A 117,584-nucleotide genomic window follows, 5' to 3' on the forward strand; every position below is an offset into this window, starting at 1 on the left:
GGAGATCAAGTCATGGCTTGCATTTGCTGCTCAAAAAGTAGTTGAAGTAAATGCCCTGGCTAAGGTATTGTCTGGACACAAGGATGAGGTGCTTTTTTCTCCCTACATATTATATTTGTTCTTCAATATTTTTCCAGACAGAAAATTATACTTAATAGGTTTTTTAATTTAGTTGCAAGCTTGTTAGTTAAATTATTTGCATAATAACTTGCTACTTTTTTATATCTTTCTGATTCTTGAGGAATTGGGATTTGATTTATTAGTTTTGAGCTTTTTTCCCTCTCTCTTTTGTAATCTATAAATTTTTATAGGGATATTCCTTTCATTATTTTTACGTAATTTTATTATTTAGCTCTAACTAGGAAGACACTGTATGAACAGGACTACATATAAATGTAATTATGAATGTTGCCGCTGTCTTGTTGTGTCAAGTGATGATCAGTCGAGCTTGGATTTTTCTTTATGATTTTTTTTTATGTAACTTTTTGTGCTGGCCTACTATATAATTCTACAATACAAGTGAATAAATTCAGTGTCTGGTTTTTTATTTGTCTCCAGGCTTTCTTTGCTGCCAATGCAGCAGCTCAAGCTTCAAGAAAATCTTCAACTAGGGTAACAAATGAGCATGTTCAAAAATCAGTAAGTCTATGTTAAATGTGAATAGATGTCCACTTCAACATCTCATGTTCTATAGTTTTGATGTGATCATCTTTTCCTTACTCTGGACTGCAATTCTTTGCTTTTAAAGGCTGCTGCTTTGAAGGGCTCTGACAACCGTCGAGCAACAAATGTGAGTGTCAGGCTGGATGCCCAGCAGAAAAAGTTGAGCCTTCCTGTTCTTCCAACTACCACAATTGGATCCTTCCCTCAGACCATGGATCTCAGAAGAGTCCGTCGTGAATACAAGGCTAAAAAGTGAGCTCCTGGCTAGCTGAGTATTGCTATAATTGTCCTAAAAAATTTCTAAATGATTTTGTTTGAACTAACTGAACTGTTATTGGTGTATACATTAGAATCTCCGAAGAAAATTATGTCAGTGCGATCAAGGAGGAGATTAACAAAGTTGTCAAGCTCCAAGAAGAGCTCGACATTGATGTATAGTTTTCACATTTATATCTTTTTATGAAGATCTTATTAAACTGCTCCTTTGTCAATCAGAGGAATGATATGTTTGAGTACTTTGGAGAGCAATTATCTGGCTTTGCCTTCACTGTCAATGGGTGGGTTCAGTCTTATGGATCTCGCTGTGTCAAGCCACCTATCATCTATGGTGATGTCAGTCGCCCCAAGGCCATGACAGTCTTCTGGTCCTCATTAGCTCAGAGTTTGACTAAGCGCCCAATGAAAGGAATGCTCACTGGTCCTGTAACGATTTTGAATTGGTCTTTCGTTAGAAATGATCAACCAAGGTAAGATACAAGTATAAATTAATTTTCTGGATATTTATCTTTTCTTTTTACTTTTTCCCTTATTAATGTCTTTTTGCTTTCAGGTCTGAGACCTGCTATCAAATTGCTTTGGCGATTAAGGATGAAGTTGAGGATCTTGAAAAGGCTGGAATTACTGTTATCTAGATTGATGAGGCTGCTTTAAGAGAAGGTTTGCCTCTTAGGAAGTCCGAGCAGGCTTTCTATCTTGATTGGGCCGTTCACTCCTTCAGAATCACCAACTGTGGTGTCCAAGATACTACTCAGGTTCAGTCATACTGATCTATTTTACATGAAGTTCTGTGATTTGTATCCTAAGATAAAAGTTACTTCTAGGTTTACCTACTTTTGAAAATATAGGGAGATTTTGAGAAAATTCAATCAATGTTTCAAATGTGAAGAGTCGCGTCTGGTTGTCTAAATTATTTTGTTGAACAGATTCACACCCACATGTGCTACTCAAATTTCAATGGCATCATCCACTCGATAATCAACATGGATGCTGATGTGATTACCATCGAGAACTCAAGATCTCATGAGAAGCTTCTGTCTGTGTTTCGAGAGGGAGTGAAGTATGGCGCTGGCATTGGCCCTGGTGTGTATGACATCCACTCACCAAGGATCCCATCTGCAGAAGAAATCGCTGACCGGATCAATAAGATGCTTGCTGTCTTGGAGACTAACATTCTGTGGGTCAACCCTGATTGCGGACTCAAGACTCGCAAATATACTGAAGTGAAGCCTGCCCTTAGCAACATGGTTGCTGCTGCCAAGCTTCTCCGCTCCCAGCTGGCCAGTGCTAAGTGAGCTCGTTTTCTGCCATTGTCTGGTAATGATAAGTATCTGTTTTTCTACTCATGCTCGAATAATCCATCAACCATTTTAAATTTGGTTGATGTTTTTCTCTTGCAGTAAATCTAGAAGTTTTTGAAATGCCCAATGGAGAGTCTTGATGTTGCATTTTATCATATATCCTCTTGTATCTGTTTTTTCCTTACATGTTTCTACATGGAAGAATTGATTGGAAAGAAGTGAAGAATAAAAAGAATATTAATACTCAATTCAAAGTTTTCAAACTATGAATTCATCATCCAACATATTGAAAAATGAAAACTAAATTAATTAAACACTAGTACAAAAAACTAACAAGTTCTCCCAACAACAAAGAAGAACCTCATTTTGTAAGAATCTTAAAATTGATCAACACAAGACCGTGGACGAGTCGAATTGTTGGTATTTATATTGAATCTTTGAAACAATTTCATTACGAACAATTTGGCTCTTCATACTACTTGTTGTGATTAGAACAAAACAATCACACTAAACCAAAATACTTATTTAGCCTATTTTAATCAAAGATTATCAAAGTCTCTCAAAACTAAAAAATTGTTATTCAATAAGCACACAAGTGACATATGGACAAGTGACGAGAAACTATAAGAATAATAGTGTTTTTTTAGCTGGTTGCTATTGATCCAACTCCAAGTTTTCCTATAAATCTATCTTATGATCTATTATATTGTAATTTGTCTAGACTAGATTATCAATTTCAGTATATATATATATTCTAAATTATTTAATTTTGATTTTTATATACAGAAAAATCTATAAGCTATATAAAAGTTGACAATACTAAATTACAAAAATGTCTTTAATTTTTTTTTAATTACCATAAAATCTTTTTATCATTTAATCATAAAAGCACTCACATTCATTTCTTCAAATAATTAGTCAAGTGATTTCAAAAAGAAAAAATACTAATAATAATTATTCAAATATAATTTTTGTATATTAAATAAAAATGATTTTGTGAACATATATTAGATTGGCCAATTTATTGTAGAATTATTATAAAATAGGATATCTTTATATATTAAAAGTGTCTATCTAACGGCATTTCTTGGTTTAACGATATTTCTTGGTTTAACAGAATATACAAAGAATATTCTGTTAAATTTAACGATGTTAATAGGTTTATCTCCCGTTAATAAATAAACTCAATAATTAAACCCAAAAAATTAAATAATCTTTTTTTAAATTAAAAAAAAATCATCTTAGCCACATATCTCTCTAACAAACCGTATATCCCATTTTCTCGCTTTGGTTTACGATCAACCAAATGCAGCTATGGCTTTGCACTCCGGTATAGGTTTTTCCAAGATCCTCGTCATAGCCGGAACAGGTATTATTAATTTCATATCATATTTCACACTTGCTTCCCCATTCAAAAAGACCTATCTTCCAATCTTGCTAATTTCTTCTCTCTAGGGTACACTACCACTGTTTTGTTCAATAACCATAAATTATCGGACTTGCTCGGAGAGAAGCTTTTCTCAGAAGCTAGAGAGAGAAACAAAATCAGCAGAGTAAAGAGAGAGAGAGCTTCGATCGACAATGGTGTATTGGGTTTGTATTTCCTTTCTCATTTGCATTCTCTTTGTTTCATCGTTGAATGGATACATCTCTTATGACGGAGTTTCTCAGGAAGTCCGGCGGTGCCGCCGTTATCGACGGCGGACTCGCCACAGAGCTCGAACGCCATGGCGCGGACCTCAACGATCCTCTATGGAGCGCCAAATGCCTTCTCACTTCCCCTCACCTTATTCGTGGGGTACTCTTTCTACCTTTTTATTTTCCTTTACTTTGCTTGACTCTGTGTTTGGGTGTCTGATTTTTCTTTCTTTCTTTCTTCATGTATGAAGAATGGAGGTACTTATTAACAGAGTTATATTTATTCATGAATTTGGACCCGAAAATTAAGAAATAATGAATTTTGATAACTGGGTTATTGTTGAATTTTTTCCTATTAGGAAATCATCTATTGGGATTTTGAATGTACCAAAAGTGATTTTAATCGTTTCACATGACATTTATTAGGGAGATTCTTTGTCTTACGGCTTGTTAGTAAATGAACTTATGAACAATGGCTAAAGATTCTCGGTGAACTTATTAATTCGGTTTAAAATTATATATGGACCCTTGTGGTGGTTTTTTCTTGTCTTGGCTTTTCGCAAATTTCTTTAAAACTTGCCATTAGCAGCCTTGAATTTTTTTTCTTTTTAATTGAAGTTTCATTAGAAGAAAACCAGCAGTCAATCATTACATTGTGATTCTTACCCAGCTTCATTTTCTCTGCTCCATTCTATTTCTAATGTTAGTTTCACGTTTAGATTTCAATTTTCTTATTAGTATATATGTTTCAGATCTAGCTCTTCAATTCTCTACCATATTTAACGAGGTATTCGTTCTTATCCGATGATGTAATACAAATACGGGTTCATGGATTTCTTTGAAGATCTTATGGGGAAAAAAGTTGCTACAATATTTGGAAAGTGGGATGAAAGCATGTATTATGTTAATGGTGACAGGGGCAACAATATGTATTATGTCTTTCTATTTTATATATCCTACGGATTCCAGGCTTAGACCAGACCAACGACATTTGGAGAATGGAGAATATGAGAAGGCAAATGCTGAGAAACAACGTTTAGAGAAAAAGCAAAGAATGGTATGTATGGGGCATTTTTGCAAAATGGCATTGTAAATAGCCTTTCTCACATACTTGACATTTTCTCTATAAGGAAAATGTCTATATTCACGTTTTTTTTTTTTCATTCTTCTTATCTCTAATGGTATGATCTGGTGTATGGGAAATGCAGTCAAGGAAATTACAAGAAAGTGGATGGAAACCAAAATAGTTCGAAAGAGGAAGTGAAGATGGACCTTTCTGCTACATGGGTCGGTAGTCCTTACTATGTCGTCCCAGAAGTGTTACGGAAGCATTATGGTCCGTAATGTGATGTTTGGGCTATTTGGGGTAATCATTTATATTTTACATAGTGGAGTGCCCCCATTTTGGGATGGTAAGGATCTTATGTTTCATATCTTGTTGTTTTACAAATTCATTAATCATCCATAGTTGTGGACTTATATCGATTGTACCTGCTTTTTAATGGATCAATCAGAATTGGAGCAAGGAATATTTGAGCAGGTTTTAAGGGGAGAACTCGATTTTATCTCTGAACCATGGCCTAGCATATCTGAAAGTGCAAAGGATCTTATTCGAAGAATGCTTGTAAGGAACCCTAAGAAGCGGCTTACGGCCCATGAAGTTCTTAGTAAGTTAATGGTCTTGATTGATTATTATGTCAGGTGACTTAATTTGTTTAGCATCCATAGTCATACATCAATTGTTGACAATCATAATCATAGTTGTAGTCGTGATCATAATCGAAGTAATAGACGTGGTCGTGACCATAATCAAAGTCGTGGTCGTGGTCGCGATCGCGGTCGAAGCAATGTTTGGCATCGTAATGGTCAAAATAAAAATTCATATACTCCAATGAAAAGCACAACTACTGAGAACAAGGGAAAAGGTCCTCAAAATAATAATCATAGAAATTCTGAAAATTTATGTTCCAGATGTGGAATAAAAGGACATTGGGCACGTGCCTGTCGTACGGCAAAACACCTTGTTGATCTTTATCAAGCATCCGTGAAAGGAAAGGAGAAAATAGAAGCAAATTTTGCCTATCAAGATGATGGTTTTCTCAAAGAGCCTTTGGATATTACACACTTAGATGTTGCAAATTTTTTTAATGAAGATCTCATTAATAACAACATGAATATCGATAATGGAGATGGGAATGTCCACAATTAGTCACTTTTCTTTGTTATGTTTTTTTTATTATTATCATTTATTTACTTTAAGGTGTTTATTTTATTTGGCATGTAATGAACTTTTATTATTTAAGCATTTATATTTTGAACTTATTATGTTTTTTTTTGTTAATGAAGTAATGGACATTTGTCATTCTATACATGATTCTACAAATAATGGTGATGATATGTGTTTGGTGGATAGCGCAACCACTCATACAATACTTAGAAGTGATAAATATTTTTCAAATTTATCAAGAATGAAGGCAAATGTTAATACAATATCAGGCACTGCAAATTTAATTGAAGGCTCCGGAAGAGCCATTATATTGATGCCTAGATGAACAAAAATTATTATAGATGATACCTTATTATCCACCAAATCAAAAAGGAATCTGTTGAGTTTCAAAGATATACGTCGTAATGGATATCATATTAAGACAATAGATGAAAATAATTTTGAATATCTTTGCATTACATCTATTGTTTCAAGAAAAAAATGCATATTAGAAAACTTACCTGGTTTGTCTTCAGGTTTGTACGTTACACGTATAAGTACAATAGAAACTCATGTTATTGTGAACGAGAAGTTAACAAACCAGAAAAATTTATTTGTTATTTGGCATGACCGGTTAGGCCATCCCGGTTCAATTATGATGCGTAGAATAATAGAGAACTCACATGGTCATCCATTGAAGAACCAAAAGATTCTTTTATCCAGTGAGTTCTCATGTGCTGCTTGTTCTCAAGGAAAGTTAATCATTAAGCCCTCACCGGTAAAGGTTGGAATTGAATCCCCTAGATTTCTTGAATGAATTCAGGGCGACATATGTGGGCCTATTTGCCCACCATGTGGACCATTCAGATATTTTATGGTATTGATAGATGCATCAACTAGATGGTCACATGTTTGCTTATTATCTACTCGTAATGTAGCATTTGCAAGATTGCTTGCTCAAATAATTCGATTACGAGCACAATTCCCAGACTATGCAATCAAGACAATCCGTCTTGATAATCCTAGTGAATTTACATCACAGGCTCTTAATGATTATTGTATGTCAATAAGGATAAATGTTGAACATCCTGTTGCTCATGTACATACACAAAATGATCTAGCAGAATCATTTATTAAGCACCTCCAATTAATCGCAAGACCATTACTTATGAGAACAAAACTCCCAATTATAGCTTGGGGACATGCTATTTTACATGCTGCGGCACTTGTACGCATTAGGCCAACATCATATCACAAATTCTCCCCACTACAATTGGCTTTCGGTCAGGAGCCAAATATTTCCCATCTAAGAATCTTTGGTTGTACAGTATATGTTCTGATTGCTCCACCACAACGAACAAAGATGGGTCCTCAAAGGAGGCTGGGAATATATGTTGGGTATGAATCTCCATCTATCATTAAATATCTCGAACCCACAACTGGAGATGTATTTACAACACGTTTTGATGATTGTCATTTTGATGAGACAAGTTTCCCAACTTTAGGGGGAGGGGAAAAGAAACAGCTGGAAAAAGAAATTATATGGAATGCACAATCATTATCTCAATTTGATCCTCGTACAAATTAATGTGAACTTGAAATTCAAAGAATAATTCATTTACAAAATATTACAAATCAATTACCAAATGCATTCACTGACCCAAAGAAAATTACAAAATCACATATTCCAGCTTAAAATGCTCCAATTCGAATTGAAGTCCCAGAAGGAGAATTAATTAATGATTCTAAAGCACATTTGAAACGTGGTAGACCAGTCGGTTCCAAAGATAAAAATCCTTGAAAAAGAAAGGGAGCAAATAATCAAGATGGCCCTAATGAAGAGGCTGAAAATTTCGAGGAAGATGTTGACATAAACAAATCTCTTGAAGAGATTCAGGTACCTGAAAATATTAGCAATAATGAGATCTCAATAAATTATGTCAATACAGGAAAAGAATGGAACCGACTCGAAGTAATTGTCGACAATATTTTTGCTTATAATGTAGCGCTAGAAATTATAAATGAAAACGAGGATCTTGAACCTAAATCTATCAAAGAATGTCAAAATAGAAAAGATTGGCCAAAATGGAAAGAAGCAATTCAAGCAAAATTGAATTCACTTGCTAAACGCAAAGTATTTGGACCTATAGTCCAAACACCTGAAGGTGTGAAACCCGTTGGATACAAATGGGTATGTTTACGTAAAAGAAATGAGAAAAATGAAGTTGTGAGATACAAAGCAAGACTGGTAGCTCAAGGTTTTTCTCAAAGGCCAGGTATTGATTATGAGGAGACATATTCTCCTGTGGTGGATGCAATAACATTAAGATATTTGGTTAGCCTGGCTGTGAGTGAAAAACTCGATATGCGATTAATGGATGCAGTCACAGCTTATTTATATGGATCATTAGATAGTGATATTTACATGAAGATCCCTGAAGGATTTAAGATGCCTGATGCATATAATTCAAGCAATCGAGAAATGTGCTCAATTAAATTACAAAGATCATTGTATGGATTAAAACAATCAGGACGCATGTGGTACAATTGACTTAGTGAATATTTATTAAAAGAAGGATATAAAAATAATCCTCTTTGCCCATGTGTTTTTATAAAAAGTTCAAGTCCTGAGTTTGCTATTATTGCTGTATATGTTGATGATTTGAATATTATTGGAACTCTTGAAAAACTTTCAGAAGCTGTGGAATATCTAAAGAAAGAGTTCGAAATGAAAGATTTAGGAAAAATAAAATTTTGTCTTGGTCTACAAATTGAGCATTTAAAATGTGGAATTTTCATTCATCTGTCAACATATACTGAAAAGATTTTGAGACGGTTTTATATGGATAAATCACACCCATTGAGTAGCCCAATGATAGTTAGGTCACTTGATGTAGAAAAAGATCCTTTTCGACCTAGAGAAGAACATGAAGAGCTCCTTGGTCCAGAAGTACCATATCTTAGTGCAATAGGAGCATTGATGTATCTTGCTAATTGTACAAGACCTGATATAGCTTACTGTCAATTTATTAGCAAGATTTAGTTCTGCTCCAACATATAGACATTGGAAAGGGATTAAGCACATACTTCGCTATCTCCAGGGTACTATTGATAAAGGATTATTCTATTCTAATAATTGTGGGTCACAACTTATTAATTATGTGGATGTCTAAATTTTTTATTTATTACCATTAACGTAATCAACAATCCATTTTTCTTAGTTTCCCTTTTTCTTAGTTTCTTAATATTTGACTCTTGTATGTATATAAATAGGAGATCACCTATTGGAATAAAACACTCAGAAAATTCTCATCTCTTCTCTATTTTTTTTCTCTAAATTATAATATTACATAATACTAATATTTCATAATAATATATATTTTTTATAGATTAAATACTATTTTAGTGTGATTAAATCTTAAAAAAAAATTGTGTGTATTTGTCTTACATTGCTCATATGTGAGTGATTTGTGAGATTTATATTATACCAAGTAGTAACTAAGCTATAACCTTACAATAGAATTTTAGTAATTAGATAAATACTATTTTGGTGTCATTAAATCTATAAACAAATGATAAATAAGTTTTTTATATTTTTTTCTTTTTGAATTATGACTTGGATAAAATAATTTTGCTTTTCAACTGTGAGTTACTTACTATACCATTTATTTTTCTTTGACGAATTAAATATTTAATGTTACTTATCAAGTTAGAGATCCTAAAATGGTTTACAATATTTTGATAAATTTTGAATAATTGATTATTACAAATTAAAATTTAGATGTTATACTATGAAAATATTATATACATGAGTGTAATTTACTATTTAAATTTAAATGATTGTATTTCTTAAGATAACCACAAAATTCTTTTATATATTTATATTTAGGGGTTTATATATATGATGCAAAAATAGGTGTGTGATGCATCTTCGTTATGTTTATATATATATAATCTTTTTTTTTTTAAAAAAAAAAAAAAATAACAATGTACATTGCAATTATTTAAAATATCTCGCAAATTTTTAATAAAATTTTAATAATTTTTTTTTTAAAATTTAGTTCAACAATTTGTTTCACTCTTGTATTAAAATTAATACGAGTACAAAAAAAATATTTAAACTATATTTTTCAATACAATAAATTATTTAAAATATACAGAATATATTAAATAACTAAAGTGTAGTACAATAAAACAAAATGAAATTATTTTACGTACTGAAAATACGATAGGAACATAAATTGTGTAACCAATTATTTTGGTGTATTGAGAGCTTCTCTTTATATATTATGTGAGTAGGGATAGTTTTGCCTTACAGATTAATGATTTTTTATAATAATTATTAAATTAAATTATATGAGATCCAGTAATCATATTAATAGTGGTATAATACATTACAATATCGTTAAGTATTATCAATACTTTTAACATTTCTTATATTAATATAGTCATAAATATTTCACGTGCACGTGTGACTTTTCACTAGGAATAATTAAAAAGTACAAAATATAATAACAAATATTATATAATAAGTTCTCAATCAATTTATAGATTCAACATTGGATAGTGAGTTTCTTTACAAATTTTTTAATATTTTTAGATCTATTTTATATAACTAAATATTTCAAAAAATTATGTATAAATTACGTAGTTATAACTCATTGTTTAATTTTTATTATGTGTTAAATAAATTTATTAGAAATAACAATAGTGACAAAGTATACAATGATAATAACGATTTTAAATAATCATGACATAAAAAGAGAAATGTTTACTTAAATAATTTTTAACAAATAAATCAATCATTTTTGGATCAAGAGCATCCCAATTTCTTGGATCAAATGTGTCAAGTAAATTTTTAAATGAGTTTGTTTGCTCAGCATTATTATTATCCTCTAAAATTTTATTTTCGAGTGAATTATTCAAATGGTCATCATCACAATTTTTATAATCAAAATTTTGATTTTCTAGATTATCATTTTCAATAGGCACATCATCTTTATTTTCCACATTATCATTTTCAATAGGCATGTCACTTCTATTTTCTACATTATCATTTTCACTATGATTCTCAATAATAGGCAACATATTTTCAGAAATTTCAGTATCAACAACATTATGATTATGATTTTCAAAAGAAACTTGTGGTTCTTTTATAATGAATTTATCAAGAGCTCCTCTTTGAGATTGCGTTAACTCCTCAATTTTTTTCTTTTTCTTACGCTTTTCATACCCAGACTCATATTTTTTAATTTTATGAGACAAAGTAATAGCAACAACTAATATAATATTTCAAAGAACAATCAAGATAATAATAATTATTAATTTAAAAGTTCAAAAAGGGATGAAAAAACATGATATTTGCTGCTAATTCCGTCTTCAAAGTTTAAAACTTCAAATTGTGAAAATTTGCCGTCACCAATTGGCCAATGCTCATTTAAAATTGATTTTCTGATTTATGTAATGATATTTTTAGAATAAAGTTATTGTACTAATAAATAATAATTAACTAAATAACAATTAATCTCAATTAAAAAAAATTTACAAAAATATGATTGATTGACAGTATTAAACAATGGTGAATTACAACATATACATTATGTAAATATGTAAATAGGTATAATACATATTACATACTTTTTTTTTCTCTATTAGTTTCAGCATTAAATACGTAAATAAGTATATTTAGTTTTTTTAAAAAATAAAAGGTAAAAAGACAAAGAAAAAAAACTAGCTAACTACTAATATTAACTACACTGTTAATCATAAAAAGTGAGATCAAATATAACAAATATACAGATTTGAAATTAAAAATAATAAACAATATAGATACAATGAACAAAGAATAAATATCAAATACATACCTTCTATTAACCGTTGATAAATTTGCCTCAAAAAATTTCAATGAATGATATTATTCTTCAATTCTTTTTTTTTTTATATATATATATATAAAAAAAAACTAAAAATATAGATGATAATAAAATATATCTAATATCTTTCTTCTCAATTCTCATAAATAATTTTGATTTTTGATGTGGATGAAAAAGCTTTAAATGGGATATATATATATATATAGTAGGTGAATACAAAAGTTTTAAAAAAATTAATTAAATGGTATTAATAAATTTGGTACCGTTAGTTTATTAAAAACTAGGAAATTTGGTACTTAATTGACTAATAGTCTAATACTTGGTTTATAAAAAAAAAAATTAAAAAGGTTAAAAATTAATGAGCTTTTGTTGGGAAGGAGAAGAATGAGAGAGATAAGACCAACGTCTCTCAATTAATGATCCCTATTAAATGGGCTTTTGCAATGACCAAGGGAGGGAGCTTATCAAAAAAAAAAATAATAATAACAAAATTGGGCCCTTTTCTTGCGTGGGCCCTGTGCAGTAGGTCTGCCTGCACACCATTAGGGTTGGGCCTGATTGTCAAATATATTGGGTCATATGGTATTTTCTCGTTCTCTTCATCGATCGAGATATCCTCCTTTTCACCCAAGAAAGATTAATTGAATTATCAAAAATTTAGAGCAAGAAATGCAATGAAGTGCATTTAAATATATTTTTTAGGGGTATACAAATTAATATTAGCAATTCAAATAATTTATGGTTGGCTTGTCTAGATATGGGATCTCACGCTGCATCTTTACTCTTATATTGGATGGTGCATATAAACAATGCATTAGGAATTAGATTTAACTATTAAGATTTCTGAAACATCTAGATGGGTTGCAAAATGACCGTATCATCTTCTACAATATTAAAAGTTGAAATTTGAGGGCGGTAATATAATACTAAAAGCTACTATTAGTGGATAACTTTGCTTATATAATTAAATTTATTAACATGCTTCTTGCAGAAAACTATATAAATGAAGAAACTATGATGCTCAAATTTCATTACACCTTTAATAATTTTCTCAACAAGTATTAATTTGTAACTTGTCTGCTCAGATCTCGTCGACGATGGAAGAACATTCCAAAGCTCTGGCACGATCAAGGAGAGGGAGAATGAGAGAGAGATTTGGGGCTTTGGGGTTCTCGAGCATTGGCAAAACTAAGCAATTGTGTGGCTGCCACGAGGGTTGGGGAGGCTGCCGTGAGGGTTGGGGTGGCTGGTGGCGGGGATTGGCATGTGGCTGGAGATGAAGAAGACAAGGAAGAGAAAAAAGAAAAAAAATTATTTTAAAAATTTTAAATAATTTATTTATTTTTATTATAATTTTTTTAAAATTAAAATTGTAATTTAGACCAATAATAATTGGACATGTGTTAATTTTGAATAAGTGAACATATCTTTTAAAGTTGGGACTAACGGACTTATAAAAAGTACGACTTTGAGGATTATTGCCGCTATTTTTTGTGGTTGGGGATTAATCTCAATCAAAGTAAATTTTTAAAGGACTTTTGCTGCAAATATCCCTTATAATTTTTATGTAATTTTATATTTTTTTTATTCATTTAATATTTGTTTATTGTTTTACCCAAAATTAAACTATAATATTAATATTATATAGTGCTTTATGTAATACAAAATTTAGTTGTTTGCAAGAAATTGTGCTTTATTATGAAGAGGAGTGCTACCATCAACCTTCTGTTACAATCTCTAAGTTAATTTCCATGCCCAAAAATACATGTCGGAATATTTTTTTTCCAATTTTTTTTTCACGGGGGTATTTGTTATGCTTACAATATCATCCCTGTAAATTTTTGAAATTTTTTGAATAGTTTACAGTGCCGAAAATACGTTTGAAGTTTTTTGAACGCGCGTGGTAAACTGGAATATCAGGAACTCTTTTTTTGCTACTGTAAACTATTCGGAATTTTCAAAAATTTACAGGGATGATATTGTAAATATAACGAATACCACTATGAAAAAAATTTGAAATAAAATATTTCGGCATGTGATTTCGGACGTGAAGATTGACTAAGAAATTGTAATTAGTATTTCTTTATGATGAATCGTTGGTCGTATGCATGCCTAAGCCAACACCTCTACTCCCTAGGGTTGGCCCCAAAATTAAATTATAATATTAATAGGTTAATTATCAATTTTTCTCCCCGAACTTTGACATGTACTAAGTCATGCCCCCCGAACTTTTTTGGCCGTTAAAAATTTCCCCTGAACTATTAAGATTGTTAGATTTAAGGACTTTTGTCTAATTTTAGTAAAAAAAATTCTAACATAGATGAAAATTTTAGATAAAAGTCCTTAAATCTAACAATCTCAATAGTTCAGGAGGAATTTTTAACGGCCAAAAAAATTCAAGAAGCATAATTTGGTATATGTCAAAATTCGGGGGAAAAATTACTTATTAGCCATATGAATATTATACGGTGCTTTGTGTAATAAAAAGAAAGGCATTTTACATAAGTGTATACATTTTCTTAAATAATTACAAAAAAATGTGCAAAAAAAATTAATTGTCACAATGTACACATTTGAAAACATTTTTACATAAAATCATACAAATTCTTAATTTAATTATATTGGATGGATTTAATGAGAATGATTACCATAATTCAATTTTATCCGTTTTTTAATTATTTGTATGGCTAAATTGTACAACATTTAATGAGTAAGCTTTCAAACCATAATCAATATTAGAATATTACTAATAAATAATAAAATTTGTATTAGGCATGGTATATAATATCATGTATATAATATGTACATTAATAATAAAATTTGTATTAGAATATTACTAATATCACGTATATAATCTGTACATTAATAATTGCATGGTATATTTTTCAAACTCAATACTTATATAATCATGATTTTTTTATTAAAATATGTCATATATGCCCTATATATTATGAGATTAGTACTGCTATTATGTTGTTTAATTTAATATTCATAATATATATATATATTATGATATTTTGTTTGAAAAATCTTTGGAAATATTTTGTATGTATATATGTTTATTTTATTTTCTATTAATTAAACATACTAATTTAATAAACAAAATAATAATATTCACATAGGTTTATTATATTAGTGTCATGTTTCTTTTTTAGAAAATAAATAAATATATAAAAAAAACTGTTTATCTTCTTCTTTCTTTTTTGTTTATTGTGTCCTATTTATTTTTTCTAATTAAATAATATTTGGAGTTTATAAAGTTATGTTTGTTTATTTATTTATTTTTTGATGTAAGAATTGTATTTCAATAGAAAATTCTTCCACTAACTCATTAGAAAATAATAAATATATAGACACAATAAAAAGAAAGTATATTTATTTTAGTATAGTATATATTGGCTATGTTTATTTTTATATTTACAATTATAATAAACATACTAATAATATAAAATACTTTGTATATATATGTTTATTTTGTTTTTATTTATTAAACATACTAATTTAATAAACAAAATAATAATATTCAGATATGTTTATTATATCACTCTGCGTGTCATGTTTATTTTTTAGAATTTTAAGCATTGATTTATATTTATATACATTAATGTTTATAATTTTGATATTGTATTTTATTGAAAAAAAACTTATTAAGTTATATTAATTCATACTAAAATAGATAATAAACATTTATCTTTAATAAAAAAAAATATTTAATTTGTTTATTTTTATAAAACTGTTTATTATTTATTTACTTAATTTGACAAAATTCTTTATTTTGAATTTTAATAAACATGTTTTATTATTAATAATTTTTATTTATTTTTTCTAATTAAATAATATTTAGAGTTTATAAAGTTTTGTTTGCTTATTTATTTATTTTTTGATGTAAGAATTGTATTTCAATAGAAAATTCTTCCACTAACTCATTAGAAAATAATAAATATATAGACACAATAAAAAGAAAATATATTTATTTTAGTATAGTATAAATTGGCTATGTTTATTTTTATATTTACAATTATAATAAACATACTAATAATATAAAATACTTTGTATATATATGTTTATTTTGTTTTTATTTATTAAACATACTAATTTAATAAACAAAATAATAATATTCAGATATGTTTATTATATCACTCTGCGTGTCATGTTTATTTTTTAGAATTTTAAGCATTGATTTATATTTATATACATTAATGTTTATAATTTTGATATTGTATTTTATTGAAAAAAAATTATTAAGTTATATTAATTCATACTAAAATAGATAATAAACATTTATCTTAAATAAAAAAAAATATTTAATTTGTTTGTTTTTATAAAATTGTTTATTATTTATTTACTTAATTTGACAAAATTCTTTATTTTGAATTTTAATAAACATGTTTTATTATTAATAATTTTTAAAACATTAATATAATAAACATAAGGATAAAATATTACAAAATAATATTATAAACATTAATTAATATAATAATCTATTTATGGTAATTAGTTTAATCATTAATGATTTATATTATTTAATGATTAAAATGTATGATTTTATGTAATAAATTTTGAAAATGTATAAATTTTTCAAATAATTTTCTTTTACACATTTTTTGTAATAATTTTATTTTTGTTGTGAAAAAAAGCCTAAAAAGAAATAGTTGTTTACCAACATTAAACTATAATATTAATATTATATGGTAGTTTGTGTAATAAAAAAAATAATTGTTTATATTATTTAGTGATTGTAATAAAAAATAGTTGTTTGCAAGGCGTGGGCCAGATCGCTAGGGTGAGATGGTGCTTTATCATGAACCCTCAGAGGGTCACATGCTTGTCAACTCTACTCCCCAGGTTCGCAGCGTGCGGTGCTTTAGACTTCAGCCACTTGAAGCTCCTAACCATCTTGTAGGAATGGGACCACGTCCCTACAAGGGTGGTCGGAGTGAGCACCATCCATATGACTAGGGAGTACGGCCCACGCTAGATGCAACCCAACTACTTTGCCCCACTTGGTTACAGGCCCACGGGACTGGACCCGGCGATAGGATTGTATAAAGTAATCAATATAAACATATTAAAAAAGTTATGTTTCGTCCATGTGGGAGGGATGGGATTTCTTCTTCCTTAAACCAAATCAAAACTTGTTCTTCTCAGTTAGTGTAAAAATCAATCTCAGATGCTATCCTACTCTCCACTCCTCATCTCACTGCACAACAGACTCAGAGACACAAAAAAACCTCTTTTTCCCTCTCCACCAAGGAACCCACTCACCGGCGGCGGCGCAGTTGCATCGTCCTCTAAGATCATGTATGTATGTCGTTTCAGTATTTTTTTTTCCTTTCTTTCTTTCTTTCTATGTCTATCTCTTCGTGCCTTATGTATGAATTTTTGTTATTGCTCGGTATTAGTTCTCATAGGGCTTGATTATCTTCCTTGACGCTCGCTGGGTTTATCATACAATACAAGTTTGGAATTAATTTGTTTTTTGGCATTTTTGCTCGCAACGTGTTTGATATAATGTCTCTTTCAAGATTATGCATTTTTCATTAGTTTTATCGTGCAAAGTTGACAATTTTGTAATTAGTTCTGTTGGTTTAAATCATTTAAACACCTAGTATAAGATTTTTACAATTTCTCCAATCTTTTATGCCATCAACTTGTCTAAGAATTCGATAACATGAGGGGGGGAAGTTCCTCAATAATATCTTTTGTTTGTTTGTTGGTAGTTCATTATTAAAAGTTATTTTTTATTTGCTCTACAAATTATTTACAGAATTCAGAGATACTTCTACTCTCGCAATTCACAACTGTTGAATATTGATGATATGTGCACTAATTTTTTACACAACATATGGCATGTTTTTCATCCAGCCATAATTATTTGAAGGTAGAATCCACTATGTTAAGAAGGTATGCCATGTCATTGTGAGTAAAATCTTGGTAAATTACTTGTGTGCACATATCATTGCTTTCAATCTCTATATATATGTGTGTATATTTCTGTGTTGAATTTTTTTCCCTTGCCTTGTGAGAATACAAGATGAATTTCTGGAAACCCATGTCACATGTTCATAGAAAACATTGTTGCTTGTAAATATGTGTATTGTAATTTTCATTGTTGTTCCTTATCTTAAAGCTTGAGTTCAATGATCAAGTCAGTTTCTTTTAATTTTTCCAGCTGAAACTGAAAGTACTATCAAGATCAATTATGGATTCTTAATTCTAGAAATGTGGAGACATTAGAGAGAAGTTTAAAAGGAGAAAAGGACTGAGTTTTTTTATTTTCCTTTTAGAAATATTAAACTAAAGAATACTCTATATTGCATTTGATTCTAAGATCTAACCAAGCTTGGTAACGTTTTTCAATTTAATAATTTGTATAAGATGCTTAATTTCTTCTCATAATACTTGCCTTGCAGCTAGGATTAGATACTGTACCTGTTCTTGTTGGTCCAGTGTCTTACTTGTTGCTATCAAAACCAGCAAAAGGTGTTGAGAAGTCCTTCTCTCTTCTTTCCCTCATTGGAAATATTCTTTCAGTCTACAAGTAAGAATATTATATTTTTATCAGACGTTACCTTTTTCAATGTTATCTTGTATTAAATCTTGTCAACCAAAAATGGTCTATGCTATGCAGGGAGGTTGTGGCTGAACTAAAGGCTGCAGGTGCCACTTGGATTCAGTTTGATGAGCCCACCCTTGTGAAGGATCTTGATTCTCACCAATTACAAGCATTTACTCATGCCTACTCAGAACTAGAGTCATCTTTGTCTGGTTTGAATGTTATAATTGAATCATATTTTGCTGATGTTCCTGCCGAGGCATACAAAACACTTACCTCTCTAAAGGGTGTAGCTGGGTATGGCTTTGACCTGGTCTGTGGAACAAAGATCCTTGATTTGATCAAGAGTGGATTTCCTTCTGGAAAATACTTGTTTGCTGGAGTGGTAGATGGGCGCAATATATGGGCCAACGATCTTGCATCTTCCATCAGTACCCTAGAGGCACTTGAGGGTATTGTTGGAAAAGGTATTCTTTCTATAAGTTCTTTGCGTTGGTTTAGAATGTTACTACTGTTCTAGAGGTTTAAGTATTTTCTGCTATCTTTCACATGCTGTAGACAAGGTTGTTGTCTCTACATCCTGCTCTCTTCTACACACTGCGGTTGATCTTGTGAATGAGACTAAGTTAGATGCGGAGATCAAGTCATGGCTTGCATTTGCTGCTCAAAAAGTAGTTGAAGTAAATGCCTTGGCTAAGGCATTGTCTGGACACAAAAATGAGGTGCTTTTTTTTCCCTACATATTATATTTGTTATTCAATATTTTTCCAGGCAGAAAATTATACTTAATAGGCTTTTTAATTTAGTTGCAAGCTTATTAGTTAAATTATTTGCATAATAACTTGCTACTTTTTTATGTCTTTCTGATTCTTGAGGAATTGGGATTTAATTTATTAGTTTTGAGCTTTTTTCACTCTATCTTTTGTAATCTATAAATTTTTATAGGGATATTCCTTTCATTATTTTTACGTAATTTTATTATTTAGCTCTAACTAGGAAGACACTGTATGAACAGGACTACATATAAATGTAATGATGAATGTTGCCGCTGTCTTGTTGTGTCATGTGATGATCAGTCAAGTTTGGATTTTACTTTATGATTTTTTTTATATAATTCTACAATACAAGTGAATATATTCAGTGTCTGATTTTTTATTTGTCTCCAGGCTTTCTTTGCTGCCAATGCAGCAGCTCAAGCTTCAAGAAAATCTTCCCCTAGGGTAACAAATGAGCATGTTCAAAAATCAGTAAGTCTTTGTGAAATGTGAATAGATGTCCACTTCAACATCTCGTGTTCTATAATTTTGATGTGATCATCTTTTCCTTACTCTGGACTGCAATTCTTTGCTTTTAAAGGCTGCTGCTTTGAAGGGCTCTGACCACCGTCGAGCAACAAATGTGAGTGTCAGGCTGGATGCCCAGCAGAAAAAGTTGAGCCTTCCTGTTCTTCCAACTACCACAATTGGATCCTTCCCTCAGACCATGGATCTCAGAAGAGTCCGTCGTGAATACAAGGCTAAAAAGTGAGCTCCGGGCTAGCTGAATATTGCTATAATTGTCCTAAAAAATTTCTAAATGATTTTGTTTGAACTAATTGAACTGTTATTGGTGTATACATTAGAATCTCCGAAGAAAATTATGTCAGTGCGATCAAGGAGGAGATTAACAAAGTTGTCAAGCTCCAAGAAGAGCTTGACATTGATGTATTGGTCCATGGGGAGCCAGAGGTGATAATTAACCAAATAAAACACTCATTTCTGTATAATTTTCACATTTATATCTTTTTATGAAGATCTTATTAAACTGCTGCTTTGTCAATCAGAGGAATGATATGGTTGAGTACTTTGGAGAGCAATTATCTGGCTTTGCCTTCACTGTGAATGGGTGGGTTCAGTCTTATGGATCTCGCTGTGTCAAGCCACCTATCATCTATGGTGATGTTAGTCGCCCTAAGGCCATGACAGTCTTTTGGTCCTCATTAGCTCAGAGTTTGACTAAGCGCCCAATGAAAGGAATGCTCACTGGTCCTGTAACTATTTTGAATTGGTCTTTCGTTAGAAATGATCAACCAAGGTAAGATACAAGTATAAATTAATTTTCTGGATATTTATCTTTTCTTTTTACTTTTTCCCTTATTAATGTCTTTTTGCTTTCAGGTCTGAGACCTGCTATCAAATTGCTTTGGCGATTAAGGATGAAGTTGAGGATCTTGAAAAGGCTGGAATTACTGTTATCCAGATTGATGAGGCTGCTTTAAGAGAAGGTTTGCCTCTTAGGAAGTCCGAGCAGGCTTTCTATCTTGATTGGGCCGTTCACTCCTTCAGAATCACCAACTGTGGTGTCCAAGATACTACTCAGGTTCAGCCATACTGATCTATTTTACATGAAGTTCTGTGATTTGTATCCTAAGATAAAAGTTACTTCTAGTTTTACCTACTTTTGAAAATATAGGGAGATTTTGAGAAAATTCAATCAATGTTTCAAATGTGAAGAGTCGCGTCTGGTTGTCTAAATTATTTTGTTGAACAGATTCACACCCACATGTGCTACTCAAATTTCAATGACATCATCCACTCGATAATCAACATGGATGCTGATGTGATTACCATCGAGAACTCAAGATCTGATGAGAAGCTTCTGTCTGTGTTTCGCGAGGGAGTGAAGTATGGCGCTGGCATTGGCCCTGGTGTGTATGACATCCACTCACCAAGGATCCCATCTGCAGAAGAAATCGCTGACCGGATCAATAAGATGCTTGCTGTCTTGGAGACTAACATTCTGTGGGTCAACCCTGATTGCGGACTCAAGACTCGCAAATATACTGAAGTGAAGCCTGCCCTTAGCAACATGGTTGCTGCTGCCAAGCTTCTCCGCTCCCAGCTGGCCAGTGCTAAGTGAGCTCGTTTTCTGCCATTGTCTGGTAATGATAAGTATCTGTTTTTCTACTCATGCTCGAATAATCCATCAACCATTTTAAATTTGGTTGATGTTTTTCTCTTGCAGTAAATCTAGAAGTTTTTGAAATGCTCAATGGAGAGTCTTGATGTTGCATTTTATCATATATCCTCTTGTGTCTGTTTTTTCCTTACATGTTTCTACATGGAAGAATTGATTGGAAAGAAGTGAAGAATAAAAAGAATATTAATACTCAATTCAAAGTTTTCAAACTATGAATTCATCATCCAACATATTGAAAAATGAAAACTAAATTAATTAAACACTAGTACAAAAAACTAACAAGTTCTCCCAACAACAAAGAAGAACCTCATTTTGTAAGAATCTTAAAATTGATCAACACAAGACCGTGGACGAGTCGAATTGTTGGTATTTATATTGAATCTTTGAAACAATTTCATTACGAACAATTTGGCTCTTCATACTACTTGTTGTGATTAGAACAGAACAATCACACTAAACCAAAATACTTATTTAGCCTATTTTAATCAAAGATTATCAAAGTCTCTCAAAACTAAAAATTGTTATCCAATAAGCACATGAGTGACATATGGACAAGTGACGAGAAACTATAAAGAATAATAGTGTTTTTTTAGCTGGTTGCTATTGATCCAACTCCAAGTTATCCTACAAATCTATCTTATGATCTATTATATTGTAACTTGTCTAGACTAGATTATCTATTTCAATATATACATATATTCTAAATTATTTATTTTTGATTTTTATATACAGAAAAATCTATAAGCTATATAAAAGTTGGCAATACTAAATTACAAAAATGTCTTTAATTTTTTTTTTAATTACCATAAAATCTTTTTATCATTTAATCATAAAAGCACTCACATTCATTTCTTCAAATAATTAATCAAGTGATTTCAAAAAGAAAAAATACTAATAATAATTATTCAAATATAATTTTTGTATATTAAATAAAAATGATTTTGTGAACATATATTAGATTGGCCAATTTATTGTAGAATTATTATAAAGTAGGATATATATATATATATATGTTATAAATAGTATTAATTATCTGGATGTCTAAATCTTTTATTTATTACCATTAATGTAATCAACATTCCCTTTTTCTTAGTTTCTTAATATTTGACTCTTGTATGTGTATAAATAGGAGATCACCTAATGGAATTAAACACTCAGAAAATTAACATCTCTTCTCTATTTTCTTTGTCTAAATTATAATATTACATAATACTAATATTTTATAATACGTTATCAGCACGAGACCAAGGTATGACAATGTTTTTGTTATGTGATCTCGAATTGCTTCAAAGTCATGATACACTAAATATATATATTTATATATATATACTCATCTGACTGAAACACATTCGAGTTAGCCATTTTTTTAATGAATTAATATTTATACAATATATGTTTATGCTTATATATATCTATATAGATGCTTATATATTATATATGTGTGTTGATTTGTTTATCATATTATATTGTTTAATCTTATTATTTTATTCTATATTGTACTGGGCACGTGCCTGTCGTACGGCAAAACACCTTGCTGATCTTTATCAAGCATCTGTGAAAGGAAATGAGAAAATAGAAGCAAATTTTGCCTATCAAGATGATGGTTTTCTCAAAGAGCCTTTGGATATTACACACTTAGATGTTGCAGATTTTTTTAATGAAGATCTCATTAATAACAATATGAATATCGATAATGGAGATGGGAATGTCCACAATTAGTCACTTTTCTTTGTTATGTTTTTTTTATTATTATCATTTATTTACTTTAAGGTGTTTATTTTATTTGGCATGTAATGAACTTTTATTATTTAAGCATTTATACTTTGAACTTATTATGTTTTTTTTTTGTTAATGAAGTAATGGACATTTGTCATTCTATACATGATTCTACAAATAATAGTGATGATATGTGTTTGGTGGATATCACAACCACTCATACAATACTTAGAAGTGATAAATATTTTTCAAATTTATCAAGAATGAAGGCAAATGTTAATACAATATCAGGCACTGCAAATTTAATTGAAGGCTCCGGAAGAGCCATTATATTGATGCCTAGAGGAACAAAAATTATTATAGATGATGCCTTATTATCCACCAAATCAAAAAGGAATCTGTTGAGTTTCAAAGATATATGTCGTAATGGATATCATATTGAGACAATAGATGAAAATAATTTTGAATATCTTTGCATTACATCTATTGTTTCAAGAAAAAAATGCATATTAGAAAAATTACCTGGTTTGTCTTCAGGTTTGTACGTTACACGTATAAGTACAATAGAAACTCATGTTATTGTGAACGAGAAGTTCACAAACCAGAAAAATTTATTTGTTATTTGGCATGACCGGTTAGGCCATCCCGGTTCAATTATGATGCGTAGAATAATAGAGAACTCACACGGTCATCCATTGAAGAACCAAAAGATTCTTTTATCCAGTGAGTTCTCATGTGCTGCTTGTTCTCAAGGAAAGTTAATCATTAAGCCTTCACCGGTAAAGGTTGGAATTGAATCCCCTGAATTTCTTGAACGAATTCAGGGCGACATATGTGGGCCTATTTGTCCACCATGTGGACCATTCAGATATTTTATGGTATTGATAGATCCATCAACTAGATGGTCACATGTTTGCTTATTATCTACTCGTAATGTAGCATTTGCAAGATTGCTTGCTCAAATAATCCGATTACGAGCACAATTCCCAGACTATGCAATCAAGACAATCCGCCTTGATAATTCTGGTGAATTTACATCACAGGCTTTTAATGACTATTGTATGTCAACAGGGATAAATGTTGAACATCCTGTTGCTCATGTACATACACAAAATGGTCTAGCAGAATCATTTATTAAGCACCTCCAATTAATCGCAAGACCATTACTTATGAGAACAAAACTCCCAATTATAGCTTGGGGACATGCTATTTTACATGCTGCGGCACTTGTCCGCATTAGGCCAACATCATATCACAAATTCTCCCCACTACAATTGGCTTTTGGTCAGGAGCCAAATATTTCCCATCTAAGAATCTTTGGTTGTACAGTATATGTTCTGATTGCTCCACCACAACGTACAAAGATGGGTCCTCAAAGGAGGCTGGGAATATATGTTGGGTATGAATCTCCATCTATCATTAAATATCTCGAACCCACAACTGGAGATGTATTTACAACACATTTTGCTGATTGTCATTTTGATGAGACAAGTTTCCCAGCTTTAGGGGGAGGGGAAAAGAAACAGGTGGAAAAAGAAATTATATGGAATGCACAATCATTATCTCAATTTGATCCTCGTACAAATTAATGTGAACTTGAAGTTCAAAGAATAATTCATTTGCAAAATATTACAAATCAATTACCAAATGCATTCACTGACCCAAAGAAAATTACAAAATCACATATTCCAGCTGAAAATGCTTCAATTCGAATTGAAGTCCCAGAAGGAGAATTAATTAATGATTCTAAAGCACGTTTGAAACGTGGTAGACCAGTCGGTTCCAAAGATAAAAATCCTTGAAAAAGAAAGGGAGCAAATAATCAAGATGGCCCTAATGAAGAGACTGAAAATTTCGAGGAAGATGTTGACATAAGCAAATCTCTTGAAGAGATTCAGGTACCTGAAAATATTAGCAATAATGAGATCTCAATAAATTATGTCAATACGGGAAAAGAATGGAACCGACTCGAAGTAATTGTCGACAATATTTTTGCTTACAATGTAGCACTAGAAATTATAAATGAAAACGAGGATCTTGAACCTAAATCTATCAAAGAATGTCAAAATAGAAAAGATTGGCCAAAATGGAAAGAAGCAATTCAAGCAAAATTGAATTCACTTGCTAAACGCAAAGTATTTGGACCTATAGTCCAAACACTTGAAGGTGTGAAACCCGTTGGAAACAAATGGGTATGTTTACGTAAAAGAAATGAGAAAAATGAAGTTGTGAGATACAAAACAAGACTTGTAGCTCAAGATTTTTCTCAAAGGCCAGGTATTGATTATGAGGAGACATATTCTCCTGTGGTGGATGCAATAACATTAAGATATTTGGTTAGCCTGGCTGTGAGTGAAAAACTCGATATGCGATTAATGGATGCAGTCATAGCTTATTTATATGGACCATTAGATAGTGATATTTACATGAAGATCCCTGAAGGATTTAAGATGCCTGATGCATATAATTCAAGCAATCGAGAAATGTGCTCAATTAAATTACAAAGATCATTGTATGGATTAAAACAATCAGGACGCATGTGGTACAATCGACTTAGTGAATATTTATTAAAAGAAGGATATAAAAATGATCCTATTTGCCCATGTGTTTTTATAAAAAGTTCAAGTCCTGAGTTTGCTATCATTGCTGTATATGTTGATGATTTGAATATTATTGGAACTCTTGAAAAATTTTCAGAAGCTGTGGAATATCTAAAGAAAGAGTTCGAAATGAAAGATTTAGGAAAAACAAATTTTGTCTTGGTCTACAAATTGAGCATTTAAAATGTGGAATTTTCATTCATCAGTCAACATATACTGAAAAGATTTTGAGATGGTTTTATATGGATAAATCACACTCATTGAGTAGCCCAATGGTAGTTAGGTCACTTGATGTAGAAAAAGATCATTTTCGACCTAGAGAAGAACATGAAGAGCTCCTTGGTTACCATATCTTAGTGCAATAGGAGAATTGATGTATCTTGCTAATTGTACAAGACCTGATATAGCTTTCTCTGTCAATTTATTAGCAAGATTTAGTTCTGCTCCAACATATAGACATTGGAAAGGGATTAAGCACATACTTCGCTATCTCCAGGGTACTATTGATAAAGGATTATTCTATTCTAATAATTGTGGGTCATAACTTATTGGCTACGCAGATGCAGGATATTTATCTGATCCACATAAAGCCAGATCTCAAACTGGCTATTTGTTCACTTGCGGTGACACTGCTATATCCTGGCGGTCAAAAAAGCAAAATCTGGTTCCTACTTCCTCAAATCATGCTGAGATACTCGCAATTCACGAGGCAAGTCGATAATATGTTTGGTTAAGATCAATGACACAACATATTCGAGGAACATGTGGATTAACATCTAATAAAGAAGTACCAACAATTCTCTATGAAGATAATGCTGCTTGCATCGCTCAACTTAAAGGAGGGTACATTAAAGGAGACAGAACTAAACATATTTCACCAAAATTCTTCTTTACACACAATCTTCAAGAAAATGGTGATATCGATGTTCAACAAATTCGATCAAGCGATAATCTTGCAGACTTATTCACGAAGTCATTACCAACATCAACTTTTGAGAAGATGGTTCACAAGATTGGAATGCGTCGATTAAAGGATCTCCATGAATGCCAAAATGAGGGGGAGTAATTTCATAATGCACTCTTTTTTCCTTGACCGAGTTTTGTCCCACTGGATTTTCTCGGCGAGATTTTTAATGAGGCAGTTATTATGGACATCCAAGGGGGAGTGTTATAAATAGTATTAATTATGTGGATGTCCAAATCTTTTATTTATTACCATTAATGTAATCAACATTTCCTTTTTCTTAGTTTCTTAATATTTGACTATTGTATGTATATAAATAGGAGATCACCTATTGGAATAAAACACTCAGAAAATTCTCATCTCTTCTCTATTTTCTTTCTCTAAATTATAATATTACATAATACTAATATTTCATAATAATATATATATTTTTTATAGATTAAATACTATTTTAGTGTGATTAAATCTTAAAAAAAAATTGTGTGTATTTGTCTTACATTGCTCATATGTGAGTGATTTGTGAGATTTATATTATACCAAGTAGTAACTAAGCTATAACCTTACAATAGAATTTTAGTAATTAAATAAATACTATTTTGGTGTCATTAAATCTATAAAAAAAATGATAAATAAGTTTTTTATATTTTTTTTTTGTGAATTATGACTTGGATAGAGTAATTTTGCTTTTCAACCGTGAGTTACTTACTATATATACTTAGGGTGCGTTTGGAAAGCCACAATGTAATTGGATTTGTGTGTAATTGGAGGTAATTACACAATTTGGTATGTTTGTCTGACCATGTAATTACAATGTAATTGTGTAATTGAAAGTAATTGAGGGGTTCCAATTACGCTCTCCAATTCTCAGGGCCCCCATGAGAATTGAATGTAATTACACTGTGTAATTACTAAAAACTTTCCATATTAAACATTAGCTATTAATAAATATTATTTTCCCATGTAATTACTAACTATTTTGCCAAACAAGATATTAGAAATTCATATGTAATTACCATCTCATATCCAAGCACACCTTGCATTTTAAAATATAGTGTAATTACTAAACTGTGTAATTAATATTTTAAGTTTCATTCACTTATATACCATTTATTTTTCTTCGACGAATTAAATATTTAATGTTACTTATAAGTTAGAGATCCTAAAATGGTTTACAATATTTTGATAAATTTTGAATAATTGATTATTACAAATTAAAGTTTAAATGTTATACTATGAAAATATTATATACATGAGTGTAATTTACTATTTAAATTTAAATGATTGTATTTTTTAAGATAACCAAAAAATTCTTTTATATATTTATATTTAGGGGCTTATATATATGATGCAAAAATAGGTGTGCCGATGCATCTTCGTTATGTTTATATATGTATAATTTTTTTTTTTTTTTAAAAAAAATAATAACAATGTACATTGCAGTTATTTAAAATATCTTGCAAATTTTTAATAAAATTTTAATAATTTATTTTTTTAAAATTTAGTTCAACATTTTGTTTCACTCTTGTATTAAAATTAATACGAGTGCAAAAAAATATTTAAACTATATTTTTCAATACTATAAATTATTTAAAATATTTTTAAAATATACAGAATATATTAAATAACTAAAGCGTAGTACATCATAAAACAAAATGAAATTATTTCACGTACTAAAAATACGATAGGAACATAAATTGTGTAATCAATTATTTTGGTGTATTCTGAGCTTCTCTTTATATATATGTGAGTAGGGATAATTTTATAATAATTATTAAATTAAATTATATGAGATCCAATAATCATATTAATAGTGGTATAATACATTACAATATTGTTAAGTGTCAATATATATCTATTTCTATTCTATATAAAGTATACCTATATAACTGAAATTCTTAGTTTTTGAGAATTTTATGGGTGATTTTTAATTTTTATTTAATAAAATAATAAAATATTATTTATTTATAATAAAATAATAATAAATATCCTAAATTAAATATTTGAATTTGAACTAATATTAACAATCACCTCAATTAAATACCCCCACAAAGGGGGAGGGAGTCGACTGAACATCTCAGCCATTGGCGGGAATTTCGCCTGATTTTAGTCAATTTTGGGCTGAAGCACCTCTTTTCATCTCAGGTGCTGGATATTCAATTTGGAGTTTCTCAATCAGGCTTAAAGATGGTGAGGTGGAAGAATTTGCTCTTTTTGTTTATACTTTTATTTTCAACCTTTTCTACATATTTCGGCACAATTATTGATGAGTGAGTATAACGAATTAGCTACTGATGTACCACTGAATATTTCCTTCAAATGGGTGTTTTTAAAATGAGAAAGAAAAAAAGAATGTTACAAACTACTTTATGCGATCATCTTATTTGTCATGTGTGAATTACAAATTGTAAGAATGATTTTAACGAGGACCATATACCTTTCCCATAATAATTTATGGTATAGTAATACAGTTAACAAATTTATTACTATTCAAGTGTTCTTCTTTATTCTCTGAAACAATCATTTATAGGTTGCTGCTTATTCAGATGGCCATATCAAAGTCTATGAGCTCTTAGATCCCTTGGAACTGAAGAATTGGCAACTTCAGGTCAGTACACTTCAGTTTCAATCTTACTTCTCTTACTCTACTTCAGTTACATTAATTTTATATAAGCTGAAAAATCATACTATTACTGAAAATCTCTGCAAGCTATGTACCGACTTTTCTTTTGAATTTTTATGATTTTCTAACATTTAGTCATTACTGTACTCTATCGGAGATGAAAAGAAAAATATTAACATGTTTGGAATTGTTCATTTTGGTCAGGCCGAATTTCAGAATGTCAGTGATTCAGTTTCTATTTTGAGCAAAGCTTCATGTATGTCTGCATCTATTTCATGGAATCCACCAAAAGGTGAAAGCCAGGAATTAAGTTTTGTTCTGGGTTTCAATTCAGATACACCACAACTTAACTCCTCGAAGGTATGCACTTGCTTATAGATTGTCATGGTCTTTAAAGTTTTATTTAAATAGCTTTAATTTTTTTTTAATCGATTCACAGCTAATCAGAATTCCTGATTTTACTTTTATGGTCAATGAATCACCTCTCTGCTCAATTAAATATTCTAAAACAATCGAGAAAGAAAAGCAGAGCCTTTTAGGCACAAACCCACAAAAAGTTTTCTTCTCCAATATCAAAAACCCACAAAAAGTTTTCTTCTTTTACAATCTCTTACTCTAAAATTTTCATAACCATTTCAATCTAGGCTTTGTGTGCTGTGGATCGAGAACCATGTGTGGTGGAGCTATTATCTCCGACTTCATCTCGACGAATGCGCCGCCGCAGTCCACTCGTCTCACCTCCAACTATCTCTGGCCGGATCTCAAGAAATCCAACTCCGGCAAACGTTTGCAGAGCCTTTTAGGCACAAACCCACAAAAAGTTTTCTTCTTCAATATCAAAAACCTACAAAAAGTTTTCTTCTTTTACAATCTCTTACTCTAAAATTTCCACAGGAAGATGGAGAAAGGTCATGGATCAAATTTGTTATCAGATTGTGGTAAGTTTCTTTTGCCGTTTTCTTTTGCTTCAGAAAAATCTTAATATCTTTCGTTATTCTCCAAAAATTTATGATTTCATTTATTTGTTTTGTTTTTGATTTGCAATTGCAGGCGCCGAAGAAGGAAAAGGCTCCTCCACCGTCATCGAAGCCCGCTAAGTCAGGGGGAGGCAAGCAGAAAAAGAAGGTATTGTTATGGTTTTAGGGTTTGAAGCTTTTCTTAGTTGATTATTCGGCTTAGTGCTTCTGGCTCGCTAGGATCTATCATATATTCTGCTTGAAGTGTATTATGCCAATAAATGCTTAATTTTATAAAATGGTAAATTCATCAAGATTGATGCTTTAGTAGCAGATTGTTAAAGGGAAATTTGAATTTATATCCATGTTTTATACCTAAATTAATTTTTTAAACTAATACTTATATCTATTGAAAAAGTAGGATCACTTTTCCCTATACCCTAAAATACCCCTCTTATTATTTTCAACCTTCTCTTTCTTCCTCTTTTCTCTGTCAAAGAAAGCCTCCCAACCGTATGCACACCGAAAACCCAACCCGTGAGGCTAGATCGCACCACCCAAAACTCGACACCACCCACGGTGAACCACCGCACCCAGCCACCGCACCCACCCCGACCCAGCCCCACCCTCTCGGACCGCCCAAAAATCGCACCCCGAAAGTCTTCCTCTCTCTGAAATCGCAGAAAAAAAAAAAAAAAAAAAATTGCTCCGTCCGATGGTCGGACCATGGGGTCCGACCAATCGGACCCATGGTCCGACAATCGGACACTGGGTCTCTCTTCCTCTCTACGAAAAAAAAAAAAAAAAAAAAATTGCTCCGTCCGATTGACCTTTTGACCGTTTCAACTGCAGCAACAGTCTATTAATTGACCTTTTTCTCAATTATTTTGCTACAATATCAGATTCCTATATATAAATTATATTATTTCTATTATACTGACAATCCATCTATAACCTCCAAAGCAAAACATATATATATATAAAATAAAAATATAAAATCTGACAAACGTACGTATCCGAGCATACAAAAGGCCGCTAAATTAATTAAGCACAGTGGCAGAGTTTTTCCATATACATATAATATAATTAAATTGATTAATTTTCTTTCAGGTCATGATTTTAATGAGAAAGCAAGTTGGGAAATTGGTCCAAATGACGAACTGCATTAATTTGTAGTTATTAATCTCTCGAACGGAGCAATTTTTTTTTTTTTTTTTTTTTGCGTTTTCGTAGGGAGGAAGAGAGACCCAGTCCGATGGTCGGACCATGGGTCCGATGGGTCCGATTGGTTGGACCCCATCGGACCCCATGGTCCGACCATCGGACGGAGCAATTTTTTTTTTTTTTTATGCGATTTCAGAGAGAGGAAGGCTTTCGGGGTGCGATTTTTGGGCGGTCCGAAAGGGTGGGGCTGGGTCGGGGTGGGTGCGGTGGCTGGGTGCGGTGGTTCACCGTGGGTGGTGTCGAGTTTTGGGTGGTGCGATCTAGCCTCACGGGTTGAGTTTTTGGTGTGCATACGGTTGGGAGGCTTTCTTTGACAGAGAAAAGAGGAAGAAAGAGAAGGTTGAAAATAATAAGAGGGGTATTTTAGGGTATAGGGAAAAGTGATGCTACTTTTTCAATAGATATAAGTATTAGTTTAAAAAATTAATTTAGGTACAAAATATGGATATAAATTCAAATTTCCCTTGTTAAACTACTGCATATATTTTTTTTTTTTTGCAAACATCTAAGCGAGTGTTTGATTTAGGGATTTTTTTTTAAGTGATTTATAAATGAATGTTTTGGGGGAATGATCAAGCATAGGTGAAATTATCAGAATAACTTATCATTTTACATTGGGTCACCCTTAATGGTTGCTCACTGTATATTTTAGTATCATGAGCTTCCAGCCTTCCACAAATGTCATATTATTCCTTTAAAAATTGTTTAAATAATGTTTTTTCGAAAACCATAGTGCTCAATTGCTCATAATGTTTCTGTTTTTCAATCGGTATTGTTTTTTTCCTTTTAATATTATTACTGAGGATAATAAACTTTTATCACAGAAGTTACTGGGGTTGTATAATGATTATGCATTACTTAAACTGTTTATGTTCCATTATGCAGAAATGGAGCAAGGGTAAGCAAAAGGAGAAGGTTAACAACATGGTTCTCTTCGACCAGGCAACTTATGACAAGCTTTTGAGTGAAGCTCCCAAGTAGAAGCTTATCACTCCATCGATCTTGTCTGATAGGTTGAGGGTAAGTTATTAAAGAAAATGGTGTTAATTGTGTTTGTCAATGCTAACACACCTGTTAAATTCGTTTATTTACTTGTTTGTGCGGTTTAATCTTTTTGGGTGTGTAATACCTTCAAGGGGATAGCTTTTGAAATCTTTTTGTGGATTAGTATCATCTGTTCATATCTTTACTTGTTTGAAAGCATAGTTGCGAACAGAAATAACACAAGATAATCTTATAATGCGTACATGCAATGGATTTTTTCAATTTTGGTTGCAAACTGTATGTATTTAGTATTTTTGTTCTTCTTATGGTAAGTAAGAGTTGAAGTATATGCTTGGGGAATGAGTTGTTGTGCTTTGTAAACTATTGTGCAAGTTTGTAAGCTATTTTTAGGAGTTAAGTTTTGAGAGAATAAAGTAAATACGTGAGTAGTGTGAATTAAGGAATTTGTGTTGCTTCAAATTTAATATTTTGTATTATTTTGCATTCGCATTAATGGATCACTAGCTCGCAGAGCAATCAAGGATTTGATGGCGAGGGGTTTGATTAGGATGATTTCTGCTCTCTCCAGTCAACAGATCTACACCAGGGCCACCAACACCTGATTTCCAAGATGATAAGCTACTTCAACGCTCTATTTTTTTTTTTCCCCTTCTTTGAGATAAGTTAAATTTGCAGTGTGAACATATAAATATATGAGCATATTTGTATGTAAAATTGATGTTTGACAGAAAGTCAACGACTTATCATTAAAATGTAATTTGTATTGTACTAATGCCTAATGCATCTGGTTTGTAAGTTGTAACTGTATTTTTGCTCTAATTGTCTATTAACATCACTTTTATTTTTCTATGGAGAAGAGAAAAAGGATTAACCAAGTTCAGTTATTTGGTCTCATATTGTACTATACACATCGATTTAAAGCCTAACTAATTAATTAGTATTAGCTGTGCAATTTGTATTTGGTGAACTAATTACAAGTATTCAATGAACATTTAGCAGGGCATATTAAAATGATACGAGCTCCTATTTTATTTTTTATCTTTTTTTTATTTATTATTTTTTTTTTTTTGTTATTCAGCTTTTGTTTTATTTTTTATCTTTTTTTTATTTATTTATTATTTAGTTCGCCATAAAGAATTTAAAAATTAAATATCTATGTATTCCTTTTCCTATTATAATTTGGACATTCTTATTTTAATTTATATCATAGCTAGCTGAGAATAATAATATATGTCATCAACCCAAAACCTATTTATATTTTATCTCTTCTCTGTCTTTTTTCATTCCAATATATATAACAGAATCATATACCCTCTAATTTTTTTTGTTGGCCGTTACACCGCTTCTTTTCTTCTCCAGATTTTTCTCTCTGCTTATTCTCCCAAGTAATGTTAATATTCATCACTTTAATATCATATTTTTTTTTTTTTTTTTTTTTGAATAAAGATAAATATGAAATTTTAATGTTAATATTCATCGCTTCTTCATTTGTTTCTTTTAAGAAGAATATATCTTCATCATGCATCTCTCATATTTCGTTTTCGTTTCTATTGTTTCTATTAAATTTCCAAAACAGTAATAACATTGATTGATTGTAAATTAAAAGAAAATAGAAAAAGAAAGTAGTTGTAACAATTTATTGTGAATAATGAATATTGTCCAAATATTATATTAAAAAATAATGAATATTGTCAAAAATAAAACTCTATACTATATTTAATCATATTGAGTTTTTCTTTTTTGATCTAACCGTTTCATGTAAGTATGGATTTTATGAATTATTATTATTTAAATTTAATGTCTGCAATTACTTTATTACACCATCTTTTCTTACTTGTGTAGATTGGATTCTTACAACATTTTCTGCATTAGCATAATGACACATGGTAAGATGTCATACACAAAATACCTAAAACTTAAAAATATATTTTGTTTAAGAGAAACTAATACATATGAAATTAATGTTTATAATTTTATTTTACAAGATCGTGACAGAGAACCTTCAAAGCGAATTCCATATAAAGATTTACCAATCGAAAAAAATAAAGCAATACGTAAAAAATAAAGAGAGAGATATGCTAGACAAAAATCATTTAAGATCAATAACATTAGTGTAAGTAGTAATCCCAGTCATATTGATCTTCACACATATATTGCCGAGAATACGGCAACGTCAAGTCAACAACAAACAAAAAGACTGCGAAATGACTCCACTCACTCTACCATAAATGAAGATGAATGTTCTTGTGGAGATAATGTTTCTACCAATGTCGATTGTGAAACTAATTTATTTGTAAATTCATCATCTTCGAGCAATGTCAATTTCAATCAGGTTTGCATTTGTCCCATATTTTTTTTTTCAAAACTCAGCTACTTCATTCACGTGATGAAACTCCCTATGATTATTTTGGATATTGTTTTTGATAAATATTAATATATATAATCAGAACCCAAATGAATTTGCTGGGGGATCAACCTACAATAAAAGAGTAACAAGACCTCGTAGCGGTAAGGGACACTTTAAATTTATAATTAAAATCAATATGTTATGTGAGTTGGAATTTGATACCTAATTATTATTTTACAATAAAAAAGGTCTACATCTTCATTCCTCACCTCGATTTCGTCAATTGCTAAAAGAGGTGTCATCTGAAGCATTTTCTCTACCATCCGTCCCTCGATGCAAACATTGCAAAGCGAATCGTTTCATTCATGAAACAACAGGCTTTTGTTGTGCCGATGGAAAAATTTATCTCGCAACAAACGATGTGCCGAATGAACTTTATGAATTGTTTACTTCCAGTAGCGAAGAATCTACACATTTTCGAACATACATTCGAACTTACAACAATAAATTTGCTTTTACATCAATGGGAGTTACTTACGACAAATCAATGTGTCGAAGGAATAAAGGAATATATACTTTCAGAAGCCAAGGGCAAATCTATCACACAATCAATAATTTACTACCATCTGATGGACGTCCCTCTAATCTGCAACTATATTTTTATGACACCGAGAATGAATTGGAGCACCGACTTAATGATTCAAAATGCAGATTGGATCCATCTGTTACAACTCAACTTATGAATATCCTTCGAATCAATCCGTATTCTATATTCTTTCGTTCACTTGGAGATTTGCCAGATTTGGAAACACAAATAATTCAAGTAAGAGAAGATGTTGGGCTAGATCAGCGTGTATTCAATGCTCCTACATCCTCACAAGTTGCAGCAATTTGGGTGGAAGATGATGAAGGGTATCAACAAGGAGGGCGTGACATTTTTGTGTATAATCATGATGGTGGAAAACATAAAGTTCAGTATTACTACGGCTATTACGATCCATTACAATATCCAATTTTATTTCCTCACGGAGATTGTGGTTGGCATCAACACATAAAACGAATTGGAGGACACACAACCAGATCCAATGTTCGTAGCCCAACAATAGATCCTCAACAGTCAACCACTACAGAAGAATTACTTGCCGCTGAAGAACGAGGTTAGATTGTAAAATTTTAAATCTCATCAATGTTTTATTCATTGTGCACACCATATTTAGTAACACTTCCTTCTCACTCAACTCCTGTAGTATCAAACCGACAAAAAAAGGAAGCAGTAGTTTTGTGTCGCGAATATTATTGCTTCAAGTTACAAATAAGAGAAGATGCACGATCAATTTTGCTACTCTCAGGACGACTGCTACAACAATATGCCGTAAATATGTATGTCAAGATTGAGACATCAAGATTAGACTATTACAGAAATGAGCAACAACATATTCGGTCTGAGTTGTATAAAGGTATAGTTGACACAGTAACGCTTGGAGAAAGAGATGCTTCTAATGTTGGCAAAATGATAATATTGCCCTCTTCTTTTATTGGAGGTCCACGAGACATGAGAAAGAGATACATGGAAACTATGACTTTGGTTCAGCGATATGGAAAACCGGACATTTTTTTAACGATGACTTGCAACCCAAACTGGAAAGAAATTACCAATGAACTAAGCCAACATGAAGAAGCTCAAAATAGACCCGATTTAGTTGCTCGAGTATTCCATGCCAAACTGGAAGAATTAAAAGATAAATTATTTAAACGTGAAATATTCGGCAAGGTTGCCGCATACGTCTATGTTATTGAGCACCAAAAAAGGGGCCTACCACACGCCCATTTTTTAATTATCCTACAAAGCGATTGGAGATTACATGCACCCGAATCTTTTGATGAGATAGTATCAGCGGAGATTCCTGATAAAAATACAAACATGCACTTGCATAACGCTGTTGTGAAACACATGATGCATGGACCATGTGGAGATTTGAATCGATCAAATGTTTGCATGAAGGGCAATCCTCCACGTTGCGAAAGAAATTATCCAAAAAATTATGCACCTTTTACGTCTGTTGGAAATGATTGCTTCCCAATATATAGACGCCGAAACAATGGAACGCACGTGAAGGTGAGAGGCACACACTTAGACAATCGTTGGGTCGTCCCATACAACCCGTATTTGCTTGCAACCTTTGACTGTCACATTAATGTTGAAATTTGCTCTACAATAAAGGCTGTCAAGTACCTCTACAAGTACAAATTTCAGAGTTGACGAAAAATCTGCAACTGAATGAGGTAAAAACTACTATAATATTTACTTTATGAAACTTTCGTTTCAATATCTTACTATTATTAACACCATTTGATTTGGATGTAGAAAAAATATTTTTAGATTGAGGCGGCAATAAAAATAACTAACACTCTCTAGAATTTTTATTACATGTCATGTGACGCATGTCATAAAAAAATAGATTTATACAATCGCAATGAAAAAATCATATGTGACAAGCCAACATGCGGCCAAGAAGGATTTCCTACACCACGGTATATTACAAAAAACATATGATGTTATTGAAATTAAGTTAAAATAAAAAAATATACTAACAATCTTATAATGCATTTTATAGTGCTATAGCATATGTTGAACTTGATGACAATACAAAGAGCCTATCTGCTGTCATGTTCGCATATATTGTCGAAAAAATATTTTCGTGTAATGTTGCCCAACTAATGAACTATACTGCAGAGGTGTAGTTTTTAAAAAATTAAATAGTTTTACATGCCTTTCATAAGTTGATTTTTTAATTAAATAAATTATGCACATCATGTCTAATCATCTTAAATGAAAATACATCACTGTTTGCAGGAACACCGCCGCTTTGTCGACACTACCATAATCAATTTATCAAAGAAAAAATGGATAATCCAGATATATGCGGACCCGGCTAGAATGAAAAGTGCAAAATACAAAAATTACACTATTGTCTCTATCAAAGAAAATGAAGATTGAAATCCACCAATGACTATCATTAGTTTTCTTATCTACAATTTTAAGACTAATGCTATCTTCAATTATCAACAATTTAGAGATTGATTTTTTATTTTCTTTTTATCTTACCCCCATTTAAGTAATATTTCTTTAAGTATTGGAACATTAATTTTTAGTTTATTTTTGGATTAACTTAAGAATATATTTAAATCATTAAGCTTTCTTAAACACTAATATATTGCATTCAGTATTCAATAATAATCTCACTTTCAAATAACATAAAAAAAACCTAGCATAAAATTTAATATACGTGCCTCGCACGTAGTTTTTTGCTAGTATATATATATATATATATATATAAAGGAAAGTTCAAACAATTTTAAGTGGCACCTATCTTTCCTTTCTTGAATTGTCTAATTTTTGGTGATTTTCTTAATCTATATATTATATACAATTATATCTTATAATAATAATAATAATAATAAATATTACTATAAGTTAAAAAAAAAACCTAACATATGTATCTGTACATATATATATACTAGTAAAAAGCTACGTGCGAGGCACGTATATTAAATTTTGTGCTAGGTGTTTTCTATGTTATTTAAAAGTGATACAATTAAAAATTAAAGAAAAAATATTATTAGTTATTAGGTGAGATTATTATTATGTGTATCTAAATATTATAGTTTATAATATTGTCAATTAAAATTGAATACCAAATGCAATATATTAGTATTTAAGAAAGCTTGATGATTTAAATAATATGTTCTTAAGTTAATCTAAAAATAAACTAAAAATTGATGTTCCAATACTTAAAGAAACATTACTTAAATGGGTGTAAGATAAAAAGAAAATTAAAAATCAATCTCTAAATTGTTGATAATTGAAGATAGCATTTGTCTAAAAATTGTAGATAAGAAAACTAATGATACTCATTGGTGGATTTCAATCTTCATTTGCTTCGATAGAGACAATAGTGTAATTTTTGTATTTTGCACTTTTCATTCTAGCCGAGTCCGCAAATAACTGGATTGTCTATTTTTTTTCGTTGATAATTAAATTGAATATGGTAGTGTCGACAAAGTGGCGGTGTTGGGCAGCAGTATATTCCATTAGTTGGGCAGCAATACACGAAAATATTTTTTCCACAATATCTGCGAACATGACACCAGGTAGGCTCTTTGTATTGTCATCAAGTTCAACATATGCTATAGCACTGTAAAATGCATAATAAGATTGTTAGTATCTTTTTTAATTTTAACTTAATTTCAATAACATCAAATGTTTTGTAATATACCGTGGTGTAGAAAATCCTTCATGTCTGCATGTTGGCTTGTCACATATGATTTTTTCCTTGCGATTGTAAAACTTGTCACACAAAAATTTTATAAAGTAAATATTGTAGTATAGTTTTTACCTCATTCAGTTGCAGATTTTTCGTCAAATTTGAAATTTGGATGTTAGTCACTATTTTGCGTAATCCAACAGAAGAAAATGTTATGTTACGTGGCGAGCCACATAAATGTTAGTTTTATTTAAGTTTTAGTATTTTTTTAAAATTTTGGTAACTAATTTTATATTATTATTTGAACGATTTGTTTTATAAAAGTAAACTTGATGTAAGTGAACCATAATTATGTATATAAAGTTATGATATGCACTTTGTTATTAATATTAAATAGAATGTTAATCTCAATATATTCATACTCATATAATAATTATTCTTAATGTGATAAATCATAACAACATATCACTTTAATATTTATTCTTTGTTTTAGAAAAATTAAAAGGATCAATATATGTATTTTGTAAAATTTAAAAGAAATATTATTTACGAAAAATGTCAACTCAACAGTTTAAATGGTGAACTGATTGTACATCAAAAAATCTAGTATTTCGTTATCATCGTCGAGTTAGACATATGTCTTTTTACTAATAATATATACAGAATATATTGGTATAAATTAAATTAAGTTCAAACCTCAATAAAAGAGCTACATCAAGTTCCTCTGGTGATTATCCAAACATGCCAAAGTTTTATAGACCTATTATGAATAAAGTAAATTTTAATCACATAACACATAGAAAGTTGAATCATAAACATGGAAATCCACAAATGAAAATTCATATGAAAATAGAAAAAATTAATTAAATAAACTAAGAAAGAAATACTGAAATTTTTAAAGAAAAAAGTCATTTGAAAAGATTTCTTTATCTTAATAGAAATACTGAAATTTAATTAAATAAACTAAAAAAAACTACTGAAAAGATTTAATCATAAACGTGTATAACATTATTTCATTAGAAACTATTAAGATTGCCTTTTATATATTCCTCTGAAATCTAGATATTTTTCAGGCATGGTCTTCCAATTTAATTTTCTTTCCGAATTTGTTTCCTAATTAAAAGAGGAGATGAGCAATGAAATTAAAAAACTTACTATTGGAAGTAGATTTAATCAATATTGATATGATCAATGGAGGAGTAGTATATATATCTTATATATCACAAGCAATGGAGATGGATTTAACAGAATAATACCCACTATTAGAATGGCATGTAAAATAATTATCAGCAATAGTATACATGTACCTAGAAAGTAACACTATTTGATTGTTTATTGATGATATTGTGAGATTATGGCATATGACTTGTAGGTGAATGAGTTTAATTCCAATATTAATACCTTCGAACTCAATTCTACATCCCCCTCATATAAGCAATAATATAGAATTGAACCCCCAATTGAAATTTGAAATTCGAAAGAAACACTTAGATACAAATGAACTCCTCATCAATTGAAACCAATTTCATCAATTTTACATAAAAAAAAGGTTCATCAGTAAAAAAACATTAGTTTGAAACTACCAAAACCTCAAACTTTTTTCTTAAAAAAATATTTTATGGGAAATGTGTTCATTGTCGCCCCTTAAACAACCAACTTTGTTGGAATTTAGTAAATTTAGTAATTAGTTGTTATGATTGTTATATATTAATCGAAATGAAAAAAAAAAATGAGTAACAAAGTAAGGACCTCTTAGCAGTACCATTGCCATATCTTTCAACCAAAATCACTTCTTCGACTCCTCCTCCACATCTACAGCAGAAAAACTACCCAACAATTGATCAATCGACATGATGCTAGATGGTTCATTTAAATTATAACGATTGAAGAAGGACTCAGATTGTATTTTAATTTTCAGTTACTTGGCGCGATCAGGAGAAAGAGGGTTCTGGTTTTCTCCTCCATTTTGAAGAGAAGAGCAGATGGTTTGAAATGGACGAGGTGTCTTACTCCTCCATGTCCGTGTAGTTGTTGTAGAATATTCAAAATCAGAAGTAGGTAACTGCAGAGAATAGCAAGCCATGTCGAAGAAGAAGATGAAGAGTATATAGCTAGGTAGCTGTAGGTCATGATCATGGTCATGACACCATGGCCGTGGGACTAATACCAAGAGACAATTGCTTAGAAAATTATTTACATGAAGCAATCAAACTCGAATAGTAAAACAATAAGAAACAATAAGAACCAACTTGAAAGTCCAAATTTTATTTTTTACCTGGCAGTTTAAGCAACACGACTTAAAATTCAATCCATATAAATATTGTCATTGCTATTGTCCAAAATCTGCAATCGATCAACTGAAAATAAAATAAAGAAATTGAAACAATTCCTTTTTCGATTTTCATCTACATTTCTCAACAACCAACCAAATATATATATGAATAAAAATGAAACAATACCTGAATCGGAGACTCGAACGACATCATTGTAGAATAAACGATCTGACTCAACTTCAAAATTTGAAGCCGCATTCTGTTCTCCGGTTGAGTTGACGATGTACTCCAGATTGGAGTGGTAGCCGAAGAGCGAGTCTACCTGTTAACTGACCAGGCTTGCGACGATTAGGATCGGGTTTTCTTGAAGACGATGCTTGGATCAGAGCAGGTGAGAATGAGGCGAGAGAACAAAGGTGTGGTAGCCTTCAATCGTATAAGACCATCTCATCATAATCAATCGTATAGGATTTGAGATTAATCACCGTTGTTTTCTTTTTAAATGGGGTATGGTTTCCGAATATTTAATATGAGTTCAAATATTAATAGGATTTATTTTATTATTATTTTATTATATATAAATAATATTTTATTATTTTATTAAATAAAAATTAAAAGTCACCCATAAATTTCTTATAAACAAGAATTTCAGTTATATAGGCACACTTTATATAGAATAGATATTGATTATATCTTATAATAATAATAATAATAAATATTACTATAAGTTACAAAAAAAAACGTAACATATGTGTCTTTACATTTTCTATATGAAAATGTGTATACATATTAATAATTGAAGGAAAAAAACAATAAAGAAAATCATAAATGGTGTTAATATATCACCATAATAATTAATTATAATCTATTTTCAGTTACACCTCTTGAGTGTTGGGATGGCATCTCACTCATCACTACTCTATTTTTTTTTCTATATATATGTACATGTATTTGTTTTTTTTTTTTGTGTAGCAATAGTATGTTGTATATTTTTATTGGGAAATTTGATTTTCTATACTTAAGAAACTTAATTTTTTTTTAAACCAATACATTTTACACTACAAAAAATATGACACTTTTTTCAAAACCCCAAAAATACCCCCTCATAACTCAAACCCTTTCTCTCTCCCTGAAACCGAATGAAAACAAAAAAAAAAAGGCCCAGGTCCGATGGGGTCCGACCATCGGACCACTCTCTGAAAACGAATGAAAAAAAAAAAAAAAGAATGGTCCGACCATCGGACCTGGGCCTTTTTTTTTTTTTTTTTTTCTGTTTTCATTCGTTTTCAGAGAGAAGGGGGCTGGGGCTGGGGCTTCGACCGCGGTGGAGAAGGGGGCTGGGGCTTCGACCGTCGTTGGGGTTGGGGTGGCGATTTGTGGGTGCCGTGGGTTGAGCGGGGGTTGGGGTTTTCGTGGGTGCCGTGGGTTGAGCGTGGGTGAGGGTTGTCGGGGTTGGGGTTTTCGTGGGTGAGGGTGGTGGGTGCAGATAAAGTCGGCTGAGAGTTTGAGGGAAGAGAGAGAAAGGGTTTGAGTTATGAGGGGGGGGGGGGATATTTTTGGGATTTTCAAAAAATTGTCATATTTTTTGTAGTGTAAAATGTATTGGTTTAAATTTTTTTTTTTAAATTTTTTAAGTATAGAAAATCAAATTTCCCTTTTTATTATGATCTATCATGGTGTATATACTGATGTAAATATTGTCATATTTTTTGTAGTGTAAAATGTATTGGTTTAAATTTTTTTTTTTTAAATTTTTTAAGTATAGAAAATCAAATTTCTCTTTTTATTATGATCTATCATGGTGTATATACTGATGTAAATATCATTATATGTATTTTCGTTTATGGTCTAAGGGATATATAATGGATCAAAAAGATATTCTTGTGTAAATATGTATTATATATAGATAGATAGATACTCTCTCATCGGAACTCCATAAAAATTGATAATGTTGATGTTCGATGTTGGTTCAATAATGTTGATATTCGATGTTGTTGTTTCTTCTACAAGGTAAGACGACTTTTGGACCAATGGACATATTGTTCCAAGCATCACAAAAGTAAAATTTTTTATCTATTATTTTAATGAGGCTAGAGCATTACTTCATGCTAAGTAGTGTCAAACTATTCGCCAATTTCTTTTTATTGAAAATTTGTCAATTTTTATTTAATATAATAGATCATAGTTGATATAATAATTTTTCCCTTTTGATTGAATGATGTAATATTTTATATTATTTAATATTTATTCATTTTTAGTTATTGTGTCTCATCATTCATGTTGTAAGAAAAGAGTATGCCTTAGCTCAATCACTTGCTCAAGTAACTTTAAACTTTGATTGAGAATGTGTATAAAACTTTCCATTTTATATTCTTCCATCTTAATAGATTTTTATTTAAAATGAAAAATAATAATAAAACAGAAATCAATGACAAAATTAACTGTTTAAAATAATATAATGAAAAATATAATATGGCATATTATATATCAATATTTTGTATGTGTTATAGCTTTTGCCTTTGAATGATAATCATATTTTACTGAAAAAGAAAAGAATAACATACATAAGCTCATTTGCATGTATAGGTTCACATAATTCACTTAAATAGAGATAACTTACTACAAATAAAAAAGAAAAAAAATTATATAGATTCTTAAAGCATCTCCAACGAGCTCACCAAATTTGGTGTCACACTATCACTAAATTTAGTGTCAAAAACTATTTTCACTCCAACCACAACACCAAAAATTACACTAAAAAAAATATTCATTATTATTATATTAATTTTTTAATAAAATAAAAATAATGATGATATTCACATTTAAGTTTACACACAATAAATTAAAAGGTACTTTTACAATGCACCCCTCTAAATAAAAGAGTCACCCGTGCAACAGATAGTTTGAATTTTATTTTCGGCGTGTTAATTTTTTTTTTTAAATTTTACATGATATCTTAAATAATTATAATGTACATGACCATAAAAAAAATAAACTAAAATTCTACAATGCATTAGGGGTCCACCGATGCACCCCTATTTATTTCAGCATATGAGATAATTTTTTAGTCTAATTTGTTTCATGGTTGTCTACGTTGCAATTATTTAGGATATCCTGTAAAATTTTGAAAAATTCAAAAAATTTTAACACGCCGAAAATAGGGTTTAAACAGTCTATTTCATGCACATATAAAATAAAAAGTTTCGCGTGCAATAGACAGTTTGAACCTTGTTTTGGCATGTTAAATTTTTTCGAATTTCCCAAAACTTTGTAAAAAGTCTTAAATAGTTATAATGTAGACGACCATACAAAAATTAAGCTAAAAAATTATCTCAGATACAATAAATAAAAGTGCATCGATTGATTTATTTTAAGGGAGTGTATTGTAAAAATAACATTTTTAATCTTATAAATACAAATAATAATATTAATATCTACAATATAAATTAAATAATAATTTTTTTTTTTTTTAAAAAAAAGAATGCCGTAGCTACAGTACCACGACATATATGTCATGCACTGTAGCCACACGACATATATGTTGTAAACTTTGGTGCTACGTTGGATGGATTTTATACACCAAATCCAAGTTTTAGTGCTACCTTGGAGTTGTTCTTATGCAAAATGCAAAGGTTATACAAAATTTTTAAGATTTTTAGAACCTTATAGTATATTGTAAGATAAAATCAATATATATATTTTTATGTTTTTTTTTTTTTCTTTTATAATTACTCATTTTAATCATAGTTTTGAAGGACTCAAGTCTCATTGCTCCCCATAATGATAATTTTTTTTTTGTTTATTTTAAAACAAGAATAATAATGATTGTTGAATATAAAAATAAATGAGAGTATAATTGAAAAAAAAAACTCCCAATTGTAAAATTAAAGAAATGACCGGTTCAATTTAATTTAATTTGTTTTGACTATTTATACGTAAGATACAAACTATATATATATATATATATATACTAGGGGTAAGTCACATGCAAATGCATGTGTAAATATATGTTACTTATACATTTTTTTCATAAAAAAATTATTAACATCATGTTTTATATGTTGTTATTTATATTTACATATTTCTAATGAAAAATTAATTATTTTATGTATATACTTTAAAAATATATTTATAAAATTAAATATTAAAATTATTTCTTTTAAAATCAAATATATTAAATCTAATAAGAAATTGTATGAGAAAAGAAGTTTTATATTAGTTTAAGCAAACAATGATTTTCAAAAAATAAATAAAAATAAATAAAAAAAACATCAACACTAATAAGATGTTTTTCAAAAAAGTTTTAATTGACTTAAAAGTTCTTATAAAAATAAAATAAAAACAAAAAAATTACTTACCCTGATTTGTTTATCTTAAAAAAAGAAATATTTTTCTAATTATTTCTTTTTTAAATTTTGTCAATAAATAACTAACTAATAACAAACTATTTTAAAAGGTTCAATATAAATAAATATCATAATTGAAAAAAAAAAAACATAGTAAAAAGACCTAAGCTATTTACTTTATTTTTTTTAAAAAAAAGACAGATATGAAATATTAAAAATAATGGGATCCCTTTTTAATGTTTTAGCAAAAATGTATGCATCATTCGCCATAAAGCCATTACAACACCAAAATTCACAAAATATCTTAGTAGAACAAAATGTATTATGATCTGATCCCATGAAGCCATTTACCTCAACCACTTTTAAAATTTTCTTAACACGTGTAAATTTTTACACATTGGTTCAACTCTTATTGAAAGGAGGTTCATAAACCTGAAATAATTAGACTATAATTATAATTACGAAAAGTAATATTAATGAGATTATTTAAATGAAAATTAAAAGTTAAGCAAAGTACAATTCGTTAGAATTTTTGTCAGGTTTGATATCAATTGTAAGAGTTTTTAGATGATGATTAAGCACAAAAATGACGCCGAAAAGTTCATTATCATGCATAGAAACAAAAGTAGTTTAATGTAAATTCTTCTCTTCTGCTATGGAATGTAGGAAAATAAAACATGATTTTCGATCTATTTTTTACCTTTCTGCTTTTCAAAACCTTTAATTGTCTTAACAAAGAGAAGCTCCTGCTAGCATATTTATGGAGGCAGGTGATTCGTGTTTTGCATTATAGAACCGGCTGTGCACCTAATATATACCACACAAAAAACGTTATCAGAAGCAAGATGAAACATTTTTAGAATCAAAATAATCATGCAATGCATTGACAAAATCCCTTGTCCAAGACATTTTTTCTGGATTCATCCAACATTTTCAATCACAGAGAGAATAAAGAAAATATTTTCCCTAGATTCATCCCACATTTTCAATCGCAGAGAGAATAATGAAAAATGGTTTTATTGTTTCGCATTTAATTAGATTCTCCTCTTTCGCATTCAATCGCATTTTTTCATAATTTTTGAAAATTAGTTAGATTAAATTTTGGAAGTATTTTTTTTTTTTATTTTTTTGATAAAATTTTTGAGAGGATTAATACGGTTGAAATTAATTGAATATAATTAATGATTTTTTAATTAAAATATTTTGTTAAATAATGGGATATTCTGTTTAAGTTAACGGAGGAAACAAAATAATATCGTTAAACCAAGAATTGCCGTTAGATAGACACTTTTAATATATAAAGATATATATATATATATATATATATATATATTAGGGGCTTTTTTATTTTTATATTTTAAAAACAGCGCATTTTTATGGAATTTTACATAGAAACTCCTATTGTAACTAACGGAGCAACCTAAATCGCAACAAAAAATCGTATAGCAAGAAACTACCTGAGAAACCATTTTAGAAACCCAAACAGTAAATTTTAAAAAAAAAAAGTTAAAAAAATAGTATATGTGGTAATTTCCCCATATTTTACTATTATTTATAATTACTCATTTTGATAGACGGATCCAAATCTCATTACTCCTTTTAGTGGTAATTTTTTTCTTAAGTTGAAAATGTAAGGCATGGAATGGGAGGTCATATTTAAATTTCAAAATAAGAATAATAATGATGCTTGAATATAAGAATAAAAAGAGACATATAAATAAATGATTGGTTCACTTTAATTTGTTTTAACCATATTATTTATGATTAATAAATGAAAAAAATAATTAAAAACTTAATAAATGTGAAAAATAGAAAAAAATAGAAGGAATGTGAAATAGAAACTTGAAAGGTTGAAAACCGTAAAATTCTTAAAAGATACATTTTTGTAAATAATAGAGTGAACTAGAATAGTCACTACTTATTATAATAATAAATAATAATAATAATAACAACGGTTTTTATAATAACATAATAAAAAAATTAGTCATCATGGTTTTAATTAAACTAAAATGTAAACATAATTAATATAAAAATAAAGAAGTAGAGTTCTATGTGTTCCAACATAATTAATGAAATAAACATAATGTAATGAACTATAAAAATAAAATATGCTTCACGAGCGATTGTTTATGATAATTCTAAATTATATATTGTAAATACTTATATTTTTATTACCTATCATTGAGAAATAAAATGTATTATATTTATAATTAATTTATGATTATAAATATTTTTTTTTTGTTTTTTTAATTAATATTTATATAATTTAAAAAGAGTACAATAAAAATTATAGGGAACTTCGACACCCTAAATCTGATGCATTCCAAAATTTTAAAAGGTCATAGGTTAAAATGTTAAGGCCCAGAGTATTATGGTGGGATGAAGCACATAGGATATTCAAGATAATATTCATGTATATTTTTATAAATTATAAAAAGTGAACAAATTAAAAAATAAAATTTTAGGAGTGTTGGACTGGGTTTATCGTTTTGATCGTAGCTGCAGTTTTGGATCTAGAGATACATAAAAAATTTTTTCATATCAAATCTTTGTAACAAATCAAGCATTGTTTGAACAGCAACAAAAGATTGTTCTTTATAAACTATTTTGAAAATAACACTTTTCCTTCACACTCAAACAAAAATTACTGAGATAGACTAAGCACATTAGACATTAACTTTTTTTTCTTTTTTCTTTAGAAGAACCTAAACGAAATCTTCACCAACTTCAACAATTCCATACTAAAATAAAAAAACAGAGAGCAACTGAATAGTTACAAAAAGAGCCCACAACAATTCCATAAACTAAATTACAATAACACAAGAAAAGAAAAGAAAAAAAGATTTCGAACCCTTCCTATATAACAAATCCATTTCTTCATAGTTGATACCCCTCAAAATGATTTTCCATTTAAAAAATTTAATTGGAAAATTTTAATACGTGTTTAGTGTTCTAATCAGTTATAAATTTTCTAGACACACCAATGCACCCTTAATTTAACATGAGTATAATCTAGTACAACTATTATAATTATTATTTTGTGTCACAGGAACATTTCCAACCAATATGATCCCACAATAATCGAAGCATTGATGTGTCCATTTTTTGGGTGTCTATTCTAGAATTTTCTAAAATTATATAATGGAAAAAAAAAATAGAAACAAAAATAATAACTATTAAGGTCTAAATTTGGATATTTTTATATAAGAGAAAAGAAATCTCTATCTATTTAACAATATTTTTTTTTTCTTCTAAGTATATTTATAAAAGTATCTTTTAATGTCACTTTTTAGATTAATCTATAATTGAATAATTTTATTTTATAAATATTTATTATATTAGTTGAGTTGATAAAATCTATATATTTATATAAAATATGGAAGCCCAAATAAGTTTAAGTAACATTCTATTTTATTTTTAAAAATATTGTGAGAGTTTCACATATATATTGTTCTAAAAAAAACTTCATATGTTTTGAACCGTATCATATTATTATTGTTGTCTTTTTGATTTATTTTTCGTGATAATCATATGACATAAAAAAATAGTTATAGTATGTATTGTTCCTCATATATTTTCAATATAAGAATTATCAAAAATATAAGACAAATTAAAAATAAATAATATTTAATTTATGAAACAGTTAAGTTAAGTGATGATTTAATATCTATTCTATATAAAGTGTGTCTATATAACTGAAATTCTTGGTTTATGAGAAATTTATGGGTCACTTTTAATTTTTATTTAATAAAATAATAATAAAACAAATCCTATTAATATTTGAACTGATATTAAATATTAGAGAATCACAACCCATTTTAAAAGAAAACCCATTTGGTAAACTTAACAGAGATTAATCCTGCCGTTAACTTATATATAAATATAAATTAAACCCTTAAGCCGCTGTCAACCCCGACTTCTGTGATATATTATCAATCACATATTAAATTTACCTTCTTTTTTCTTCCCACTTCAAAATAAAAGTAATGGCCATTATATACAATATAACATAACCAATTGGTCCTTGGAATGCACTGAGGAATTTATTGTTATAGAATTTCGTTTTACTTTGAGAGATAATGGGATGCGTGCAGCTTTTCAGTTGCTCCTGGTATTTGAGGTAAACCCAATTGATCTGTGCCGTCAGACTTTAATCATAACTTAGTAGCTGGTAAACCCAATTTCTCATAAACCAACATAGGTTTCTACTAAGCTGTTATTCTTTTTGTAATTGTGGTTACTAAATTTTCATTTTTTATTGGTGTTGAAAATGGTACTGGCTCCGGAGACGCCATGGCAGCACGATTTATTTATGGATCAAGGGGCTGCTTTCTCGTCGGCGTGCCGGGAGCTTCGCAACGATTGAAACAGGGACAAAGCTTTACATATCAATCTTGGAATATGGTGTTTCAAACGAGGATATTAAGGTTACTTTCCCCATTATTTCTAATTATATTTTTTTCCTTCATATATACATATATGTATTAGTTTTAAATAAACATTTTATATTATTCTTTGTTTATTTTGTGATCATATTATTACGATTATTACGTTTTGCAATCTATATTTTTTTAATTTTTTTTTTATCTTACCCCCATTTAAGTAATAGCTTAAGAATATATTTAAATTATTAAGCTTTCTTAAACACTAATATATTGCATTCAGTATTCAATAATAATCTCACTTTCAAATAACATAGAAAAAACCTAGCATAAAATTTAATATACGTGCCTTGCACGTAGTTTTTTTGCTAGTATATATATATGTATACATGTAAATATAAGGTGAGTTACAAAAATATTATATTATATGAAAAATGAAAATAAATTTAAAAATCCTTCACTCATATTATATATATTTTTAAATATTAAATTAATAAATAAATATAAAATTAATATATTTTTGTACATATATATGTATAATTTTTTAATATTTCATGTGCACGTGTGACTTTTCACTAGTAATAATTAAAAAGTACAAAATATAATAACAAATATTGTATAATAAGTTCTCAATCGATTTATATATTCAACATTGGATAGTTGTTTCTTTACAAATTTTTTAATATTTTTAGATCTATTTTATATAACTGAATATTTCAAAAAATTATGTATAAATTACGTAGTTATAACTCATTGTTTAATTTTTATTATGTGTTAAATAAATTTATTAGAAATAACAATAGTGACGAAGTATACAATGATAATAATGATTTTAAATAATCAGGACCAGTGACGGACCCAGAATTTTTACTTTGTGGGGGCTTATTTATCATAAAAAAAATATTTATAGCTACATTATAATCACACTTACTAAATTTATCTAATTTTGTGGGGGCTTTCAACTATTTTGGCCTATAATTATTAAATTAAAAAATTTACATTTAATTTTTTAAAAGGCAATATTTTTGTTCGTGGGGGCTATAACCCCCACATCAATCTTAATGGGTCCGTCCCTGATCAGGACATAAAAAGAGAAATGTTTACTTATATAATTTTTAACAAATAATAATAATAATAATCTAATAATTTTTCTCTATATCACCTAATTAATCTATAGAATAATTGATTAGGAGTAGTGAAACAATAAAAGTTAAAGTGTGCGGATAAATGAAAAGATGAGAGAAATAGAGAAAAAAACTACTAATGATATAAAATTCCAATATGTAAGGTCTATGATTAATTTTCATAAAGAAAAATGTAATAAAGCATTAATACTGAATTGATCCCTAATTAAACAAAATACCTTTTCGAAGTCCTGGAGACGAAGATGCATCGTGGGTTGACGTATAGTGCGATTTGTCAAATATATTGGGTCATATGGTATTTTCCCGTTCTCTTCCCCGATCGAGATATCCTCCTTTTCGCCCAAGAAAGATTAATTGAATTATCAAAAATTTAGAGCAGGAAATGCAATGAAGTGCACTTAAATATATTTTTTAGGGTGTATACAAATTAATATTAGCAATTCAAATAATTTATGGTTGGCTTGTCTAGGATATGGGATCTATCACGCTGCATCTTTACTCTTATATTGGATGGTGCATGCATACAATGCATTAGGAATTAGATTTAACTATTAAGATTGCTGAAACATCTAGATGGTTCCGTATCATCTTCTACAATATTAAAAGTTGAAATTTGAGTGCGGTAATATAATACTAAAAGCTGCTATTAGTGGATAACTTTGCTTATATAATTAAATTTATTAACATGCTTCTTGCAGAAAACTATATAAATGAAGAAACTATGAGGCTCAAATTTCATTACACCTTTAATAATTTTCTCAACAAGTATTAATTTGTAACTTGTCTGCTCAAATCTCGTCGACGATGGAAGAACATTCCAAAGCTCTGGCACGATCAAGGAGAGGGAGAATGAGAGAGAGATTTGGAGCTTTGGGGTTCTCGAGCATTGGAAAAACGGAGCAATTGTGTGGCTGCCATGAGGGTTGGGGTGGCTGTCGTGAGGGTTGAGGTGACTGATGGCGGGGATTGGCATGTGGTTGGAGATGAAGAAGACAAGGAAGAAAAAAAAGAAAAAAAATATATTTTAAAATTTTTAAATAATTTATTTATTTTTATTATAATTTTTTTAAAATTAAAATTATAATTTAGACCAACAATAATTCGACATGTGTCAATTTTGAATAAGCGAACGTATCTGTTAAAGTTGGGACTAACGGACTTACAAAAAGTACGACTTTGAGGACTATTGCCGTTATTTTTTGTGGTTGGGGATTAATCTCCATCAAAGTAAACTTTTAAAGGACTTTTGCTGCAAATATCTCTTATAATTTTATGTAATTTTATATTTTTATATTCATTTAATATTTGTTTATTGCTGTACCGAAAATCAAACTATAATATTAATATTATATAGTGCTTTATGTAATAAAAAATTTAGTTGTTTGCAAGAAATTGTGCTTTATTATGAAGAAGAGTTCTACCATCAACCTTCTGTTACAACCTCTTAGTTAACTTCCACGACCAAAAACACATGTCTAAATATTTTTTATTCCAATTTTTTTTTTCACGGGAGTATTTGTTATGCTTATAACATCATCCCTGTAAATTTTTAAAAAATTTCGAATAGTTTACAGTGCCGAAAATACGTTTGAAGTTTTTTGAACGCGCGTGGTAAACTGGAATATCATGAACTCTTTTTTCGATACTGTAAACTATTCGAAATTTTCAAAAATTTACAGGGATGATACTGTAAATATAACGAATACCGCTATGAAAAAAAATTGAAATAAAATATTTCGGCATGTGATTTCGGACGTAAAGATTGACTAAGAAGTTGTAATTAGTATTTCTTTATTATGAATCTTCGGTCGTATGCATGCCTAAGCCAACACCTATACTCCCTAGGGTTGACCCCAAAATTAAACTATAATATTAATAGGTTAATTAGTAATTTTTCTCCCCGAACTTTGACATGTACTAAATCATGCCCCCTGAACTTTTTTGGCAGTTAAAAATTTCTCCTGAACTATTAGATTGTTAGATTTAAGGACTTTTGTCTAATTTTAGTAAAAAAATTCTAACATAGATGAAAGTTTTAGATAAAAGTCCTTAAATCTAACAATCTCAATAGTTGAGGGGAAATTTTTAACGGCGAAAAAAGTTTAAAGGGCATAATTTAGTATATGTCAAAATTTAGGAAAAAAAATTACTAATTAGCCATATTAATATTATGCGGTGCTTTGTGTAATAAAAAGAAATAGTTGTTTACCAAAATTAAACTATAATATTAATATTATATGGTGTAATAAAGAAATAGTTGTTTACCACGTGTCAAGTGAAATAGTAATTTATTAATAAAAAAATAGTTGTTTGCAATGTGGACCGCCAAAATTAAACTATATTAATATTATATGGTACTTTGTGTAATAAAAGAAAAATAGTTGTTTATATTATTTAGTGATGTAATAAAAAGTAGTTGTTTGCAACGCGTGGACGCGAGATTAGCGAGGTGAGATGGTGCTTTTAGTAAAAAAATTTCTCCTGAACTATTAGATTGTTAGATTTAAAGACTTTTGTCTAATTTTAGTAAAAAAATTCTAACATAGATGAAAGTTTTAGATAAAAGTCCTTAAATCTAACAATCTCAATAGTTGAAGGAAAATTTTTAACGGCGAAAAAAGTTTAAAGGACATAATTTAGTATATGTCAAAATTTAGGAAAAAAAATTACTAATTAGCCATATTAATATTATGCGGTGCTTTGTGCAATAAAAAGAAATAGTTGTTTACCAAAATTAAACTATAATATTAATATTATATGGTGTAATAAAGAAATAGTTGTTTACCACGTGTCAAGTGAAATAGTAATTTATTAATAAAAAAATAGTTGTTTGTAATGTGGACCGCCAAAATTAAACTATATTAATATTATATGGTACTTTGTGTAATAAAAAAAATAATTGTTTATATTTATATATATTAATGTTTATAATTTTGATATTGTATTTTATTGAAAAAAAACTTATTAAGTTATATTAATTCATACTAAAATAGATAATAAACATTTATCTTTAATAAAAAAAAATATTTAATTTGTTTATTTTTATAAAACTGTTTATTATTTATTTACTTAATTTGACAAAATTCTTTATTTTGAATTTTAATAAACATGTTTTATTATTAATAATTTTTAAAACATTAATATAATAAACATAAGGATAAAATATTACAAAATAATATTATAAACATTAATTAATATAATAATCTATTTATGGTAATTAGTTTAATCATTAATGATTTATATTATTTAATGATTAAAATGTATGATTTTATGTAATAAATTTTGAAAATGTATAAATTTTTTAAATAATTTTCTTTTACACATTTTTTGTAATAATTTTATTTTTGTTGTGAAAAAAAGCCTAAAAAGAAATAGTTGTTTACCAACATTAAACTATAATATTAATATTATATGGTAGTTTGTGTAATAAAAAAAATAATTGTTTATATTATTTAGTGATTGTAATAAAAAATAGTTGTTTGCAACGCGTGGACCCGGCAATAGGATTGTACGTCCCACGCTACATGCAACCCAACTACTTTGCCCCACTTGATTACAGGCCCACGTGACTGGACCCGGCGATAGGATTGTATAAAGTAATCAATATAAACATATTAAAAAAGTTATGTTTCGTCCATGTGGGAGGGATGGGATTTCTTCTTCCTTAAACCAAATCAAAACTTGTTCTTCTCAGTTAGTGTAAAAATCAATCTCAGATGCTATCCTACTCTCCACTCCTCATCTCACTGCACAACAGACTCAGAGACACAAAAAAACCTCTTTTTCCCTCTCCACCAAGGAACCCACTCACCGGCGGCGGCGCAGTTGCATCGTCCTCTAAGATCATGTATGTATGTCGTTTCAGTATTTTTTTTTCCTTTCTTTCTTTCTTTCTATGTCTATCTCTTCGTGCCTTATGTATGAATTTTTGTTATTGCTCGGTATTAGTTCTCATAGGGCTTGATTATCTTCCTTGACGCTCGCTGGGTTTATCATACAATACAAGTTTGGAATTAATTTGTTTTTTGGCATTTTTGCTCGCAACGTGTTTGATATAATGTCTCTTTCAATATTATGCATTTTTCATTAGTTTTATCGTGCAAAGTTGACAATTTTGTAATTAGTTCTGTTGGTTTAAATCATTTAAACACCTAGTATAAGAGTTTTACAATTTCTCCAATCTTTTATGCCATCAACTTGTCTAAGAATTCGATAACATGAGGGGGGGAAGTTCCTCAATAATATCTTTTGTTTGTTTGTTGGTAGTTCATTATTAAAAGTTATTTTTTATTTGCTCTACAAATTATTTACAGAATTCAGAGATACTTCTACTCTCGCAATTCACAACTGTTGAATATTGATGATATGTGCACTAATTTTTTACACAACATATGGCATGTTTTTCATCCAGCCATAATTATTTGAAGGTAGAATCCACTATGTTAAGAAGGTATGCCATGTCATTGTGAGTAAAATCTTGGTAAATTACTTGTGTGCACATATCATTGCTTTCAATCTCTATATATATGTGTGTATATTTCTGTGTTGAATTTTTTTCCCTTGCCTTGTGAGAATACAAGATGAATTTCTGGAAACCCATGTCACATGTTGATAGAAAACATTGTTGCTTGTAAATATGTGTATTGTAATTTTCATTGTTGTTCCTTATCTTAAAGCTTGAGTTCAATGATCAAGTCAGTTTCTTTTAATTTTTCCAGCTGAAACTGAAAGTACTATCAAGATCAATTATGGATTCTTTATTCTAGAAATGTGGAGACATTAGAGAGAAGTTTAAAAGGAGAAAAGGACTGAGTTTTTTTATTTTCCTTTTAGAAATATTAAACTAAAGAATACTCTATATTGCATTTGATTCTAAGATCTAACCAAGCTTGGTAACGTTTTTCAATTTAATAATTTGTATAAGATGCTTAATTTCTTCTCATAATACTTGCCTTGCAGCTAGGATTAGATACTGTACTAGTTCTTGTTGGTCCAGTGTCTTACTTGTTGCTATCAAAAACAGCAAAAGGTGTTGAGAAGTCCTTCTCTCTTCTTTCCCTCATTGGAAATATTCTTTCAGTCTACAAGTAAGAGTATTATATTTTTATCAGACGTTACCTTTTTCAATGTTATCTTGTATTAAATCTTGTCAACCAAAAATGGTCTATGCTATGCAGGGAGGTTGTGGCTGAACTAAAGGCTGCAGGTGCCACTTGGATTCAGTTTGATGAGCCCACCCTTGTGAAGGATCTTGATTCTCACCAATTACTAGCATTTACTCATGCCTACTCAGAACTAGAGTCATCTTTGTCTGGTTTGAATGTTATAATTGAATCATATTTTGCTGATGTTCCTGCCGAGGCATACAAAACACTTACCTCTCTAAAGGGTGTAGCTGGGTATGGCTTTGACCTGGTCCGTGGAACAAAGACCCTTGATTTGATCAAGAGTGGATTTCCTTCTGGAAAATACTTGTTTGCTGAAGTGGTAGATGGGCGCAATATATGGGCCAACGATCTTGCATCTTCCATCAGTACCCTAGAGGCACTTGAGGGTATTGTTGGAAAAGGTATTCTTTCTATAAGTTCTTTGCGTTGGTTTAGAATGTTACTACTGTTCTAGAGGTTTAAGTATTTTCTGCTATCTTTCACATGCTGTAGACAAGGTTGTTGTCTCTACATCCTGCTCTCTTCTACACACTGCGGTTGATCTTGTGAATGAGACTAAGTTAGATGCGGAGATCAAGTCATGGCTTGCATTTGCTGCTCAAAAAGTAGTTGAAGTAAATGCCCTGGCTAAGGTATTGTCTGGACACAAGGATGAGGTGCTTTTTTCTCCCTACATATTATATTTGTTCTTCAATATTTTTCCAGACAGAAAATTATACTTAATAGGTTTTTTAATTTAGTTGCAAGCTTGTTAGTTAAATTATTTGCATAATAACTTGCTACTTTTTTATATCTTTCTGATTCTTGAGGAATTGGGATTTGATTTATTAGTTTTGAGCTTTTTTCCCTCTCTCTTTTGTAATCTATAAATTTTTATAGGGATATTCCTTTCATTATTTTTACGTAATTTTATTATTTAGCTCTAACTAGGAAGACACTGTATGAACAGGACTACATATAAATGTAATTATGAATGTTGCCGCTGTCTTGTTGTGTCAAGTGATGATCAGTCGAGCTTGGATTTTACTTTATGATTTTTTTTTATGTAACTTTTTGTGCTGGCCTACTATATAATTCTACAATACAAGTGAATAAATTCAGTGTCTGGTTTTTTATTTGTCTCCAGGCTTTCTTTGCTGCCAATGCAGCAGCTCAAGCTTCAAGAAAATCTTCAACTAGGGTAACAAATGAGCATGTTCAAAAATCAGTAAGTCTATGTTAAATGTGAATAGATGTCCACTTCAACATCTCATGTTCTATAGTTTTGATGTGATCATCTTTTCCTTACTCTGGACTGCAATTCTTTGCTTTTAAAGGCTGCTGCTTTGAAGGGCTCTGACAACCGTCGAGCAACAAATGTGAGTGTCAGGCTGGATGCCCAGCAGAAAAAGTTGAGCCTTCCTGTTCTTCCAACTACCACAATTGGATCCTTCCCTCAGACCATGGATCTCAGAAGAGTCCGTCGTGAATACAAGGCTAAAAAGTGAGCTCCTGCCTAGCTGAGTATTGCTATAATTGTCCTAAAAAATTTCTAAATGATTTTGTTTGAACTAACTGAACTGTTATTGGTGTATACATTAGAATCTCCGAAGAAAATTATGTCAGTGCGATCAAGGAGGAGATTAACAAAGTTGTCAAGCTCCAAGAAGAGCTCGACATTGATGTATAGTTTTCACATTTATATCTTTTTATGAAGATCTTATTAAACTGCTCCTTTGTCAATCAGAGGAATGATATGTTTGAGTACTTTGGAGAGCAATTATCTGGCTTTGCCTTCACTGTCAATGGGTGGGTTCAGTCTTATGGATCTCGCTGTGTCAAGCCACCTATCATCTATGGTGATGTCAGTCGCCCCAAGGCCATGACAGTCTTCTGGTCCTCATTAGCTCAGAGTTTGACTAAGCGCCCAATGAAAGGAATGCTCACTGGTCCTGTAACGATTTTGAATTGGTCTTTCGTTAGAAATGATCAACCAAGGTAAGATACAAGTATAAATTAATTTTCTGGATATTTATCTTTTCTTTTTACTTTTTCCCTTATTAATGTCTTTTTGCTTTCAGGTCTGAGACCTGCTATCAAATTGCTTTGGCGATTAAGGATGAAGTTGAGGATCTTGAAAAGGCTGGAATTACTGTTATCCAGATTGATGAGGCTGCTTTAAGAGAAGGTTTGCCTCTTAGGAAGTCCGAGCAGGCTTTCTATCTTGATTGGGCCGTTCACTCCTTCAGAATCACCAACTGTGGTGTCCAAGATACTACTCAGGTTCAGTCATACTGATCTATTTTACATGAAGTTCTGTGATTTGTATCCTAAGATAAAAGTTACTTCTAGGTTTACCTACTTTTGAAAATATAGGGAGATTTTGAGAAAATTCAATCAATGTTTCAAATGTGAAGAGTCGCGTCTGGTTGTCTAAATTATTTTGTTGAACAGATTCACACCCACATGTGCTACTCAAATTTCAATGGCATCATCCACTCGATAATCAACGTGGATGCTGATGTGATTACCATCGAGAACTCAAGATCTGATGAGAAGCTTCTGTCTGTGTTTCGCGAGGGAGTGAAGTATGGCGCTGGCATTGGCCCTGGTGTGTATGACATCCACTCACCAAGGATCCCATCTGCAGAAGAAATCGCTGACCGGATCAATAAGATGCTTGCTGTCTTGGAGACTAACATTCTGTGGGTCAACCCTGATTGCGGACTCAAGACTCGCAAATATACTGAAGTGAAGCCTGCCCTTAGCAACATGGTTGCTGCTGCCAAGCTTCTCCGCTCCCAGCTGGCCAGTGCTAAGTGAGCTCGTTTTCTGCCATTGTCTGGTAATGATAAGTATCTGTTTTTCTACTCATGCTCGAATAATCCATCAACCATTTTAAATTTGGTTGATGTTTTTCTCTTGCAGTAAATCTAGAAGTTTTTGAAATGCTCAATGGAGAGTCTTGATGTTGCATTTTATCATATATCCTCTTGTATCTGTTTTTTCCTTACATGTTTCTACATGGAAGAATTGATTGGAAAGAAGTGAAGAATAAAAAGAATATTAATACTCAATTCAAAGTTTTCAAACTATGAATTCATCATCCAACATATTGAAAAATGAAAACTAGATTAATTAAACACTAGTACAAAAAACTAACAAGTTCTCCCAACAACAAAGAAGAACCTCATTTTGTAAGAATCTTAAAATTGATCAACACAAGACCGTGGACGAGTCGAATTGTTGGTATTTATATTGAATCTTTGAAACAATTTCATTACGAACAATTTGGCTCTTCATACTACTTGTTGTGATTAGAACAGAACAATCACACTAAACCAAAATACTTATTTAGCCTATTTTAATCAAAGATTATCAAAGTCTCTCAAAACTAAAAAATTGTTATTCAATAAGCACACGAGTGACATATGGACAAGTGACGAGAAACTATAAGAATAATAGTGTTTTTTTAGCTGGTTGCTATTGATCCAACTCCAAGTTTTCCTATAAATCTATCTTATGATCTATTATATTGTAATTTGTCTAGACTAGATTATCAATTTCAGTATATATATATATATATTCTAAATTATTTAATTTTGATTTTTATATACAGAAAAATCTATAAGCTATATAAAAGTTGGCAATACTAAATTACAAAAATGTCTTTAATTTTTTTTAATTACCATAAAATCTTTTTATCATTTAATCATAAAAGCACTCACATTCATTTCTTCAAATAATTAGTCAAGTGATTTCAAAAAGAAAAAATACTAATAATAATTATTCAAATATAATTTTTGTATATTAAATAAAAATGATTTTGTGAACATATATTAGATTGGCCAATTTATTGTAGAATTATTATAAAATAGGATATCTTTATATATTAAAAGTGTCTATATAACGGCATTTCTTGGTTTAACGATATTTCTTGGTTTAACAGAATATACAAAGAATATTCTGTTAAATTTAACGATGTTAATAGGTTTATCTCCCGTTAATAAATAAACTCAATAATTAAACCCAAAAAATTAAATAATCTTTTTTTAAATTAAAAAAAATCATCTTAGCCACATAACAAAGTATATCCCATTTTCTCGCTTTGGTTTACGATCAACCAAATGCAGCTATGGCTTTGCACTCCGGTATAGGTTTTTCCAAGATCCTCGTCATAGCCGGAACAGGTATTATTAATTTCATATCATATTTCACACTTGCTTCCCCATTCAAAAAGACCTATCTTTCAATCTTGCTAATTTCTTCTCTCTAGGGTACACTACCACTGTTTTGTTCAATAACCATAAATTATCGGACTTGCTCGGAGAGAACCTTTCTCAGAAGCTAGAGAGAGAAACAAAATCAGCAGAGTAAAGAGAGAGAGAGCTTCGATCGACAATGGTGTATTGGGTTTGTATTTCCTTTCTCATTTGCATTCTCTTTGTTTCATCGTTGAATGGATACATCTCTTATGACGGAGTTTCTCGGGGAAGTCGGCGGTGCCGCCGGTATCGACGGCGGACTCGCCACAGAGCTCGAACGCCATGGCGCGGACCTCAACGATCCTCTATGGAGCGCCAAATGCCTTCTCACTTCCCTCACCTTATTCGTGGGGTACTCTTTCTACCTTTTTATTTTCCTTTACTTTGCTTGACTCTGTGTTTGGGTGTCTGATTTTTCTTTCTTTCTTTCTTCATGTATGAAGAATGGAGGTACTTATTAACAGAGTTATGTTTATTCATGAACTTGGACCCGAAAATTAAGAAATAATGAATTTTGATAACTGGGTTATTGTTGAATTTTTTCCCATTAGGAAATCATCTATTGGGATTTTGAATGTACCAAAAGTGATTTTAATCGTTTCACTTGACATTTATTAGGGAGATTCTTTGTCTTCTGGCTTGTTAGTAAATGAACTTATGAACAATGGCTAAAGATTCTGCAGTGAACTTATTAATTCAGTTTAAAATTATATATGGACCACTGTGGTGGTTTTTTCTTTTGTCTTGGCTTTTCGCAGCCTTTAAAACTTGCCATTAGCAGCCTTGAATTTTTTTTCTTTTTAATTGAAGTTTCATTAGAAGAAAACCAGCAGTCAATCATTACATTGTGATTCTTACCCAGCTTCATTTTCTCTGCTCCATTCTATTTCTAATGTTAGTTTCACGTTTAGATTTCAATTTTCTTATTAGTATATATGTTTCAGTCTAGCTCTTCAATTCTCTACCATATTTAACAGATTCGTTCTTATCTGATGATGTAATACAAATATAGGTTCATGGATTTGCTGAAGATCTTATGGGGAAAAAAGTTGCTACAATATTTGGAAAGTGGGATGAAAGCATGTATTATGTTAATGGTGACAGGGGCAACAATATGTATTATGTCTTTCTATTTTATATATCCTACGGATTCCAGGCTTAGACCAGACCAACGACATTTGGAGAATGGAGAATATGAGAAGGCAAATGCTGAGAAACAACGTTTAGAGAAAAAGCAAAGAATGGTATGTATGGGGCATTTTTGCAAAATGGCATTGTAAATAGCCTTTCTCACATACTTGACATTTTCTCTATAAGGAAAATGTCTATATTCACGTTTTTTTTTTTTTCATTCTTCTTATCTCTAATGGTATGATCTGGTGTATGGGAAATGCAGTCAAGGAAATTACAAGAAAGTGGATGGAAACCAAAATAGTTCAAAAGAAGAAGTGAAGATGGACCTTTCTGCTACATGGGTCGGTAGTCCTTACTATGTCGTCCCAGAAGTGTTACGGAAGCATTATGGTCCAGAATGTGATGTTTGGAGCGCTGGGGTAATCATTTATATTTTACATAGTGGAGTGCCCCCATTTTGGGATGGTAAGGATCTTATGTTTCATATCTTGTTGTTTTACAAATTCATTAATCATCCATAGTTGTGGACTTATATCGATTGTACCTGCTTTTTAATGGATCAATCAGAATTGGAGCAAGGAATATTTGAGCAGGTTTTAAGGGGAGAACTCGATTTTATCTCTGAACCATGGCCTAGCATATCTGAAAGTGCAAAGGATCTTGTTCGAAGAATGCTTGTAAGGGACCCTAAGAAGCGGCTTACGGCCCATGAAGTTCTTAGTAAGTTAATGGTCTTGATTGATTATTATGTCAGGTGACTTAATTTGTTTAGCATCCATAGTCATACATTTTATTTTTCTATTGTATAGATGCATCTTTTTAGTCTAAATAAGCAATATCATTTGACACTGGCATGATTTTTTTTTTATCATAAAGTAAAAGAAATATGCAATATGAATTGTTTTATGATCTAGAGTTCTGACCCTCTTTTTTAAAAATTCTAATGGTATAAACTAGAATGTGGTGATTTGAGCATTAGTAGTAGCTTTTCCCATTTAAAATATGACGACTTATAGTTTTTTTTTTCATTCCAAATAATATGTTCTTCTAACTTAAAACTAGGCTTCACATATTTGTTTTAATGCTTCTATTATGTCGTAGGCCACCCTTGGGTTCAAGTTGGTGGTGTTGCTCCTGACAAACCTCTTGATTCCGCTGTTTTATAGCGCTTGAAACAATTCTCTACTATGAACAAGCTGAAGAAAATAGCCATTAGGGTGAGTATTTATCAGTCAACTAAACTATATAATTATAGCAGTTTAAGATGTGTACATAAGGTTAATCATTCATTAAATTACTATTGGTTAGCTTTTTTATTTCCATTTATATTTATTGCAAAGCACAAGCATGTATTGCAATTAAGGTACGATTATTATACTACGATCCATGTCCATAGAGAAAAAATGTACATTTTGATTATGTTTAGGGTATTCTATTCTTTAGTGCATGACTTGCAATTGTTGTCCATAGATGTCGATAATAGTGGACAGATCACTCTTGAGGAACTAAAGAATGGTTTGGAAAAGGTAGATGCAAATCTCAAGGATTCCGAAATAAGTGGACTAATGCAAGCGGTAAGTAATGATTCTGAGTAATGATTCTGATTCAGGGAACTGTAATAAGGCTTGTAAAAATTGTAGAATCAATCTTGTTTGCTATTTATTGAAACCTATTCCGGTTGTTTTGTTAAAAAAAAAATTATTTCCTGAATCGTTCTTTCCGATCGGATAATTTGAAATGAGAATGAGAATGCGAATGAATGCAGTTGACAGAAAGAGGAAAAAAATAAAAAGAAAAAACTGACCTTAAAGTGGGAATATAAACAAGGATTCATCTTCTTTCCTCTAACTACTACAAGTTGATGAAGTTAGATTATAGTCTAATATATCCTTTGTAACAACTTCAAAGATTGTTAGATTATAGTCTAACATAATTATCCATGTAATAACATTCTATATAAGTGTCTGATGTATGAGTGTTATTAGCTAGCTTATCATGTAATGTAATTCTCTTGTTCCCCCACCCCCACTTTTTTTTTTTCTTTATTTTCTTCCCAATATATATTTGGCTCAGAAAGCATAGATTTTAGTTTCACATTTATTTGTGCATTCTCTCTCTTTCTATTGGAATAAAAGAATAAATATGTATTTATATAATTATTATTGTTTTTCTTAATTGAACAAATATAAATTATTATTATTGTAATTCTTGTAATTTTTTAAATAAATAATTAAATTTTAAATAAAATTAATATTTACGTGCTTCGGCACGTAACTTCTACCTAGTATATATATATATATGTTATAAATATTATTAATTATGTGATGTCCAAATCTTTTATTTATTACTATTAATGTAATCAACATTCCTTTTTTTTTAGTTTTCTTTTTTCTTAGTTTCTTAATATTTGACTCTTGTATGTGTATAAATAGGAGATCACCTAATGGAATAAAACACTCAGAAAATTCTCATCTCTTCTCTATTTTCTTTCTCTAAATTATAATATTACATAATACTAATATTTCATAATACGTTATCAGCACGAGACCAAGGTATGACAATGTTTTTGTTATGTGATCTCGAATTGCTTCAAAGTCGTGATACACTACACATATATATATTTAGATATATATACTCATATGACTGAAACACATTCGAGTTAGCTATTTTTTTAATGAATTAATATTTATACAATATATGTTTATGCTTATATATATCTATATAGATGCTTATATATATATTATATATGTGTGTTGATTTGTTTATCATATTATATTGTTTAATCTTATTATCTTATTCTATATTGTACTATATTTTGTTGTATTTTTTTTCCAAAATTTATGTATATGTCTAATAATTTACACTTTATATTGATATAGTTTTCTCCATGGCAAACCTTGCAAAACTTGATTTTGTGGCACTTGATATTTCTGGAAAAAACTATTTGTCATGGATTCTTGATGCTGAAATCCAGTTAGATGCTATGGGTCTTGGAGACACCATCAAAGATCAAAATACTGAAACAAAACAAAATAAGGCCAAGGCTATGATTTTCCTTCGCCATCATCTCCGTGAGGGGTTAAAATCTGAATATCTAACCGTAAAAGATCCTCTTGTGCTTTGACAAAATTTGAAAGAAAGATATGGCCATCAAAAAACTGTCATATTGCCAAAGGCTAAGAATGATTTGTTGCACCTGAGGTTGCAAGATTTTAAATCAGTAAGTGATTATAACTCTGCAATGTTTAATATCACTTCTAAATTAATGTTGTGTGGAGAAAAAGTTACTGACTATGAAATGTTAGAAAAAACATATACTACTTTTCATGCCTCTAATGTGCTCCTGCAGCAGCAATATAGAGAGCAAAATTTTAAAAAATATTCAGAATTGATTTCATGTCGTAGCTGAGCAGAATAATGAACTTTTGATGAAAAATCATGAATCTCGCCCAACTGGATCCACTCCATTCCCTGAAGTGAATGCTACAATTGTTGACAATCATAATCATAGTCGTAGTCGTGATCATAATCGAAGTAATAGACGTGGTCGTGACTATAATCAAAGTCGTGGTCGTGGTCGCGATCGCGGTCGAAGCAATGTTTGGCATCGTAATGGTCAAAATAAAAATTCATATACTCCAATGAAAAGCACAACTACTGAGAACAAGGGAAAAGGTCCCCAAAATAATAATCATAGAAATTCTGAAAATTTATGTTCCAGATGTGGAATAAAAGGACACTGGGCACGTGCCTGTCGTACGGCAAAACACCTTGTTGATCTTTATCAAGCATCCGTGAAAGGAAAGGAGAAAATAGAAGCAAATTTTGCCTATCAAGATGATGGTTTTCTCAAAGAGCCTTTGGATATTACACACTTAGATGTTGCAAATTTTTTTAATGAAGATCTCATTAATAACAACATGAATATCGATAATGGAGATGGGAATGTCCACAATTAGTCACTTTTCTTTGTTATGTTTTTTTTTATTATTATCATTTATTTACTTTAAGGTATGTGACAGTCAGTAGTCCCGTGATCCGTAAGGGGAAATACCGGGTAAGCTGTGCAATCCCACACCGCCTGGGGAAGGTCAAGTGGGATGATTCTGAGACTGTGTAGGTATGGGACTACACAGTTGAAGAGAGCTTAAATGGATTGATTGGTACTACCTATGTCAACAAGGTGCATCTTGTTTTTCGGTAGCCCATCTCGAAAGAACTCCACAGTTAAGCGTGCTTGGCCTGGAGCAATTTCAAGGATGGGTGACCTCCTGGGAAGTTTTCTCAGGAAGCGTGCGAGTGAGGACAAAGCACGCTGGAAACACTCGTGTTGGTCTGTAGGGTCGGTCATCGGCCCCATGATGCACGAGTGACATACTCGTGTATAAGAGCCATTATTTCCGTGGGTGTAAGGACCCAATGGAGGCTTGAAGCGGGGACGTTACAAATGGTATCAGAGCCTTGACCCAGCCGAAAGTGTGGTCGACGAGGACGTCGGACCCCATAAGGGGGGGTGATTGTGACAGTCAGTAGTCCCGTGATCCGTAAGGGGAAATACCGGGTAAGCTGTGCAATCCCACACCGCCTGGGGAAGGTCAAGTGGGATGATTCTGAGACTGTGTAGGTATGGGACTACACAGTTGAAGAGAGCTTAAATGGATTGATTGGTACTACCTATGTCAACAAGGTGCATCTTGTTTTTCGGTAGCCCATCTCGAAAGAACTCCACAGTTAAGCGTGCTTGGCCTGGAGCAATTTCAAGGATGGGTGACCTCCTGGGAAGTTTTCTCAGGAAGCGTGCGAGTGAGGACAAAGCACGCTGGAAACACTCGTGTTGGTCTGTAGGGTCAGTCATCAGCCCATGATGCAGCCAGAGTGACATACTCGTGTATAAGAGCCATTATTTCCGTGGGTGTAAGGACCCAATGGAGGCTTGAAGCGGGGAAGTTACAAGGTATTTATTTTATTTGGCATGTAATGAACTTTTATTATTTAAGCATTTATATTTTGAACTTATTATGTTTTTTTTTTTGTTAATGAAGTAATGGACATTTGTCATTCTATACATGATTCTACAAATAATGGTGATGATATGTGTTTGGTGGATAGCGCAACCACTCATACAATACTTAGAAGTGATAAATATTTTTCAAATTTATCAAGAATGAAGGCAAATGTTAATACAATATCAGGCACTGCAAATTTAATTGAAGGCTCCGGAAGAGCCATTATATTGATGCCTAGATGAACAAAAATTATTATAGATGATACCTTATTATCCACCAAATCAAAAAGGAATCTGTTGAGTTTCAAAGATATACGTCGTAATGGATATCATATTAAGACAATAGATGAAAATAATTTTGAATATCTTTGCATTACATCTATTGTTTCAAGAAAAAAATGCATATTAGAAAAATTACCTGGTTTGTCTTCAGGTTTGTACGTTACACGTATAAGTACAATAGAAACTCATGTTATTGTGAACGAGAAGTTAACAAACCAGAAAAATTTATTTGTTATTTGGCATGACCGGTTAGGCCATCCCGGTTCAATTATGATGCGTAGAATAATAGAGAACTCACATGGTCATCCATTGAAGAACCAAAAGATTCTTTTATCCAGTGAGTTCTCATGTGCTGCTTGTTCTCAAGGAAAGTTAATCATTAAGCCCTCACCGGTAAAGGTTGGAATTGAATCCCTTAGATTTCTTGAATGAATTCAAGGCGACATATGTGGGCCTATTTGCCCACCATGTGGACCATTCAGATATTTTATGGTATTGATAGATGCATCAACTAGATGGTCACATGTTTGCTTATTATCTACTCGTAATGTAGCATTTGCAAGATTGCTTGCTCAAATAATCCGATTACGAGCACAATTCCCAGACTATGCAATCAAGACAATCCGTCTTGATAATCCTGGTGAATTTACATCACAGGCTCTTAATGATTATTGTATGTCAATAGGGATAAATGTTGAACATCCTGTTGCTCATGTACATACACAAAATGATCTAGCAGAATCATTTATTAAGCACCTCCAATTAATCGCAAGACCATTACTTATGAGAACAAAACTCCCAATTATAGCTTGGGGACATGCTATTTTACATGTTGCGGCACTTGTACGCATTAGGCCAACATCATATCACAAATTCTCCCCACTACAATTGGCTTTCGGTCAGGAGCCAAACATTTCCCATCTAAGAATCTTTGGTTGTACAGTATATGTTCTGATTGCTCCACCACAACGAACAAAGATGGGTCCTCAAAGGAGGCTGGGAATATATGTTGGGTATGAATCTCCATCTATCATTAAATATCTCGAACCCACAACTAGAGATGTATTTACAACACGTTTTGATGATTGTCATTTTGATGAGACAAGTTTCCCAGCTTTAGGGGGAGGGGAAAAGAAACAGCTGGAAAAAGAAATTATATGGAATGCACAATCATTATCTCAATTTGATCCTCGTACAAATTAATGTGAACTTGAAGTTTAAAGAATAATTCATTTACAAAATATTACAAATCAATTACCAAATGCATTCACTGACCCAAAGAAAATTACAAAATCACATATTCCAGCTTAAAATGCTCCAATTCGAATTAAAGTCCCAGAAGGAGAATTAATTAATGATTCTAAAGCACGTTTGAAACGTGGTAGACCAGTCGGTTCCAAAGATAAAAATCCTTGAAAAAGAAAGGGAGCAAATAATCAAGATGGCCCTAATGAAGAGGCTGAAAATTTCGAGGAAGATGTTGACATAAACAAATCTCTTGAAGAGATTCGAATTCGAAAATATTAGCAATAATGAGATCTCAATAAATTATGTCAATACAGGAAAAGAATGGAACCGACTCGAAGTAATTGTCGACAATATTTTTGCTTATAATGTAGCGCTAGAAATTATAAATGAAAACGAGGATCTTGAACCTAAATCTATCAAAGAATGTCAAAATAGAAAAGATTGGCCAAAATGGAAAGAAGCAATTCAAGCAAAATTGAATTCACTTGCTAAACGCAAAGTATTTGGACCTATAGTCAAAACACCTGAAGGTGTGAAACCCGTTGGATACAAATGGGTATGTTTACGTAAAAGAAATGAGAAAAATGAAGTTGTGAGATACAAAGCAAGACTGGTAGCTCAAGGTTTTTCTCAAAGGCCAGGTATTGATTATGAGGAGACATATTCTCCTGTGGTGGATGCAATAACATTAAGATATTTGGTTAGCCTGGCTGTGAGTGAAAAACTCGATATGCGATTAATGGATGCAACATGACTTATTTATATGGATCATTAGATAGTGATATTTACATGAAGATCCCTGAAGGATTTAAGATGCCTGATGCATATAATTCAAGCAATCGAGAAATGTGCTCAATTAAATTACAAAGATCATTGTATGGATTAAAACAATCAGGACGCATGTGGTACAATTGACTTAGTGAATATTTATTAAAAGAAGGATATAAAAATAATCCTCTTTGCCCATGTGTTTTTATAAAAAGTTCAAGTCCTGAGTTTGCTATTATTGCTGTATATGTTGATGATTTGAATATTATTGGAACTCTTGAAAAACTTTCAGAAGCTGTGGAATATCTAAAGAAAGAGTTCGAAATGAAAGATTTAGGAAAAATAAAATTTTGTCTTGGTCTACAAATTGAGCATTTAAAATGTGGAATTTTCATTCATCTGTCAACATATACTGAAAAGATTTTGAGACGGTTTTATATGGATAAATCACACCCATTGAGTAGCCCAATGATAGTTAGGTCACTTGATGTAGAAAAAGATCATTTTCGACCTAGAGAAGAACATGAAGAGCTCCTTGGTCCAGAAGTACCATATCTTAGTGCAATAGGAGCATTGATGTATCTTGCTAATTGTACAAGACCTGATATAGCTTACTGTCAATTTATTAGCAAGATTTAGTTCTGCTCCAACATATAGACATTGGAAAGGGATTAAGCACATACTTCGCTATCTCCAGGGTACTATTGATAAAGGATTATTCTATTCTAATAATTGTGGGTCACAACTTATTAATTATGTGGATGTCTAAATTTTTTATTTATTACCATTAACGTAATCAACAATCCCTTTTTCTTAGTTTCTTTTTTTCTTAGTTTCTTAATATTTGACTCTTGTATGTATATAAATAGGAGATCGCCTATTGGAATAAAACACTCAGAAAATTCTCATCTCTTCTCTATTTTCTTTCTCTAAATTATAATATTACATAATACTAATATTTTATAATAATATATATATTTTTTATAGATTAAATACTATTTTAGTGTGATTAAATCTTAAAAAAAAATTGTGTGTATTTGTCTTACATTGCTCATATGTGAGTGATTTGTGAGATTTATATTATACCAAGTAGTAACTAAGCTATAACCTTACAATAGAATTTTAGTAATTAGATAAATACTATTTTGGTGTCATTAAATCTATAAAAAAAAATGATAAATAAGTTTTTCATATTTTTTTCTTTTGTGAATTATGACTTGGATAGAATAATTTTGCTTTTCAACTGTGAGTTACTTACTATACCATATATTTTTCTTTGACAGAATTAAATATTTAATGTTACTTATCAAGTTAGAGATCCTAAAATGGTTTACAATATTTTGATAAATTTTGAATAATTGATTATTACAAATTAAAATTTAGATGTTATACTATGAAAATATTATATACATGAGTGTAATTTACTATTTAAATTTAAATGATTGTATTTCTTAAGATAACCACAAAATTCTTTTATATATTTATATTTAGGGGTTTATATATATGATGCAAAAATAGGTGTGTGATGCATCTTCGTTATGTTTATATATGTATAATCTTTTTTTTTTTTAAAAAAAAAAAAAATAACAATGCACATTGCAATTATTTAAAATATCTCGCAAATTTTTAATAAAATTTTAATAATTTATTTTTTTTTAAATTTAGTTCAACAATTTGTTTCACTCTTGTATTAAAATTAATACGAGTACAAAAAAAATATTTAAACTATATTTTTCAATACAATAAATTATTTAAAATATACAGAATATATTAAATAACTAAAGTGTAGTACAATAAAACAAAATGAAATTATTTTACGTACTGAAAATACGATAGGAACATAAATTGTGTAACCAATTATTTTGGTGTATTGAGAGCTTCTCTTTATATATTATGTGAGTAGGGATAGTTTTGCCTTACAGATTAATGATTTTTGATAATAATTATTAAATTAAATTATATGAGATCCAGTAATCATATTAATAGTGGTATAATACATTACAATATCGTTAAGTATTATCAATACTTTTAACATTTCTTATATTAATATAGTCATAAATATTTTACGTGCACGTGTGACTTTTCACTAGGAATAATTAAAAAGTACAAAATATAATAACAAATATTATATAATAAGTTCTCAATCGATTTATAGATTCAACATTGGATAGTGAGTTTCTTTACAAATTTTTTAATATTTTTAGATCTATTTTATATAACTGAATATTTCAAAAAATTATGTATAAATTACGTAGTTATAACTCATTGTTTAATTTTTATTCTGTGTTAAATAAATTTATTAGAAATAACAATAGTGACAAAGTATACAATGATAATAACGATTTTAAATAATCATGACATAAAAAGAGAAATGTTTACTTAAATAATTTTTAACAAATAATAATAATAATAATCTAATAATTTTTCTCTATATCACCTAATTAATCTATATAATAATTGATCAGGAGTAGTGAAACAATGAAAGTTAAAGTGTGCGGATAAATGAAAAGATAAGAGAAATAGAGAAAAAACTACTAATGATATAGAGTTCCAATATCTAAGGTCTATGATTAATTTTCATAAAAAAAAAATGTAATAAAGCATTAATACTGAATTGATCCCTAATTAAACAAAATACCTTTTCGAAGTCCTCGAGACGAAGATGCATAGTGGGTTGACGTATAGTGCGATTTGTCAACAGGGTCGTCTCAAATATTTTGGAGGCCCTGTTCTAATTTTAAAAAATAGGACCCTAACAAAAAAAAAATAATTTGCAAATAATATTTTTAAATATTATCATATTACGAAAGTATATTTTACAAAATTACACACTTAAAAATTCAAATTTTTTTTACTAAACTTGTTATTAATTCCAATACAACTTCAAGCCAATATCAACATTCTATTTAAAAAGGGACATCCTTCGAACGCTTTTTGAAGCAAATTCATCAACCAACTCTTCATATTTTATTGTCTCCAAAACCTCATTTTCAATCGCTATCGATGCTAATTCATTAAGCCTTTCTTGTAACATGGTAGACCGCAAGTAGGACTTCAACAACTTTAACTTTGAAAAACTTCTTTCTGCAGAAGCAACTGTCACAGGAATAGTCAACAAAATCCTATATGCAATAATTGTATTAGGAAAACAATCTACGCCTTTCAAAAACTTTAATATGTCGATAGCTCTCATTTTCTCTCTAGGCAATATTTACCTTAATAGCTTCAACTCCACACATAATTCATTCCCATCAATATCAGATTGTTCATTATGTTTCAATGCATTTTCAAAATGACAACAACAAGACTTTAAATTTGCGTTGTCTAATGATTGTAACTTGTCAGAAGTAAACAAGAAACTAAAATTATTTTCATACTCTTGATATTGTTCAAATCTCTTAGTAAGAGAAGCAATGGCTTGATCAACAAGGTAAAGAAAATAATTAATTCTAAAAGATTCCTCTCCAGATAACTCAACAGATGGTATTTAAATTTTCATCAAATTGTCTTTTTCTTCAAATTGTGCGCCTTTGAGGAAATACTGGATCGATATTCATTTCAATAGCAATTTCCTTAGCATTAGCCAAGGCGTTATAAAAACATGTTTCTCTATATCCCACGAAAAAAGAAATTAACCCTTTTATTTTGTCCATAGCAATATCAATAAGCATATCCTTTGATTGTAAAAGCTTACTAACCAAATTAATTGCAGATAAGATTTCAAACCAAATAATAATTGCTATTAAAAACTCAAAATCACCAAGTTCATTTATTGCTAAGGATTTTGCTTCACTTCTGATTTTAGAATCAAGTTCATCCTTTTCCGATACTTCAAGTAAAGCTTCTCTAAAATCTGACATTTGAGATCTTATAGCTTTAACACTTTCTACACGACTCTCCCAACGAGTGGATGACAATGATTTTGGAGTCAATCCTTTCACATTATCTTTCAAAATTTGTCATCTCTTAGTAGAATTGGCAAAAATTGTATAAATGCGTTGAATAACTCCAAAAAAAAATCTCTAGCTTTACTACACGATTCAACCATGTCACACAAAATCAAATTAAGACTATGACAACCACAAGGAGTATAAAAGGCTCTTGGATTTATGTCTAAAAATTTCTTTTGTACACCTTGATGTTTTCCTTTCATATTTGACTCATTATCATAACCTTGCCCTCGCACATCAAATATGTCAAGATCAAGTTTTTTCAGCTCATTTTGTAGCACATCATAAAGTCCTTGACCAGTTGTATCATTCACATTTAAAAATCCTAAAAAAGATTCTTCAATGCTAACAGAATGTCGAGAAACATCCACATATCTCAATATCAAGGACATTTGCTCTTGATGGCTAACATCAGGAGTACAATCAAGTATCACAGAAAAATATTTTGCTTGTTTAACTTTTTTAATGATTTCTGCTTTAATTGCTGAAGCAAGCAAAATTATTAACTCGTTTGGGATGTTATGTCCAAGATAATGAATGTGAATATCATCATTTGTAATGCGTTTAACATGTTCTTGGATAATAGGATCAAACTCTGCCAACATTTCAATTAAGCCAAGAAAATTGTCATTACTATTTTGATATAATTTCTCATTAGATCCACGAAAGGCCAAATTATGTTTAGCAAGAAATTTAACTATTAAAATAATTCTTTGTAAAACTTTTTTCCAGTGATCTTTTTCTTTTTCAATTAGTCTTTGAGTCGATTTATCAATGGTTTGATTCTTTTGGACTCTTAGACGGAATTCGTACCAAGTGGTCATATTTTTAACATGTTCTGTGCTTATCTCATGCTCTCTAAGTCTTTCACTAATATGCACCCAATCACTAAAGCCTTCATTTATTAATTGTCCTCTAACAGTTCCTGTTTTAAAAACTTTGCAACATAAACAAAATACTCTATCTAACTCTTTTGAATAAACAAGCCAATCTCTATCATACTTCTCCCCATTTGATAAAACTCTAGTATACAAATTAGCAGTGAATCGTCTAGAAAATTTACCTTTAGGACCAGCCATAATAGAACAATCTCTTTTTGGACACTTCATCACTAATAAATCAATCATTTTTGGATCAAGAGCATCCCAATTTCTTGGATCAAATATGTCAAGTAAATTTTTAAATGAGTTTGTTTGCTAAGCATTATTATTATCCTCTAAAATTTTATTTTCGAGTGAATTATTCAAATGGTCATCATCACAATTTTCATAATCAAAATTTTGATTTTCCATATTATCATTTTCAATAGGCACATCACCTTTATTTTCCACATTATTATTTTCAATAGGCATGTCACTTCTATTTTCTACATCATCATTTTCACTATGATTCTCAATAATAGGCAACATATTTTCAGAAATTTCAGTATCAACAACATTATGATTATAATTTTCAAAAGAAATTTGTGGTTCTTTTATAACGAATTTATCAAGAGCTCCTCTTTGAGATTGCGTTAACTCCTCAATTTTTTTCATTTTCTTACGCTTTTCATATCCAGACTCATATTTTTTAATTTTATGAGACAAAGTAAAAAAAAATAATAGCAACAACTTATATAATATTTCAAAGAACAATCAAGATAATAATAATTATTAATTTAAAAGTTCAAAAAGGGACGAAAAAACCTGATATTTGCTGCTAATTCCATCTTCAAAGTTTAAAACTTCAAATTGTGAAAATTTGCCGTCACCAATTGCCCAATGCTCATTTAAAATTGATTTTCTGATTTATGCAATGATATTTTTAGAATATAGTTATAAATAATAATTAACTAAATAACAATTAATCTCAATTAAAAAAAATTTACAAAAATATGATTGATTGACAGTATTAAACAAGGGTGAATTACAACATATACATTATGTAAATATGTAAATAGGTATAATACATATTATATACTTTTTTTTTTCTCCATTAGTTTCAGCATTAAATACGTAAATAAGTATATTTAGTTTTTTTAAAAAATAAAAGGTAAAAAGGCAAAGAAAAAATACTAGCTAACTACTAATACTAACTACACTATTAATCATAAAAAGTGAGATCAAATATAACAAATATACAGATTTGAAATTGAAAATAATAAACAATATAGATACAATGAACAAAGAATAAATATCAAATACATACCTTCTATTAACCGTTGATAAATTTGCCTCAAAAAATTCCAATGAATGATATTATTCTTCAAATCTTTTATTTTTTTTATATATTTATAAAAAAAAAAACTAAAAATATAGATGATAACAAAATATATCTAATATCTTTCTTCTCAATTTTTATAAACAATTTTGATTTTTGATGTGGATGAAAAATCTTAAAATGGGATATATATATATATCTTTATATATTAAAAGTGCCTATCTTACGGCATTTCTTTGTTTAACAGAATATACCTTAAAAATAAAAGAATATTCCGTTAAATTTAACGATGTTAATAGGTTTGATCTCCCGTTAACAAATAAACCCAATAATTAAACCAAAAAATTAAACAATCTTTTTTTAAATTAAAAAAAATATCTTAGCCACATAACTCTCCAACATCAACGTTAACTCCAAAAAAAAAATAAAAAAAAAATATTAAAATTAAAACGATAGTAAACCTAATTTCCTATAAAATTGTAATTTTTTTTATTATTTTTTATGAAAGAAATAAAAAAATATTAAAATTAAAACGATAGTAAACCTAATTTCCTAAAAAATTGTAATTTTTTTATTATTTTTTATGAAATTATAAGTTTAAAATATTTTTCTCACCCCTCAGTACTCGCGAGACCCATTTAGATCGATTGCCTCGGCACTTGCTTATGAATTTGAAGAAGTCATCGTCTGCCTCGGCAATTGCTTGTGAATTTGGACTTGTACTACTCAATCCATTCTCAAACACCCATTTTCCTTAAAAGAACGAAAGCCGAAAACCAAATCCTTACTATAGTGTTAACACTGTAAACCCCTCCTCCCTTCACTGTCTTCCATTTCAGTACTCATCACCACCAACCAACCAACCCACTACCAGGTATCTATCTATCTTTCTTTCTTTCTTTCTTTTCTTTTTGTTTTCTTCTATGATTTTTCTTTAATTTGATGTTGTTTTCATTATTAGTACTAATAATTGTATTTGCATTATTGAGTGTGGGAATCTTTGTAGTAGTCTCTATCTTGTCTTGTCTTTCTGATCTGTATTTGTTTTCAGTGAGATTTTTCCTCTAATATCTAATTATATATATAATGTCCTCCTCTTGTTTGATATTTTTCCCAAGTGGGTTTCATTTAAGAACCCCTTTTGTGATGGTAAAGTAAAGCTAAGATCTTTATTTGTTTTTTTTTTTCTTTTTCTGCAGTTTTTCTCACTGATTTTTGGTTAATGGCGTTCAATGATAATAACCCATCTTCTATAACAACCAGAAAGAGAAAGTTTGAAGAAAATGACAGTTGCTTTCTCAGCAATTTTTTCAACACGTCAGGTCTTCACATATACATTTAGTATATTTATTAAAACATCGTTTTAGTTTTGTAGAATAATTTTTGAATGCTGAACTGTTCCACCTAGATAGATTTGTCTTTTTTTTTGTTTACATATGAATTTGAATTATTCCTCCAAATTTTCTATAAGTAAATAATAAGTATTATTTTGTTATGACTAATATATACCCAATTATATTTTACTAACCAAATATAATAGCACAAAAATTACTTTAATAAAATAAATCATTCCCAAGATCATACTTTTAGATACAATCTAAATAAATAATTGTAAAGCCCGCTTAGTTAATTTAGAAATTAGCAGTTATTTATGTTAATCATGAAATTATTTATAGCTATTTAAATAATTTATCGCTGTTATTTATGGAATTCAGATATGCATGATTATGTCATCAGTAGCTTTATATTTCGCATTTCCGGTGTCCGGTATTTTGGAACTCGGCGTTTGGCTCAGTAGAAATCACAACTTAGTATGTTAGTATTTTGGGGACGGGTTTTAGACATTGGGAATGTCGGGAATGGCCGGGAATTTAGAATTTCCCAAAAATACCCCTTTAGTATGATTTATGTGATTTTATGATGGAGGGGCAAAATGGTCTTTTTGCCCCAATAATATTTTGTCTTTTAGTGATTATTAATTGGAATAAATGTTTATTTTAATTGTTAATTGTTGGCTGAAATGATTTTGGGTTAAATGGCTTTATTCCTTTTATTTCTTTCATTTTACAACACTTAGAAAAAAATTGGAAATTTTCAAGAAAACACTCTCTTTTCTCTCTCTCTTTTCGGCTGAACCTTTGGGTGCTTGGAGCTGGATTTTTGTGGTGATTCAAGCTAGTTTTGCAAAGCTCTAGTGAATTCTTGTTTGTGGTAGGTGTCTTCTAGCTTTCTCCTCTTTTATTTTAGGAAAAGTTTGGTATATTGTTGATGCATGCATGCTTTTGTGGCTGTTCTTGTTGCTGTGTTTGGTTCTTATTTTCTGAAGTTCAAAGCATGATTATTTGATGTTAATTGAGTTGTTTGAAGCATGAGTAGCTAGGTTGTTCAAAGTTTGAGTTTTCTTTGAAAAATGTGGTTTTTGGAGGAAAATAGTGTGATTATGTTTCTGTGTTGTTGCTGTAATTTCTGTTAGTTTTCAGAGGTGATATTATGCTTGATTATGTAGAATTAAGTGGGTTTGATTGCATGTTTAGGTGTTTTTGCTCAAGTTTGAGTTTAGAACTCAAGCTTGAGCTCCAATGGCAAATTTTGTATCTGTGGTTTCTGGGTAGGTTTGATGCCTTGGATATGTTATTTGGGACATATAGAGCACGTGTCCGGAAAGTTTGGGACCAATTGGGGTTGAATTGGTCGAGTTATGAATTTTTGAAGTTGCCGCTGCGAGGAACCGGAATTCGGTTGAGCATCCGATTCGGATGGGGGTCCTGAATTTCCCGAACCGGAATTCGGTTGGGCAACCGGTCTACCGGTTGGGGGATTTTTCGAACCACTAGTTTTCCTCGTTTTTGGGTTTTTAGGGGTATTGCCATGCTTTTTATCGATAGGGAAACTTTTAGTTCCTAGTTTTAGTCCGGGAAGTGATTTAGCGTGTCACTTATAGCGTTGTGATTTTTATGGTTTAGGAGCCGATGTCCGCCGCTCGGCTTCGATTCCGGTCGGGTTGACCGCACACCCGAAATCGGAATCCGGGTAAGATTAGTATAACGGTATGCATATGTAGATTACATGTTTAGCGTGCATGTAGGAAGCACCTGCTAGATTACATTAGTCATGTATTTAGGCTTCGAACCATCCAACCCCGTCACGTCGGTACGAGCCGGAGTATGACCAAGAATGAGTATGACCGGTTCGACCGATCAGCCGACACTTGGTTGGTGGTTCGGTGCTATTGACCTATCCCGTCGGTACAGGCTGGAGTATGACCACAGGCGGAGTATGACCGGCTCGACCGATCGGAGGATACTTGTCAATAGTACCGTCCCCCGAACGTTCAAAACTCGGTACCATGTTGGACATGGCGCAGTAGCTCGGTACCATGTTGGACATGGCGATGGCGGGACTCGCATCGTGTTGGACACGGCAGTCAGTTTTATGTATGATATTATTATGCTTTTCTTACTGAGTCTGTCGACTCACAGTTTATGTTCATGTGTAGGTAAAGGCAAGGCTATAGCTGATGGACCGTGAGCGAGCTTATGAGATTGTACATGTCGGGGCGGTTAGGCCTGGAGCGTACGATCCTCGGGACAGCACGGTTGAGATTTTTGTAACTGTCGTTAGACGACTTTCATTTTGATGTAAAAGTTAATCAGTTAAAACGTTTGTAAATGATTTTATAAATCGGGATCCCGAGACTTTTATAATATGGTTTATAAGTTTAATTAAAAAGCAAAAATTTTAATTAATCACGTTTTTTTCCATAAACCTCGTTGATTAGCAACGAGCTGCACAGTACGTTTAAAAATCACGTAATACGCCTAAGATAGTTAGGGTGTTACAATAATAAAAAAAAAAGACTTTAAATAAAACTAATATTTACGTGCCTCGGCACGTAACTTTTAACTAGTATATATATAGTAGGTGAATAAAAAAAGTTTTAAAAAAAATAAATTAAATGGTATTAATAAATTTGGTACCGTTAGTTTACTAAAAACTAAGAAATTTGGTACTTAATTGACTAATAGTCTAATACTTGGTTTATAAAAAAAAAAAAATTGAAAAGGTTAAAAATTAATGAGCTTTTGTTGGGAAGGAGAAGAATGAGAGAGATAAGACCAACGTCTCTCAATTAATGATCCCTATTAAATGGGCTTTTGCAATGACCAAGGGAGGGAGCTTATCAAAAAAAAAAAAAAAGAGAAAATTACGTTCTATACCCTTTTTATATTGTACTCTTTTATTTTTACCTTTTTTTTTTTAAAGTCTATCATATTTACCTCTTTTTTTAAACATTATACCAATTTTGCCAATGTCACTTCAAGATACTCTCCATGTGATTCTCTTATGTCAGGGTATTTTAGGTACAATATATATAAAAAGAGGTATGTTTCAATTAAATTTAAAATTAGAGGTAAATTTAATTAATTGATTAATAAAAGTGGTATTTTTCAACTTACCAAAAAAAAAAAATTAACAAAATTGGGCCCTTTTCTTGCGTGGGCCCTGTGCAGTAGGTCTGCCTGCACACCATTAGGGTCGGGCCTGTTTGTCAAATATATTGGGTCATATGGTATTTTCTCATTCTCTTCTTCGATCGAGATATCCTCCTTTTCGCCTAAGAAAGATTGATTGAATTATCAAAAATTTAGAGCAAGAAATGCAATGAAGTGCACTTAAATATATTTTTTAGGGGTATACAAATTAATATTAGCAATTCAAATAATTTATGGTTGGCTTGTCTAGGATATGGGATCTCACGACTCACGCTGCATCTTTACTCTTATATTGGATGGTGCATATATACAATGCATTAGGAATTAGATTTAACTATTAAGATTGCTGAAACATCTAGATGGGTTGCAAAGTGGCCGTATCATCTTCTACAATATTAAAAGTTGAAATTTGAGGGTGGTAATATAATACTAAAAGCTGCTATTAGTGGATAACTTTGCTTATATAATTAAATTTATTAACATGCTTCTTGCAGAAAACTATATAAGTGAAGAAACTATGATGCTCAAATTTCATTACACCTTTAATAATTTTCTCAACAAGTATTAATTTGTAACTTGTCTGTTCAGATCTCGTCGACGATGGAAGAACATTCCAAAGCTCTGGCACGATCAAGGAGAGGGAGAATGAGAGAGAGATTTGGGGCTTTGGGGTTCTCGAGCATTGGCAAAACAGAGCAATTGTGTGGCTGCCATGAGGGTTGGGGTGGCTGCCGTGAGGGTTGGGGTGGCTGGTGGCGGGGATTGGCATGTGGTTGGAGATGAAGAAGACAAGGAAGAAAAAAAAGAAAAAATATTATTTTAAAAAATTTAAATAATTTATTTATTTTTATTATAATTTTTTTTAAATTAAAATTATAATTTAGACCAATAATAATTGGACATGTGTCAATTTTGAATAAGTGAACATATCTGTTAAAGTTGGGACTAACGGACTTACAAAAAGTACGACTTTGAGGACTATTGCCGCTATTTTTTGTGGTTGGGGATTAATCTCCATCAAAGTAAATTTTTAAAGGACTTTTGCTGCAAATATCCCTTATAATTTTTATGTAATTTTATATTTTTTTATTCATTTAATATTTGTTTATTGTTATACCCAAAATTAAACTATAATATTAATATTATATAGTGCTTTATGTAATACAAAATTTAGTTGTTCGCAAGAAATTGTGCTTTATTATGAAGAGGAGTGTTACCATCAACCTTCTGTTACAACCTCTAAGTTAATTTCCACGCCCAAAAATACATGTCGGAATATTTTTTTTCCAATTTTTTTTTTCACGGAGGTATTTGTTATGCTTACAATATCATCCCTGTAAATTTTTGAAAAATTTCGAATAGTTTAAAGTGCCGAAAATACGTTTGAAGTTTTTTGAACGCGAGTGGTATACTGGAATATCAGGAACTCTTTTTTTTGCTACTGTAAACTATTCGGAATTTTCAAAAATTTACAGGGATGATATTGTAAATATAACGAATAACGCTATGAAAAAAATTTGAAATAAAATATTTCGGCATGTGATTTCGGACGTGAAGATTGACTAAGAAGTTGTAATTAGTATTTCTTTATTATGAATCTTTGGCCGTATGCATGCCTAAGCCAACACCTCTACTCCCTAGGGTTGGCCCCAAAATTAAACTATAATATTAATAGGTTAATTATCAATTTTTCTCCACGAACTTTGACATATACTAAGTCATGCCCCCTGAACTTTTTTGGCTGTTAAAAATTTCTCCTGAACTATTAAGATTATTAGATTTAAGGACTTTTGTCTAATTTTAGTAAAAAAAATTCTAACATAGATGAAAGAAGGATATAAAAATAATTGACTTACAAAGATCATTGTATGGATTAAAACAATCAGGACGCATGTGGTACAATTGACTTAGTGAATATTTATTAAAAGAAGGATATAAAAATAATCCTCTTTGCCCATGTGTTTTTATAAAAAGTTCAAGTCCTGAGTTTGCTATTATTGCTGTATATGTTGATGATTTGAATATTATTGGAACTCTTGAAAAACTTCAGAAGCTGTGGAATATCTAAAGAAAGAGTTCGAAATGAAAGATTTAGGAAAAATAAAATTTTGTCTTGGTCTACAAATTGAGCATTTAAAATGTGGAATTTTCATTCATCAGTCAACATATACTGAAAAGATTTTGAGACGGTTTTATATGGATAAATCACACCCATTGAGTAGCCCAATGGTAGTTAGGTAACTTGATGTAGAAAAAGATCCTTTTTGACCTAGAGAAGAACATAAAGAGCTCCTTGGTCCAGAAGTACCATATCTTAGTGCAATAGGAGCATTGATGTATCTTGCTAATTGTACAAGACCTGATATAGCTTACTGTTAATTTATTAGCAAGATTTAGTTTTGCTCCAACATATAGACATTGGAAAGGGATTAAGCACATACTTCGCTATCTCCAGGGTACTATTGATAAAGGATTATTCTATTCTAATAACTGTGGGTCACAACTTATTAATTATGTGGATGTCTAAATTTTTTATTTATTACCATTAACGTAATCAACAATCCCTTTTTCTTAGTTTCCCTTTTTCTTAGTTTCTTAATATTTGACTCTTGTATGTATATAAATAGGAGATCACCTATTGGAATAAAACACTCAGAAAATTCTCATCTCTTCTCTATTTTCTTTCTCTAAATTATAATATTACATAATACTAATATTTCATAATAATATATATATTTTTTATAGATTAAATACTATTTTAGTGTGATTAAATCTTAAAAAAAATTGTGTGTATTTGTCTTACATTGCTCATATATGAGTGATTTGTGAGATTTATATTATACCAAGTAGTAACTAAGCTATAACCTTACAATAGAATTTTAGTAATTAGATAAATACTATTTTGGTGTCATTAAATCTATAAAAAAAAATGATAAATAAGTTTTTTATATTTTTTTCTTTTGTGAATTATGACTTGGATAGAATAATTTTGCTTTTCAACTGTGAGTTACTTACTATACCATTTATTTTTCTTTGACGAATTAAATATTTAATGTTACTTATCAAGTTAGAGATCCTAAAATGGTTTACAATATTTTGATAAATTTTGAATAATTGATTATTACAAATTAAAATTTAAATGTTATACTATGAAAATATTATATACATGAGTGTAATTTACTATTTAAATTTAAATGATTGTATTTCTTAAGATAACCACAAAATTCTTTTATATATTTATATTTAGGGGTTTATATATATGATGCAAAAATAGGTCTGCTGATGCATCTTCGTTATGTTTATATATGTATAATCTTTTTTTAAAAAAAAATAATAATAACAATGTACATTGCAATTATTTAAAATATCTCGCAAATTTTTAATAAAATTTTAATAATTTATTTTTTTTAAAATTTAGTTCAACAATTTGTTTCACTCTTGTATTAAAAGTAATACGAGTACAAAAACAATATTTAAACTATATTTTTCAATACTATAAATTATTTAAAATATACAGAATATATTAAATAACTAAAGTGTAGTACAATAAAACAAAATGAAATTATTTTACGTACTGAAAATACGATAGGAACATAAATTGTGTAACCAATTATTTTGGTGTATTGAGAGCTTCTCTTTATATATTATGTGAGTAGGGATAGTTTTGCCTTACAGATTAATGATTTTTGATAATAATTATTAAATTAAATTATATGAGATCCAGTAATCATATTAATAGTGGTATAATACATTACAATATCGTTAAGTATTATCAATACTTTTAACATTTCTTATATTAATATAGTCATAAATATTTCACGTGCACGTGTGACTTTTCACTAGGAATAATTAAAAAGTACAAAATATAATAACAAATATTATATAATAAGTTCTCAATCGATTTATAGATTCAACATTGGATAGTGAGTTTCTTTACAAATTTTTTAATATTTTTAGATCTATTTTATATTACTAAATATTTCAAAAAATTATGTATAAATTACGTAGTTATAACTCATTGTTTAATTTTTATTATGTGTTAAATAAATTTATTAGAAATAGCAATAGTGACAAAGTATACAATGATAATAACGATTTTAAATAATCATGACATAAAAAGAGAAATGTTTACTTAAATAATTTTTAACAAATAAATCAATCATTTTTGGATCAAGAGCATCCCAATTTCTTGGATCAAATATGTCAAGTAAATTTTTAAATGAGTTTGTTTGCTCAGCATTATTATTATCCTCTAAAATTTTATTTTCGAGTGAATTATTCAAATGGTCGTCATCACAATTTTCATAATCAAAATTTTGATTTTCTAGATTATCATTTTCAATAGGCACATCATCTTTATTTTCCACATTATCATTTTCAATAGGCATGTCACTTCTATTTTCTACATCATCATTTTTACTATGATTCTCAATAATAGGCAACATATTTTCAGAAATTTCAGTATCAACAACATTATGATTATGATTTTCAAAAGAAACTTGTGGTTCTTTTATAATGAATTTATCAAGAGCTCCTCTTTGAGATTGCGTTAACTCCTCAATTTTTTTTCTTTTTCTTACGCTTTTCATACACAGACTCATATTTTTTAATTTTATGAGACAAAGTAATAGCAACAACTAATATAATATTTCAAAGAACAATCAAGATAATAAAATTATTAATTTAAAAGTTCAAAAAGGGATGAAAAAACATGATATTTGCTGCTAATTCCGTCTTCAAAGTTTAAAACTTCAAATTGTGAAAATTTGTCGTCACCAATTGGCCAATGCTCATTTAAAATTGATTTTCTGATTTATGTAATGATATTTTTAGAATAAAGTTATTGTACTAATAAATAATAATTAACTAAATAACAATTAATCTCAATTAAAAAAAATTTACAAAAATATGATTGATTGACAGTATTAAACAAGGGTGAATTACAACATATACATTATGTAAATATGTAAAAAGGTATAATACATATTACATACTTTTTTTTTCTCCATTAGTTTCAGCATTAAATACGTAAATAAGTATATTTAGTTTTTTTAAAAAATAAAAGGTAAAAAGACAAAGAAAAAAAACTAGCTAACTACTAATACTAACTACACTGTTAATCATAAAAAGTGAGATCAAATATAACAAATATACAGATTTAAAATTAAAAATAATAAACAATATAGATACAATGAACAAAGAATAAATATCAAATACATACCTTCTATTAACCGTTGATAAATTTGCCTCAAAAAATTCCAATGAATGATATTATTCTTCAATTCTTTTTTTTTATATATATATAAAAAAAAAACTAAAAATATAGATGATAATAAAATATATCTAATATCTTTCTTCTCAATTCTCATAAACAATTTTGATTTTTGATGTGGATGAAAAAGCTTAAAATGGGATATATATATAGTAGGTGAATAAAAAAGTTTTAAAAATATTAATTAAATGGTATTAATAAATTTGGTACCGTTAGTTTACTAAAAACTAGGAAATTTGGTACTTAATTGACTAATAGTCTAATACTTGGTTTATAAAAAAAAAAAATTGAAAAGGTTAAAAATTAATGAGCTTTTGTTGGGAAGGAGAAGAATGAGAGAGATAAGACCAACGTCTCTCAATTAATGATCCCTATTAAATGGGCTTTTCCAATGACCAAGGGAGGGAGTTTATCAAAAAAAAAAAAAATAATTGGGCCCTTTTCTTGCGTGGGCCCTGTGTAGTAGGTCTGCCTGCACACCATTAGGGTTGGGCCTGATTGTCAAATATATTGGGTCATATGGTATTTTCTCGTTCTCTTCATCGATCGAGATATCCTCCTTTTCACCCAAGAAAGATTAATTGAATTATCAAAAATTTAGAGCAAGAAATGCAATGAAGTGCACTTAAATATATTTTTTAGGGGTATACAAATTAATATTAGCAATTCAAATAATTTATGGTTGGCTTGTCTAGGATATGGGATCTCACGCTGCATCTTTACTCTTATATTGGATGGTGCATATATACAATGCATTAGGAATTAGATTTAACTATTAAGATTGCTGAAACATCTAGATGGGTTGCAAAGTGACCGTATCATCTTCTACAATATTAAAAGTTGAAATTTGAGGGCGGTAATATAATACTAAAAGCTGCTATTAGTGGATAACTTTGCTTATATAATTAAATTTATTAACATGCTTCTTGCAGAAAACTATATAAATGAAGAAACTATGATGCTCAAATTTCATTACACCTTTAATAATTTTCTCAACAAGTATTAATTTGTAACTTGTCTGCTCAGATCTTGTCGACGATGGAAGAACATTCCAAAGCTCTGGCACGATCAAGGAGAGGGAGAATGAGAGAGAGATTTGGGGCTTTGGGGTTCTCGAGCATTGGCAAAACTAAGCAATTGTGTGGCTGCCACGAGGGTTGGGGTGGCTTCCGTGAGGGTTGGGGTGGCTGGTGGCGGGGATTGGCATGTGGCTGGAGATGAAGAAGACAAGGAAGAGAAAAAAGAAAAAAAATTATTTTAAAAATTTTAAATAATTTATTTATTTTTATTATAATTTTTTTAAATTAAAATTATAATTTATACCAATAATAATTGGACATGTGTCAATTTTGAATAAGTGAACATATCTTTTAAAGTTGGGACTAACGGACTTACAAAAAGTACGACTTTGAGGACTATTGCCGCTATTTTTTGTGGTTGGGGATTAATCTCAATCAAAGTAAATTTTTAAAAGACTTTTGCTGCAAATATCCCTTATAATTTTTATGTAATTTTATATTTTTTTTATTCATTTAATATTTGTTTATTGTTTTACCCAAAATTAAACTATAATATTAATATTATATAGTGCTTTATGTAATACAAAATTTAGTTGTTTGCAAGAAATTGTGCTTTATTATGAAGAGGAGTGCTACCATCAACCTTCTGTTACAATCTCTAAGTTAATTTCCATGCCCAAAAATACATGTCGGAATATTTTTTTTTCCAATTTTTTTTCACGGGGGTATTTGTTATGCTTACAATATCATCCCTGTAAATTTTTGAAATTTTTTGAATAGTTTACAGTGCCGAAAATACGTTTGAAGTTTTTTGAACGCGCGTGGTAAACTGGAATATCAGGAACTCTTTTTTTGCTACTGTAAACTATTCAGAATTTTTCAAAAATTTACAGGGATGATATTGTAAATATAACGAATACCACTATGAAAAAAATTTGAAATAAAATATTTCGGCATGTGATTTCGGACGTGAAGATTGACTAAGAAATTGTAATTAGTATTTCTTTATGATGAATCGTTGGTCGTATGCATGCCTAAGCCAACACCTCTACTCCCTAGGGTTGGCCCCAAAATTAAATTATAATATTAATAGGTTAATTATCAATTTTTCTCCCCGAACTTTGACATGTACTAAGTCATGCCCCCCGAACTTTTTTGGCCGTTAAAAATTTCCCCTGAACTATTAAGATTGTTAGATTTAAGGACTTTTGTCTAATTTTAGTAAAAAAATTCTAACATAGATGAAAATTTTAGATAAAAGTCCTTAAATCTAACAATCTCAATAGTTCAGGAGGAATTTTTAACGGCCAAAAAAATTCAAGAAGCATAATTTGGTATATGTCAAAATTCGGGGGAAAAATTACTTATTAGCCATATGAATATTATACGGTGCTTTGTGTAATAAAAAGAAAGGCATTTTACATAAGTGTATACATTTTCTTAAATAATTACAAAAAAATGTGCAAAAAAAATTAATTGTCACAATGTACACATTTAAAAATATTTTTACATAAAATCATACAAATTCTTAATTTAATTATATTGGATGGATTTAATGAGAATGATTACCATAATTAAATTTTATCCGTTTTATAATTATTTGTATGGCTAATTTGTACAACATTTAATGAGTAAGCTTTCAAACCATAATCAATATTAGAATATTACTAATCAATAATAAAATTTGTATTAGGCATGGTATATAATATCATGTATATAATATGTACAGTAATAATAAAATTTGTATTAGAATATTACTAATATCACGTATATAATCTGTACATTAATAATTTCATGGTATATTTTTCAAAATCAATACTTATATAATCATGATTTTTTTATTAAAATATGTCATATATGCCCTATATATTATGAGATTAGTAATGCTATTATGTTGTTTAATTTAATATTCATAATATATATATTATGATATTTTGTTTGAAAAATCTTTGGAAATATTTTGTATGTATATATGTTTATTTTATTTTCTATTAATTAAACATACTAATTTAATAAACAAAATAATAATATTCACATAGCTTTATTATATTAGTGCCATGTTTATTTTTTAGAAAATAAATAAATATATAAAAAAAACTGTTTATCTTCCTTCTTTATTTTTTGTTTATTGTGTCCTATTTATTTTTTCTAATTAAATAATATTTGGAGTTTATAAAGTTATGTTTGTTTATTTATTTATTTTTTGATGTAAGAATTGCATTTCAATAGAAAATTCTTCAACTAACTCATTAGAAAATAATAAATATATAGACGCAATAAAAAGAAAATATATTTATTTTAGTATAGTATAAATTGGCTATGTTTATTTTTATATTTACAATTATAATAAACATACTAATAATATAAAATACTTTGTATATATATGTTTATTTTGTTTTTATTTATTAAACATACTAATTTAATAAACAAAATAATAATATTCAGATATGTTTATTATATCACTCTGCGTGTCATGTTTATTTTTTAGAATTTTAAGCATTGATTTATATTTATATACATTAATGTTTATAATTTTGATATTGTATTTTATTGAAAAAAAAAAACTTATTAAATTATAATAATTCATACTAAAATAGATAATAAACATTTATTCTTTAATAAAAAAAATATTTAATTTGTTTATTTTTATAAAACTGATTATTATTTATTTACTTAATTTCCCAGAATTCTTTATTTTGAATTTTAATAAATATGTTTTATTATTAATAATTTTTATTTATTTTTTCTAATTAAATAATATTTGGAGTTTATAAAGTTATGTTTGTTTATTTATTTATTTTTTGATGTAAGAATTGTATTTCAATAGAAAATTCTTCCACTAACTCATTAGAAAATAATAAATATATAGACACAATAAAAAGAAAATATATTTATTTTAGTATAGTATAAATTGGCTATGTTTATTTTTATATAATTATAATAAACATACTAATAATATAAAATACTTTGTATATATATGTTTATTTTGTTTTTATTTATTAAACATACTAATTTAATAAATAAAATAATAATATTCAGATATGTTTATTATATCACTCTGCGTGTCATGTTTATTTTTTAGAATTTTAAGCATTGATTTATATTTATATACATTAATGTTTATAATTTTGATATTGTATTTTATTGAAAAAAAACTTATTAAATTATAATAATTCATACTAAAATAGATAATAAACATTTATTCTTTAATAAAAAAATATTTAATTTGTTTATTTTTATAAAACTGATTATTATTTATTTACTTAATTTTACAGAATTCTTTATTTTGAATTTTAATAAACTTGTTTTATTATTAATAATTTTTATTTATTTTTTCTAATTAAATAATATTTGGAGTTTATAAAGTTATGTTTGTTTATTTATTTATTTTTTGATATAAGAATTGTATTTCAATAGAAAATTCTTCCACTAACTCATTAGAAAATAATAAATATATAGACACAATAAAAAGAAAATATATTTATTTTAGTATAGTATAAATTGGCTATGTTTATTTTTGTATTTACAATTATAATAAACATACTAATAATATAAAATACTTTGTATATATATGTTTATTTTGTTTTTATTTATTAAACATACTAATTTAATAAACAAAATAATAATATTCAGATATGTTTATTATATCACTCTGCGTGTCATGTTTATTTCTTAGAATTTTAAGCATTGATTTATATTTATATACATTAATGTTTATAATTTTGATATTGTATTTTATTGAAAAAAAACTTATTAAATTATAATAATTCATACTAAAATAGATAATAAACATTTATTCTTTAATAAAAAAATATTTAATTTGTTTATTTTTATAAAACTGATTATTATTTATTTAGTTAATTTTACAGAATTCTTTATTTTGAATTTTAATAAACATGTTTTATTATTAATAATTTTTATTTATTTTTTCTAATTAAATAATATTTGGAGTTTATAAAGTTATGTTTGTTTATTTATTTATTTTTTGATGTAAGAATTGTATTTCAATAGAAAATTCTTCCACTAACTCATTAGAAAATAATAAATATATAGACACAATTTAAAGAAAATATATTTATTTTAGTATAGTATAAATTGGCTATGTTTATTTTTGTATTTACAATTATAATAAACATACTAATAATATAAAATACTTTGTATATATATGTTTATTTTGTTTTTATTTATTAAACATACTAATTTAATAAACAAAATAATAATATTCAGATATGTTTATTATATCACTCTGCGTGTCATGTTTATTTCTTAGAATTTTAAGCATTGATTTATATTTATATACATTAAGGTTTATAATTTTGATATTGTATTTTATTGGAAAAAAATTATTAAGTTATATTAATTCATACTAAAATAGATAATAAACATTTATCTTTAATAAAAAAAATTATTTAATTTGTTTATTTTTATAAAATTGTTTATTATTTATTTACTTAATTTGACAAAATTCTTTATTTTGAATTTTAATAAACATGTTTTATTATTAATAATTTTTAAAACATTAATATAATAAACATAAGGATAAAATATTACAAAATAATATTATAAACATTAATTAATATAATAATCTATTTATGGTAATTAGTTTAATCATTAATGATTTATATTATTTAATGATTAAAATGTATGATTTTATGTAATAAATTTTGAAAATGTATAAATTTTTCAAATAATTTTCTTTTACACATTTTTTGTAATAATTTTATTTTTGTTGTGAAAAAAAGCCTAAAAAGAAATAGTTGTTTACCAACATTAAACTATAATATTAATATTATATGGTAGTTTGTGTAATAAAAAAAATAATTGTTTATATTATTTAGTGATGTAATAAAAAATAGTTGTTTGCAACGCGTGGACCCGGCAATAGGATTGTACGTCCCACGCTAGATGCAACCCAACTACTTTGCCCCACGTGACTGGAAGGACCCGGCGATAGGATTGTATAAAGTAATCAATATAAACATATTAAAAAAGTTATGTTTCGTCCATGTGGGAGGGATGGGATTTCTTCTTCCTTAAACCAAATCAAAACTTGTTCTTCTCAGTTAGTGTAAAAATCAATCTCAGATGCTATCCTACTCTCCACTCCTCATCTCACTGCACAACAGACTCAGAGACACAAAAAAACCTCTTTTTCCCTCTCCACCAAGGAACCCACTCACCGGCGGCGGCGCAGTTGCATCGTCCTCTAAGATCATGTATGTATGTCGTTTCAGTATTTTTTTTTCCTTTCTTTCTTTCTTTCTATGTCTATCTCTTCGTGCCTTATGTATGAATTTTTGTTATTGCTCGGTATTAGTTCTCATAGGGCTTGATTATCTTCCTTGACGCTCGCTGGGTTTATCATACAATACAAGTTTGGAATTAATTTGTTTTTTGGCATTTTTGCTCGCAACGTGTTTGATATAATGTCTCTTTCAATATTATGCATTTTTCATTAGTTTTATCGTGCAAAGTTGACAATTTTGTAATTAGTTTTGTTGGTTTAAATCATTTAAACACCTAGTAAAATCCATGAAAGGTAACCATATTCTACTTGCATTTGTCTTTTTAGAAAGAGATTAATGGACTTAGTAGCATTTTTTTCTATGATGTGATTGAAAGTTTTTTTAACTCGTTGCTTTCGATTTTTTTAGGATTGAAAACTGTATAATATTTTCTGTGTCGTAACATAGCATAAAGATTTTTTTTAAATTGATTTGGATTTGGGGTGCTATAATTGTACAGGACGTGAGTAATATTCGAGAAGTTTCTGATCATCAGGTGAGGAGCTATGCTTCTTTCTAGTTTTCACTTCGTTTCTTCGAATGCCCAATTTTTCATTTTAAGCTTCTGGGCATTAAAGATTTGTTTTTTCTTATGTTGTTTATTTATGCACTATTGACTGTTTTTACTTGCCTTGCAGCTAGGATTAGATACTGTACCAGTTCTTGTTGGTCCAGTGTCTTACTTGTTGCTATCAAAACCAGCAAAAGGTGTTGAGAAGTCCTTCTCTCTTCTTTCCCTCATTGGAAATATTCTTTCAGTCTACAAGTAAGAATATTATATTTTTATCAGACGTTACCTTTTTCAATGTTATCTTGTATTAAATCTTGTCAACCAAAAATGGTCTATGCTATGCAGGGAGGTTGTGGCTGAACTAAAGGCTGCAGGTGCCACTTGGATTCAGTTTGATGAGCCCACCCTTGTGAAGGATCTTGATTCTCACCAATTACAAGCATTTACTCGTGCCTACTCAGAACTAGAGTCATCTTTGTCTGGTTTGAATGTTATAATTGAATCATATTTTGCTGATGTTCCTGCCGAGGCATACAAAACACTTACCTCTCTAAAGGGTGTAGCTGGGTATGGCTTTGACCTGGTCTGTGGAACAAAGACCCTTGATTTGATCAAGAGTGGATTTCCTTCTGGAAAATACTTGTTTGCTGGAGTGGTAGATGGGCGCAATATATGGGCCAACGATCTTGCATCTTCCATCAGTACCCTAGAGGCACTTGAGGGTATTGTTGGAAAAGGTATTCTTTCTATAAGTTCTTTGCGTTGGTTTAGAATGTTACTACTGTTCTAGAGGTTTAAGTATTTTCTGCTATCTTTCACATGCTGTAGACAAGGTTGTTGTCTCTACATCCTGCTCTCTTCTACACACTGCGGTTGATCTTGTGAATGAGACTAAGTTAGATGCGGAGATCAAGTCATGGCTTGCATTTGCTGCTCAAAAAGTAGTTGAAGTAAATGCCCTGGCTAAGGTATTGTCTGGACACAAGGATGAGGTGCTTTTTTCTCCCTACATATTATATTTGTTCTTCAATATTTTTCCAGACAGAAAATTATACTTAATAGGTTTTTTAATTTAGTTGCAAGCTTGTTAGTTAAATTATTTGCATAATAACTTGCTACTTTTTTATATCTTTCTGATTCTTGAGGAATTGGGATTTGATTTATTAGTTTTGAGCTTTTTTCCCTCTCTCTTTTGTAATCTATAAATTTTTATAGGGATATTCCTTTCATTATTTTTACGTAATTTTATTATTTAGCTCTAACTAGGAAGACACTGTATGAACAGGACTACATATAAATGTAATTATGAATGTTGCCGCTGTCTTGTTGTGTCAAGTGATGATCAGTCGAGCTTGGATTTTTCTTTATGATTTTTTTTTATGTAACTTTTTGTGCTGGCCTACTATATAATTCTACAATACAAGTGAATAAATTCAGTGTCTGGTTTTTTATTTGTCTCCAGGCTTTCTTTGCTGCCAATGCAGCAGCTCAAGCTTCAAGAAAATCTTCAACTAGGGTAACAAATGAGCATGTTCAAAAATCAGTAAGTCTATGTTAAATGTGAATAGATGTCCACTTCAACATCTCATGTTCTATAGTTTTGATGTGATCATCTTTTCCTTACTCTGGACTGCAATTCTTTGCTTTTAAAGGCTGCTGCTTTGAAGGGCTCTGACAACCGTCGAGCAACAAATGTGAGTGTCAGGCTGGATGCCCAGCAGAAAAAGTTGAGCCTTCCTGTTCTTCCAACTACCACAATTGGATCCTTCCCTCAGACCATGGATCTCAGAAGAGTCCGTCGTGAATACAAGGCTAAAAAGTGAGCTCCTGGCTAGCTGAGTATTGCTATAATTGTCCTAAAAAATTTCTAAATGATTTTGTTTGAACTAACTGAACTGTTATTGGTGTATACATTAGAATCTCCGAAGAAAATTATGTCAGTGCGATCAAGGAGGAGATTAACAAAGTTGTCAAGCTCCAAGAAGAGCTCGACATTGATGTATAGTTTTCACATTTATATCTTTTTATGAAGATCTTATTAAACTGCTCCTTTGTCAATCAGAGGAATGATATGTTTGAGTACTTTGGAGAGCAATTATCTGGCTTTGCCTTACTGTGAATGGGTGGGTTCAGTCTTATGGATCTCGCTGTGTCAAGCCACCTATCATCTATGGTGATGTCAGTCGCCCCAAGGCCATGACAGTCTTCTGGTCCTCATTAGCTCAGAGTTTGACTAAGCGCCCAATGAAAGGAATGCTCACTGGTCCTGTAACGATTTTGAATTGGTCTTTCGTTAGAAATGATCAACCAAGGTAAGATACAAGTATAAATTAATTTTCTGGATATTTATCTTTTCTTTTACTTTTTCCCTTATTAATGTCTTTTTGCTTTCAGGTCTGAGACCTGCTATCAAATTGCTTTGGCGATTAAGGATGAAGTTGAGGATCTTGAAAAGGCTGGAATTACTGTTATCCAGATTGATGAGGCTGCTTTAAGAGAAGGTTTGCCTCTTAGGAAGTCCGAGCAGGCTTTCTATCTTGATTGGGCCGTTCACTCCTTCAGAATCACCAACTGTGGTGTCCAAGATACTACTCAGGTTCAGTCATACTGATCTATTTTACATGAAGTTCTGTGATTTGTATCCTAAGATAAAAGTTACTTCTAGGTTTACCTACTTTTGAAAATATAGGGAGATTTTGAGAAAATTCAATCAATGTTTCAAATGTGAAGAGTCGCGTCTGGTTGTCTAAATTATTTTGTTGAACAGATTCACACCCACATGTGCTACTCAAATTTCAATGGCATCATCCACTCGATAATCAACATGGATGCTGATGTGATTACCATCGAGAACTCAAGATCTCATGAGAAGCTTCTGTCTGTGTTTCGAGAGGGAGTGAAGTATGGCGCTGGCATTGGCCCTGGTGTGTATGACATCCACTCACCAAGGATCCCATCTGCAGAAGAAATCGCTGACCGGATCAATAAGATGCTTGCTGTCTTGGAGACTAACATTCTGTGGGTCAACCCTGATTGCGGACTCAAGACTCGCAAATATACTGAAGTGAAGCCTGCCCTTAGCAACATGGTTGCTGCTGCCAAGCTTCTCCGCTCCCAGCTGGCCAGTGCTAAGTGAGCTCGTTTTCTGCCATTGTCTGGTAATGATAAGTATCTGTTTTTCTACTCATGCTCGAATAATCCATCAACCATTTTAAATTTGGTTGATGTTTTTCTCTTGCAGTAAATCTAGAAGTTTTTGAAATGCTCAATGGAGAGTCTTGATGTTGCATTTTATCATATATCCTCTTGTATCTGTTTTTTCCTTACATGTTTCTACATGGAAGAATTGATTGGAAAGAAGTGAAGAATAAAAAGAATATTAATACTCAATTCAAAGTTTTCAAACTATGAATTCATCATCCAACATATTGAAAAATGAAAACTAAATTAATTAAACACTAGTACAAAAAACTAACAAGTTCTCCCAACAACAAAGAAGAACCTCATTTTGTAAGAATCTTAAAATTGATCAACACAAGACCGTGGACGAGTCGAATTGTTGGTATTTATATTGAATCTTTGAAACAATTTCATTACGAACAATTTGGCTCTTCATACTATGTTGTGATTAGAACAGAACAATCACACTAAACCAAAATACTTATTTAGCCTATTTTAATCAAAGATTATCAAAGTCTCTCAAAACTAAAAAATTGTTATTCAATAAGCACACGAGTGACATATGGACAAGTGACGAGAAACTATAAGAATAATAGTGTTTTTTTAGCTGGTTGCTATTGATCCAACTCCAAGTTTTCCTATAAATCTATCTTATGATCTATTATATTGTAATTTGTCTAGACTAGATTATCAATTTCAGTATATATATATATATTCTAAATTATTTAATTTTGATTTTTATATACAGAAAAATCTATAAGCTATATAAAAGTTGGCAATACTAAATTACAAAAATGTCTTTAATTTTTTTTTAATTACCATAAAATCTTTTTATCATTTAATCATAAAAGCACTCACATTCATTTCTTCAAATAATTAGTCAAGTGATTTCAAAAAAAAAAAATACTAATAATAATTATTCAAATATAATTTTTGTATATTAAATAAAAATGATTTTGTGAACATATATTAGATTGGCCAATTTATTGTAGAATTATTATAAAATAGGATATCTTTATATATTAAAAGTGTCTATCTAACGGCATTTCTTGGTTTAACAGAATATACAAAGAATATTCTGTTAAATTTAACGATGTTAATAGGTTTATCTCCCGTTAATAAATAAACTCAATAATTAAACCCAAAAAATTAAATAATCTTTTTTTAAATTAAAAAAAATCATCTTAGCCACATATCTCTCTAACAAACCGTATATCCCATTTTCTCGCTTTGGTTTACGATCAACCAAATGCAGCTATGGCTTTGCACTCCGGTATAGGTTTTTCCAAGATCCTCGTCATAGCCGGAACAGGTATTATTAATTTCATATCATATTTCACACTTGCTTCCCCATTCAAAAAGACCTATCTTTCAATCTTGCTAATTTCTTCTCTCTAGGGTACACTACCACTGTTTTGTTCAATAACCATAAATTATCGGACTTGCTCGGAGAGAAGCTTTTCTCAGAAGCTAGAGAGAGAAACAAAATCAGCAGAGTAAAGAGAGAGAGAGCTTCGATCGACAATGGTGTATTGGGTTTGTATTTCCTTTCTCATTTGCATTCTCTTTGTTTCATCGTTGAATAAATACATCTCTTATGACGGAGTTTCTCAGGAAGTCCGGCGGTGCCGCCGTTATCGACGGCGGACTCGCCACAGAGCTCGAACGCCATGGCGCGGACCTCAACGATCCTCTATGGAGCGCCAAATGCCTTCTCACTTCCCCTCACCTTATTCGTGGGGTACTCTTTCTACCTTTTTATTTTCCTTTACTTTGCTTGACTCTGTGTTTGGGTGTCTGATTTTTCTTTCTTTCTTTCTTCATGTATGAAGAATGGAGGTACTTATTAACAGAGTTATGTTTATTCATGAATTTGGACCCGAAAATTAAGAAATAATGAATTTTGATAACTGGGTTATTGTTGAATTTTTTCCTATTAGGAAATCATCTATTGGGATTTTGAATGTACCAAAAGTGATTTTAATCGTTTCACATGACATTTATTAGGGAGATTCTTTGTCTTCTGGCTTGTTAGTAAATGAACTTATGAACAATGGCTAAAGATTCTCGCGATGAACTTATTAATTCAGTTTAAAATTATATATGGACCACTGTGGTGGTTTTTTCTTTTGTCTTGGCTTTTCGCAGCCTTTAAAACTTGCCATTAGCAGCCTTGAATTTTTTTTCTTTTTAATTGAAGTTTCATTAGAAGAAAACCGAAGAATTAATCATTACATTGTGATTCTTACCCAGCTTCATTTTCTCTGCTCCATTCTATTTCTAATGTTAGTTTCACGTTTAGATTTCAATTTTCTTATTAGTATATATGTTTTAGTCTAGCTCTTCAATTCTCTACCATATTTAACAGATTCGTTCTTATCTGATGATGTAATACAAATACAGGTTCATGGATTTGCTGAAGATCTTATGGGGAAAAAAGTTGCTACAATATTTGGAAAGTGGGATGAAAGCATGTATTATGTTAATGGTGACAGGGGCAACAATATGTATTATGTCTTTCTATTTTATATATCCTACGGATTCCAGGCTTAGACCAGACCAACAACATTTGGAGAATGGAGAATATGAGAAGGCAAATGCTGAGAAACAACGTTTAGAGAAAAAGCAAAGAATGGTATGTATGGGGCATTTTTGCAAAATGGCATTGTAAATAGCCTTTCTCACATACTTGACATTTTCTCTATAAGGAAAATGTCTATATTCACGTTTTTTTTTTTCATTCTTCTTATCTCTAATGGTATGATCTGGTGTATGGGAAATGCAGTCAAGGAAATTACAAGAAAGTGGATGGAAACCAAAATAGTTCGAAAGAGGAAGTGAAGATGGACCTTTCTGCTACATGGGTCGGTAGTCCTTACTATGTCGTCCCAAAAGTGTTACGGAAGCATTATGGTCCAGAATGTGATGTTTGGAGCGCTGGGGTAATCATTTATATTTTACATAGTGGAGTGCCCCCATTTTGGGATGGTAAGGATCTTATGTTTCATATCTTGTTGTTTTACAAATTCATTAATCATCCATAGTTGTGGACTTATATCGATTGTACCTGCTTTTTAATGGATCAATCAGAATTGGAGCAAGGAATATTTGAGCAGGTTTTAAGGGGAGAACTCGATTTTATCTCTGAACCATGGCCTAGCATATCTGAAAGTGCAAAGGATCTTGTTCGAAGAATGCTTGTAAGGGACCCTAAGAAGCGGCTTACGGCCCATGAAGTTCTTAGTAAGTTAATGGTCTTGATTGATTATTATGTCAGGTGACTTAATTTGTTTAGCATCCATAGTCATACATTTTATTTTTCTATTGTATAGATGCATCTTTTTAGTCTAAATAAGCAATATCATTTGACACTGGCATGATTTTTTTTTTTATCATAAAGTAAAAGAAATATGCAATATGAATTGTTTTATGATCTAGAGTTCTGACCCTCCTTTTTAAAAATTCTAATGGTATAAACTAGAATGTGGTGATTTGAGCATTAGTAGTAGCTTTTCCCATTTAAAATATGACGACTTATAGTTTTTTTTTTCATTCCAAATAATATGTTCTTCTAACTTAAAACTAGGCTTCACATATTTGTTTTAATGCTTCTATTATGTCGTAGGCCACCCTTGGGTTCAAGTTGGTGGTGTTGCTCCTGACAAACCTCTTGATTCCGCTGTTTTATAGCGCTTGAAACAATTCTCTACTATGAACAAGCTGAAGAAAATAGCCATTAGGGTGAGTATTTATCAGTCAACTAAACTATATAATTATAGCAGTTTAAGATGTGTACATAAGGTTAATCATTCATTAAATTACTATTGGTTAGCTTTTTTATTTCCATTTATATTTATTGCAAAGCACAAGCATGTATTGCAATTAAGGTACGATTATTATACTACGATCCATGTCCATAGAGAAAAAATGTACATTTTGATTATGTTTAGGGCATTCTATTCTTTAGTGCATGACTTGCAATTGTTGTCCATAGATGTCGATAATAGTGGACAGATCACTCTTGAGGAACTAAAGAATGGTTTGGAAAAGGTAGATGCAAATCTCAAGGATTCCGAAATAAGTGGACTAATGCAAGCGGTAAGTAATGATTCTGAGTAATGATTCTGATTCAGGGAACTGTAATAAGGCTTGTAAAAATTGTATAATCAATCTTGTTTGCTATTTATTGAAACCTATTCCGGTTGTTTTGTTAAAAATAAAATTATTTCCTGAATCGTTCTTTCCGATCGGAGAATTTGAAATGAGAATGAGAATGCGAATGAATGCGGTTAATGAGAAGAGGAAAAAAATAAAAAGAAAAACTGACCTTAAAGTGGGAATATAAACAAGGATTCATCTTCTTTCCTCTAACTACTACAAGTTGATGAAGTTAGATTATAGTCTAATATATCCTTTGTAACAACTTCAAAGATTGTTAGATTATAGTCTAACATAATTATCCATGTAATAACATTCTATATAAGTGTCTGATGTATGAGTGTTATTAGCTAGCTTATCATGTAATGTAATTCTCTTGTTCCCCCACCCCCACTTTTTTTTTTCTTTATTTTCTTCCCAATATATATTTGGCTCAGAAAGCATAGATTTTAGTTTCACATCTATTTGTGCATTCTCTCTCTTTCTATTGGAATAAAAGAATAAATATGTATTTATATAATTATTATTGTTTTTCTTAATTGAACAAATATAAATTATTATTATTGTAATTCTTGTAATTTTTTAAATAAATAATTAAATTTTAAATAAAATTAATATTTACGTGCTTCGGTACGTAACTTCTACCTAGTATATATATATGTTATAAATATTATTAATTATGTGATGTCCAAATCTTTTATTTATTACTATTAATGTAATCAACATTCCCTTTTTTTTAGTTTTCTTTTTTCTTAATTTCTTAATATTTGACTCTTGTATGTGTATAAATAGGAGATCACCTAATGGAATAAAACACTCAGAAAATTCTCATCTCTTCTCTATTTTCTTTCTCTAAATTATAATATTACATAATACTAATATTTCATAATACGTTATCAGCACGAGACCAAGGTATGACAATGTTTTTGTTATGTGATCTCGAATTGCTTCAAAGTCATGATACACTACATATATATATTTATATATATACTCATATGACTGAAACACATTCGAGTTAGCCATTTTTTTAATGAATTAATATTTATACAATATATGTTTATGCTTATATATATTTATATAGATGCTTATATATATATTATATATGTGTGTTGATTTGTTTATCATATTATATTGTTTAATCTTATTATCTTATTCTATATTGTACTATATTTTGTTGTATTTTTTTTCCAAAATGTATGTATATGTCTAATAATTTACACTTTATATTGATATAGTTTTCTCCATGGCAAACCTTGCAAAACTTGATTTTGTGGCACTTGATATTTCTGGAAAAAACTATTTGTCATGGATTCTTGATGCTGAAATCCATTTAGATGCTATGGGTCTTGGAGACACCATCAAAGATCAAAATACTGAAACAAAACAAAATAAGGCCAAGGCTATGATTTTCCTTCGCCATCATCTCCATGAGGGGTTAAAATCTGAATATCTAACTGTAAAAGATCCTCTTGTGCTTTGACAAAATTTGAAAGAAAGATATGGCCATCAAAAAACTGTCATATTGCCAAAGGCTATGAATGATTTGTTGCACCTGAGGTTGCAAGATTTTAAATCAGTAAGTGATTATAACTCTGCAATGTTTAATATCACTTCTAAATTAATGTTGTGTGGAGAAAAAGTTACTGACTATGAAATGTTAGAAAAAACATATACTACTTTTCATGCCTCTAATGTGCTCCTGCAGCAGCAATATAGAGAGCAAAATTTTAAAAAATATTCAGAATTGATTTCATATCTTCTAGTAGCTGAGCAGAATAATGAACTTTTGATGAAAAATCATGAATCTCGCCCAACTGGGTCCACTCCATTCCTTGAAGTGAATGCTACAATTGTTGACAATCATAATTATAGTTGTAGTCGTGATCATAATCGAAGTAATAGACGTGGTCGTGACCATAATCAAAGTCGTGGTCGTGGTCGCGATCGCGGTCGAAGCAATGTTTGGCATCGTAATGGTCAAAATAAAAATTCATATACTCCAATGAAAAGCACAACTACTGAGAACAAGGGAAAAGGTCCTCAAAATAATAATCATAGAAATTCTGAAAATTTATGTTCCAGATGTGGAATAAAAGGACACTGGGCACGTGCCTGTCGTACGGCAAAACACCTTGTTGATCTTTATCAAGCATCCGTGAAAGGAAAGGAGAAAATAGAAGCAAATTTTGCCTATCAAGATGATGGTTTTCTCAAAGAGCCTTTGGATATTACACACTTAGATGTTGCAAATTTTTTTAATGAAGATCTCATTAATAACAACATGAATATCGATAATGGAGATGGGAATGTCCACAATTAGTCACTTTTCTTTGTTATGTTTTTTTTTTATTATTATCATTTATTTACTTTAAGGTGTTTATTTTATTTGGCATGTAATGAACTTTTATTATTTAAGCATTTATATTTTGAACTTATTATGTTTTTTTTTTGTTAATGAAGTAATGGACATTTGTCATTCTATACATGATTCTACAAATAATGGTGATGATATGTGTTTGGTGGATAGCGCAACCACTCATACAATACTTAGAAGTGATAAATATTTTTCAAATTTATCAAGAATGAAGGCAAATGTTAATACAATATCGAAAATCGCAAATTTAATTGAAGGCTCCGGAAGAGCCATTATATTGATGCCTAGATGAACAAAAATTATTATAGATGATACCTTATTATCCACCAAATCAAAAAGGAATCTGTTGAGTTTCAAAGATATACGTCGTAATGGATATCATATTAAGACAATAGATGAAAATAATTTTGAATATCTTTGCATTACATCTATTGTTTCAAGAAAAAAATGCATATTAGAAAACTTACCTGGTTTGTCTTCAGGTTTGTACGTTACACGTATAAGTACAATAGAAACTCATGTTATTGTGAACGAGAAGTTAACAAACCAGAAAAATTTATTTGTTATTTGGCATGACCGGTTAGGCCATCCCGGTTCAATTATGATGCGTAGAATAATAGAGAACTCACATGGTCATCCATTGAAGAACCAAAAGATTCTTTTATCCAATGAGTTCTCATGTGCTGCTTGTTCTCAAGGAAAGTTAATCATTAAGCCCTCACCGGTAAAGGTTGGAATTGAATCCCCTAGATTTCTTGAATGAATTCAGGGCGACATATGTGGGCCTATTTGCCCACCATGTGGACCATTCAGATATTTTATGGTATTGATAGATGCATCAACTAGATGGTCACATGTTTGCTTATATCTACTCGTAATGTAGCATTTGCAAGATTGCTTGCTCAAATAATCCGATTACGAGCACAATTCCCAGACTATGCAATCAAGACAATCCGTCTTGATAATCCTGGTGAATTTACATCACAGGCTCTTAATGATTATTGTATGTCAATAGGGATAAATGTTGAACATCCTGTTGCTCATGTACATACACAAAATGATCTAGCAGAATCATTTATTAAGCACCTCCAATTAATCGCAAGACCATTACTTATGAGAACAAAACTCCCAATTATAGCTTGGGGACATGCTATTTTACATGCTGCGGCACTTGTACGCATTAGGCCAACATCATATCACAAGTTCTCCTACTACAATTGGCTTTCGGTCAGGAGCCAAATATTTCCCATCTAAGAATCTTTGGTTGTACAGTATATGTTCTGATTGCTCCACCACAACGAACAAAGATGGGTCCTCAAAGGAGGCTGGGAATATATGTTGGGTATGAATCTCCATCTATCATTAAATATCTCGAACCCACAACTGGAGATGTATTTACAACACGTTTTGATGATTGTCATTTTGATGAGACAAGTTTCCCAGCTTTAGGGGGAGGGGAAAAGAAACAGCTGGAAAAAGAAATTATATGGAATGCACAATCATTATCTCAATTTGATCCTCGTACAAATTAATGTGAACTTGAAGTTCAAAGAATAATTCATTTACAAAATATTACAAATCAATTACCAAATGCATTCACTGACCCAAAGAAAATTACAAAATCACATATTCCAGCTTAAAATGTTCCAATTCGAATTGAAGTCCCAGAAGGAGAATTAATTAATGATTCTAAAGCACGTTTGAAACGTGGTAGACCAGTCGGTTCCAAAGATAAAAATCCTTGAAAAAGAAAGGGAGCAAATAATCAAGATGGCCCTAATGAAGAGGCTGAAAATTTCGAGGAAGATGTTGACATAAACAAATCTCTTGAAGAGATTCGAAAATTCGAAAATATTAGCAATAATGAGATCTCAATAAATTATGTCAATACAGGAAAAGAATGGAACCGACTCGAAGTAATTGTCGACAATATTTTTGCTTATAATGTAGCGCTAGAAATTATAAATGAAAACGAGGATCTTGAACCTAAATCTATCAAAGAATGTCAAAATAGAAAAGATTGGCCAAAATGGAAAGAAGCAATTCAAGCAAAATTGAATTCACTTGCTAAACGCAAAGTATTTGGACCTATAGTCCAAACACCTGAAGGTGTGAAACCCGTTGGATACAAATGGGTATGTTTACGTAAAAGAAATGAGAAAAATGAAGTTGTGAGATACAAAGCAAGACTGGTAGCTCAAGGTTTTTCTCAAAGGCCAGGTATTGATTATGAGGAGACTATTCTCCTGTGGTGGATGCAATAACATTAAGATATTTGGTTAGCCTGGCTGTGAGTGAAAAACTCGATATGCGATTAATGGATGCAGTCACAGCTTATTTATATGGATCATTAGATAGTGATATTTACATGAAGATCCCTGAAGGATTTAAGATGCCTGATGCATATAATTCAAGCAATCGAGAAATGTGCTCAATTAAATTACAAAGATCATTGTATGGATTAAAACAATCAGGACGCATGTGGTACAACTGACTTAGTGAATATTTATTAAAAGAAGGATATAAAAATAATCCTCTTTGCCCATGTGTTTTTATAAAAAGTTCAAGTCCTGAGTTTGCTATTATTGCTGTATATGTTGATGATTTGAATATTATTGGAACTCTTGAAAAACTTTGGTGGAATATCTAAAGAAAGAGTTCGAAATGAAAGATTTAGGAAAAATAAAATTTTGTCTTGGTCTACAAATTGAGCATTTAAAATGTGGAATTTTCATTCATCTGTCAACATATACTGAAAAGATTTTGAGACGGTTTTATATGGATAAATCACACCCATTGAGTAGCCCAATGATAGTTAGGTCACTTGATGTAGAAAAAGATCATTTTCGACCTAGAGAAGAACATGAAGAGCTCCTTGGTCCAGAAGTACCATATCTTAGTGCAATAGGAGCATTGATGTATCTTGCTAATTGTACAAGACCTGATATAGCTTACTGTCAATTTATTAGCAAGATTTAGTTCTGCTCCAACATATAGACATTGGAAAGGGATTAAGCACATACTTCGCTATCTCCAGGGTACTATTGATAAAGGATTATTCTATTCTAATAATTGTGGGTCACAACTTATTAATTATGTGGATGTCTAAATTTTTTATTTATTACCATTAACGTAATCAACAATCCTTTTTTCTTAGTTTCCCTTTTTCTTAGTTTCTTAATATTTGACTCTTGTATGTATATAAATAGGAGATCACTTATTGGAATAAAACACTCAGAAAATTCTCATCTCTTCTCTATTTTCTTTCTCTAAATTATAATATTACATAATACTAATATTTCATAATAATATATATATTTTTTATAGATTAAATACTATTTTAGTGTGATTAAATCTTAAAAAAAAATTGTGTGTATTTGTCTTACATTGCTCATATGTGAGTGATTTGTGAGATTTATATTATACCAAGTAGTAACTAAGCTATAACCTTACAATAGAATTTTAGTAATTAGATAAATACTATTTTGGTGTCATTAAATCTATAAAAAAAATGATAAATAAGTTTTTTATATTTTTTTCTTTTGTGAATTATGACTTGGATAGAATAATTTTGCTTTTCAACTGTGAGTTACTTACTATACCATTTATTTTTCTTTGACGAATTAAATATTTAATGTTACTTATCAAGTTAGAGATCCTAAAATGGTTTACAATATTTTGATAAATTTTGAATAATTGATTATTACAAATTAAAATTTAGATGTTATACTATGAAAATATTATATACATGAGTGTAATTTACTATTTAAATTTAAATGATTGCATTTCTTAAGATAACCACAAAATTCTTTTATATATTTATATTTAGGGGTTTATATATATGATGCAAAAATAGGTGTGTGATGCATCTTTGTTATGTTTATATATGTATAATCTTTTTTTTTTAAAAAAAAAAAAAAATAACAATGTACATTGCAATTATTTAAAATATCTCGCAAATTTTTAATAAAATTTTAATAATTTATTTTTTTTTTAAATTTAGTTCAACAATTTGTTTCACTCTTGTATTAAAATTAATACGAGTACAAAAAAAATATTTAAACTATATTTTTCAATACAATAAATTATTTAAAATATACAGAATATATTAAATAACTAAAGTGTAGTACAATAAAATAAAATGAAATTATTTTACGTACTGAAAATACGATAGGAACATAAATTGTGTAACCAATTATTTTGGTGTATTGAGAGCTTCTCTTTATATATTATGTGAGTAGAGATAGTTTTGCCTTACAGATTAATGATTTTTGATAATAATTATTAAATTAAATTATATGAGATCCAGTAATCATATTAATAGTGGTATAATACATTACAATATCGTTAAGTATTATCAATACTTTTAACATTTCTTATATTAATATAGTCATAAATATTTCACGTGCACGTGTGACTTTTCACTAGGAATAATTAAAAAGTACAAAATATAATAACAAATATTATATAATAAGTTCTCAATCAATTTATAGATTCAACATTGGATAGTGAGTTTCTTTACAAATTTTTTAATATTTCTAGATCTATTTTATATAACTAAATATTTCAAAAAATTATGTATAAATTACGTAGTTATAACTCATTGTTTAATTTTTATTATGTGTTAAATAAATTTATTAGAAATAACAATAGTGACAAAGTATACAATGATAATAACGATTTTAAATAATCATGACATAAAAAGAGAAATGTTTACTTAAATAATTTTTAACAAATAAATCAATCATTTTTGGATCAAGAGCATCCCAATTTCTTGGATCAAATGTGTCAAGTAAATTTTTAAATGAGTTTGTTTGCTCAAAGATTATTATTATCCTCTAAAATTTTATTTTCGAGTGAATTATTCAAATGGTCATCATCACAATTTTTATAATCAAAATTTTGATTTTCTAGATTATCATTTTCAATAGGCACATCATCTTTATTTTCCACATTATCATTTTCAATAGGCATGTCACTTCTTATTTCTACATTATCATTTTCACTATGATTCTCAATAATAGGCAACATATTTTCAGAAATTTCAGTATCAACAACATTATGATTATGATTTTCAAAAGAAACTTGTGGTTCTTTTATAATGAATTTATCAAGAGCTCCTCTTTGAGATTGCGTTAACTCCTCAATTTTTTTCTTTTTCTTACGTTTTTCATACCCAGACTCATATTTTTTAATTTTATGAGACAAAGTAATAGCAACAACTAATATAATATTTCAAAGAACAATCAAGATAATAATAATTATTAATTTAAAAGTTCAAAAAGGGATGAAAAAACATGATATTTGCTGCTAATTCCGTCTTCAAAGTTTAAAACTTCAAATTGTGAAAATTTGCCGTCACCAATTGGCCAATGCTCATTTAAAATTGATTTTCTGATTTATGTAATGATATTTTTAGAATAAAGTTATTGTACTAATAAATAATAATTAACTAAATAACAATTAATCTCAATTAAAAAAAATTTACAAAAATATGATTGATTGACAGTATTAAACAATGGTGAATTACAACATATACATTATGTAAATATGTAAATAGGTATAATACATATTACATACTTTTTTTTCTCTATTAGTTTCAGCATTAAATACGTAAATAAGTATATTTAGTTTTTTTAAAAAATAAAAGGTAAAAAGACAAAGAAAAAAAACTAGCTAACTACTAATATTAACTACACTGTTAATCATAAAAAGTGAGATCAAATATAACAAATATACAGATTTGAAATTAAAAATAATAAACAATATAGATACAATGAACAAAGAATAAATATCAAATACATACCTTCTATTAACCGTTGATAAATTTGCCTCAAAAAATTCCAATGAATGATATTATTCTTCAATTCTTTTTTTTTATATATATATAAAAAAAAAACTAAAAATATAGATGATAATAAAATATATCTAATATCTTTCTTCTCAATTCTCATAAACAATTTTGATTTTTGATGTGGATGAAAAAGCTTAAAATGGGATATATATATATATATATAGTAGGTGAATACAAAAGTTTTAAAAAAATTAATTAAATGGTATTAATAAATTTGGTACCGTTAGTTTATTAAAAACTAGGAAATTTGGTACTTAATTGACTAATAGTCTAATACTTGGTTTATAAAAAAAAATTAAAAAGGTTAAAAATTAATGAGCTTTTGTTGGGAAGGAGAAGAATGAGAGAGATAAGACCAACGTCTCTCAATTAATGATCCCTATTAAATGGGCTTTTGCAATGACCAAGGGAGGGAGCTTATCAAAAAAAAAAATAATAATAACAAAATTGGGCCCTTTTCTTGCGTGGGCCCTGTGCAGTAGGTCTGCCTGCACACCATTAGGGTTGGGCCTGATTGTCAAATATATTGGGTCATATGGTATTTTCTCCTTCTCTTCATCGATCGAGATATCCTCCTTTTCACCCAAGAAAGATTAATTGAATTACCAAAAATTTAGAGCAAGAAATGCAATGAAGTGCATTTAAATATATTTTTTAGGGGTATACAAATTAATATTAGCAATTCAAATAATTTATGGTTGGCTTGTCTAGGATATGGGATCTCACGCTGCATCTTTACTCTTATATTGGATGGTGCATATAAACAATGCATTAGGAATTAGATTTAACTATTAAGATTGCTAAAACATCTAGATGGGTTGCAAAATGACCGTATCATCTTCTACAATATTAAAAGTTGAAATTTGAGGGCGGTAATATAATACTAAAAGCTGCTATTAGTGGATAACTTTGCTTATATAATTAAATTTATTAACATGCTTCTTGCAGAAAACTATATAAATGAAGAAACTATGATGCTCAAATTTCATTACACCTTTAATAATTTTCTCAACAAGTATTAATTTGTAACTTGTCTGCTCAGATCTCGTCGACGATGGAAGAACATTCCAAAGCTCTGGCACGATCAAGGAGAGGGAGAATGAGAGAGAGATTTGGGGCTTTGGGGTTCTCGAGCATTGGCAAAACTAAGCAATTGTGTGGCTGCCACGAGGGTTGGGGAGGCTGCCGTGAGGGTTGGGGTGGCTGGTGGCGGGGATTGGCATGTGGCTGGAGATGAAGAAGACAAGGAAGAGAAAAAAGAAAAAAAATTATTTTAAAAATTTTAAATAATTTATTTATTTTTATTATAATTTTTTTAAAATTAAAATTATAATTTAGACCAATAATAATTGGACATGTGTCAATTTTGAATAAGTGAACATATCTTTTAAAGTTGGGACTAACGGACTTACAAAAAGTACGACTTTGAGGACTATTGCCGCTATTTTTTGTGGTTAGGGATTAATCTCAATCAAAGTAAATTTTTAAAGGACTTTTGCTGCAAATATCCCTTATAATTTTTATGTAATTTTATATTTTTTTTATTCATTTAATATTTGTTTATTGTTTTACCCAAAATTAAACTATAATATTAATATTATATAGTGCTTTATGTAATACAAAATTTAGTTGTTTGCAAGAAATTGTGCTTTATTATGAAGAGGAGTGCTACCATCAACCTTCTGTTACAATCTCTAAGTTAATTTCCATGCCCAAAAATACATGTCGGAATATTTTTTTTCCAATTTTTTTTCACGGGGGTATTTGTTATGCTTACAATATCATCCCTGTAAATTTTTGAAATTTTTTGAATAGTTTACAGTGCCGAAAATACGTTTGAAGTTTTTTGAACGCGCGTGGTAAACTGGAATATCAGGAACTCTTTTTTTGCTACTGTAAACTATTCGGAATTTTCAAAAATTTACAGGGATGATATTGTAAATATAACGAATACCACTATGAAAAAAATTTGAAATAAAATATTTCGGCATGTGATTTCGGACGTGAAGATTGACTAAGAAATTGTAATTAGTATTTCTTTATGATGAATCGTTGGTCGTATGCATGCCTAAGCCAACACCTCTACTCCCTAGGGTTGGCCCCAAAATTAAATTATAATATTAATAGGTTAATTATCAATTTTTCTCCCCGAACTTTGACATGTACTAAGTCATGCCCCCCGAACTTTTTTGGCCGTTAAAAATTTCCCCTGAACTATTAAGATTGTTAGATTTAAGGACTTTTGTCTAATTTTAGTAAAAAAATTCTAACATAGATGAAAATTTTAGATAAAAGTCCTTAAATCTAACAATCTCAATAGTTCAGGAGGAATTTTTAACGGCCAAAAAAATTCAAGAAGCATAATTTGGTATATGTCAAAATTCGGGGGAAAAATTACTTATTAGCCATATGAATATTATACGGTGCTTTGTGTAATAAAAAGAAAGGCATTTTACATAAGTGTATACATTTTCTTAAATAATTACAAAAAAATGTGCAAAAAAAATTAATTGTCACAATGTACACATTTGAAAACATTTTTACATAAAATCATACAAATTCTTAATTTAATTATATTGGATGGATTTAATGAGAATGATTACCATAATTCAATTTTATCCGTTTTTTAATTATTTGTATGGCTAAATTGTACAACATTTAATGAGTAAGCTTTCAAACCATAATCAATATTAGAATATTACTAATAAATAATAAAATTTGTATTAGGCATGGTATATAATATCATGTATATAATATGTACATTAATAATAAAATTTGTATTAGAATATTACTAATATCACGTATATAATCTGTACATTAATAATTGCATGGTATATTTTTCAAACTCAATACTTATATAATCATGATTTTTTTATTAAAATATGTCATATATGCCCTATATATTATGAGATTAGTACTGCTATTATGTTGTTTAATTTAATATTCATAATATATATATTATGATATTTTGTTTGAAAAATCTTTGGAAATATTTTGTATGTATATATGTTTATTTTATTTTCTATTAATTAAACATACTAATTTAATAAACAAAATAATAATATTCACATAGGTTTATTATATTAGTGTCATGTTTCTTTTTTAGAAAATAAATAAATATATAAAAAAAACTGTTTATCTTCTTCTTTCTTTTTTGTTTATTCATTTATTGTATCCTATTTATTTTTTCTAATTAAATAATATTTGGAGTTTATAAAGTTTTGTTTGTTTATTTATTTATTTTTTGATGTAAGAATTGTATTTCAATAGAAAATTCTTCCACTAACTCATTAGAAAATAATAAATATATAGACACAATAAAAAGAAAATATATTTATTTTAGTATAGTATAAATTGGCTATGTTTATTTTTATATTTACAATTATAATAAACATACTAATAATATAAAATACTTTGTATATATATGTTTATTTTGTTTTTATTTATTAAACATACTAATTTAATAAACAAAATAATAATATTCAGATATGTTTATTATATCACTCTGCGTGTCATGTTTATTTTTTAGAATTTTAAGCATTGATTTATATTTATATACATTAATGTTTATAATTTTGATATTGTATTTTATTGAAAAAAAACTTATTAAGTTATATTAATTCATACTAAAATAAATAATAAACATTTATCTTTAATAAAAAAAAATATTTAATTTGTTTATTTTTATAAAACTGTTTATTATTTATTTACTTAATTTGACAAAATTCTTTATTTTGAATTTTAATAAACATGTTTTATTATTAATAATTTTTATTTATTTTTTTTAATTAAATAATATTTAGAGTTTATAAAGTTTTGTTTGTTTATTTATTTATTTTTTGATGTAAGAATTGTATTTCAATAGAAAATTCTTCCACTAACTCATTAGAAAATAATAAATATATAGACACAATAAAAAGAAAATATATTTATTTTAGTATAGTATAAATTGGCTATGTTTATTTTTATATTTACAATTATAATAAACATACTAATAATATAAAATACTTTGTATATATATGTTTATTTTGTTTTTATTTATTAAACATACTAATTTAATAAACAAAATAATAATATTCAGATATGTTTATTATATCACTCTGCGTGTCATGTTTATTTTTTAGAATTTTAAGCATTGATTTATATTTATATACATTAATGTTTATAATTTTGATATTGTATTTTATTGAAAAAAAACTTATTAAATTATAATAATTCATACTAAAATAGATAATAAACATTTATTCTTTAATAAAAAAATATTTAATTTGTTTATTTTTATAAAACTGATTATTATTTATTTAGTTAATTTTACAGAATTCTTTATTTTGAATTTTAATAAACATGTTTTATTATTAATAATTTTTATTTATTTTTTCTAATTAAATAATATTTGGAGTTTATAAAGTTATGTTTGTTTATTTATTTATTTTTTGATGTAAGAATTGTATTTCAATAGAAAATTCTTCCACTAACTCATTAGAAAATAATAAATATATAGACACAATATAAAGAAAATATATTTATTTTAGTATAGTATAAATTGGCTATGTTTATTTTTGTATTTACAATTATAATAAACATACTAATAATATAAAATACTTTGTATATATATGTTTATTTTGTTTTTATTTATTAAACATACTAATTTAATAAACAAAATAATAATATTCAGATATGTTTATTATATCACTCTGCGTGTCATGTTTATTTCTTAGAATTTTAAGCATTGATTTATATTTATATACATTAAGGATTATAATTTTGATATTGTATTTTATTGAAAAAAAATTATTAAGTTATATTAATTCATACTAAAATAGATAATAAACATTTATCTTAAATAAAAAAAAATATTTAATTTGTTTATTTTTATAAAATTGTTTATTATTTATTTACTTAATTTGACAAAATTCTTTATTTTGAATTTTAATAAACATGTTTTATTATTAATAATTTTTAAAACATTAATATAATAAACATAAGGATAAAATATTACAAAATAATATTATAAACATTAATTAATATAATAATCTATTTATGGTAATTAGTTTAATCATTAATGATTTATATTATTTAATGATTAAAATGTATGATTTTATGTAATAAATTTTGAAAATGTATAAATTTTTCAAATAATTTTCTTTTACACATTTTTTGTAATAATTTTATTTTTGTTGTGAAAAAAAGCCTAAAAAGAAATAGTTGTTTACCAACATTAAACTATAATATTAATATTATATGGTAGTTTGTGTAATAAAAAAAATAATTGTTTATATTATTTAGTGATGTAATAAAAAATAGTTGTTTGCAACGCGTGGACCCGGCAATAGGATTGTACGTCCCACGCTAGATGCAACCCAACTACTTTGCCCCACGTGACTGGAGGGACCCGGCGATAGGATTGTATAAAGTAATCAATATAAACATATTAAAAAAGTTATGTTTCGTCCATGTGGGAGGGATGGGATTTCTTCTTCCTTAAACCAAATCAAAACTTGTTCTTCTCAGTTAGTGTAAAAATCAATCTCAGATGCTATCCTACTCTCCACTCCTCATCTCACTGCACAACAGACTCAGAGACACAAAAAAACCTCTTTTTCCCTCTCCACCAAGGAACCCACTCACCGGCGGCGGCGCAGTTGCATCGTCCTCTAAGATCATGTATGTATGTCGTTTCAGTATTTTTTTTTCCTTTCTTTCTTTCTTTCTATGTCTATCTCTTCGTGCCTTATGTATGAATTTTTGTTATTGCTCGGTATTAGTTCTCATAGGGCTTGATTATCTTCCTTGACGCTCGCTGGGTTTATCATACAATACAAGTTTGGAATTAATTTGTTTTTTGGCATTTTTGCTCGCAACGTGTTTGATATAATGTCTCTTTCAATATTATGCATTTTTCATTAGTTTTATCGTGCAAAGTTGACAATTTTGTAATTAGTTTTGTTGGTTTAAATCATTTAAACACCTAGTAAAATCCATGAAAGGTAACCATATTCTACTTGCATTTGTCTTTTTAGAAAGAGATTAATGGACTTAGTAGCATTTTTTTCTATGATGTGATTGAAAGTTTTTTTAACTCGTTGCTTTCGATTTTTTTAGGATTGAAAACTGTATAATATTTTCTGTGTCGTAACATAGCATAAAGATTTTTTTTAAATTGATTTGGATTTGGGGTGCTATAATTGTACAGGACGTGAGTAATATTCGAGAAGTTTCTGATCATCAGGTGAGGAGCTATGCTTCTTTCTAGTTTTCACTTCGTTTCTTCGAATGCCCAATTTTTCATTTTAAGCTTCTGGGCATTAAAGATTTGTTTTTTCTTATGTTGTTTATTTATGCACTATTGACTGTTTTTCTTGACAATTTTGTGGGTTTAAAGGAGGTGTTTGTGGATCCTTCCCGGGATGAAAGTTTGATCTTTGAGATATTAGAATTGAAGGAAGAAGTTGGTGATGATGGAAGTGCGTCATGGTTTCTTCAAGACCTTGCCTCTGAACAAGAATCTGAAGGCTGCGTGGTAAAATTTTTTTTCCCTATTATTGTTCACACTCATTAATTGTGTATTCATCTATAATTGCTAACTTGATCATATTTTCCTTGTCTTAGATTGTTTATGGTTTTATTTTGAAAGGATTATCCAATTTGTTTCATATAAATAGGTACATGCTAATTTAGTCCTCTTCAGTCCTTATTCTCTAGTTTCAATCTATGTAAGATGGTAATTAAAGGGATATCTGTGGCAAAACCCCCTTAATATTTATAATTGTGACACGTATGAACTTAATTAAAAAAACTGGCGGCAAAAGTACCTTATATTACGATTTTGTTACAGTGGTACTATTATCAGACGTTACCTCTTTCAATGTTATCTTGTATTAAATTTTGTCAACCAAAAATGGTCTATGCTATGCAGAGAGGTTGTGGCTGAACTAAAGGCTGCTGGTGCCACTTGGATTCAGTTTGATGAGCCCACCCTTGTGAAGGATCTTGATTCTCACCAATTACAAGCATTTACTCGTGCCTACTCAGAACTAGAGTCATCTTTGTCTGGTTTGAATGTTATAATTGAATCATATTTTGCTGATGTTCCTGCCGAGGCATACAAAACACTTACCTCTCTAAAGGGTGTAGCTGGGTATGGCTTTGACCTTGTGAATGAGACTAAGTTAGATGCGGAGATCAAGTCATGGCTTGCATTTGCTGCTCAAAAAGTAGTTGAAGTAAATGCCCTGGCTAAGGCATTGTCTGGGCACAAGGATGAGGTGCTTTTTTCTCCCTACATATTATATTTGTTATTCAATATTTTTCGAGACAGAAAATTATACTTAATAGGCTTTTTAATTTAGTTGCAAGCTTATTAGTTAAATTATTTGCATAATAACTTGCTACTTTTTTATATCTTTCTGATTCTTGAGGAATTGGGATTTAATTTATTAGTTTTGAGCTCTTTTCCCTCTCTCTTTTGTAATCTATAAATTTTTATAGGGATATTCCTTTCATTATTTTTACGTAATTTTATTATTTAGCTCTAACTAGGAAGACACTGTATGAACAGGACTACATATAAATGTAATGATGAATGTTGCCGCTGTCTTGTTGTGTCATGTGATGATCAGTCAAGCTTGGATTTTACTTTATGATTTTTTTTTTATGTAACTTTTTGTGCTGGCCTACTATATAATTCTACAATACAAGTGAATAAATTCAGTGTCTGATTTTTTATTTGTCTCCAGGCTTTCTTTGCTGCCAATGCAGCAGCTCAAGCTTCAAGAAAATCTTCCCCTAGGGTAACAAATGAGCATGTTCAAAAATCAGTAAGTCTATGTTAAATCTTCAACATCTTGTGTTCTATAGTTTTGATGTGATCATCTTTTTCTTACTCTGGACTGCAATTCTTTGCTTTTAAAGGCTGCTGCTTTGAAGGGCTCTGACCTCCGTCGAGCAACAAATGTGAGTGTCAGGCTGGATGCCCAGCAGAAAAAGTTGAGCCTTCCCGTTCTTCCAACTACCACAATTGGATCCTTCCCTCAGACCATGGATCTCAGAAGAGTCCGTCGTGAATACAAGGCTAAAAAGTGAGCTCCTGGCTAGCTGAGTATTGCTATAATTGTCCTAAAAAATTTCTAAATGATTTTGTTTGAACTAACTGAACTGTTATTGGTGTATACATTAGAATCTCCGAAGAAAATTATGTCAGTGCGATCAAGGAGGAGATTAACAAAGTTATCAAGCTCCAAGAAGAACTCGACATTGATGTATAGTTTTCACATTTATATCTTTTTATGAAGATCTTATTAAACTTCTCCTTTGTCAATCAGAGGAATGATATGGTTGAGTACTTTGGAGAGCAATTATCTGGCTTTGCCTTCACTGTGAATGGGTGGGTTCAGTCTTATGGATCTTGCTGTGTCAAGCCACCTATCATCTATGGTGATGTTAGTCGCCCTAAGGCCATGACAGTCTTTTGGTCCTCATTAGCTCAGAGTTTGACTAAGCGCCCAATGAAAGGAATGCTCACTGGTCCTGTAACTATTTTGAATTGGTCTTTCGTTAGAAATGATCAACCAAGGTAAGATACAAGTATAAATTAATATTCTGGATATTTATCTTTTTTTTCTACTTTTTCCCTAATTAATGTCTTTTTGCTTTCAGGTCTGTGACCTGCTATCAAATTGCTTTGGCGATTAAGGATGAAGTTGAGGATCTTGAAAAGGCCGTGGTGTGTATGACATCCACTCACCAAGGATCCCATCTGCAGAAGAAATCGCTGACCGGATCAATAAGATGCTTGCTGTCTTGGAGACTAACATTCTGTAAATGTAGAAGTTTTTGAAATGCTCAATGGAGAGCCTTGATGTTGCATTTTATCATATATCCTCTTGTATCTGTTTTTTCCTTACATGTTTCTACATGGAAGAATTGATTGGAAAGAAGTGAAGAATGAAAAGAATATTAATACTCAATTCAAAGTTTTCAAACTATGAATTCATCATCCAACATATTGAAAAATGAAAACTAAATTAATTAAACACTAGTACAAAAAACTAACAAGTTCTCCCAACAACAAAGAAGAACCTCATTTTGTAAGAATCCTAAAATTGATCAACACAAGATCATGGACGAGTCCAATTTTTGGTATTTATATTGAATCTTTGAAACAATTTCATTACGAACAATTTGGCTCTTCATACTACTTGTGATTAAAACAGAATAATTACACTAAACCAAAATATTTATTTAACCTATTTTAATCAAAGAATATCAAAGTCTCTCAAAACTAAAAATTGTTATCCAATAAACACACGAGTGACATATGGACAAGTGACGAGAAACTATAAAGAATAATAGTGTTTTTTTAGCTGGTTGATATTGATCCAACTCCAAGTTGTCCTACAAATCTATCTTATGATCTGTTATATTGTAACTTGTCTAGATTAAATTATTCATTTCAATATATATATATATATATATATATATTCTAAATTATTTAATTTTAATTTTTATATACAGAAAAATCTATAAGCTATATAAAAGTTGGCAATACTAAATTACAAAAATGTCTTTAATTTTTTTTTAATTACCATAAATTTTTTTTATCATTTAATCATAAAAGCACTCAAATTCATTTCTTCAAATAATTATTCAAGTGATTTCAAAAAGAAAAAATACTAATAATAATTATTCAAATATAATTTTTGTATATTAAATAAAAATGATTTTGTGAACATATATTAGATTGGCCAATTTATTGTAGAATTATTATAAAGTAGGATAAATATATATATTTTTTATAGATTAAATACTATTTTAGTGTGATTAAATCTTAAAAAAAATTGTGTGTATTTGTCTTACATTGCTCATATGTGAGTGATTTGTGAGATTTATATTATACCAAGTAGTAACTAAGCTATAACCTTACAATAGAATTTTAGTAATTAGATAAATACGATTTTGGTGTCATTAAATCAATAAAAAAAAATGATAAATAAGTTTTTAATATTTTTTTCTTGTGTGAATTATGACTTGGATAGAGTAATTTTGATTTTCAACCGTGAGTTACTTACTATATATAATATTTTAAGTTTCACTCACTTATATACCATTTATTTTTCTTTGACGAATT

General features: G+C 29.6%; 8 protein-coding genes, 2 long non-coding RNA genes and 2 pseudogenes across 22 annotated transcripts in view; 10 read left to right on the plus strand and 2 right to left on the minus strand.

The window, feature by feature from the left end:
* LOC115719901 (5-methyltetrahydropteroyltriglutamate--homocysteine methyltransferase 1-like) overlaps positions 1-13,252 on the plus strand; it is a 15,895-nt gene extending 2,643 nt beyond the window's left edge. The window contains exons 4-12 of one of the 8 annotated variants that reach the window (XM_061110042.1): positions 1-88; positions 559-639; positions 749-915; positions 1,159-1,409; positions 1,493-1,694; positions 1,866-2,256; positions 3,553-3,609; positions 3,696-3,833; positions 3,912-4,056. The exon at positions 1-88 is cut by the window's left edge and continues 76 nt beyond it. In XM_061110042.1, the coding sequence (XP_060966025.1) occupies positions 1-88; positions 559-639; positions 749-915; positions 1,159-1,297 (475 nt within the window). In that variant the 3' untranslated portion in view covers positions 1,298-1,409; positions 1,493-1,694; positions 1,866-2,256; ... (1 more) ...; positions 3,696-3,833; positions 3,912-4,056. Of the gene's footprint in view, positions 89-558; positions 640-748; positions 916-1,013; positions 1,410-1,492; positions 1,695-1,865; positions 2,489-3,552; positions 3,610-3,695; positions 4,057-13,042 lie in introns of those variants that run through there. The other 7 variants (XM_061110041.1, XM_061110040.1, XM_061110043.1 and 4 more) reach the window with 7 other exon arrangements.
* LOC133034709 (uncharacterized) lies at positions 5,241-6,198 on the plus strand. The gene is made up of 2 exons (XR_009686091.1): positions 5,241-5,290; positions 5,393-6,198. It is a non-coding gene; the product is annotated as an uncharacterized LOC133034709 (long non-coding RNA).
* Positions 13,253-16,803: 3,551 nt separating the features above from the next.
* On the plus strand, positions 16,804-21,574 carry LOC133034705 (5-methyltetrahydropteroyltriglutamate--homocysteine methyltransferase 1-like). Its single transcript, XM_061110039.1, has 10 exons — positions 16,804-17,262; positions 18,371-18,498; positions 18,589-18,980; positions 19,072-19,235; positions 19,680-19,760; positions 19,870-20,036; positions 20,135-20,240; positions 20,336-20,586; positions 20,670-20,871; positions 21,043-21,574. Exons 1-10 carry the CDS (start codon positions 17,128-17,130, stop codon positions 21,409-21,411), a joined length of 1,995 nt encoding a protein of 664 aa, XP_060966022.1. The 5' UTR covers positions 16,804-17,127; the 3' UTR covers positions 21,412-21,574.
* Positions 21,575-28,872: 7,298 nt separating this feature from the next.
* On the plus strand, positions 28,873-32,545 carry LOC115721405 (protein SEH1-like). The gene is made up of 6 exons (XM_061110052.1): positions 28,873-28,938; positions 29,279-29,356; positions 29,576-29,731; positions 30,266-30,309; positions 30,422-30,496; positions 32,437-32,545. The coding sequence occupies exons 1-6, from the start codon at positions 28,936-28,938 to the stop codon at positions 32,513-32,515; spliced, it is 435 nt and encodes a 144-aa protein (XP_060966035.1). The 5' UTR covers positions 28,873-28,935; the 3' UTR covers positions 32,516-32,545.
* Positions 32,546-35,426: 2,881 nt separating this feature from the next.
* On the plus strand, positions 35,427-37,163 carry LOC133034098 (uncharacterized). The gene is made up of 2 exons (XM_061109118.1): positions 35,427-36,060; positions 36,151-37,163. The coding sequence occupies exons 1-2, from the start codon at positions 35,427-35,429 to the stop codon at positions 37,161-37,163; spliced, it is 1,647 nt and encodes a 548-aa protein (XP_060965101.1).
* Positions 37,164-39,873: 2,710 nt separating this feature from the next.
* On the minus strand, positions 39,874-42,046 carry LOC133033914 (uncharacterized). 2 transcript variants are annotated; one of them, XR_009685935.1, is made up of 3 exons: positions 41,628-42,046; positions 40,931-41,525; positions 39,874-39,928 (listed from the first exon to the last, which is right to left on the minus strand). It is a non-coding gene; the product is annotated as an uncharacterized LOC133033914 (long non-coding RNA). The 2 variants fall into 2 exon arrangements; XR_009685934.1 differs by lacking the exon at positions 39,874-39,928 and having other exon boundaries at positions 39,937-41,328; positions 41,444-41,525.
* Positions 42,047-54,950: 12,904 nt separating this feature from the next.
* LOC115719900 (5-methyltetrahydropteroyltriglutamate--homocysteine methyltransferase 1-like) lies at positions 54,951-59,538 on the plus strand. The gene is made up of 11 exons (XM_061109119.1): positions 54,951-55,161; positions 55,742-55,764; positions 56,274-56,401; positions 56,492-56,883; positions 56,975-57,138; positions 57,609-57,689; positions 57,799-57,965; positions 58,064-58,145; positions 58,179-58,459; positions 58,543-58,744; positions 58,916-59,538. Exons 1-11 carry the CDS (start codon positions 54,951-54,953, stop codon positions 59,282-59,284), a joined length of 2,100 nt encoding a protein of 699 aa, XP_060965102.1. The 3' UTR covers positions 59,285-59,538.
* A 1,521-nt stretch (positions 59,539-61,059) lies between these two features.
* Positions 61,060-64,129, plus strand: LOC115719903 (calcium-dependent protein kinase 20-like). 3 transcript variants are annotated; one of them, XR_009686092.1, is made up of 5 exons: positions 61,060-61,078; positions 61,739-61,970; positions 62,123-62,325; positions 62,428-63,077; positions 63,331-64,129. XR_009686092.1 is itself a non-coding variant. In XM_061110056.1 (5 exons), exons 3-5 carry the CDS (start codon positions 62,181-62,183, stop codon positions 63,024-63,026), a joined length of 363 nt encoding a protein of 120 aa, XP_060966039.1. In that variant the 5' UTR covers positions 61,060-61,078; positions 61,739-61,970; positions 62,123-62,180; the 3' UTR covers positions 63,027-63,279. The 3 variants fall into 3 exon arrangements, 2 of the variants coding, with proteins under 2 accessions (XP_060966039.1, XP_060966040.1); XM_061110056.1 differs by lacking the exon at positions 63,331-64,129 and having other exon boundaries at positions 62,428-62,580; positions 62,962-63,279; XM_061110057.1 differs by lacking the exon at positions 63,331-64,129 and having other exon boundaries at positions 62,428-62,580; positions 63,027-63,279.
* Positions 64,130-72,002: 7,873 nt separating this feature from the next.
* Positions 72,003-74,683, minus strand: LOC133034703 (uncharacterized; annotated as a pseudogene).
* A 16,364-nt stretch (positions 74,684-91,047) lies between these two features.
* LOC115719895 (5-methyltetrahydropteroyltriglutamate--homocysteine methyltransferase 1-like) lies at positions 91,048-95,282 on the plus strand (annotated as a pseudogene).
* A 1,045-nt stretch (positions 95,283-96,327) lies between these two features.
* Positions 96,328-99,317, plus strand: LOC115719896 (uncharacterized). Of its 3 annotated transcripts, none has more exons than XM_061110055.1 (5): positions 96,328-96,384; positions 96,471-96,608; positions 96,687-96,813; positions 98,698-98,813; positions 99,067-99,317. In XM_061110055.1, the coding sequence occupies exons 1-4, from the start codon at positions 96,330-96,332 to the stop codon at positions 98,732-98,734; spliced, it is 357 nt and encodes a 118-aa protein (XP_060966038.1). In that variant the 5' UTR covers positions 96,328-96,329; the 3' UTR covers positions 98,735-98,813; positions 99,067-99,317. The 3 variants fall into 3 exon arrangements, with proteins under 3 accessions (XP_060966038.1, XP_060966036.1, XP_060966037.1); XM_061110053.1 differs by having other exon boundaries at positions 96,691-96,813; XM_061110054.1 differs by lacking the exon at positions 99,067-99,317 and having other exon boundaries at positions 96,691-96,813; positions 98,698-99,015.
* LOC115719856 (5-methyltetrahydropteroyltriglutamate--homocysteine methyltransferase 1-like) lies at positions 99,000-116,424 on the plus strand. The gene is made up of 12 exons (XM_061109120.1): positions 99,000-99,170; positions 100,936-101,200; positions 102,488-102,648; positions 113,652-113,687; positions 113,841-113,978; positions 114,068-114,120; positions 114,375-114,723; positions 115,195-115,275; positions 115,370-115,536; positions 115,635-115,716; positions 115,750-116,030; positions 116,114-116,424. Exons 1-12 carry the CDS (start codon positions 99,000-99,002, stop codon positions 116,292-116,294), a joined length of 1,965 nt encoding a protein of 654 aa, XP_060965103.1. The 3' UTR covers positions 116,295-116,424.
* The last annotated feature ends 1,160 nt before the right edge of the window (positions 116,425-117,584 follow it).

Source organism: Cannabis sativa, chromosome 2 (assembly GCF_029168945.1).
Source record: "Cannabis sativa cultivar Pink pepper isolate KNU-18-1 chromosome 2, ASM2916894v1, whole genome shotgun sequence".
NCBI classification, from domain to species: Eukaryota; Viridiplantae; Streptophyta; class Magnoliopsida; order Rosales; family Cannabaceae; genus Cannabis; species Cannabis sativa.

Coding starts and splice junctions, on each gene's coding strand:
- LOC115719900 (XM_061109119.1), top strand. CDS start 54,951: ATGTGGGAGGGATGGGATTTCTTCTTCCTTAAACCAAATCAAAACTTG. Junction 56,402..56,491: donor AATATTCTTTCAGTCTACAA/GTAAGAGTATTA, acceptor TATGCTATGCAG/GGAGGTTGTGGCTGAACTAA. Junction 57,139..57,608: donor TGTCTGGACACAAGGATGAG/GTGCTTTTTTCT, acceptor ATTTGTCTCCAG/GCTTTCTTTGCTGCCAATGC.
- LOC115719856 (XM_061109120.1), top strand. CDS start 99,000: ATGTACATTTTGATTATGTTTAGGGCATTCTATTCTTTAGTGCATGAC. Junction 101,201..102,487: donor TCGAAGCAATGTTTGGCATC/GTAATGGTCAAA, acceptor CTCGTAATGTAG/CATTTGCAAGATTGCTTGCT. Junction 113,979..114,067: donor AAGAATCTGAAGGCTGCGTG/GTAAAATTTTTT, acceptor TCCTTGTCTTAG/ATTGTTTATGGTTTTATTTT.
- LOC115719903 (XM_061110056.1), top strand. CDS start 62,181: ATGGACCTTTCTGCTACATGGGTCGGTAGTCCTTACTATGTCGTCCCA. Junction 62,326..62,427: donor AGTGCCCCCATTTTGGGATG/GTAAGGATCTTA, acceptor TGGATCAATCAG/AATTGGAGCAAGGAATATTT. Junction 62,581..62,961: donor TACGGCCCATGAAGTTCTTA/GTAAGTTAATGG, acceptor ATTATGTCGTAG/GCCACCCTTGGGTTCAAGTT.
- LOC115719896 (XM_061110053.1), top strand. CDS start 96,330: ATGGCTTTGCACTCCGGTATAGGTTTTTCCAAGATCCTCGTCATAGCC. Junction 96,385..96,470: donor CCTCGTCATAGCCGGAACAG/GTATTATTAATT, acceptor TCTTCTCTCTAG/GGTACACTACCACTGTTTTG. Junction 96,609..96,690: donor GATCGACAATGGTGTATTGG/GTTTGTATTTCC, acceptor TTTCTCAGGAAG/TCCGGCGGTGCCGCCGTTAT.
- LOC133034098 (XM_061109118.1), top strand. CDS start 35,427: ATGGGAGTTACTTACGACAAATCAATGTGTCGAAGGAATAAAGGAATA. Junction 36,061..36,150: donor ACTTGCCGCTGAAGAACGAG/GTTAGATTGTAA, acceptor CAACTCCTGTAG/TATCAAACCGACAAAAAAAG.
- LOC133034705 (XM_061110039.1), top strand. CDS start 17,128: ATGCTATCCTACTCTCCACTCCTCATCTCACTGCACAACAGACTCAGA. Junction 18,499..18,588: donor AATATTCTTTCAGTCTACAA/GTAAGAATATTA, acceptor TATGCTATGCAG/GGAGGTTGTGGCTGAACTAA. Junction 20,587..20,669: donor GTTAGAAATGATCAACCAAG/GTAAGATACAAG, acceptor TTTTGCTTTCAG/GTCTGAGACCTGCTATCAAA.
- LOC115721405 (XM_061110052.1), top strand. Junction 29,732..30,265: donor CACAACTTAACTCCTCGAAG/GTATGCACTTGC, acceptor AAATTTCCACAG/GAAGATGGAGAAAGGTCATG. Junction 30,310..30,421: donor AAATTTGTTATCAGATTGTG/GTAAGTTTCTTT, acceptor TTGCAATTGCAG/GCGCCGAAGAAGGAAAAGGC.